General features: G+C 39.7%; 6 protein-coding genes and 1 long non-coding RNA gene across 9 annotated transcripts in view; 4 read left to right on the top strand and 3 right to left on the bottom strand.

Annotated features, from left to right (window-relative positions):
- Positions 1-10,808, top strand: part of LOC124286900 — a 14,207-nt gene extending 3,399 nt beyond the window's left edge. Inside the window, exons 2-3 of the long non-coding RNA XR_006901145.1 lie at positions 641-647; positions 10,797-10,808. This is a non-coding gene — a long non-coding RNA (uncharacterized LOC124286900). The remainder of the gene's footprint in view (positions 1-640; positions 648-10,796) is intronic.
- Positions 10,809-27,668: 16,860 nt separating this feature from the next.
- Positions 27,669-40,391, top strand: LOC124286897 (3-ketoacyl-CoA thiolase, mitochondrial-like). Its single transcript, XM_046723338.1, has 11 exons — positions 27,669-27,727; positions 28,696-28,871; positions 30,082-30,210; positions 31,684-31,800; positions 32,357-32,504; positions 33,208-33,267; positions 33,971-34,083; positions 34,741-34,843; positions 36,186-36,283; positions 39,029-39,183; positions 39,973-40,391. The coding sequence occupies exons 1-11, from the start codon at positions 27,712-27,714 to the stop codon at positions 40,052-40,054; spliced, it is 1,197 nt and encodes a 398-aa protein (XP_046579294.1). The 5' UTR covers positions 27,669-27,711; the 3' UTR covers positions 40,055-40,391.
- A 203-nt stretch (positions 40,392-40,594) lies between these two features.
- On the bottom strand, positions 40,595-47,931 carry LOC124286895. Of its 2 annotated transcripts, none has more exons than XM_046723335.1 (10): positions 47,863-47,931; positions 47,255-47,520; positions 46,343-46,494; positions 45,857-46,115; positions 45,179-45,287; positions 44,002-44,056; positions 43,440-43,578; positions 43,209-43,303; positions 41,934-42,138; positions 40,595-41,631 (listed from the first exon to the last, which is right to left on the bottom strand). In XM_046723335.1, exons 2-10 carry the CDS (start codon positions 47,481-47,483, stop codon positions 41,420-41,422), a joined length of 1,455 nt encoding a protein of 484 aa, XP_046579291.1. In that variant the 5' UTR covers positions 47,484-47,520; positions 47,863-47,931; the 3' UTR covers positions 40,595-41,419. The 2 variants fall into 2 exon arrangements, with proteins under 2 accessions (XP_046579291.1, XP_046579292.1); XM_046723336.1 differs by having other exon boundaries at positions 47,869-47,925.
- Positions 47,932-54,340: 6,409 nt separating this feature from the next.
- LOC124286902 (protein aurora borealis-like) lies at positions 54,341-80,380 on the bottom strand. Of its 2 annotated transcripts, none has more exons than XM_046723341.1 (12): positions 80,301-80,380; positions 78,593-79,136; positions 74,900-74,982; positions 72,534-72,667; positions 69,906-69,992; positions 69,616-69,672; positions 68,014-68,131; positions 61,523-61,625; positions 60,834-60,957; positions 59,319-59,762; positions 58,008-58,729; positions 54,341-57,096 (listed from the first exon to the last, which is right to left on the bottom strand). In XM_046723341.1, exons 2-11 carry the CDS (start codon positions 79,115-79,117, stop codon positions 58,665-58,667), a joined length of 1,740 nt encoding a protein of 579 aa, XP_046579297.1. In that variant the 5' UTR covers positions 79,118-79,136; positions 80,301-80,380; the 3' UTR covers positions 54,341-57,096; positions 58,008-58,664. The 2 variants fall into 2 exon arrangements, with proteins under 2 accessions (XP_046579297.1, XP_046579298.1); XM_046723342.1 differs by lacking the exon at positions 80,301-80,380 and adding an exon at positions 80,154-80,267.
- Positions 80,381-80,601: 221 nt separating this feature from the next.
- LOC124286890 (mitotic-spindle organizing protein 1-like) lies at positions 80,602-83,797 on the top strand. The gene is made up of 3 exons (XM_046723329.1): positions 80,602-80,821; positions 81,659-81,804; positions 83,453-83,797. Exons 1-3 carry the CDS (start codon positions 80,770-80,772, stop codon positions 83,483-83,485), a joined length of 231 nt encoding a protein of 76 aa, XP_046579285.1. The 5' UTR covers positions 80,602-80,769; the 3' UTR covers positions 83,486-83,797.
- Positions 83,798-85,649: 1,852 nt separating this feature from the next.
- On the bottom strand, positions 85,650-88,720 carry LOC124286891 (leucine-rich repeat-containing protein 74B-like). The gene has a single exon (XM_046723330.1). The coding sequence runs from the start codon at positions 87,734-87,736 to the stop codon at positions 86,114-86,116; it is 1,623 nt and encodes a 540-aa protein (XP_046579286.1). The 5' UTR covers positions 87,737-88,720; the 3' UTR covers positions 85,650-86,113.
- A 26,480-nt stretch (positions 88,721-115,200) lies between these two features.
- LOC124286888 lies at positions 115,201-141,295 on the top strand. The gene is given in 14 exon segments (XM_046723327.1): positions 115,201-115,883; positions 122,150-122,283; positions 122,285-122,309; positions 122,960-123,023; positions 124,240-124,412; positions 124,588-124,724; positions 125,319-125,491; positions 125,683-125,799; positions 127,443-127,579; positions 128,086-129,005; positions 133,139-133,305; positions 133,600-133,643; positions 135,482-135,555; positions 140,679-141,295. Coding segments are annotated over 14 exon segments (2,466 nt in total). The 5' UTR covers positions 115,201-115,699; the 3' UTR covers positions 140,796-141,295.
- The last annotated feature ends 2,884 nt before the right edge of the window (positions 141,296-144,179 follow it).

Here is a 144,179-nt window from a genome sequence, read left to right as displayed (position 1 = left end):
GTAACCATGAGGTTTTATATGTATTGTGACAGATGTGGTTAACACAGTAATATATAATCTGGGATGGCTTCAAATACGTGTTCTCAGAGGCTAATTTATGTCAATGTAATATAAATCGCTTATAGATTTTGATATTCAACGGCTCTCTTCCAAAGTCACTGTAAAGCATACACTTTGGGGTGCTATTTTTCAAACCGGAAGCTAATTTCAGGAATTTATCTAGAGTAAACTCAGTCCTTGCTCTCTTAGGAGATGGGGTGGCCATTGGGACTTTTATTGCAGTAACTGACCATGACTTCTTATTATAATGTAATATACTTGTTGGTCCCTGCCTGGCGCTCGGCATTAATGGGTACAACAAGGAGTCAGTATAATGTGTCTGAGTGGGGTATTCGTGCTTCACTGCGGCATGGTATCTCAGTGGGCTAGCACTATAAAACCAGCTTAAGTCTGGGCTAGTACAAGCAGCCGCACATACACATACACACGCATGCACGTCGTCATATAAGCGAAATATTCTCCAGCGCGAAGTTAAACCCAATTTCACCTCACCTATAATGTAATATGTCTTAGTTACACTGACTGGCAATACTCTAGACTAACAACTGGTCTGAAATGAACATATTTTACTGAAAAAAAGGCTCATAGTGAACAAAAAATCTATAATAAAAAGGAGCCCGGAGACTTTCTTCATTTTCCGACTAGCAATAATCATGCTAAACTGAGATAATCTCAATGTCAATGCTAATGTCATTGAATCAGAACAAGCACTTAACATGTAATTTTACCAATCAATGAATCCATTGAACAAGTAATTAGCAAGGAATTAACACTTAATCCTATTATGCCTTGGCAGGCCACCTCTCGCCTAAGCGTGTGTGTTAAATACACACCATGTGTTGGCTGATGCCATCTCTTTTAAAATTACAATGTCGGTTTAGAGAGAGTCAATTTGCACTAAAACATAGTTTGAACAATATTTATTCATTATGAAATGAACGAATTGGTAAACAGGCTATAAGCCTATATAAATACCTCTCCGAATACAATGCGATGGGAAACCTTTTACATACATTCATCATTACAGACAAGAGAACACACCATTTGAAGAGTAAAAGACTAAATGAAAAAGACAATAGTATAATTAATCAATTAGGTACAAATCGTTTTGTTAAGGTAAAATAGTCATGTACAGATTTTACAATATTTTCATTGATTTCGTCAGAATATGAGTAACTTCCACATAATACAGATTGAATATTAAAACCATTTATGCAATAGAAACACTTTGATCGAATTGTAGTAAAATTTGGACAGATGAATAGAAAATGAATGACATCTTCATAATGATGGCCACAAGAGCAAGTAGACGTATTTTGAAGAAAACGGTCAAATTTAGGTGCATTTAAGTCACTACAGCCAAGTCTTAACTTACAATTAATTATTTGGTTAAATCTAGTTCCAATGTTTCTGAAGACATGATGTTCATTGGATGAGACAGTTCGATCAAAGTGTTTCTTGAACATGGCAACGGAATCTATGTTCCTTATATCATTATCTAACTTGTTCCACTCAACTAAAACATGTTTTGGGACCGGATTTTAGTGTCGGAATTCGGAATAGAGGGATGTTGAATTAGAGGGAGCTTCCTATCTGATATTACACAGGGACAAATTCGCGACTAAATATAGATGTCGGTTTATAGGGAATGTCGGATTAGAGGGATGTCGGTTTAGAGGGGGTCCACTGTATATATTTGATATGAAATACCGACATAAGTATTTCAGATGACACAGGTACGGATGTAGAATTTTGGAGAAGAGGAGTGCACATAAATCATGAAGTCCAAAGGTGGGGATGCTTCTCGGGGAAATTTGTTTCGGGGAGATCCCCCTCTGGATCCGCCCCTGTGACAAACAAATGCTAAACGTGTGGGTTCACTCCCAGCTGTTAATGTTCATGGTGGGTGATGATGGGTGGGGTGCGAGGGTATATCTCGAGCCATTTCTACAATAATCTGATTACTGTAAAGTTACATTATGATCCATATCAGTATGTTTTAACGTACAAACAATCCAAGCCCCGACAAACGCCGCGCACATACTACCATAGTCAATTCCAACGTAAATTCAGAGGCTCTATTTTAACTTATTGTTTTAATCCTCTTTTTTGTTTTGGAAGTGCATAAATCGCCATGATGGATAAAGTAAGATGGTATCTTTCTATCTATCTACAGTATTCTATGAATTTGGAAACCTAAAATCCACACATGCAAGGTGCTATCCGAGAGAGCTGCGTGTGTTTTTAAGAGAAGGAAAAGTTTCCCTATAAGTGAATGTGTAATCTGTGCCTCGCTATAAGAATATATGAGATTGACAGTGACATCTCGCACGTGCTAGTGAATGATGCACGGGATACGTTTGGTGAAAAGCGTGTTCGTTCGAACGTTTCAGCTGTTAAAAAGAAAAAAACCCATACACTTATGGGCAACTTGGTTACGGTGAGAGTGGAGTCTTTGTGTTTTTCGCGACGGACTCTTTGTGATTTAACATCTCAAATAAATGCACACAGTTCCTTAATAATTAAATGTACCAGGAATATGAAGTAACGAAGAACCTTGCACAATTCATATGTAAACTAGATACGTACCTTTGAGTGTGACAGTATGTGTGTGTGTCGAGGCTGTACGCTGGCTCGTTTTACAATATTTGATTTGAACATATATTTTTATGCAGTGAATTAATATGAATTGGTGAACAAGCTGTCACAGCTTATATCGATATTCGTGACACGTTGATGCTGTTTATGTGCGCTAACATAAGGGATAACTGTAAACGTATCTCTTCAAGTTTAAACTTTGGGGAAATGATTCTTTAATAGCTAAAAATATCGGACAGGGATTGCAACAAATAGGAAAAAGAACTCCAGACAGAGTCACGTTCAACCGCATACCATTAGTATCTAGCATTTGCATTGAAAGGCTTCTGATACGACAATTTAATCTGAAGTTGATCTTCCCATTATTTGTTGGACCGTTAGGCGAAACACGGATACCGCTAGTATCTAGTGATTATAACCGTTGACTATAGTTTGGCATGGAATGCATGTGGATCCGTTTTTTTGTAAATATCTCTTCATCCAATGATCCAATCGATCTCAAACCGTGCAAGTGGATGTTTTGTCAGACAACCTGTTCATTCGAATTCAAGGGGATGACAACTTCACTAACAATGAGCTACGACAGCTTGTCGAGGTAAGAAACGGTAGGCCCAATCTAAACGCAATCGATAACAGGGACTGTTATTCGATACTGCAGTTGTATATTGTAAAATGACTTGGTAAGTGTTATCAAAAAGTCCAAATCTAATACAGCTCCAGGGCCTGATGGCATTCGAAACCGGTATTGGAAACTCTTCCCCTGAGCCCAAACGGCATTACTTTACTGTTTCAATTCTCCCGTGGACACAGGCGATGTTCCTCCATGGTTCTGCAAAGGTCGCACAATACTTCTTCCCCCGAAAAGAGACTTGACTGATCCCAAAAACGTCCGCCCCATCACATGTTTGAATACTCAGCATAAAATATTCACAGGGTGTTTGACAAACCTCGTGCCATCTTACTGCTCTTATGACAATTAGGGAGGGAAGGGAGCAAGGAAGGGATGTTGTAGGTTCAAGGATCAACCTCTTGTACAAAAAATTATTTTTGAAGAGGCTAAAACATATCAACGCAACCTCTCCATGTTCTGGATTGACTACAAAAAACGAGCATACGACTTTGTCCCTCATTCTGAAGTCTCTTTATTGCAAGAGCGACTGTACTTGATTTACTCAAGTCTTAAATGCATGAGTTGACCATTGAAGGATCGGGTTAGAATGAACTTTCAGTAACCCATGCTTGTCCTAAGAGGCGACTAACGGGATCGGGTGGCTTGGTTGACACATGTCATCGGTTCCCAATTGCGCAGATTGATGCTCATGCTGTTGATCACTGGATTGTGTGGTCCAGACTCGATTGTTTACAGACCGCCGCCATATAGCTGAAATATTGCTGAGTGCGGCGTGAAACTAAACTCACTCACTCACTCTTGTATGCAATCGGACAAGAATGAGTGTGGTTCAGATCGAAGCATGCCAAAAAACCTATTTTCACTGATACAAGGGCAGGTGCAGACATTGGAATCTATTCCAATCAGTAAGGGGAATATTCCAGGGGAGATCCTTTCGTCCTTTGCTAAAATCCACACATATATGGTGCTATCCGAGGGAACTGCGTGTGTTTTTAAGAGAAGGAAAAGTTTCCCTATAAGTGAATGTGTAATCTGTGCCACGCTATAAGAATATATGAGATTGCCAGTGGCATTTCGCATGTGCTAGTGAATGCTGCACGGGATACGTTTGATGTAAGTTCGTTCGTTCGAACGTTTCAGCTTTTAAAAAGAAAAAGAAGATAGACCATAGGATAGGAATGATAGAACACACTCCCCAAAAGGATACTGGAAGCTGCTAAGTGACAAAGAACCTGAAAAAGAACAATCTATACCCGAATTTTTCTTGACTTCTTCAAAAAACTAAATGACATAAGACAATGATGACATCACAACTGATGATACAGTTGAAGAAAATATGTATGATAATGAAGTTCTAAATAAAGATATAACTGAGGACGAAGTAAAACTTGCAATTAAATGTTTGAAATGAAATAAGGCTTCAGGTATAGATCTTATTTCAATGATGCAGAGAATATTCTTACTCCTATTCTGACATCGCTGTTTAATCTGATGCTGACAGGGATAAAACTAAGAAAAAAGGCGATAGAAATAGTCCAAATTCGTATAGACCGGCCGGTAACGCTCCTAAGTTGCTTTAAGTATTCTGAATGGAAGACTAACATTATTTGCAGAAATCAATAATATCCTCACACCTGCACAGGCATGATTTAGAAAAGGGGTTTTGACTGCCGATAATATGTTTATTATAAATATAGTTTTAGAAATGTTTAGAAATTGTAATGCGCAAATTGTAATAAAAATTAACGTAAATTGTAATAATTTTAGTTGCGGTAAAATGTAATACATATTTACGTAAATTGTAATAACAGTTTTAATCACTCGTGTGTTTGTTTTTCGTTGCATTTCATACATCATATAAGCTTTTTAGGACGATAACTTAAGAAAGAAATGATGGATTTTGTTCAAATATGGTACCAAGGTATATTGGCGAGATTCACCGACACAAGTGAGATTGAGTGACCTTGAGATAATTTGCAGGGTCACAGCAAAAATCTGAGGGTTTTGCCAATATAAAGATTGTTAGCGCGATAACATATATACATATAAAGTGGGGGTGGGGTGGGGGAGGGTTTTCTAACGGGTATATCTACGAGGGACGTTCAAAAAGTAGTCAGCCTCACCTAGAATATGATACAAATGCAGCTGTTTTATGTTATATTTTTCTACATATTATCTGTCAGCCTCAAGCAAATCGGTTTTGCTATGTTGCAGCCTCACGATCCCCATTTTGTGAGACTTTGTATCCTGGCTTGGTACTCCCAAAAACGTAAAATCTGCAATAAAATGCATCATAAACTTCAGGAAACAAAATATGCTATGTTTGAGATTGGTAGAAGTCCGCTAGAATCAAACTTAGATATTAAACTGCACAAAAAAGCAATTTGAAACTACACTCGCTTTTTCAAATGACTCCCCCTTCTGTTTACTGAATGAACTCCAGAAAGAAATGATGGATTTTGTTCAAATTTGGTACCAAGGTTTATTGACGAGATTTACCGACATCACTTCAATTTAGTGACCTTGAGGTCATTTTAAAGGTCACAGCGAAGGTGTAACAGTTCTGCACATGCTGAACTTGGTAGCCGCGAACTCAGGAAAGAATTATTGGACTTTATTCCTATTTTATGGGAAGGTCTATAGGCGGGAATGCCCCTACACCAATTGAAACAAAATATGCTAGAAACATTTTGTATGTTGGTAAAAGTCAAACGTACATATTAAACTGCACAAAAAAGCAATTTGATACTGTAATCGCTTGTTCAAATGACTCCCCCTTCATGTTCACTGAAAGAGCTTGTTTTGGAGACACTACGTAATAGTCCACCCCCTTTCAGTTGACGTCATCATAAGGATATAACTCATCCTAAAGTTTTCACTTATTCATACATGGTGTCAAGGTTCAAACTAAATACTGAGTGGTCACAAAAGTGTCAGCTCTCAATATATTGTATATCTGGACACAATGTTTTTGAAAAATTTAAATGAGGGTGTCCTTAAAAAAACAGTCCCCGTCTAAATATAAATCAAGCAATCCAAATCTTTGAATGTTGATGATGACGGGAAGTCATCCAATACTATGCTGAACATATTTTATATGATATTATCTGAGGGCATGCCATTATCCAGGAGATAGCGCAATAGAGCAGTTGTAAGGCGTCTGCCTATCACGCTGAAGGCCCGGTTTCGAGGAGGCACCGAGGTTCGGGTCCCGAGATGGGCACGTTTGCGTAGTATCCTTGGACAAGATACTTAGATCCATATTGTCTCAGTTCACCCAGCTGTAAAATGGGTACCCGTGAGGATGTGCTGGCAATGTGAGTGTTTAGTTCATTGCGCCTAACAGGCAGCATGGCTGTATGTTCCCCAGGAAGTTGGAAAAGTATCGGAAAGTACGATAGTGTCCTATGATCGGGGATAGTAATGTACGTAGCGCCGTGAGCAGGCAATGTGCCTGGATGTGAGCGCCATATAAGCGGACTATTACTATTACTAGATACCAAATGGGAGATCGTTTTCCATTTTCTGCAAATTTGCAAGAAACATTATACCCCAATGTTGTGATGACTAATATCTCGTTAACCACATTACCCACATGAAATGTTGGATATGACTTTGATAATGATTCCTTCAAAATAAAATGGGATCTTTTTAGCAAACATTGGACATCGAGAATATAGTTAGTTTGACTACTTTTTCAACGCCCCTCGTAACATACTTAAAAGAAAAGAGAACGTCTAAAGAAAAAAGCATTTCGATCTCTGAATACTTCTGAGCTATTTATATGCAAAAAGCAAAGGAATAAAGTAAATAATCAGAAAAGAATAGCCAAGGGAAACTTTTTATCTACTTTTGATAACTATTTATCACCAGTCTACTCAGTCAGGTGGTTACTACTTCATCGGGACCCATCCCCCTTCTTGTCACTGGTGATTCTGGGATACCTTCAGTTTTTACAGATTTGGATAAAGCTCAAACATTAATTTAATATTTTGTTCTGTTTCAGATGTTAATGATGGCGGCAAGACTTTGCCACCTGTTAGCCGTCGCTGTGTTAACAGTATAACAAATGTCATTGTAACCGAAAAGGAGGTATCTGATATGATTAAGACCTTACCAGCAAACAAATCTAGTGGTCCTGATGGCATTAACACGAGAGTGTTAAAACGAATTTGTACATCTATAGTTGAGCCTCTTTGTTTGTTGTCTTATATATCACTGAGTGACTGTATTTCCTACAATGTGGAAAACGGGTAATGTGACTCCTATTTTTAAAGATATAGATACACCCCTCCCAACTAATTACAGACCTATTAGTTTATTACCTTTCCTTGGGAAAGTCCTTGAAAGAATAATGGTAAAGCATGTGCACGACCATTTCCTTGAACATAACATTTTAAGTAAAGTCCAGTCAGGTTTTACTGCTAGTCATGTTTTTGTTGTACATCTCAACATAGACATTTGTCATAATATATGCTCAGTCCTAGATAATCACCACCTTTACTGTATGCTATTTTGTGATATTTCAGAAGCTTTACAGGGCATGGCATAAAGGTTTATTGCACAAATTAGAAAATAATGGTATTCGTGGAAACGTACTTAGTTGGTTAACTAACTGTCTATCTGATAGACGAGAGTGTGTCTCTGTTAATGGAACATTATCAAAAGTACTAAATGTCACTGCAGGGGTGCCTCAAGGGTCTGTCCTTGGTTAATTTGTGTTCCTTGTATAGATATATCAATGATTTACCTGGAAATTTACAAAATATCACAATAATGTTGGCCGATGACACATCAATTGGTGTTGCGGGAAAATATGTAAAATCCATAGAAGCAACTCTCAACTATGATTTAGCCCAGTTGAGTAAATGGGCAGAAAAGTGGTGAGGTGTGTTCTAACGGTTATATCTAGCATACTTGAAGACATAGAGGGGTGGTGGTGTGTTCTAACGGTTATATCTAGCAAACTTTAAGACATAGAGGTGGTGGTGGTGGTTCTAACGGTTATATCTAGCAAACTTTAAGACATAGAGGTGGTGGTGGTGGTTCTAATGGTCATATCTAGCATACTTTAAGACATAGAGGGGTGGTGGTGGTTCTAACGGTTATATCTAGCATACTTTAAGACATAGAGAGGGTGGTGGTGGTTCTAACGGTTATATCTCAAATACATGTAGAGGCATGAGGCCTAACGGGTATGTCCAACATACAACAATAAAAACTTTCATGTATTTATGACCCACATTTTCGAACCTTTTATCAGTCTCTAAAAAGCAGCTGGCAATAGATTTTTAATGAGCTTCGTCCTTCAAGCCTGAAAACAAATTAATATGGTTGAATAATCCTTTGTCATTTATCTATAAAAGTAGTGAGGTTGTGCATTTTTGTTATAAATTCTAAAATCTATGAACATTATTGGGACGTTGTTAATTTTTATCAGACATTATTGGACGACATTTCTCATGGTTTGAATATAGCCGACTTTATAGAAGATAAATATGAGTTTACAACACAACTGCCTAAATCTTGGTATTTTCGGAGCCAGAGAAGGGATATGCCGATATTTAACATAGCATGATATGGTCACGAATATAATTTTCTATTTATTACCGAAGTCTTTAATTGAGGAAATTACGCGACAATCTATTTTCCAACAAAGGCAGGCTCCCCGTCATCGTTGTATTTAGAAGGCGGCTTCTTAGAAGCAACGTGACGTCATAACATTGTTCATGATGTCATGTCACCATGACAAAGTGATATTTTACCCGGTGCATATCGCATGAAAACAAATTATCCCCGATATGTTTGCCCTCGTAGGTTATAAGCATTGTTATTATCATTCTTTGAGGTTAATGTCACCCGTTGATTTATTTGTTGTAATTTGAGCGGTGAAACTAAATAAATGATTTCTTTAGTCTACCCATAACAATTAAGGTGTCAACTTACATTGTATACCTTACAGAAAGAAATGATCGATTCCTTGAAGCAAATGATACAATTCAAAAGCATTTCTACATTTTATTTTAAATGCATCAATCAAATGGTGTCCTCCCATTTGTGAGAACTCCCAGTTGTGAGACACATTAATTAATGGTTCAGTGCACATAGGTGGTGTTTCCACATCCCTACAATGAAAGTGGGATCAGCCCAGCCCAGTACCCACAGGCGGCATAGTCCATTGATGAGTTGACTTATGAAATAGATTTTCAAAGATTATATTTACACAGAAGAAATAGTTCAATAAATATTTTATTGATTCAGAAGAATAACACATATTTATTGACTATTATGAAGTTTGAAAGTAATTTTAGTTTGAACATATTTTATTATTATTTATGAAAATGAATTGGGATTGGTGAAGTATTACTGCTCATGTTAACACCGCTCCCATGCAACATAAAATATAAAACGAAATTGAGGATGTGACGTCATCGATATTGACTAGTGCATAAATATATTTTTAAATACATATAGATATATACAGATTACATCAAATGCAACTATTCTCTAAGTAGTCATAATTAGAGACTTACAGTTGTGTGTGTCTAACAAGCTATTTTAGGAAGATAAATCAATCACGAGAAAGTTGTTGAGTTAATTTAACCATTTCCCTGAGAAAATTTGATGCGCTGTGTCTTGATGATAAAATCATGGACGGATTCAAATATATTCTGGTTTACACAAGGAGTAAATTCTTTGTTTCCGTTCAAAATATTATCCAGGTTATAACGGGTAGTTGATATCCACAAGAGCAACGTGCACTGTCTATTAAATGTCTGTAATACTTATCGGCGATTGGGTCGCTAGATCCGAGCCTGAGGCGGCAGTGAACGATTTGACAAAAACAAGAGCCATAATTAAGATCAATATAAATCTTTTTTCGGTTTTTGTAATTAGGTTTTAAAATTCTTTGAGACTGCATGACTCTTTGGAATTTGGCAGGGCATTCCATAAATTTATTGTGTCGGGTAGAAAGGGTTTGGCATGAGAGGCAGTTCGACTGGAAATTTCTTGTATTTCAGAGTTATTTCTTAAACTATAGCTTGTAGTTTCGGAGACGGAGTAAATCTGAGTAGGTAAATTAATTTCTCTTTGATCACGAAGTTACCTACACAAAGTGTTTAATTATTAAAGACATTTACATGAGTATGTTAATCAATTTATCTTATAAGGTTTCATTAAGTAACCTCCACAAGATTCAGTTACATAGCAAATCAGTAATTAGCTAGGGTGAATCCATTCCATCAGACAGGGGAGTATGGTGTGTTTTCGTTGTTAATTACCTTCTCCACTGTCTCATAACTGGGAGTCTCACCACTGGGAGTTCTCCTAAATGGGAGTACACCCATCAAATACAACAAATTAGTAGACAGATTGACTGCTATGTGGCAAGGAATAACCAGGCGCCAGCGATTCATGATATCCTTAGCAAATGTAACATAAAATTCCCTCTCATAAAAATACAATAATATGTAGTAATATGATGAAGAAAATAATACGAACCAAGTTAAACTATGAAAACGCAATATATGAATGTATGATCGAAATATAAATCATAATAAATCACAAATGATCAAAACATAAAATTAACTTCAAATATGTCATCGCATCAACATTGAAAATAATTTGAAAATGAAGAATTATAAACGTACATTTCAAAGCGTAAACAAACAATTTCCTGTTATTTTGGATTTGAAGAACTTCAAAATGTAATAGAAATAACATTAAATTATTGAAAGCTATTGCTCGTAAAATATGTCCTTGCGTCAACATCGAAAATAACTCCATAATGAAAAAACAATTAACTTTAATATTCGAAACATACACAAATAATCACTGGCTTTTTTAAGACTGACTGACCGACTGACTGAGTAGAGTTTTACGCCGCTTTTAGCAATATTCCAGCAATATCACGGCGGGGGGACACCAGAAATGGGCTTAACACATTGTGCCCATGTGGGGAATCGAACCCGGGTCCTCGGCGTGACGAGCCAACGCTTTAACCACTAGGCTACCCCACCGCCCCGGCTTTTTTAAGACATGTCGCGAATAATTTCACAGCTGGTAGAATCAACGTGAAATTATAGAAACCATTTGCGTTTGTCACAAACATAGCTGTTACCCCCGACACATGTCGATATCTGAATGTCGCAATAAGCCTCTGCCTGACCCTGAAAATTATGTAAACGTTACCGAAACTGTCATTTGAAAAAGCGAGTGTAGTTTTAAATTGCTTTTGTGTGCAGTTTAATATCTATGTTTGATTCTAGCGGACTTCTACCAATCTCAAACATAGCATATTTTGTTTCCTGAAGTTTGTGATGCATTTTATTGCAGATTTTACGTTTTTGGGAGTACCAAGCCAAGATTCAAAGTCTCACAAAATGGGGATCGTGAGGCTACAACATAGCAAAACCGATTTGCTTGAGGCTGACAGATAATATGTAGAAAAATAAAACATAAAAACAGCTGCATTTGTATCATATTCTAGGTGAGGCTGACTACTTTTTGAACGTCCCTCGTAGATATACCCGTTAGAAAACCCTTCCCCACCCCACCCCCCACTTTATATGTATACATATCCAAACCTCAACAGATATTTGCCAAAAGACATGATACAGAGGACAGTTACAGATTTTATATTGATTATATATCAGGACGAATATCATTTTCGTCCTTTAGCTAAGATTTGTCAATTCTTTGTTGGGTTATCGCGCTAACAATCTTTATATTGGCAAAACCCTCAGATTTTTGCTGTGACCTTGCAAATTATCTCAAGGTCACTCAATCTCACTTGTGTCGGTGTATCTCGCCAATATACCTTGGTACCATATTTGAACAAAATCCATCATTTCTTTCTTGAGTTATCGCCCTAACAAGCTTATATGATGTATGAAATGCAACGAAAAACAAACACACGCGTATTTACGAGTGATTAAAACTGTTATTACAATTTACGTTAATATGTATTACATTTTACCGCAACTAAAATTATTACAATTTACGTCAATTTTCATTATAATTTGCGTATTACAATTTACGTCAAGTTTATTACAATTTGCTGCAAGTATTACAATTTGCGTTTTTATTACAATTTACGTCGTAACAGCAATGGTATCAGTAACAAATTCTTACCGCTTGTTAGAAATATGTATCATAACATAAAACCATCTGTTATTGCTGAATATGAAATGTCGCCTTTCTTTCAATGAAGAAAAGGTATCAGACAAGGTGAAAACTTATCACCACTATTATTTTCTATTTTTATAAATGATCTTGAATCTTCCTTATTAGGAAATGGAACTATGCTAAGTATACAGCAGAGAATATATCAAGAGATACTGAGTGTCTCATTCATCTTGATCCCAAATGCCGACACTTGTATTTATGTGTGTCTTTTTTCCAGAATGCTATCATAGTGAATAGAGAGTGAGTAAGTAAGTTGAGTTTTACGCCGCACTCAGCAATATTCCAGCTATATGGCGGTCTGTAAATAATCGAGTCTGGAGTAGTGGTGGTCCGATTAATTGAAATAATTTAAGATTGGTCGAAGTGATTAAACGACCAAGCAATCGATCATGTTTTCTCATAATCGAACACAAACGATTCTGGAACATTTGTTTGCATTAATAATATTTTTCACAAGGCTGGTTTTGTCTGTCCTTAAATATTCATTTCATAATCACTACAAGCTCGTTCCTGTCACGATTGAATTTATCTTAAAGACTTCAAGAAGTTTATGTTCCTGACATACTTACTAGTCATCCTTTAAAGATGTGAAATTTACAAATGCATTTTGTGCAATTTTAAAAAAAACCTCCAAAGAACTACATGTTTTTTCTTTCTTTCTTTTTTCATTAACAAAAATAACCAGGAAAATGTCATAAATGAGGCTAACCAATTATTTTCGATAACTGATCGGTTGTAATGAACCAATCATCAAGTCAAGTATGAGATTCTAACCAATTCCCAACACTAGTCTGGACCAGACAATCCAGTTATCAACAACATGAGCATCGATCTGCGCAACTGGGAACCGATGACTTGTGTCAACCATGTCAGCGAGCATAATCACCCGATCCCGTTAATCGCCTCTTACGACAAGCATGGGTTACTGAAGATCAATATTTTTACCCGGACCATCACGGGTACATAGTAAGTAGAGGAATTTTTACTTCTAATTGATTATTATTCCTTAATTAATTTACATTTGTTTGTTGAATGATACCGTATGTTATCACAATAAATATTGCATGAAGAAATTCTCTTTGGAAAATATGCAAAACAATTTAGTTCAAGAAGAAAGTGCGGCATCTTGACTTGTTAGGAGGACAAGCAGTGACAACAACTTCTGTGACCACAAATAGTAATTATTGCTATTACAAGCGTGATCACGCCTTTCACTGAATATAATTCTATTTATTCCTTTTTTTGTGCGTACATTATATCTCTGTACGCCGCTTTGAGCAATATTCCAGCAATATCACGGCGGGGGACACCAGAAATGGGCTTCACACATTGTACCCATGTGGGGAATCGAACCCGGGCCTTCGGCGTGACGAGCGAACGCTTTAACCACTAGGGTACCCCACCGCCCGTAAGCGGTGATGAAACAAAGCCTTATCAAATATTTGTTGTTCACTGTGAAAGAAAATACCATTGATGTGAATGATGCTGACTATGCTACAAATGTCTTGGATGATATGTTCCACTTTCCATAAATTCCCACTAGCACAAATGTGTTGCTGACTCGGTGTATGCTCAAGAAAAACCACCGAATTCATGCTGGAAAATCTACAATGCAAACAGAATTATTACCGATCAAAGATTTTAAAATCCATGATTTTTGGGTCATGGACAAAATCAAATTGTATTGCCAGTTATTGGAACCAAAATGTGTCTGTATTGGCACTTTTTGTCGGTTTTATTTAGGTAATCCTTCTGCTACATGAATATAGTTTTGTAGTGATCTATTTCTCTCTTGTGAGGAATTGTTTCTTAATGAATAAATCTCTGTAAAACTGCTGTTGTTGCATTTTGTTGTTCTGTGTTGTTTCATAGATGTTGTTTCTCTGACTTGTCCCTCGTGAAGATCTTGCTTATCCATATCCAAAATTGTATTCGTATGTATACATGGTATAACATCAACCTAAATATCACTTTGTACTGTTACAAAAAGCCACATGTAAAGATAACTGGTCCGTTAGAGTGAAGCCCTTTTCCCTATCCATTCCCAAGATAGCCTCAAACAAAAGTGTTTAGTCCCTGATCGGTTCGACTTTGCCCGGACCGTCCAAAATAACTTAAACCTCACACATGTATCTTGAATTGTGTTTAAATCTACATATTAGCATTATATCTACCTAAATATTACTTTGCAATGCTACAAAATGTGACATGTAAAGATAACTGGTCCGTTAGAGTGAAGCTATCCATTCCAAGCCTCAATCAAAAGTGTTTAGTCCCTGATCGGTCCGAGTTGGCCCGGGCTCTCAAAAACAACTTAAACCTCACACGTGCATCTAGAATTGTATTCTATACAATGGTATTACATCAACCTAAATGTCATATAGTAATGTTACAAAATGCCACATGTAAAGATAACTGGTCCGTTAAAGTGGATCTTTTTTTCCATCTCCATTCACAACATAGCCGCAATGGACGAACCTTTTTGACTCATACACCAGTATGGGAGTTCCATTTACAATCTGATTGTAAGGTTACTCCTCTGCATTTATAATAGCTGACTTCAGTAATGTCTACACCTTGCATTTTAAGCATAGGAAATGGAAATTGATTACCGGTACCTCTGCGGGTGTATAAAACAGCTTCAGTCTTACCAGGATTAAAGCTAACCTGTCATATTTCAGCCCAGTGAGAGATCCCGTTTAAGTCATCATTTAAGGAAGCGGCTGTAAAAACATGATTATCAACAATAACATATTACCGAAGTATCAGCGGCAAAATGACGAATTTTAGTAATGATACCCTCAGTGTTATTATTTATGCAAACTAAAAGAAGTAATGGCCCAATGACAGATCCTTGTGGCACCCCAGCAGTGACTTTCTTTACACCTGAATTGTAATTGTCTATAGCTACTCTCTGTAATCTATTGTCAAGATAACTTCTAAAACCAATAAAGTAACCTAGCCTTAATACCATAAGCTTCTATTTTCACTATGATTCCCTTATGCCAAACATTGTCAAATGCCTTGCTTATGTCACAGAAAACTGCCCTGACTTCTTTGCCATTGTCTAATGCACGTAGTATAAAATCATACAAGTATGTCAGTTGATATACAGTGCCATCCCATGGCATGAATCCTGACTGCAATTTGATCATTATGTTATTATCTAGAAAAAAAGTTAAAGACATGTTTAATAACACATTTTTCAATTACCTGTGATAAGCAGCTGGTAAGAGCTACTGGTCTGTAGTTTGTACCTTCATTAAAACTACCTTTTTAATGAATAGGAATGACAGTAGCTTCCTTCCACATTGTTGGAAATTTACAATATTCTAATGATAAATTGAATAGATTAGTAAGAGGAGTAAAAAGGGATGGAACAATTATTTTGATAAGTATGTCACCTATTTGATCTGGTCCACTGGCCTTAGAAATGGCAACTGATAATAGGATGTCTCTTACTTCTTGCGTAGTCAATACAATAGACGCATGAGAAGTCTCTACTTTACATTCAAGTGTAGGAGTCTTAGGATAATCAACTTGTGCATGGTTAACAAAATATTCATTAAATATATTTGCTTTATCATTGCTTTCATTGATCAAATTATCGTTATGAACAATCGAAGAAAATTTCTTATCTCCATTTTTGGATTTTATATACTTGTTCACTAAAGCCCACCAAAATTTAGAATTACTCCCCTGATTGATCTTATCATCTAAATCAGAAATATGTTTCATTTTGGCTGTTCTCACAGCTGCTGTTACTTTGTTTCGTAGAAGCCTAATTTTTTGCCAATCTATACCAAGAATTAAAGGTTAAGCGCCAGCCTATTTCAAAACTAAGATGTGAAGCTGTGGAAATGTTAGGCTAAAATAATTTGGAGTCTAATCCAAATTTAGAGAAGGTTCATCTGGTAACTGATTTAGAGATATCATAATCACTTGTATTTACAATTAAAGGGAATATTGTGAAACATATGATAGCACTGATTTTTAAAGCAAAAAAACTGTTCCTATTCTGCTTATACAACACTATTAAACTCAGGTTTCATTTGTCAAAAATGACAATTATGTGACCATATAACAGTCATTTCTGATTTTCAATTTTCACAAGAAGGTAACCTATACAATACGAAAAAAAACTGTAGAACTAAAACCTTATTCTATCACTAAGATGTAGATTTTCACACCGCCCAATTTCAATTGTTATTGGGGCTACACCACATCTAAACTTGGTCATAGCTGAACAGTAACATCTGGGCATATTTAAAGTAACATAAGGTTCAGGGTAAAAAACATGTTTAACAAGTCTATATGTTCTCGGCTTGTTAGAACCCCTTGAACCTTCTTCCTTATTTAACAAATATTTCTAATTTAAAATCTATTCTTCCATGCATTTACTTTTTACTTTGTACAAAGAAAACTTTTACTTGGGCTATGGGATGGATTTAAAACATACGACATACCAAGGGCATTAAACTTTTGCCTTATTCTAAAATTCCAAGTTTTAATATTTCATCCTTCTTTAACTTCAGCCCACTTAAATACAAACCTCTTAATTCTATCAGGCAGGTGTTTAAAACGTACCCATTGCCTTGCAACATTTGTATCTTGAAGTGTGTCTAAATCAACACATTAGTATTATATCTACTTAAATACCTCATTTCAGAGTCTCACTGCGTAGTGAAGCAAACATGTTGCTGAAAAGGAAGTCCTATATATTCTCAACACAGTCGCTATACATGTGCGAGGTTTAATTTGCTTTTGCGAGCCCAGGCCATGCCGGACCGAACACTATTGATTTGATATAGCAACTAAATTACTATGAAGTGACATATGTTCTCCATTTTGTTCTCTTTTCATTACAGATACCTGGGGTGGGGATGTGGGGGGTGGAGAACTTTGGTTGGGTTTTCGCAAACATATGTTACAATGGTAATTTTTTCAAAGCAATAACAGCAGTCGTGCAGTTATCAGCGGCTGTTGTTCCACAGATACAAACCCGTGAAGGCTTAGAATATTGATCTTCGGTAACCCATGCTTGTCGTAAGAGGCGACTAACGGGATCGGGAGGTCAGGCTCGCTGACTTGGTTGGCGCACGTCATCGGTTCCCAATTGCCCAGATCGATGGTCATGCTGTTGATCACTGGATTGTCTGGTCCAGATTCGATTATTCACAGACCGCCGCCATATAGTAGGAATATTGCTGAGTGCGGCGTAAAACTAAACTCACTTATATATGAATTTAAACACACTTCAAGATACATGTGTGAGGTTTAAGTTGATTTTGACGGCCCGTGTCAAGTTATTTAAAACATCTCAGAGTGGTTAAGTGTTTATTTTATGAGTATAGTGAACCATAACACTGTTTATTTAATAATTACAATCTAAAACGGTTAACATTTTAATTAGTTGTGATTGGTGTCCTGACTCAGAATGAGCATATTACATTGATGTGTGGAGTGATGATGTCTGTAGTGAACTTTGAAGATGTGGGAATTATGAGCATTTGAACTACAGTCCGTTTGAGTCAGAAACGGACTGATGAATTGCAAAGTTTATCATTGTACAAAATTGCCACATAAATATAAATAGTACACATGTTTATCATTTACTAATACCCAACAGCTTTCTTATATTTGTTGTCCGGACTCCACCAGAGAAGTTCTTTAAGAAACTATCATTAAAATTTTGACACAGTTCACTATTTGTTACGAGGGAGGAGTGCAGAGAAATGAATATTTGATAACATATGAAATGTCAGATATAAAGGGTATAATATGATAAATGGAATAATTTATGCATAACACTAATTGCATAATTTAATACAAATGTAATCAACAATATTTCAAGGTAAAACATGCAAACAAAATTTTACTACTTTTGCCTACTGAAATTTGCACGAATTTTGAGAATGACTCTTATATTAGTTTGTAGGTTCTTATTTGAATTTGATCTGTGGCCCTTTTGACTTAAATCTATGGCCCTTTTGACTTTTCTTTGGCCCTTTTGACTTTTTCAACTTGGAACTTTTGTCCTTTGGCCCTTTTGACTACAACCCGTGAATGGAGAGGGAAATGGGCTTCACTTTAACGGACCAGTTATCTTTTTGTAACATTGTAACATTACAAAGTGATATTTTGGTTGATGTAATACCATTGTATAGATATGAATACAATTCTGGATACATGTGTGAGGTTAAAGTTGCTTTTGAGAGCCCGGGCCAAGCCGGACGGAGCACTTGTGGTGTAGCAACTATGTTGAGAATATAGCAACTATACTGACCCGAATTTTTTCCGAGCATTGGTAATAAACTTAAATTTAACAGAATCAAACGCTTTCTCAAAGTCTAAAAATAATATATGTCCTTCATCTTCGTATGTTCCAATATCTAATAACAATCTCATGTATACTTCTACCTTTCATAAAACCAGTTTGAGTTTCATGCATTATATAATCTAAAACACACTTTATCCTATTTGCTAAAACTTTAGCAAACATTTTATAATCAATATTACGTAAGTAATAGGCATCCAATTTCTTAAATATTTTACAATCTTTATTGGGTTTGTCAATTAATGTTATAACACCATGTCTTTGTGAAACACTTAATGTATGTATTTCAGAAGAATATCCCAGTGATGTTTTAAAGAAAACTTTTTTAATCTTGCCAAGAATATTTATAAAATTCACTGGTTAAACCATCACAACCTGGCGTCTTATTCGGCTTCATTTGTTCTAAAGCATTATAAAGCTCATCGAAATCAATGTCTTTCATAAACATGGGCTAATCTTCCACTTGGATCTGAGGTACATCTTGAACAAAATACTCTAAAATGTTTTCAACAGTCTTTGTGTTTTGACTTGAATATAAAGTAGAATAAAAATCTTGCTGACAGTATATCTTGTTCATTTTCTATTCTGACACCGTTACCATTCACTAATTCTCGGACAACTTGTTTACTTTGCCTCTGTCTTTCTAAATTATAAAAATATTTATTACTCTTCTCACCCTTTTTCAGTTAGCTCGTGATCTTATGAAAGCCCCTTCAGCTCTTTGTTCATAAATCAATTCTAAATCAGTCTTATTACCCTTTTATTCCCTTTGTAGGTTTTCATCAACACTATCCTGTAACTGATTATCCAATATGGATAATTTCTGTATAAGATCTCTTTCCCTTTTGGACTGCAATTTATTTTTAGTTTGGGCATATTCAATACTTATTGTCATTATTTTGAATTTATTGAAATCCCAGTGCATTGCTGGGTCTAAACCTTCCTTTACATTCTTGAAAAAAAATAATTTTGTATCTACATACTCCTGATCTTTAAGTAATGAATTATTAAATTTCCAAAAGTTAGGGCTACTTTTCCTTTCCTCATAATATTGTAAAATTATGGTCACTACGAATGCTGGGTTGTCTTTTGAACTGTTTTACACATATTTTCAGAAATAAGCCACATATCAATGTGCGACTGAGTAGTATTATTGATCTTCCATGGAAATGCTTTCTTACTGAGATTTTGTCTTCTCCAAATGTCCACAAGGTTATGATCATTAATTAAATCAGGCAGATTTATGCTGGTGTGTTAAGAAACCCCTAATCTTTCAAGAGAGGGATTTACTACTGTGTTGAAATGTACTCCAATACTAATATATGTCGTGACAGCTAGATTACTAACATAATCATTTAAATCCTCAAATAAGGGTTCTCTATTTGAAACATTATTTGGGGCATAAATATGAAATATCCGATGATTATTGCCATTAATATCAATATTAGCATGTATAAATCATCCTTCCTTGTAAACATGCTTACTCAAAATAGTAGCACCTTTTGATCTCTCCATGTGAAAATATTAAAAATAAACAATTTTTTTTCTGGAATCTCTTCTGATCTCTTCTGAGTTCCCCTTTTTTGTAGTCCTCTAACATTGAGTGAAACTAATTTAACTGATGCCACAGAAAAGTAATACAAACAGCAGCGATAAAAGATCAGTTACTATGAAATCACTATGGTATTAAGTGAAATCGTGTCATGCTGTTTCACCAAATATATGCAAACAAAACCGAGAACATAATTAATCATTTTGCCTCCTACGGCCTGGATGAAAGAGGCTACAGTTACCATTAATACGGTTAAACTCACAAGTCTTTAAAAAGATAATGGTAGAACTGCTTTGATCTCAAGTTCTGTGAAAGGGGACAACTCCTCCCGCCCTAGAACACATTGTAGAAATCTTCGTAACTGTAACACATCAAATGGAGCATTTGTCAGTCGTCTTCTGTCGCCAAGATATGGATACAGATTCCTACGTAGACTACTATGTTCTTTGTTTCAGGACCACGGTACAACTCTCCATCAATAAACAGTCGACCTCTTCGAAACGAACACTTTTTCCCGGCTTGAAACGCAGTATCACTGACAACCTTCAGAGATCTTTTCAATTCTTTATCCTCCTTTATCAGATCTTCAGTTAAATAAAGTGGCGTATTTTTCAGCTTGAGTCTCCCCTCCTTCCGGATCCTTTGACGCTCCAATCGACTGTAGAACTTGACAATGATCGGTGGAGTATGATTTGGAACCGCTCCCCACCCTGTGTGCTATTTCAACCTTCGAGGTGTGAGGTGAGGTGAAATTGGGTTTTACGTCGTGCTTGAGAATATTTCGCCCATATGACGACGTGCATGCGTGTGTATGTGTATTGTGCGGCTGCTTGTACTAGCCCAGACTTAAGCTGGTTTTATAGTGCTAGCCCACTCAGATACCATACCGCAGTGAAGCATGAATACCCCACTCAGACACATTATACTGACTCCGAGCCGACCAGTCGATCCTTGTTGTACACATTAATGCCGAGCGCCAGGCAGGGACCAAATCAGGGACGAAATCAATGACCGCCCCTCCCCTTCCCATAACTTCTAAGCATAATTTTTAAGTACAAAATTGCTGACCCCCTTCCCCAGGACAAAATGGGTGACCCCCTTAAAATCGTCATCGCACGCCCTAGCCATAAATTATAAATTATGAACGGTCCCTAAAACACTATGAAGTGTGTGTGTGTAGTGGGTGTGTGTGTGTGTGTGTGTGTGTAGTGTGTGTGTGTGTGTGTGTGTGTGTGTGTGTGTGTGTGTGTGTGTGTGTGTGTGTGTGTGTGTGTGTGTGTGTGTGTGTGTGTGTGTGTGTGTGTGTGTGTGTGCTGTACTGGTCCTAGTCAAAATGGGCACAAAACATCAAAGTCAAAATGGGATTGGCTTTGTTTACATTTCGGCATCTGATATATTTCGTTCGATTTCAGTGAAACACTTCGAATTGGTGACAAAGTCCATTTGTCAGTTTATTTTGAACTGTATGAGAAATTCAGGGATTCGTGTCAGGAAGATGGTGTTGAACTATAAACAATTGATTTTATGGGCGAAATATAGCCGACATACATGTGACGTGATTTTATAAACACTCTGTAAAATGGCTGAAAATTCACTTTGACGTTAATTGTGTTTGCAAGCGTATTTTCCAAAACATTCTCAGCGATTCTCGGTTCATCGACAATGTGTCAGAACGAGCATTAGTGATTTGATCATACAACAACAAAACTACCGCTGATCACAATGATAGGTCTTTTTCTTTTAAATTCAATTCTCCCAGTAAAATTTGACATTTGAATTAAGACACGCAAAACGCAGTGAATGGGGATGTAAAAATGTGTCAAAACTGGCGAGATTTACGATACATGTAATTTTCAGTATATTTGATCTACAATGAGCGGTTGATATAGAAAAACTAATTTCAAACAGAGTTCAAAAGTGCAAATTGCATTTATTTTCGTGATGTACATGGATATGGTATCGATATCAAAGTGAAGGTGGAAAAGGAGGGACATATTGTACGATTTAAGTAGGAATTTTAGTAACAAACGTAGAATGCCGGCACATTCGCCGATGGCAAGCTACATGTAGTGCACATTTTAGTTTTTGTGAAATAGATACCGTTGAAAAGGCAACCGACACAGGTTGAATGTTATACAATTTGGTTACGTGGTAACACATTTAGTACAATGTATACGTTTTTTCAAACTGCAACTTCATTACAGCGTAGAACTGATGACATAGCCAGCTGACGGCCAGGCAACAGCTGGATTAAAACAGTAGCCTGCGCATCGAGACACAAGAACCGCACCTATACCTGCACCACGTGAAATGGGTCTAATAAGGTCTATCGACGTCATTCGTTTATCATTTGGGCACCAATGACGTCATTTCCAAGGGGGGACATAAGCCATGGTGTGTTTATTGTGGACACAGAACTCTCGGTAAATGTTGAACATATGAATTGATATAACGCAAAAAATAAATTAGTTACTTCTGATATGTGTACGGGTTTGGATATAAAACTACTTGACAAACATTTTTCATGATGAAAAAGTGCAAGACAAAAAGGTTTATTTTCGTGTACACTTGCCCTTTAAGTCTTATATCCACGTGAAAGAAAAATGTGCACCTAAATATTATTTATATGGAATAAGGAAGGCAAATGTTTTGCAAACAAGAGTTTATGCCAGTTTGCACACAAGATTAAGATATATGATGAGTACACTTAATTATGATATATTTAGAATAAATATATTTACAAAAATAATGCATCATGTCAATGTGGCCATGGATGTGAGAATGTTTTCATTACTTCCCTGAATGTCCAGTGTATGCTATTCAAAGACATAAAATGTTACAATCTTTAGAAAATATTGTTAAAATCAGAACTCTAAGTTGGATAACTTGTGCCTAATCATTTTCGTGAATGAATAAATCAATAAACACAATCAAACCTCTCAATGACAAACCTGTTTATATATTCGATAGTAAATGATAGTAAAACAATTTTGAGAAAAGAAGACAGATTATCATTTAATCACATCAAAGTTCTTTTTACACATAATCAAACTTCTCAGTATTAACGACCCTGTTTCGGGCTCTCCTTACTCTACTCATTAGACAGTGGACTGTTCCATTATACCGTAGGTGTTACCCTAATTAACCTTCCAGTTCGGTGTCTGTCAATTGACTGTCTGTCAAATGGGAGATAACCGTTCCACAGGGCTCACATAGAACTGAACTGAACTGAACTGAACTGACTGACTGACTGAGTTTGGTTTTACGCCGCTTTTAGCAATATTCCAGCAATATCACGGCGGGGGACACCAGAAATGGGCTTCACTCATTGTACCCATGTGGGGATTCGAACTCGGGTCTTCGGCGTGACGAGACAACGCTTTAGCCACTAGACTACCCCATCGCCCTGAACTGAACTGAACTGAACTTTATTCACTCAGGCTGCAAACTGCAGCATAAGAAGTGAGGTGAGGTGAAATTGGGTTTGACGTCGTGCTTGAGAATATTTCGCTCATATGACGACGTGCATGCATGTGTATGTGTATGTGCGGCTGCTTGTACTAGCCCAGACTTAAACTGGCTTTATAGTGCTAGCCCACTGAGATACCATGCCGCAGTGAAGCATGAATACCCCACTCAGACACATTATACTGACTCTGAGCCGACCAGTCCTTGTTGTACCCATTAATGCCGAGCGCCAGGCAGGGACAAACAAGTACCATATTTTAACGTCTTTGGTATGACGTGGTCGGGGATCGAACCTGCGACCTTCCGCTCTCCGGGCGGACGCTTGCAGCACAAGAGGTACATAAATAATATTTACATTTATACAACATAAACAGTATATACAAACGGTTTGATAGGTGCAATTTACATCAGGCAAGTTACATATTAAATTATTAAAATTATTTTTAAATAAAGCCATAATTATTTTACGAAAAACTGAAAGTTAATTAAGTGTTAAATAGGATATTCATTTTATGCATATTTGGTCTAATATATTAATACTTCTGAACATATTTTTCTCTTTCTAATTCCAATTTGGGACATGTAAATAAATAATGAAAGAGCTTTCAATTGTTGACATCCATGTTTGCTGACAAATATTTTTTAATTTACTTTTGATAACAGTTTTAAGCCAAGAAGTATTTTCAAAACCCCAGACCTCACATGAAGATGACCCGAAAAGTATAAGAAAAATTGCAATAAACACAGAGATTAACGATTAATTGATCAATTACGGCTTAATTAGTTAACAAGGCACTTCTGGATTCACATCTTAATTAAGGTTACATAATGTATGTAATGACATGTTGATTAGTAATTAACGAGCCAACTAAAGGATAAGTGGTCATTTTTGCATCTTACCTTCATCTTCACTTGTGCCTCCTGAAGTTTACCCGGCTCTATGGGATGGGAGTGTGGTGAAGAGCCCTCAGTAAAGGTGTCCTGGTCACTTATTGTCATGTTATCAAAACACTACCCACTGATCATAAGGTTTTGAAATTCACATCTAAAAGTATTGACTAAGAAAACATTGCGAGAGTAACTAAACAGCTCAAAGTATTACATAAGAAAACCACTCAAAGTACAGGACAAAAGAACCATCTCAAAATATTAGATAAGTAACAATCTCAAAGTTAAAGGTCACATGCAACCAAAAAATCAAACATAATTAAAACACAATTATCACTTATTCATGACATATAATATACATTGCTGGTTATGAAAAAACATATAAACAAAATTATAAGCGTACAATCGCAAATCAAAAGTGCAATATTGTGTACTTGGGTTTACTTCCCAAGAAACGAAGCAGCCGGGATACCGAACCCAGTCAGAGCGGGTGGGTGTGCACTCAAGTGTAAGGGCTGGTTCATTAGCAGATGCCCTCACGGCTCATTCTGTGTGTATATATAGATATGTTGGGTTTTGTAAATACATGCTCATTTTTGGTGTATAACATTTTACAATCAACAGACATCATAAAATGTCATGTGTTCAAGTATCACACCTGCCTGTCTGTGTAATTACATAATGTGACAGAGACCGAACTCGGGCCATAAATCAATGCATTTTGTTTATGGTGTATAGCCTGATTGGTGTTAAGTTCAAATTGCATGTGGTCAGTGATAGCAGCTGTGTATTAAATATTGTCATTAGCAGACAGGCAGGCAGACACACAGGTGTCAATAAAACAAGACATTGAGGTTTTTTTCATCGCGTTATTTTTCAACTTTATAGGTTGAATTTGCATTTTTGACGATTTGTTTCGGTAAGTCCATACCGAAAGGTATCAGAATCTGCAAAGTTGTGTTTTACCAGGGAGACTATAAGGGGGAGTGGTCACTCCTCGGAAAGCTCCTAAGCTATGCCTCCGCTCGTCACGTGACCAGTGCAGCCAATATGGCGGAAGCGTAGTTTTTAAGATTGAGCCCGGTTTATTTTCAACAGCTGATTACATACGCTGAGTGTTGTGACAACTGAAAACCTACATGTAGAAGATTAGTTACCTATTCTGTCACTTCATTTTAAGTCAAATACTTGTTATTAGTGTCAGTATAATACAGTAACTTTGAAAGTAAAGTTTCAAGTGGGCATGTTGTAGCTCACTGGCTTCAATTCTCAGTACACAGCGAAGAAAGACTAACTTATATCGCTAAAAACTTCTTTCACATATTCGTTTAATTTTTAGAAGGGAAATATACCTTTTGTTAAAAGGTGTTTGCAAGTAAATAGTGATATTTTTATAACGCCTGTTAGGGTGTATTTGAGGTGTGTGAAAATATGACATATCGCCGATCTGCCATTGAAATACTACAGGGCGTTGTTTGAGTGTTTCTAGTTAGTGTTCAAAAACATCTTTCACATACACCTTCAATTTTTATGAGGGAATATACCATCAGGTGAAAGGTGTTTGCAAGTAATAGTGATAGTTTTATAATTTTAAAAATTGTTAGTGTATTTGAGGTGTGTAAAAAATATGACATATCGCCGATCTGCCATTGAAATACTACAGGGCGTTGTTTGAGTGTTTCTAGTTAGTGTTCAAAAACATCTTTCACATACACCTTCAATTTTTATGAGGGGAATATACCATCAGGTGAAAGGTGTTTGCAAGTAATAGTAATAGTTTTATAATTTTTAAAAAAATGTTAGTGTGTATTTGAGGTGTGTGAAAAATATGACATATCGCCGATCTGCCATTGAAATACTACAGGGCGTTGTTTGAGTGTTTCTAGTTATTGTTCTAAAACATCTTTCACATACACCTTTAATTTTTATGAGGGGAATATACCATCAGGTGAAAGTTTTTTGCAAGTAATAGTGATAGTTTTATTTTTTTTTTTTTTGTTAGTGTGTATTTGAAGTGTGTTAAAAAATATGACATATCGCCGATCTGTTCTGATACGCCATTGGTGCTTGTGATGCTTGAGTGTTATAGTTCTAAAACTTCTTTCTTTCTTGTTGATCTTAGTATGTGACAAAACTGGAAAGGTGTTTGCAAGGCTTTGTGATAGTTCTAAACTTTCTGTTCTTGAGGGGTCTGTGACAGTGTCAGTTAACATTCTGTCAATGCCCATGTCATTCCACACATGCAATAAGATATCTGAATTAGTTACTAATGTAAAAAAATGTCTCAAAGTAGATTTTTTATAAAAAGGACAGCTGATGTTAACATGTGTTCTACCGATAGTTTTGCGTTCTTTAACATGTTTGGGGAGGGATGGCCGTGGTGTATCATTTATTCTTTCATTCACATATGTTCTTTTTCTTTTGTTCTTTTTCTTAATTTCTTTCATTCATTCACATAAAATTCTTGCTCTTAATTCATTCATTCATTCATTCATTGTAAAATTCCGACCTATACAATACACTGGCTGAAGTACTGTTAAACGCAGCCGAAGTTGCGCTGGGACCGAACCAAGTCACTGTGTGCGTTGGAGCATGACGAGGCACACGTTAATTAGTACAAATGGTAAAGAAAGCAAGCGAGTGACCTATCCCTGTTGTAGAGTATCCCTGGTTTTACGTTGCATGTGCCCTTTAAGAAACCAATTCAAGAACAAGACTCATTAATTTGAAAAAATGTATGTCCATTTTGACTTTTTCCATGGCCATTTTGACTTTTTGGTATGGCCATTTTGACTAGGGGTTGTGGCGATTTTTACTTTTGTTTTGTGTGTTGCCATTTTGACTAGGGTCAGTGTGGCCATTTATATTGTGTGGCCATTTTTACCTGTTCCCCTGCTGCACTAAACTCGAACTCAACACTATCGCCCGGCGATCAGGTTTGCAAAGGGACACAACTCCGTTGAACAATCTTGGGGTTCAAAGTTCATCATGGCGGTGTCCAGAGGTAAGCTCGCACGAAACTAATGCTCTTGACATTCGAGCATTTCATTGATGACATGCCACTTATACAGATGCTTTCTTTTAACTTCCAGTACTCTATTTGAAGTGTTACAACCTTTCTTTGAATTAAATTAAATAGTTTGATTGCTGTCACCTGTAAATAAAAATTGAAGACTGACGTTCCTGCAGGTTGGACTTTGCACTTCGGCTGTCAGTCGACAATGTCAGTATGAGTACAACCCTATCGACAGCACTTCGTGCACGCTCTATTTGCTCTGTACTCTTTGTCCTCTGTTATAGGCAAAAAATTCGTAAAATGTAGTGTGGACATTTTGTCACACTTGGTCACCTAGTCCAGCATATAACTAGACGACTTTGCATTATACCAAGGAAGGTGTGCTCGATGTAGGCCTTGGCTGGAATACGAGTTTATTCATATGAACTATTGTTCACCAAGTCCTTTTCCTTTGGATGCAATGATTGGGTTAGGGAATATTAGGAACCACTACTGGCTGCCGAACAGTTATCGCCATATTTTAGTGGCATTTACAAAATTATTCCGTCGTTCGTTGAATTAATGAAACAGAATTAATTATGATACTTAATTAGCTATTGACCGGTGTGTCCAGCCCATTCACTGCTGTCGATCATGTTTTTATATAATGCGGCGTAAGTGAATCATGGCAGTACAAATGGGTCTTTTCTCACAACTAACTGTAACAGTTATCGCCATTTCAGAATTTGTCATGTCACTTGCTCCCATATAAAGCTGACATACATGATATTAATTAAATACTTTTCAGTATGATTGATATATTTAGGTGATTTCCTGGTGACAAATATCTGATGCAATGTATTTGTTTTTGTTGATATCTTGAAAACAGGACGACAAACATTTTGGGAGGTTTGGAGGTACTAATGGGTGACATGTCCCCATCCTACAATACTAGTGTCTATATGTTACATTTACAGGTGTGTCAGGTGTGTTCATTGTTGCTGCAAGGAGAACAGCATTTGGAACATATGGAGGGAAACTGAAGGACTTCACAGCGACCGACCTTGGCACAATAGCAGCTCAGGGAGCTCTGGCAGCCGGAGGAGTCAAACCTGAACTTATCAACTCCATTACTTTTGGAAATGTTATTCAGGTAAAATAATAAAGAAAACCATATTTTATAGGCTGTTTCAGCAACCAAGCCGATGATGGGTTGTTCATCTCAAAGGATTATTAATAGCGGTGCATCAGTACAGATCGCCATGATATGATAAATCTCCACTCGTACCTTGGATGCATCTACGACCGATAATTTTATTACCTCCCTTTACTGGCTCTGCATTCTCACAGTAGCCAATCAGATAAGCTGTTACAATGAGGTTGCCCATGTCAACAAAGCTTTCAACAAAGCTTTCAACAAGCCTAGACGGTTTGCTCGCTGTGAGACTCAGATTTAGGGCAAAAATCATGCAGACAAATTGACAGGCCTGAAACCTTCAAAAAATATATGCAAGAACTCCTACCCCTTTCGGAGTGTTGCTAATTTTAATCGGTTAGATAAAACAAGTGAAACTGAGTTATGATAGAAGCCTTGTGATTGGTACGCTCAACTTCCCAGCGTAGACCCCTGATGGGATAAAGATCCAGCAAAGGGAGGTAATAAAATTATTGCTGTAGATGCATCCAGGGTATAGTGGAGTTTTTTCCGAATGTATACCCTGGAGATTATCGAGGATGGATATGATCAGTATCTCAAAATTCTGGTTATGATCAATATCAAGCTCTTCTGGTTAGAATATGGTGAATATCTTGATACATATCTTGATACACATTATACATGATATGATCAATATTTTGATACACTTGTTATGATGTGATCAATATTTATAAAAATTCACTCAGTATCCTTCTTTCCTTACTTGGATTACTTGATGACGTACACGATATACTGTAATACATAATGTACTCTGAATTAATGAAGACCGCCTCCGTGGTGTAGTGGTTAGAGGTTCGCCCGGAGAGCGGAAGGTCGCGGGTTGGATCCCTGACCGCGTCATACCAAAAGACTTTAAAATATGGTACTTGTTGGTCCCTGCCTGATGCTCGGCATTAATGGGTACAAGGACTGGTCGGCTCAGAGTCAGTATAATGTGTCTGAGTGGGGTATTCATGCTTCACTGCGGCATGGTATCTGAGTGGGCTAGCACTATAAAACCAGCTTCAGTCTGGTCTAGTACAAGCAGCCGCACATACACATACACACCGTTACACGTCGTCTTATGAGCGAAATATTCTCAAGCACGACGTTAAACCCAATTTCACCTCACCTCACCTGAATTAATGACACTTTGTGATTTGGTTAGTCTTCAGCAGATGCAGCATATATCGCCCGTCACATTGGTCTGCGAGTTGGTGTTCCCACTGAAGTGCCTGCCTTGACTGTCAACAGACTCTGTGGATCTGGTTTCCAGGCTGTCGTTAATGGAGCTCAGGTACAGTGGCACCTGTATGATTTCATTCCTTAGGGGAGACAATTATGATATCCTTCTGGCTCCATTCCACTAAATGATCTTAAGCTAATGCGATCGTAACTCCCCCAAAATTGCTTTGTGGAATAGGGTTCTGACCTGGTTATAATTAAAGATGTTCAGCTTGTGGTCTGTATTATGTATGTTTTTCAGAAAATATATTTCAAAGATATTAAGCATTAAGATTAAGTTTTCAGGTAAAAGGTGGTGGTGTTATAAGTCCCCATGGTTCCTATTATGGTGATCTACCTTCAGTTGTTGGTGATCTTTTGCCCACTTTTACATTGTATTGTCCAGAAATAATTTTCTACTTTTAAAGATATATGCTAGCTAGTTTTAACTCAATCTGTGATAATCTAGATGTTTTACTGTCCTTCGTTGACAGGGTTTTATATATTATATGTATGTATTATGCATTTAGAACTAGTTTTAGTCACGATATGGCTGAAATATTGCCGATGTGACTTTAAATCTTAACTCACTCACTCACTCATTTAGTGCTTCATTTTCGTCCGACAACCACTGTTTTGTGAAGCCGCAGTGTGTTTTGGGTCGTTAACATGCTGGAAAATCCAATTATCTTCATACAGTGTACTGGCCATTGGAAGGAGGTGATCATTTAAAATGTCAACATATCGTTCCTTCGTCAAATTTCCAGTGAAAATACTCAACGGTGTCACTGGACGTGATGATATCCCACCCCACATGTGAAATTTCTGGCTATGTTTTGGGCCTAGGTTGATAGGCTTCGCAATATATTTTGTCCAAATTTTCACACAGTTTGGAAAAAGCCAGACAGAACTTTCATCAGAAAAGTAAACATCATCCCAATCTTGAATTTCATGGGCCAACACCTGTTTAAAAGGGAATTCCGTGCTTTTTCACCCAGTTAATCTTTGCAATTCTTGTCTAAGGGTTTCATTACATACCTGAGGACTTCCTCGATTAATCATTTCATTTCTGATATTCTCAACGCTTTTCCATTTTCCCCTACTCACAATCAGACCAAGTCGCTGGCGATCTGTAGGACTAGACTTCCTTGGCCTTCTGTCTTGTGCTCAATCCGAACGCCTCACTGAATGTTCTTCAAAGTTCTGTATTCTGTATACTGTCATCTAACTCTTTTGCATTAGTCACACCCCTTTCAAAATTATTTAGAACCAGCTTTCTTTTCTCTTCTGCTGTCAAATCTGCCGTGTCAACAAAGGAAGCTGTCTGCTACACCAGGGGAGATAACTCTTGATGTAGTACGGTTCATTCTTAAGCCAACAAGAGTTGCCTCCCATATTGTGTACCTTACTACATAATGTAACACTTATTTTAGAATTCTATTATCAGTGTTAGGAAACAAAGATTTCTCAATAATTTCTGGGGAAACTGTATGTATATATGTGGTTTTAGCTTAGGTCAGTGATGTCACATTGTTTGTCTGTACAGGAGATTGAGCTTGGAGAGAGCAGCATTGTGCTGGTCGGAGGATCTGAGAACATGACTCAGGCTCCATACGCTGTACGTAACATCCGCTTAGGGACTCGACTTGGATCCGACATCAAGGTGAGGAGTACAATCTAATCCTACCAGTGTTCCAGTAGAACTCAGCCAAGCATGTTTGAGTGTCTGTTATCATCAGGCACATAGTTTGAATTTTGGGCACTTTTAGGCCAGTTTTATTACCAACAAACCTGGCCCATGATGTGTTAAAATCAAATTATTGATTATTAATGAATAGCCTTAGGGGGAAATATTCCCCAATTGAAGTATATTTCCTCAAGTTTGCATCATGGCATATTGCAGAAGAAATCAACCATAAATTCAAGTTGGTGTGTCTCATGAGAACCTGTGAAGATTCAGGTTAAAACTGATCTTCAGTAACCCATGCTTGTCGTAAGAAGCGACTAACAAAATAGGGTGGCCAGACTCGCTGACTCGATTGACACATGTCATTGTATCCCAACTGCGTAGATTGATGCACATGCTGTCAATCACTGGATTGTCTGGTCCAGATTCGATTATTAAGAGACTGCCGCCTTATAGCTTGAATATTGCTGAGTGCGGCGTAAAACTAAACTCACACACTCACTGTCTCATGAGAAGATTCTGTTTTTCTCAGTTGGAGGACACGCTGTGGGCAGGCCTGACTGACATGCACATCAAGACACCCATGGGCATCACCGCTGAGAACCTGGCAGTCAAGTACAACATCTCAAGGGAGGAATGTGACAACTTCGCTCTCGCCTCACAAACACGCTGGCAGAAGGGTGGGTGCTGGAATTTCATGAGGAGGTGTCATTTTGAGCATTTGTAGTGTGTAATTTCAAATTTATGAAATGCTTTGAAAAATAGTTTTGAGAGCTCTTCTGACATGCTCACATCCCTTAGAACTAGCCCTTTTGAAATCATGTGATTAGGTGAACATAGAGATTTTTTCTGGGTTACATCTTCTTTTTATTCTTTTTATTGATTAGGGCCGTTCATAATTTATGGCTGGAGGGGGTGATCATGATTTATGGGGCAGTCACCCATTTTGTTTTGGGAAGGTAGGGGGATCTTCAGTTTTGGACACATGTACAAGGGGCTGTCATATATTTTGTACATGACATGGCAGGGGTGGGTGGGTTGTCACTAACTTTGTGCATGAATTTTTAATGGGTGGGGCACATTATACAAAAATTGTATCATTGTACAAAAATCACCACCACACATCCCTAGCCATAAATTATGAATGGTCCCTTAGGTATTATAGAATTTACCGTGAAACCTTACCAAATGCCATTTTCAACAAATTTACATCAACATACCTGATCATAGTCATAATTTCTGAAGGTTTTTTTAACCTGACTTAGGTAATGGTAAAGACAGGTTCCAGGTCCCCTTGTTTATACAGGTGTAATGAAATGTCATCTGCCGGAGCCGTGTAAGTGGCGCTACTCAGCTTTACAACTGATGTGATGATTCTTTCAGCTTTTGAAGAAGGAGCATTCAAGGCTGAAGTTGTTCCAATGAAAGTTAAAGGAAAGAAAGGTGATTACTTGGTGACAGATCATTGCAAACACTTGTTGCAGTTTTCAGTGTATAAAGGAATGCACTTCACAAGGGTGCACAGATCATATTACCTACGCCATATTGTTTAAAATAGTTCAGGTTTCATTACTGATGTTTCACAATAATAAAGGTATGCTGAGGTAGCATTTTGGTGAAATATATCACTCTAAGTTTTCCTAGTGAGTGAATTTACAATGGCTTAAGACCATTCTGGTGTCACCACCCTGATATTGGTTGAATATTGTGCCTAGTGGCTGCAAGAGTTGTATGATCCCCAGGGAGTTGAGATTGATAATAAGATGTACCGTTGAGATTGACATCCAATGATCGAGGGGAAAAAGTACCAGATCCTTGAGCATGTAATCGTTGCGTGGATATGTGCGCTATGTGAATATCCTATAATAATAGAAATATTGCTGAAGCTGTGTGAAACTACCCTTCTCACAATGAGTCACTGTGTCTGACACGCTCATGATAGGAAAATATTAAACTACAGATTGGAGAAAAAATGTTTGTTATTTCAAGCACACTTAAATGTTTGTTTTTGTAACTGAGACAAGTACCATACTGATTCTAGACAAATTGACAATTTATCTAAAACTTTGCCTTTTGTTTGAAATTTAGTCTGAAAAATCTTAGACAGTGTTTGTCTGTGAGATTACTTTTCTTCTCACCTTTACAGGTGAGGAGGTGTTTGAGCGAGATGAACACCCCCGGCTTGTGAGTCCAGAAGCACTGGCTAAACTACCTCCTGTTTTCAAGAAAAATGGCACAGTTACTGCAGGAAATGCATCTGTGAGTTAAATGAAGCAAATTCATTGTACTTTCTTTAGAATTCAATGAATGAAAGATTGGTTCTCCTCATATCATAAACTGGCAGTGGGGTGGCCGAGTGGTTAAAGTGTTCATTCGTCAAATCAAACTCCTGGGTTTGATTCCACACATAGGTACCAAAGTATGAAGCCTGTTTGTGGTATCCCTTGCTGTGATATTGCTGAAAAATTGCTAAAGCAATCAAAACAGCGGGGAAAAACTTACTCCCTCACTCCTTATATCCTAACAATCAAAACTGAAGATGGCTAGTCTTAATAATTTTATGTACTGAAATGGAATTTTGGCTTTTGCACTGAACTATCTCCGGAAATGTTACTGAAAATGCATTTGGGCCCAGAAAACATCTCCTTTGCCAGTTAGACAATGTAGCAATTCGCATGCATGTTTCTTTGAGGACATCATTCACATCATAGTTTGTTGTGATTGTCTCTGTCTTTATTTTACTAAAAAGTGATGTTCACGTAAACTAGCAGTCAATGGAAAACGAGGCGGTAATCAGTTCGTGATTGTTGAATGGGGTAAAATAAGCAAACCAGTTTGTTGCTACAATAAATATGATATTTAGAGAAGCTATATTATGCATTTTCTGTCAACTACACTTCGTTTCGATCCTTACAGGGTGTATGTGATGGAGCTGCAGCCCTCATCCTGGCAAGTGAGGCAGCTGTGAAGCAACACAACCTCACTCCACTGGCTCGGCTTGTGTCCTACGGGATCTCAGGTATGCAGTTGATCTCTTTACTTTACAGGATAACAGCCAGTGTTGCACTGGACTGATCTCGGGTACACTGGCAATGTCTTCTTCTCTCAGTTTTGGATTACTAGTACACCTTCAGCAGAACTCAGATATAGGTGGTGTGACCTGTTTGACTGCATCTTTGTACATTGATGGTGTTGGATGTTTCTCGTGCTATCAAGCTGTCTATTTAGTGCAGTCACTTTGGCTGCTGTTGTATTATGTAGCTTTAACATTGCGGACTGCATTGTTTAGTTCAAATCTTAAAATCTTTCAGTTCACATGATTTCATTTTCAACAAACATTTAGCCTTTTCCTTCCATCATTCCACTTTTAATAGTATTTCAGTTATGTCAACTTTACTTTTGAAAATCGCAAAGTGAAGTAGGTTGCAGTTATTCATTCACTGAAGGACACCACAATTCCAGGGTATGGCACTCAAAGGATCAGAATAAGGGCAAATCTGGTCTTTCAACCTATACGTCACTTACTCGCCATTAATATAACATTGCCATAGGAATACGCTTTTAAAGCCAGTTCCAAGAATGCAATGTCAAGGATGTATGTCGTAGGTTTTCAGCAAAGTTGCAGTATGCAGTGTTTCTCACATAAAACAAGGAAATGTGCAGTTGCATCCCTTGTGTTAAGATTTCCTAAAGATGTGGGTTTTATCATTTACACTGATCAAACATCATGGTTTCACAGCATCAAGTCTGTACACATGGGTTTCCTCAATGTAGTAAACATCTTAGACCAGCATCACTTGGGTCTTTCGTCCACATCAGACTGACCCACTCTGACGTGACTAGAAAGGTTTTAAAGAATGTGATAAACTAGTGGTGGTCCGATTAATTGAAATAATCGAAGATTGGTCGCAATGACTAAACACAAGCAATCGATCATGTTTTCTCATAATCAAACACTTGTTTGCATTAACAATATTTTTCACAAGGTTGGTTTTGTCTGTTACATTTCATAAGCACTACTAGGTCATGATTGAAATTATCTTGAAGACTCCAGGTAATTTATGTTCCTAACATATCAGTCATCCTGTAAAGATGTGAAATTTGCAAATGCAGAAATTGCCAGAAAAACCCAGAAAGAACTACATGTTTTTCTTTGTTTGGTGCATTAAGAAACAACCAGGAAAATTTGATAAATGACGCTAACCAATTATTTTCGATGATTGATCGGTTCTAATGAACCAATCATCAATTATGAGATTTTGACCAATTCCCAACAGTATGATAAACCCAAGAACTCAAGCTGTGACCAAGGATTATGCATGGCGTAAGTTTGAATCTGAGGGTCAAAAGTTATGTTGCAGGTTGTGACCCCAATATTATGGGTATTGGTCCTGTTCCATCATCTAAGGCAGCTCTCAAGGCTGCAGGGAAGGAATTGAAAGACATGGATCTCACAGAGGTAAAGTTGAAATTTGTAGACATGACAGTTGCTCATGGGCTTTGTTTGATCACTTGTAATCATACAAAATGGGCGTGGATCAATTCTCATAAAAATCACTAGATTATATGGTCCAAACTGTATTTGTTAACAGGCTATCATCATGTTCCCGCAATATTTAGTGTGGTAATAAGCACAAGAAACACAGATTCCAGAAAATGCTACTGGTTCTTGCCATGGGGAATATAGTAGCATGACATAATATCTTGTGATGCAATACAATATAAGGGTAATGCTATTTTGAGGGCATTATCATTTGCAGAAGCCCGAGGTCTTCCATTAACTGCCCGATGAAGGAGGTCAGTTGAAAAAGACTGAGGCCTCTGCAAATGATAATGCCCTCAAAAATAGCATTACCTTTATTATTGCTAAAATGTATGGAATTTGTGTTGAAAAGAAAAAGGAAACAGTGAACAAACTTCTGACGGGGTGGACTGCTCGAATGCATTTACGTCATCGAACAATTCAAGTGACGTCACAACAGAAAGTGACGATATTCGACCTTGGCCTTTGACAAGACCATAGCCTGCAACATGTCAAACTATGCCAGTGTTCGGTTTTGGTCCAAGAACAATGTTAATAGTGCAATTGTTAAGGTTAGCACCAGCAAGAAAGGCAATATTACCGCTATTTAAAGCGGGAATTCGGGTTGCTTTGACTTGTTTGACCCAGAATATATCCCAGTCCAAAGCCAATGTCGAATGAACCGTAAGCCCACGCACCCACTATGACGTCACTTGACAACAGAACTGATAGTGGCCCATCGTTAAGGTTGAGCGGTCCAATATCATTTACAGCGGCCTGCAAATTTCTGATAATAGGAGGGCCGTTTCATGATAATTCCATGTATTTTAGCTATAATGAATAATACTTGAACATTTACACTTGTCATATGTGTATGAAGATGTATCTCATTATGCAAGGGATTATTTGAGAACAAAATAACACGTGACAAAATGTCTCACAAGCTGTATATGCCATGAATTTACATGCCATGTCAAGTCATTGTCATAGATACATAATATGCTCTTTATTATTGATACATGGCTTGACAATATGACTTGTGGCGTGGTGGCTCAAAACATTGAGAGGCTTGAAACAGATTAATTGTTTGAGCACCAATGCATGAATTAGGCAGTAGTGCCTATACAGTGAAGCCTCGTTAATCCGGACGGTTGCGTTTCTCAGCAAATTCGTCCGGATTGCGAATAGTCCGGACTACTGAATCAAGACCCAAGTTCAAGCAAGAGTTGCTTCCCTTACTATTACAAAACGACACGAATCTGGATAAAACAAATAAGCATTTAATGTAAAGCTTATAAAACGATGAATAGCAAGTACAACAATAATAAAGTCATAGCAAAAGGGGTCTTTCATTGTTGTTTGTGTTCGTTTAACCTTCCTCATTGAATTCATCACATCAATAATTTTACTGAGTGGCATCCACATGTTGATCCGACGTGTCTGATCACGTCCTTCCTCAGCACAGGTGAGGTAATGTCTAACAAGCGATCTATTGTAGTATGCCTTGAATGTCGGAATTATTCCTGCATCCATCGGTTGAATATGAGATGTGATATTTGGTCACATTTCGCAAAGTTAGCGAAGCACACTTGTGACTTGCAGCGTTGTCGAGAAGCAAAATCACTTTAAGACCACGTGACCACATCTGTCTGTCAAAGTACATTAACCAATCACAAAACAGCTCACTTGTCATCCACGCCTTTGTATTGTGGTGTCAATCAAAGCGTAAATGTACAGCATCTTCAGTCGGGAACTTTTAATGTCAATTAAAACAACAACCCTTAATAGACATTTCTCAGAAGTTAACAAGAGTTCATCTCCGGTGTCAACTCCATGACACCGAGTTTCTATTGTTTTTGGCCAGTTAAGTAAACATCGCCGGGGGTGTTGTTATGGTTCGTGAACACGACTTACAGCGTCCGGACTGTGAAGCAATTTACTGTTTATTTTACTGATTGGTTACAGCTACTTACCGTCCTGTTCCTAAACCGAATCTCTTGATTATCGAGGCAAATTAAATAGGCATAGATTGGTAACAAGCTAAAATCGTCCGGGAGCCGAGACATCGGGATTATCGGAGTCCGGACTAACGGGGCTTCACTGTATATCCTTTTGGTTACTGATAGTGTGTGCCTTTTGTGGAAGGTATGGTTTTGTGAGTGTTTTCAAGTATTTGACAGTGAGAGATTTCAAGTGTAGTGTTGACTCAAGCAAACACTACAACATTGGTTGCTCAAATTGGGATAGTAGGGTCACCCTAATTACAGTCTTGCCATGTCTTACCAAAAGGCTGTTAACCTGTATGGCACTGAGATGATTAAAACAAGGTCTTGACAGTACAGAGTCAGTATATTGTGTCAGACCAGGGTACTGCTATTAAACTTTGGAATATTATCTCAGCTTGCAAGTGCTCTTGAAACCAGATTGCAGTCCAGATTTGTGCAGGCAGCCACACACACACACGTTTCACATTTGCGAAAAATTGAGTTAGGCACTCAGCATGTTGTTGGTCAAAATATTAATGTGCTGTCTTATCCCCAAGGTAAAGGTATTCTCAGTCAAATGTTTCGCTCAAACAAATTTAAAACAGCCCTTGTGAAATGAAAAACTTTGGAATTGTGTTTCCAAATGTGGGCACACCATAATTTTGTATGAAGTTGTATGAAACCGTGTTTGTTTCAGGTGAATGAAGCCTTTGCTGCCCAGTCCTTAGCTGTGATAAAAGAGCTGGGTTTGAACCCAGAGATCACCAATGCTTGTGGTGGAGCTATATCCTTGGGACACCCTCTTGGATCCTCTGGAGCCAGGATAACAGCTCACCTTGCACATGAGTTGGGGTAAGCTGTGTTACTGTCTTTCATCCCCAATCAGCGATCAGTGAAACTGCCCTTTCTTGAATCGAGATCTACATTCTAGAGTTTGGCCTTGTTCGAGCCAGTTTCAGTATATTTATTTGAATGAAGTAATAAATGAAGATGTCAGGGAGAAATATTTTATGTTTCAATATGACATGCATGACAAATGATCGTGATATCACAGCTTGTTTCAATAAACAGGTGATTGGATGCCTATTTTGATCTTGTTTTATTCAAGACAAGCTCAAATGGCTTTAAATGTGTAGATTACATTTGTCATAACAATATGACTGAGGAATTGTACAATAAAGCATTATGTCTCTCACAAAGAATTTAAGATGTACATTTGATGACGTGGAAGTGTTTGTTAAAAAGTATGCTTTTTGAATGGCCCTTATTTAAATGCATGCATTGATTGTGGCATAATGTCATTGTAGTTATGATTATGTACTGTTGTTTTATTGATGTAAGATTACCATAATGTTCAGTGGGCCAGATAGGAAATTCCAAAACAGTGATTTAAGGATGTACCAGTATCCGATTTTCCATACATAGTTTAAGGTAGAGAATAAAACCAGTAGAGATCAGTAGGTGATCTGGAACATATGGAAGAAACTGTCATGTGTCTACACTTTGATGTTCATGACATATTATTCACAGCAATCTTCATCACATTAAGGCAGTATCAGTTGTAAATTAGAGTACCAAATAGGGAATCATGGTTGTGCCAAGTATGCTAGGGTAAACAGAAGTCTTTTCATTTGCTTTCAGGAGGAAAAACGCAAGATTTGCTTTAGGAAGTGCCTGTATTGGAGGTGGGCAGGGAATTACTGTCATCTTGGAGAAGGCATAACAGAATCATGATACATGCGTGTTTTAAGTGGACATATGAATGAGACAATATTAATGATATCAAACCTTGATACCATCTAATTATTTGTGAATGCTGTGTTATGAGCATGTGTTGTCATCAATAAGACTTGTCCTTGGTGTTGACATGTACATGGATCTGTTATTTGTTAATAAGTAAACATTGTAAAGAACCACAACATCCCATGAGCGTCTGAATAGTTGTCTAAGTGATCATCTTGGCAGTGTGAAACAAATCTTACCTCATGCCAGCTGCAACACTATAATTATCTATGGTCTACATTTTCTATATCACTGTTTATTAAATTGTTTTGATATCCCGTTTTTGTTCTTTTTTCTAGTTTTATTAAGCAGAATAATGACTCTCCTTTTCAGGCTTAGTATAAGGAAAGGGGTGATGGGGTAGCCTACTGGTTATAGCATTCGCTCATCACGCTGAAGACCTGGGTTCGATCACGCATATCGGTACAATGTGTGAAGCCCATTTCTGGTATCACCCACCGTGATATTGCTGGAATATTGCTAAAAAGCTGTGTAAAACCATACTCACTCACTAGTATAAGGAAATGCATTTGAGTAATATGTCAGATTTATTCAGACAAAAAAAGTATATGTACAATGAAAATAAACCATACACAGCACAAAAAGAAAATGAAAGAAAAATATTGTATCATTAGATCATGAAAGTATGATGTGTCATTAATAATATTCTTCAGTAATGCATCACATTACATGTTTCACAAGAAATCCATTGAAAAATTATTATAGGTCCATTTTACTTGGTAATTTTGTATAACATGCAAAGCTACAAAAAATATTCATGTTTCTCAGGCACTGCCACATAAAATAAAATACGAAAAGATACACATGATGACCTTCCTCCTAGCATAGATACGGGAAAGTGAAACTACTGACACCCAAGTATTATACATATGCATGCACATACCAAATAAGAGAATACCTATGTATAAAATGATGAATTGTCTAGACTAAGAAGTGGATGGATAAAAGAAAGGAATCTAGAAACCGAACATCATCACACATCTTAGTGAGAATGGCTTTTTATATATTCATTTTCATTTCAAGACTTGTATGACAGCTTATGTTTACATCGTCAGTATTGTTCCACTCAAAGTGCTGCAAAGACAAGCATTTGATACTGTAGTTCAGTCTCTGCTCCAGAAGAAAATATTAAAGATGACATCCATTTATAATTACCGTATATACAGTGTAAGTAGTGATCAAGGTTAAATGGCCACATTTAATTGAATCCATGTGAATATCAAGGTATGATATAGTGCTTGATATGCCGGTAGCTAACATATGTTTTGGATTGACTGATCCAGATCTAATGATCAGGGAAGACTGGCATGCCATAGGGATGAATGCTGAATGTTGGGGAGAACAGATTAGGCAGATCGTCAAAACTGAGGGAAGTCCAGGCAAGCAGTGAGTCGTCATTTGGGGAAGTGCAGCATGAGTTGGTGTTGCCGTCAGAGGTGTTGCCAGTCACAGGACTTACCTTCTTCGGAGTCAACTTCAACGGCATTTCATCAAAACCTGTCATTGGTGACATCAGGCATTTAACAAATGTTGAATATCATGCTTAAAAATGCTTTATAAGACTCTTGAAAGAAATTGTTTTAAGTTTATGATAACTTTGGTTGAGTGATGTGACAATAATTTTCACGTTTCATTCAAGTTGACTCAAGCAAGCACCACATTATGGTATATCAATAATCTGAAACTGATTACATGTTGATGACAGATCAGTATTAAGGTACATTATTCCCCAGTATTTTCTCATCCAAACTTGTTAATTGTCCATAAATCCCTTGGACAGATCACTGAGGTTTACTTACCTTCATCAGTGTCAAAGTAGGCTGGGAATGCTACAGCCTTGGGTGTGTTAGCTGATCTGTCTGGTACGCATGCTACTAAGATTGGGTCTGGGTCTCGAACAGGGGAAGGGACATTCAGAACCTGGAGAGACTGAAACTCTCCTTTGGCTTCTGCAACACATTCTGGGAAGCTGATACCGTATTCCTTGGCTATCTGAATTACATCCTGTTGGAGAAGAAAGATCATTTCAATACATGGTACGTGGAGCAAATAGCTAATTTCACTACATGGTACGTGCAGAATGACAATTTTTCTGGATATACAACTTCTTTTATTCTGTGAGAGGCGACGTTTTGACTGATTGTAATGTCGTCAAGCAAGTGATGACACTTGTGATGACACTTGCTTGACAATGACATTAGAATCTTATGTTGAAACGTCGCCTTTCACAGAAAAAAAGAAGTTGTGTATCATAGGTGGATCTACAGGTGTGTGTGTGCACCCCTTGTCCTGAAAGTTTATGAAAAAAATGACCATTGAAACTCTCGTGAAAGCAAACTGTGCACCCCCTTTCTGAACTTTGCACCCCTCCTTTCTCAAAAAGCTGTATCCGCCCCTGAATATCCATAAAAATTGTCATCATTCTTCATCACCTCAACTTCTAAAATGCCCATCAAAGAAGAAATACATGGTACGTGTTTCAAAGTATGCGAGTTTACAAAGCAGATTTCTTGTGGCAGCAAGGACTGGTTGTAGATTTGAAACCCATATTCACCCAGATTATGACACATGGCTTGTCAGCACAATACTGAAGTTTACAGAGTTAACTGACGTTGCAAGCATCTGCAACAAAGGCTCTGCTTTTACTCATCTCATTCAGTTATTAAAGTGGCAGTGACACCTTCAATTTAGTCAATTTTTGAGAAAGTCATCTAGTCTCAGCTACATTACTACACATGAACATTTCACATTAAATATGTATATGAAAGCTTAAAAACTACCCAGCATCATCAGCCTACTGCTTATCATATATACATGTAGACTGCAGTGACTTCGTATGCCCATCCTACAATAGTCACTAAATTAACAGCTTACAATCTACTGAAAATGATGTCTAGAACCATGTTGTGCTCCTAGATTCAGAATGTTTTTAGTGGACTCTTATATCCAAAATTTGTTACAATAAGAATATACCACACTTCAGAAACTATAGTAACGTTTTTCTAGGACATTATTCTGCTGTTGCCAACTTCACTTCACAATACTAAGAAGTGAAATCTGTGGCCAACGATTACCTTGAGGTGTTCATCTTCACCACTTGGTACTTGCAGCATGTCCAAAAAGGGTGTTGTTGACTTTGGTTTGGGTGTTTGAGAAATCATGCAATGGTCTGTTAAATATACAAAGATGAGATCAACTTTGTATAAAACAGAAAATATATCTCAATGTATTGTAAATCTAATAATATACCTGTATTTTTGTATAATATCATTCTTTAAACACTTTTTACAGAAGAAATGACTAACCTGGGTTGTAAGGAACAATCCATTCATTGGGAGCAAGGGAACGGTTTATAGCCCAGAAACAACCTTTTGTGCTAATGGCTTCTGTTGAAAAGCGAATCTTTCGGAACCACTTCTGGTAAAGTGCATGGCGTATAGAACTCTGGAAACAAAACAATACTTGCAATTTTGTTTTGATTGTTCCTTTTGCTAAACTTACTGTTCTAAAATGCATAAGCAGAAAATGTGTACCTGTCTGAATATACTGTGTTTACTATCGAGATCAGGAACTGCACGAGTCAGATGGTAATTGTGAGTTTAATTTGTGCATTACTGATAACAAATACTTTTCATCCAACATATTGGGGCTGTGGGGTAGCCTAGTGGTTAAAGCGTTCGCTCGTCACGCAAAAGACCAGGGTTCAATTCCCCACATAATGTGTGAAGCCCATTTCTCGTGTCCCATTGCTGGAATATTGCTAAAAGCGGCGTAAAACCATACTCACTCACTCACTCATCCAACATATATCATATATCAAGTTCATAAAAGTTTAGTTTTAGAGTTCATTATGTTCAAAGAACTTACCCTCCAACTGTTGATGGCAAGTTTATCAATGTACTGGAAGTAAGGAAACTTGTTTCTGAAACGAAGGCATAGAAAACATGACATCTGTCATCTTAGTCAAAGTATAATATTCTCTGATTTTCTGACATCTGCAAGTAATACGTCATAAAAATTTGGGATTAGATGTGGTTATGATCTCTGACACGAAATTCTTCATGCTTTATGCCATCTGGAAAAGTACATACTGATTCCAACTGTATATATCTTTCACTGTTGATTATCCCCGCAACGCGTTTTGCGGGGGGTATTAAAATGGACTCCATCCGTCCGCCTGTCCGTCCGTCAGTGCACATTTGTCTTTTCCGGAGCAGAACTCTAAAACCGTTCAATATTTCTTCACCAAACTTGGCACATAGATAGATCTGGTGGTTTACTGGTGCCTTTTGGTTGTTTTGGAATTCTGAATAAAATATTTTTGGCGTTTCCATGGCAACAAGTTTCAATTAGCCTGAAATTGGTGGTACGTGCAAATTTGTCTTTTCCGGAGCAGAACTCTAAAACCGTTCAATATTTCTTCACCAAACTTGGCACATAGATAGATCTGGTGGTGTACTGGTGCCTTTTGGTAGTTCACTATTTTTTGGAATTCTTTGAGTTTTAAATATTTTTGGCGTTTCCATGGCAACAAGTTCGACTTTGACTGAAATTGGTGGTAGTGCTCTTTTCCGGAGCAGAACTCTAAAACCGTTCAATATTTCTTCACCAAACTTGGCACATAGATAGATCTGGTGGTGTACTGGTGCCTTTTGGTTGTTTTGGAATTCTGAATAAAATATTTTTGGCGTTTCCATGGCAACAAGTTCGACTTAGACTGAAATTGGTGATAGTGCTCCTTTCTGGAGCAGAACTTTCAAAACCTTTCAATACTCTCCTTCCACTTTTCTATATACACACCTAAATATTTGACATAATCATAACTCGTAGACATAATCATGAAGAGTATTTTGCCATTGCGGGGGATATTGATGACTTTGTCTTCTTGTTAACACTAAAAATATGCCTGGATGGAGGTAAACTCCCAAGTAGTTCATTCCCTATTTAATTTGGACCAAGAAAAGGAAAACCATTTTTAATGCATTTATTGTCAGCTGAAATAAATGGAAAGTATTAAATGCAGCAATTTAAGGTTAATACATACTGTAAAACAGTATAGATCTGTTGGACTTGTAAAAGACCATCTGGACTCTGGTCAATGGCCTCAGCTACAAGCTCCACCAGCTTCTTGGGTGGTTTCAGTAATTTTGTACCTGGAACATGAACCAACATTTACATAATGGAAAGGTACAAAGCTTTATTCCATATCAAGATAAGAAAAAACACGTAAAAATATATATTTTAGGTTTTCTTCCGAACCAGGTTACTACCCAAAAGATACTACCCTGCGTCATAACATTTTATTATACCCACAAATGAAAAAAAAATCTCATTGTTGGTTCCTTTCCTTTTATTTGATGATATACACTAATAACTACACTTTTTCAAACAACCATGCTTAATAACAGATAGGTAAGTGTTGTCAGATGTCTGAAACAATTTGTTTAAAAACTGAAAGATTAAAACTAAATATATCCTGCTTCACATTTTAATGCACTGAATAAAAAAAAATATTGCTTAATGGTACAGTTTCAAAGTATTTTGTTGAAAAGTATGATTTAATGTGGTTGCAGATATGTTTGAAACATTATCCTTTATCAATAATGTATCTGTATCAGATATCAAACAATTACTGTAACAAGATCAAACTGGGCTTGCTTCAAGTATTGAAAGTAGGCAAAGTGAAAGAAAACCAGTTAAATATTTTAATAAAATAGTATACCAGGTGGTAGAAAGTGAAAATCTCCATGGGCAACTTCCTTCCTTGACTGTGTAACAAAGCAGTCAATGTTGCTGTAGGATCTGCGTTTTCTCTTTGCTCTTTCCTTTGTGGATTCTGCTCCTTGCAACATGGACTTGCCACCACTGGTGGACTGTGATTCCTCATTGTTGACATTCTCTGGTAGGATGTAGAATTCACTTTGTGCCAAAGTTGACAGTGCATACTCATCTGCTCTCTGGTTTATTTCTTGTTCCTCAAGCTGAAAGTGAAGCATGATTTGAATTGAATTTAACATACTCACAATACCTAAACACTAGTTAAGCTATACACTTTGCATCACTGAACTAAGTACTTTGTTTCAGCAAACTTATTATTTTCAAATTTTGAAAAATAAACTTCCCCAAATATGCAAAACCAATCCAGTTAAAGAAACATCAATAATTTCTGGGGAAAATTTAAAAATGCATCTTTGGTTTAGATATTTACCCTAGTGAAACATGTATCTGAGGACGTGAACAGCTTTGTTTTGATGTTAAGTCTTCTTCTTTCTGCTATTGAAGGTTCCACCAGTGACAGTGTAAAGGTTGGCTGAAAAAGACTGCCTCTTACTCTGTCTGTCGTTCCTGTCCTTCTTTGTCCTATAATATAAATCCATCCAATATTATCTTAAGAAAAACAAAAACACTTGCAAGAAATCTACAACAGAAATGGAACATTCCTGCACACAAGTTTTCTAAAGAACGAAACAACATTATAGGCTGAGCAATAGTGAACCATGCTTCCAGGTTTTTGTGCACGGGAAGAAACAGAAATGCATGCTGTTACCACATTGGACATAACTCTAGTTTATTGTAAATGTACTTTTATTTAACATTCATGATTAAACCATCTCAGTCTGGAAGACACAGGTTGTCCACTAGTCATGAAATTTCATTGAGAAAAAAGTTCTTCCATCATTGACACTTCCTGCTGGCCATTTTTTCTTCCGATAGGTGTTACGGTTCACCCGGCTGTTTCGCTAATTGGGGTAATTGTAAACTGCAAGAACAATGTTGGTTAGACACGCGCGCGTATTTAAGGCTACTTGTAGAAACAAAATTTCATTTTCATCTGTAGGCTAAACTGACCAACTACAGTGTTACAATCTATCTTGCGGTAAAATAGCAGGTGCACTGTCGTCATGAATCGTATACTACTCGGACAAGCTGACTTTCAACAATAAAGTTAGAATGACTTAAAGCAAGTATCAGTATTGTCTGTCGAAATGTGCGCTGTGTTTGAAATATTCGAAGACAAGCACATCAGATCAAATGTCCAAAGTGCAAAACAAATAATCTCTGTGACTTGTGGATTACATACATACAACAAACGTAAGTCAACAATGATCTTTTCTCGTACCTCTTGTATTTGGCTGCTTGTCCACTCTTTCCTGTTTTGAATATTGATTTGTTGGGGCATCCTTTCGTCCTCTGTGGACATTTTGCATGAAACGTTGACTAGGGTGGTTCGCATAAAACGAATGTGTTTTCGCGTAGTTGATGGTTCTTTCCGATAATTCTGCATTGCCGGTGATAATGCTTTTCCGAACAATATGTTGCTGCTTTCTTCCCCTCCGCCCGAGGTCCATGTTGCTTCCTATGATGTTTACGGATATCTACCCTATCCTGTTCAAAGAAATTATCAAGATTAGGCTATAACAAAATTAAGAATATTAGGCTAATACACATAGGACGGAAAAACGGGGTTTCGAAGAAGATTTTTGAATAAAGACCTTTCAACAAAGTTTAAAAAGATGAAAGGCTAATCAGAACTGGGCATGCAGTTTACATACTAGCCTAGGTCAAAAACACGTTTGGCATTAGGATGTCACTATGTTGACCGAGCGGATTGTTTTGGCGCCTATACCAATCACTTGTAATATGTAAAGCAAGCTAAATGTTATTACCGTGGTTTATGTGATATTTGCTAAATTTTTAACAGACTGTTAAAACTTAAAATAATCTTACTGTTACCCTTCGTCTGTCATGTAGTGGCCATCGTCTGCTAGATGCAAGATGTGCGCATGCTCAAAAAATAACTTTCTCTGATTGGTTGAAAGTTAAGAGGCGGTCTCATTGAAAGTAGGAAATCTTGCTGAAACGAGATTCGTAATCTGAATCGTTCGGAAGAGATTTTTTTTATGAATGTCAACTTCTTTATTATGAGGAACCTCATGATGTTGACATCCATAAAAACACCTCTCTTCCTTATGTGTATCACCTCTAAATGCCATTCAAAGACCTGAGTCGTTCGTTTGAAATCAATTTTTAACTGTTTTTGTTTTTTGTACACACGTACACAGAATAGCATTTTACCATTTAAATTTGATTAATGTTTCAGGCTTCACTAAGATTTACGATTCGTGTACAAGATCAGCTACTCAAAAAGTTCAAACAAACACAACTTTGTTGAAAATATGCTACCACATTCAATGCAGAATACCGAAAAGAAATTAGAAATTATTTTTAATCATTGATAGGCGAAGCTAAGTTTAGTTTTACGCCGCTTTAAATACAGAATATCACCATAATTATGGTCAAATGAGGGCGATACCTTTTCCTGAATTGTTTAACGATTCTCGAAGCTAATTGAATGGAATCACTGGAAATGGATACCTTTTCCTGAATTTTTAACGATTCTCAGATTGAATGGATTCACTGAAATGGTTGCCACAATTTTAAATTAAATTTTCCCCAATCTCATTGAAGTCAAGTCTTTTTCTTTGCATGATTGACTCAGCTAGGATTCGAATCCATAAAAGAACAGATTTTCATAATGCCTATAACCTTCTGTAGCTTATACCGTTGAATCGTTTTAGGCTGCCAACATTACTTCTAGACGTCGTTTGTTATGCTTGTGAATACATTCAGGGCACATACATGCAATGTCTAAGACGTAAAGGAATCAGAATAACGGTGTCCGAAGTACCATTTGAATATAATGTTAGCACTAAGTCTTTATTCATGTGAATGTAGGCCATCGGCCCACGGTACAACGTTATACATTGGCAGCCTTCAAGCTGTAGCGACGACGATTGTTAGCATAGAAGGTAAACAAGGCAAGATGTCTTAAAACTAAAGGAGTAGCATTACTCATCAGTCGATTAAATTTACACAAGGTTGGATGGGTGAAAACATCGACAGGGATAAAACGTTTACGTAGATCATCATAGGCAGTACAAATCAGTAAAAAGTGGTACTCATTTCCTACATAGTTACAGGAACACATTTCACACAATCTTGAGTTTTTTGGTTTCTTTATATATCTACCAGTTTCTATATTCAGTTGGTGTGAACTACACCTGAACCTCGCTAAGGCAATACGAAATTTCTTGATAGTTATGCAATGGAGATTTGGCTCAACACCAAAAGTGAATTTAAATTGAGAATATAGGTAAGTTTTTGAGCCATTAGACAACGAGGAATGCCATTCCTGTAAATGTGTTTTGGGCTCTAGATATGAATTCAGAAATAAAAAGGTTTATATTAGGAATAAATTGATTTTCCCATACGTATCCAAAACCCATTGTATACAATAGGTTTTTTAATTTTGATGTGTGTCACTGAGAGTGTCAGAGGGGCTGCCATTGCAATTGAAAAGGTGCGCTCGTGCATACACCTAATACGGACATGTAGGAGTGTGATTAATGACAGAAAAAAATAAATGGCAAATCATCAATAGCCCGTTCTTTCTTTAGTCCATTCAGAAAAAAAGGTGAGAAATAACTTCCTTCCAAAAGAGCTAAGTCAATCCAATTGTATTTGTTTTCTAGCGTGGGCGGTTGCGTAGCCTAGTGGTGAAAGCGTTCGCTTGTTACACGGAAGACCTGGGTTTGATTCCTGACATGTGTACGATTTGTACATGTGAAGCCCATTTCTGGTGTCACTCGTCGTGATATTGGTGGAATATTGCTAAAGCGGCGTAAAACTAACAGTGTTAACTCACTGTGACCTTACTATTAAAGGGAGTAACGTTTAACATGTCTCTGACAATATTCTAGAAAAATCGCCCAGTCAGTTGGTGCGGGAGGAACGCCTAGTGGTTAAAGTGTTCACTCATCACACCAAACACCTGTGTTTGATTCCCTCTAAATATATTGTTGGAAGCAAATTTCTGGTGTCCCAGACTTGCTTAGCTTCGATATTGCTGAAATATACATGGTCTAGAAGCAGGGGCGTTTTTTCAAGACGAAACCATATCTACCTTACCATAACTACAATTTAATTTTGATTTTCAATACTTTACTTTACATTATTGATAATTGGATTTATGCAAATTTAACAACTTTCCAACCCTGGGATTCCTTAGGACTTTTGGTATGGTGTTCTAGGGACCTCATAGAAATGCACTGTGGTTAAAACATTTCTGTTACAATTTGTTCCAAGTTGAGTGCTAAATTGGCCTAGAATGCCTGGACTATTAGCAATATTCCAACAATAACACCACCTGGCGGGGAACACTAGAAATGGGTTTCACACATTGTACCCACCTCCATGATAAGGGGTGGTGGGGTAGCCTAATGGTTAAAGCATCCGCTTGTTATGTTGAAGACCAGGGTTCAATTCCCCACACAGGTACAATGTGTGAAGCCCATTTCTGGTGTTCCCCTCATAACATGAGGAATGTTGTGTGTGTTCCCATGTGTAGAGTTCAGGTCAGAAATGTTTATGTTAAGCAACATTGAGCACGGAGAGTCCTTGGATGGGTGAGGGTGTTTGGCAGTTTGACTCCCCAGACTTTCTGGGACTTTCAGTCCTGCCCCACAGTGAAGCACATGTGATACATGTGGTCTCACCTTAGACGTGTTTGTTCAAAATTGCCTCTGTTCACCCAGGAGAAAATGGGTACCCGGTGGGATAAGTCATGTGACTATAACCTTCTAGCGCCTCACAGCTTAGGTTATCTGGAGTAATAATGTTGACTTTGTGATGCGCCGTTGAACAGCTTCGAGTTGGATAACAGGCGCAATAGAAATCCATTATTAATAAAGAGGAACCTTGCAGCACTTGAGGGGTATTGGATGGTCCAGCAACCTTAACACGCTCTGTCCACAACATGTAGAACAAACACTGCATAATGATGACAACCTTTATTACACCTCTGTATACTGCCACGCTGAATTTAATCAACAAAGTCAACCAATACCTTGAGCAACTTCAGCTTATCATAATTGAAAGTTGGCTGCTATTACACAACAAAAGTACACAAATCAAGTTTCATAAACACATGATTGATTGACCGACAAGTTTTTAGATCCTGGGATTGTTAGTAACTTCAGTATGGCTGAAATACCACTGCATGCCATACAAACACAAATATGATGAATATTATCAGTGGCAAAAAAATACATTTCATCAAGAATACTTTACGAGAGTGAAGACTTCAGCCAGCTCAACATTCACACATCTCTTCATTAGTCGTACACAACAATCGTTCATCTTGTACCAAGAACTAAAACCATAAAACTAGAAAGAACAGACTTCCCCGCATGAATGGCTTGACTAAAATGGCACTTATAGATAAGGTCAAACTTAATGGATGTACAACTTCTTTACTCAGTTGTTCATCCATAAAATGTGTCCTTTCCAACTTCTAAATATGCCACTGAAAGTAGGCACTCATAGTTCACTGTTAATCACAGATTTTGTGATAGAAAACATGAAAAATGTCGAATGAAAGCATCTGTTTAGTGATCTGTCAATACTGTTGTACACCAGCGCAACCGCCATAAATAAACAGAGTGAGTGAGTGAGTTTAGTTTTGCGCCGCTTTTAGCAATATTCCAGCAATATCAGGACGGGGACACCAGAAATGGTCTTAACTCTCTGTACCCATGTGGGGAATCGAACCCAGGTCTTCAGCGTGACGAGCGAACGCTTTAACCACTAGGCTACCCCACCGCCCCATAAATAAACAGACGGATTAGGAGTTGAGCAACCCTCAGTTGAGCTAAGATGTGAAGAGTAGTTTTTACTTGATTGAATCCCTATTGGTTAAAACAAGCAGAACTTCGCTGACATAGCTGAGAGTGAAGCAGAATGCATTCAAAGCTGCGAGTGTAGCAAAGACGATCTATACAGGGGCGGATTCAGCACCACCTCCCTCACCTGAAAGTACGTATTTTCCCTGAGGAGTATTTCCCCCTAACCTTTGGACTTCATGATATATGTGCACAGTCCCCCCCCTGCTATTCCCCCCATATTCCTATGCTCATTGTAAAATATATCTCTACCCACGATAAAATAATCCTTTATTAACGGAATAAAGTTCACTGCTTTAAACATAAGTAATACTTTGTTTTTAGGTAAATAGTGCCATACTGGTAAGTGTCAAGTCACATTATCTTTAACTCATTTAGTGAGTGAGCAGTTAAGTTTTATGCCACTTTTAGCAATAGTCCACAATTATCACAGCAGGGGACAACAGAAATGGACTTCACATAATGTGCCCATAAGGGGAATCGAACCCGGGTCAGCAGCATGGGGAGCACAAGCCTTAACCACTAGGCTACCCCACTGCCCCTCAGACATGGACCTGGGTTGACAATACTGAACACAAGTACACATAGCTACAGACTCATTCATACCACAGCCAGCTCACTCCCAATGGCACAATTATACACACAGAGATCAAATCTTATTGCACCCATTTGTGAACTATACACATGCATAAAAATAACCCAGTTTCTCTGTCATCTTTCAATATATTACAAGTAAAATGACAAAAAGTTACAATTCTGGTAATAATATACAAAAGATAAATATATCAAATCTCAGCCAAATTTGAATAAAATGGACAAGATACAATCTGATATGTTATACACAATGTTGGTTGTATATGTTTTTAAAGAAATGATATTTTGTCTGAAGGCACTTGGCAAGTGAAACTTTCTCCTTCAGACAAATTAAAAAGCATGCAAGGGAGGGCACCCACCATATCCATGGTAACGAATTAGTGTTTTACTGAGCCCATGAATTAGTATTTTCACCAGTCGATGTTGCAGCCTGATGCATGTTGAATGTGTAGTGTTAAAACTACAAGTATTTGGAAACAAGTTGGGTGAAACATCTATTATAAAAATAAAAACCAATATGGAATGTGAAATATATATTAATTTCCTTTTTTTTAACTTTTATACCTTTGATAAGATAAAATCTGAGAATTTGAAAAATTCTCATTTTCTTGTAATTCTTATTTTACAATTTTCAGTAATGCTAAATTAAATAAAAAAAATCCATTTTCAGTGTTAAAAGATTTACATAAAAGAATCTAATACCAAGGGTGAAAATACTTTAGAAACTGAAGTCAAGCTTGACAGAAATATACAAATGTCCGATGATAAACTCTGATGACATTTCACATTACCTTAAGACGTTTAGATGCAATAATTTCCATTTAACAAGGAAACTTTGAAGACAGTTACACTCCAGAATGATTCTGTGATTTCTATTTTGCTCAAAATTGTAAATATATTGAAGATGAATACCATGTAATGTCTATATGTGAACAAAATGTTGAAAATATTCAGCAGGAGTGCTTTTAGAAAAAGCCTACAATTTAAAAAACACGGAAATCATGGAAATAGCTACATTTTTCTGAATGAAATTGTTAAATACTTTACTCCATCATGTGTGATCAATCATCATACTGAGCTAATGAATGAATACCTTGCCTGCCTGTTTCAATAACTTAACTAGACTTGCAGCAATCTAGAATCCAATAAATACTGAATATGTAGACATACACAGAGATGCCAACCCTAATTTAGCCCAATTAGTATTTTGTCCAAAACTGATGCAAACATTAGTAATTTTTTATCAAAATTAGTAACATTTCCAAAGAAATTTCATATTTAATAAAAAATACATAGATATTATTAGAGCTTGTTATCAACATTGTACTCACTTAAATCAGTAGTATGTATAGCTTGATACTGAATAAAATGTTGTTGAAATTTATTGTGTACGGTAAGTATGCTATTTGATAATTTAATTCAATGGATTTTTAAAAAAAAATTCATATATTTTACGTGTTGGGAATTGGTTAAAATCTCATAATTGATGATTGGTTCATTACAACCGATCAATCATCGAAAATAATTGGTTAGTGTCATTTATGAAATTTGTTAATGCACGTAAACATAAGGAAAAGAACATTTAGTTCTTTTGGGGTTTTGGCAAAATTCCACATCTTTAAAGGATGACTTAGTATGTTAGGAACATAAATTTCTTGCAGCTTTTAAGATAAATTCAATCATAACTTGAAACGAGCTTGTAGTGCTTACGAAATGTTGTTAATGTGAAAAATATTGTTAATGAAAACATGTGTTCCAGAATTGTTTCTGTTCGATTCTGAGAAATTATGATCGATTGCTTGGTCGTTTAGTCATTACAACCAATCTTACATAATTTCAATATATCGGAACACCACAAATTTTTACTGCTATCGTAGTTGCGTATTTTGTGTTGTTTTTCGTAAGGAATATGACAATATCGTATGGGTTGGCATCCTGCATACATGATTTTGTGTGTGACAGGCTACATTATTTTATATATGCATTAATCTCTATATACACTTCTCTACTGATCTCATATTGGTTGTTTTTTAGTTAGAGTTAATTAAATTAAATGAAAAACATTTTCCCTTGGCTATATATTTTCAGCAATATTTATATTGAAAATTAACACAAAACAACTGACAAACATATAGAAAGACTTTCAGTGACTAATATTTTCCAACCCTGCATATTTAAAAATCATGAAACAAAAGAAGACAGTCCATCTAAGTGAACAGAATGCAGATGATTATTTTTTTTATGAACTAAAACTGTAGACATGAAATAATATTTTAAAACTAAACGCAACCCCTGGTGATCATGACTGCTGCTATGATAATGCTCACAAGACCTACACGCTCATCAGGGCCTAGATTTTCGAGGCTCTCTTAGCGCTAAGATAGTCGTAAGTTAATGTTAATGAAGGCACTTTCGACTATCTTAGCTAAGAGAGCTTAGAAAATCTAGGCCCTGCATCGTAATCAGGTATAAAGAGAAACCCTCATGACAAAACGTTCCCCAGCTGTGCAGTGGACAAAATGGTGCTGCCTATCACATCTGTTTGAACAAAACAACATGCAAATGAATACAGTACATTCCAACAGTCTTATTCCATACAATATAGAACAAACTTTATGGATAACAACTTCATTTATTTCGTAAGTGCAACATTATCCAAAAAGTTTGTTCTAGGTTGTACTTCCCAACTTCTAAAATGCCACTCAAAGAAGTCCTATTCCTTACAAGTGGAGGTGGTAAAGGCCTCTTGCATGGGCTACTGTTGAATAATACACAACATAGCTTCTGTAACAAATCAGTGATGCATCAATTTATGTTGCAAAGATACTATTGATCCTAAATATTCCTAACTCAAAACCACAAACAATTTTCTTGGAAGACTTTTTCTCCCCACACTACTAATTGTTTTGACTCATTTATAATTAATTAACCTATTATTAATGAACCTTCTGGTAGGATACATGACACAACTTCATTTTCTGAGTTTACATTATCCAGCGACAAGTCAAAATCCACAATCATGAAAAACTTTTATAGGTTAGAAAAAATATAAAGATACACTTCCAAAAATCATATATTTCTAAAAAAGCCATAAGTACTAACTCTTTATGCAATAACTGATCAAATATACAAATGCTGTCTTTTGCCACTGCAACCTACTTCTCAAGTCTTCTTAGAAGTAATGTATGTGTGTGTGTGTGTGTGTGTGTGTGTGTGTGTGTGTGTGTGTGTGTGTGTGTGTGTGTGTGTGTGTGTGTGTGTGTGTGTGTGTGTGTGTGTGTATGTACGTACGCATGCAATCAGTGTTTCTGTTATCTGGTATACACCGGACTTTGACTGGTACAAAGTAAGAATGTCTGGTAATTTCATAAGCTGTCGGTCATTGTGTCAGGCAAATTTTAAAATCATTTTTCTAATTACCTCTTTCAATTCTATTTCTTCTCGAAAAAGATTAGGTTTTCATGATGACATCGAGGTGTTGTCAAAAAAAAAAATAGCAGTTTTGGAAAACCCCAGGCTAAAAATAGTGGCATTGGTGCACTGCGATACCCTCTACAATTCTGATTAGTTCGTTAGGGTGCAAGGTCTCAAGCACAATGAAAAGCGTGATGACTTGACAGGTAAAATTTACAAATGACTAATATTTGAAATGCTAGTCGGTCTCAATGTCCAGCTGTAAAAAGCCAGCAGAAAAACTGAATGTAAGTATGTAGGTCTATGTCTTTGTGTGTGCATGTGCGAGTGTGTATGTGTGTGCATGTGCGTGCGCACACACCCGTGCAAGCGTGCATACTAAACATCCTGGACTTGAGTTACTTAAAAAGCAGTATTACCATTTGTGTTTTACCCCAATACACCAAAAGAATTATGAGAAAAACACGAGGTTCACAAATCTACTAGCCCCTGCTTCCTGCCAATCAGGAGTTCCCACCATGAAATTAAAACTGATGTTCAGAATGCCTATCACATAACACACACAATGATCACACAAAGATAAAATAAACTGAATAATAAATTAGATGGCTTTTAATAAGAAACCAATCACAGTTTGTATCCCCTAAAGACCTAACATGGATTGTCCCACACATTGTGTGGGTGATTCCATGTACACAATGGAGGGATTCTGAGATCATATGTGTTCTGAGGTATGGAGTTGTCAATTAAGAATTTGCTTCCTGATTTAATAGTGTTACCTCAATATGTTAAGAATCAGTACAGGTTTTCCACTACAAACCTGACAAAAAACATGGATACCTCATCAATGACAGTGTTCTTGGGTTTTTTTTCTAAATAGAAAGTAGATAATCTTCAGCCAAAAGGTAAACTGAAGGCTCTATCACATGCTGACTTCTGCTTTGGCATCTATACTAATAAATATAATGGCTATTTGTCTCAGCACTGTGTTGAGGAGATTCAAGACTTGAATATGTGGATCATTAAGATATTAGAAACGTTTCAACTCAAACTGCATGAGTGACATGTCAAAGTGACAAAACATGTCTCATCTAATCCTGTTGTCACGGCTAATGACTGATGCATCGTCATGATGTGGACATGGGCTTCGTTTCGGGGCAATATTTCGCTAGGTCTTCTCCAGCTCGTTTCAACAACTCTGAAGCCACGTCACCTGAAAATGTACATGGTTGAGTTCATTGGATACAAAAGGTCAGTCTGTCTCTTCATAATGATCGCAATGATACGAAGAGTTATAGCTGGCGTAATCTTTAGGCACTGATGTAATATTGTTTGAATTTATCTGGGAACTTAGGACCCGTGAAAATCCGGGGTAGAATGGGTCTTCAGCAACCCATGCTTGCCACAGAAGGCAATTATGCTTGTAGTAAGAGGCGACTAACGGGATCGGGTGGTCAGGCTCGCTGACTTGGTTGACACATGTCATCGGTTCCCAATTGCGCAGATCGATGTTCATGATGTTGATCACTGGATTGTCTGGTCCAGACTCGATTATTTACAGACCGCCGCCATATAGCTGGAATCTTACTGAGTGCGGCGTCAAACTAAACTCACTCACTCACTCGCTCTGAGAACTTAGATCACATTACTTTGTTTCAGGAGTTTAACCTCTGTATCACAATATCACACAGGAAGATGCTTGCGTTAGCTTCATTAGGGTTAGGGCAAGCATAAACTATTATCTTGCCTCACACATACATGTCGTTTTCTGATTGGCTGAGCGCTCTCCTATTATTTTCAATGTACGGGAGAAGGGAGATGGAAGGGAGATAACTCTAAATTTGTTTTTCTTGTCTTATCATCTGGTCCTCCATACTATGATCCGATACCCGTGCTTCAAACAGTTTAAAATTACCACTGAGGTGTTCGGTAAGATAAATACGTTGTTCACTGGTCCCTCAGGGCCCATGGTTACACAAACTGGTTGAAAGCAATCATTTCTAATTGGCTAGCAGGCCAGTAGCTATTTCACACACTGCATGCATGGCAAGTCAAATACAACGCACTTATACTTCTGATTTTGAAATGGTGTAATATACACTGAAACAAGATGTGTTTACTCACTGGCAAGCTGACAATTCCCTTTGGATGGTTTATCTATAATGGCGATCTTTCTCTCTATTCGCGTCTGCATCGTTTTGTTGGTGTTGAGGAGCTGATTGGCTGGATTGGAAGGGATGCTGATTGGCTAATACTGCCGTCTAATTCACATGTTTGCGCAGAAGACTTGTCACTGGTGCGAGCTAAAATCTGCCGTGCACGTTCTAACACTCTGTCCTCTGCCAAACCAGAGTCACTTTGTAAGGGATCGTTGTCACTCGGCTGATCAAAGTCCAAACACACATGTGGACAGTCTTTGGAGGCCACACTGTCTTCCAACTCATTTTGATCTATACTGCACTCAGATTTGAAAGGCAGAGAGCTGAACTGACTGGTGAGATTTGTATGAAGTCCTGTATCGTGAGTGGTCATTTGGAGACTGGCAGTTTGGTATCCTGTGTCCTGATTGGCTGAACTAGGCTGGGGTGCATAGTCGCCTTGCTGTGTCCATGTCGTCCATTGAGACGTCCTGGCCAAAGTTAAAGGTGTAGGTCTTATTGTCTACTTGGAAGTAGAACCCGTCCTGACTGGATGAATCGGTTTCCATGGCAATGGATTTCCTGAAAGCCATAACTGGTCCCTTAGGAGCAGGATCTGCTGCACCAAAGGAGGGAATTCTGTTTAATTGTCTGCAGTCTTCTGCTTGTGGTGTTGATGATTCATCTGATAGGTGCTCGAACTGGGTTCTTTAGAGAAAAAACAACAAATATCTAATGAAATTACATGTGAAATAAATTACATCTAAATCTTAATCTCATTAAAATGAAATCTTTGTTTAGAAGTAGCATGAACTAAGATCTGAATTTAAAAAGAATGTCTGAATCAAACCAAATAAAGTCTGTATACAGAAATATTTCCAAAATATGAAAACATCCCAATCAGATTTCTTCATTTTGAAAGTGAGTGAGTATGGTTTCACGCCACTTTTACCAATATTCCAGCATTGTCATGGTGAGGCACACCAGGAATGAGTTTCACACATTGTACCCATGTGAGGAATCAAAATGGTTCCATTGGTGTAACGAGCGAACGTTTTAACCACTAGGCTACCAGAGCATTCCCCATACTCTAACATATATGTTAAATTTTGCCTAATTGGTTTACACCACCAACAAAATGGTTTGCTGGATATTCTGAATAAACATGTGTTGGGTGGGAAAAACAAAATTGTACACTCTTGCTTTCAGATAACACAAGTTTTTGAAGGGACAGAAAAATATTTTGTTCCTTAAATGCACATAAAAACAGAATCTTTTGACCAATTATATACTGTACCTGGTAAGTAAGATGCACCCAGATTTTCCCCCTCCGAAGCAGACTTGAATGTGATGGGAGACACGTCTGCCACTGGCAACTGTTGGGTGTCCATTGTCTCTTTATGTCTGTGATAGATTGGTGACATGTTTGGCACTGACGCTGACTGACGACAACGTGGAACACTTCCATCAACACTAATCGGTGACATGTCCGGCATAGGCAAGGGAGATAATCGCTGTCTTAGATCACCTCCGTCATTACGATCACAACTAATAGGAGACACGTCCGGCATGGGTAAGGGAGATAACCGCCTCTTTATGTCATACTCATCATCAGGATCACAGCCAATTGGTGACATGTCAGGCATTGGCAAGGGAGACAACCGCCGCTTGGTGTTACAGGTAAATGTAAAACTTTCTTCTTCGTCTGGTACTCCACAACCGGACGACCGACAGAATGCACCTGAAAACAGGGTGTGTTGAGTTGAGAGTTTGGTCTCATGATAATCAATGCTGTTACAGCTAAATGTGGGAGAATGCAAAAAGTGACACATTTCATAAATAATTACATGCTGAGAAATCATGGGTCATAATCATTTCAAAACTTGGATTTGAAAGTTAAGTGGATCCTAGCATAGCTAAGGGACACAACTCTGCATATTGAAATAAGGGCTTTTTGACCACTTGACAACACGTATCATCTGTTACTGAGGTTAGAGAAATAGACAAATAAATTCCATTCATATTGTTATTTATAATTGATGGTAGGGGTGACTATTGAGGGGGAAACAACTATTGTGATAGCGAAAGTCTATTGTGATCAACATTTTTCTCTCCTTGTATTGTCGCATTTGAAGTCATTTCCCAAATGAACGCATAGTTTATATGAAAGAAATACAAGTTGAATTAGTTTCAATCTCTTTTGATAACTGACAAGAAACTTGAAACCCAGATCAAGTAAACAGTTAAAACATGAACTCAATGAAGCTGCAAGTCTGCAACAAACATCCTGCATTTTGCGCTGCGCATTTATCAACAGAAGTCAATTACTAAACTATCGAAAGTCACACATACTATCGATGCATCGATATTTTTTTGTTTCTTCCATCGATTACTTGCTATCAGAGACTCAACAATTGCAATCCATCGATAGTTTGATGCATCGTTACAGTCCAAATTGATAGGTTGCTAAAATCTCCATTACCTGCTGGTGAATGTGGAATACAAAATCATTTCTCTCACCTCCAGCCTTGTCTGAGAACCTCATTTGCACTGTTAAGAATGTAATCCTGCTGATTGGATACATAGTCACTAATCATTCAACTGGTTTCTATCACTCCCGAAATGAGTTCCTACACTAGGAATTTTCATCGCATTATATATAAGGAGAATTTTGGGGGGGTTTGCTAATGTATGAATAAAAAAATGTAAAAAATTCTGTTTTCCTATTCAAATCTTAGTGAACCAAAACAGTGCACATTCAACCCTCAAATTTAAAGTAATTTTTCACAATTTTCAAACATGGCCTTATTACCTCTGTTAGAGCGCTTTTTGTTAATGGGAGATAACTCTGGTGAAGCCAGGAAGTCAGCTTCAGATGATGTTCTCCTGAAGAATGGTTCAGAAGGACCTTTGATAGGACTTGAGGAAAACTGACCCTGCACAGAACAAAACAAGAATTATGGACACTAAATAAGAGGTAAAAATGAAACTGTTTTCATGCGGCCTGAAAAAGTATAAAAATACATCAGAAAGTAATCTTTTCTGTTCTTCTGACTTATCACAGAGTTTTATGCAACGGGAAAATTGTGTGTCCAGTACACACAAATGTAGACAATTCACTGCATCCCTCTGGAAGCACAATGTTATTCGCTGTACCCACAACACATCCATGACTTAGCTACTTTGGTTGTTTCTTTCAGAGCCATTATGTACATCATTTCACCCATCAGTCAACATGATCGATGATTCATCACAGGCTCTAAAGAAATTATCAAAACATACAGTTCTCTACACCGTTGCTTCACACGACCCTCGTTTTACCTGTAAGGACCCTTAAAACTAATAATAAGGGGTACCCAAAGTTTCTGGCTCTGAGTCAAGGTAAAACCCTGTTATCAGATCTTGAAATGTATCATGAGTTGCCTGGTTGTCCAACTATTGACGACATTTGATCATCACGACATCACTAACAAGATGTATACTACATGAGACAAAGATTACCGATGATGATGTCCTGTAGGTCTGTTTGTCCCATTCTGGAGTTGTCTGGGCTAGAGGTGATGCTGGTGGCGAGGATAACTCTTCCAGGAGCCTTGTTTCACTCCTGTAACCATGGTAACACAGCACACTATCATACAGGGTTCATAGCAATACTGAACGTAATGTAATTTTTCAAGTAAAATTGATTTTTAAATTGATCCTGACTCATTATCTCCTTTTCCCTTTTTTCGAATGGTAGTGGAACACTTGAATCGCTTGAAGTTCCCGAAGCGGACGTAAAAATACACTCACCCACAATTTACCTCCCTTTTCCCGCGTAAACAGTCATGTGACCAGCCTTACTTGTCACTCTCTCCTGCTTTTTCTGCCCAAGCACTTGGATCTGCTGTGCAATCCGAAGTGTTTCCAGCGTGGAGGTCGGGAGGGCTTGACCTCATGAGTCAGGATAAGTATAAAAATATCAATTTTACTCGAAAAATTACATATTGTTTCTTATCCTGACTCATGATCTTTTGCTTATAGAATCCGACGGATTGGTGGTGGGTCAGGCCACTTCCTGGACTCAACAGCTGTCCTTAGATACGTCCTGTATCCCCCCATTGGAACTGCGTAGCGGCATTTCCGAGATCCTATTCTTCCAACTACCGTTATAACTCGGGGGGACCACTTCTTGTCTTACTTCCATATCAGACAAGTTGAATCATCTTGATTCATGTGGTTTTCAGATTAATTTAGTATCTACTTATTACTAGATATCTTATAACAATCCATAGATTATGATAAGATCTTTATCATAAATGAGTTGCGACCCCTTCATGTACAGGTAAGATCTTTACCCGTACAGGATCTTTAATCACTCATGCTAGCTTGTCCTAGACTGTGCACATGGACTTTCAAACTAATACTTTTCCTTAGTAAAAGTTATCAACAAGTCAACGTGATAAAGGGTGAGATTTTCCAACTCAGCGCCTTTGTGGAACCGTTAGTAGCTGTGCTACAACAAGAGGCCCAAATTGGTGAATGCCTGAGACGTCTTCAGTGGCGGAGGTAGAGGTTGGCAAACACTGTGTCCGATTTCCAAAAGCAGCCCTCCATAATTGCTGATATAGAGCAATTTCCATGCTCCAATGCTCCGACTTCGTGTGGGTTGGAAGCACTTGGAGGTTCTAGTCCTGCTGCTTTATAGGCTCTCAATATGACGGCTCTCATCTAGAACGATATGGTCGTTCTTGAGACTTCTGCTGATGTCTCTGTGGATAATGGGATGAACAGGCGCTTGAATTTTCGTCTCCTTGTCTTAGTCTTTGAAGATATATCTTCAGGGCTCTGACAGGACACAAGGATAGGTCCTCTACATCCTCTGGTCCGAGGATTATAGATTTATAGATAGTGCTGGTACGTGGAAGTAGTTGGTTCTTGGCAATGAAGTCCCATCTAAGTCCTAGATGAACTGCAGCATGTTGCCCCGTGTAGAATCTGGTTCGACCAAAGTCCAGCGCATGTATCTCTGATATTCGAATTGCCGTGGCTAGAGCAAGCAGGAACAGAGTCTTCTGTGTCAGCAGCTCGAGGGTAGTATGGTCTAGAGGTTCGTAGGCATCACTGAATGAAGCCTTTCCGCCATGCATAAGTCTCAAACTTCAGCCACTTGTCATCATACAGGTTACGAGTAGATCTGCGTAATGCTAGCGTTACTGCCTTGGCGGAGTATCCTCTTTTCTTCAAACATGTTTTGATATGGTCCACAGGTGTAGCTGGAACAGTGTTGGGTTCCTGTGGACTTGCTTGGTGTGCGGATGTATGAGTAGGTTCGGCCAATCTGATAACTTGATTGTTGGACTTCCGAGATCTTCTATTACGTCTAGGAACCATACTCTCGCTGGCCAGTATGGCGCGACCAAGGTCAGTTGTAGCACCTGTGTCTGTTTGATCTTCAACAGTGCTTTTGGTAGTAATATCAGTGGTGGAAATGCATAAGCGTTTAGTCCTTCCCATGATATGTTCAGTGCATCTGTTGCCCAGGCTTGAGGATCTGGAACTGGTGAGACAAACGTCTGTAGTTGTTTGCTGAACCTCGTGGCAAACAGGTCTATGCATGGGGATCCTATTTCCCTTATGATGCGCTGAAATGCTTCTGGATGGAGCATCCATTCCATAGGTGACGGGTGCAGTGGTCGGGAGAGAGCGTCTGCCAGTACGTTCTTGGCTCCGGGTATGTGACACACCTTTATCCAGATGTTTGCCTTCTCCGTGATGTCAAACAACTGGAATGTGAGCTGTAGTAGGCTTGCCGATTTATGGAGAATGCCACTGTAGAGTTGTCCGTGTGGACCATCAGCATTCTGTTGAACAGCGAGCTCGACCATAGTTGTAAGGCGTTGATCACAGCTTTCATCTCCAGCAGATTGATGTGAAAATGCTGATCTGTTTGGACCACTTCCTTGATGCAACTTGATTGTTGAGAAGTGCACCCCAACCTTATATCAATGCATCTACGTAGAGATGTGTGTCGAAGGCCCGGCTCTTGTAAATAGGTCCCTCCGCAGACGTTCGACCTGTGGGTCCACCAAAGTAGGTATCTCTTAAGATTGTTTGGCAGCAAGATAGGGTCGACGCTGTCCAGTTGTGTTGTCAGGAACCGTTGCAGCAGCCTTAGTTGTAATCTTCCTGTGTGAGTCAAGTCCTGCGCTGAGGTTAGTAGACCGAGTAGACATTGCAATGTTCGTAGTGTTAAGGGAGAGATGACTGCTTGTGGAATCATGGCTTGTATCTTGAACCAATGATCTTCTGGGACCACAATTCGATTCTGTGTTGTGATAATTCTTATTCCCAGCAATTGAAGATCTTGTTTGATTCTAACTCCAACTTCATCAGGTTCACTAGCCATCCTAGTTGCGTGAGCAACTTAATTGTGAAGTTCAGCTGCTGTCTGAGTTGATTGGCACTTTGAAGAACCTGTATGCCGTCGTCCAGATAACCGGCACTGCGTAGACCTCGATGCTGCAGATAGGTGCCGATAGGCTTGGTTATTTGTATGAATAATCATAGAGCCGACGATATTCCAAATGGAAGGACGTTCCATTGGAAGTGCTAACCTCTGATTGCAGTGATGATACATCATTCTTCCCCTTATATACGCAGGCGATCTGTGTTGATCAGCATACATCGAAGCGTTGTCTATTTATAGCAAGGCTGGCTCCAGTGTAGCATCGCAGGGGACAGGTACTCATACCGACTTTTATCAGCAACAACTTCCAAAATAAACATCGTTTATCCTGCTGTCAAGGCTAGACATCTATTAGATCCCCATGATGATAACAGGCCATGGTTGTATACTGTTTCCAAGGCTGCTGATGAAGTATTCCCCCGTACCACGGGTTTGTTTACAAATCAGAAAACATGCTGGAGCCTGCTCTGTCAGTGGAAGGCGTTGTCTGACGTGGACCAATCAGCTTCCAAGCATGACGTCACCAGTGTTGTAGCAAGTTGGCCTCCATAAAATCTGATGCAATTAGTTGGTTGAGTAAAAGCGTGCGTAATTCTACGCCGCTCATATAAACCTCTTGAATAAGGGTTGCTCCAAGTGTAAATTCTTGTTCAGTGATATAAATCACGAAACACCATTGTGGATAATATAAGCCAGAATGACGAAGGAGGCTGTCGAGAAGTATGTCTGTATGGACCTTGAAGAAATACCGATGTTGAATGTAGTTGATAGGATATAAAATCCTAATCCCCATGCTGAGTGACGAGTGTTAATAATATCATCCGTACAGCCGTTCAAGAATACTTGAAGGCGTTGTTAACCTTAAGCCCTTTACAAAGGTCGCCTTGAGGTTCTCCAATACTTCAGATATCGGCTTCATAGGTGATATCATATTGGAGTCGAAGTCATCAGCATATATGCAGTACGTCTCTGTTGGGTTGGAGTGAGTGAGTGAACAACAATATCCGCAGGCCATCTGCTACCCGGTATAAGACCTCAGCATACGTATAGATGAAGTGAAGTGATTCCTTTCATCAAGTAGGTTGTTGTCCGAAACTGAACCTATACAGGTATAAGGTTTGTGCAGGTTGTAGAGTTGTGCAGGCTGTAAACTGTAGAGATCGCACATGTTGTAGATCTTTTTGTTGAGTTTTAAACTCTGACAAAACCATCCGTTTTCATCATTGCTTCGTTTTATTCAGCCGTATGGTAATAGAGTCGACGTCAACATCCTGCCTGTTGATGTAAGGGTTTGTTAACCCTAGGCTTCGCGAACCCTGTAGACGTCTACAGCTTTCACAAAGCTGTGCGTAGGTTAGAAGGTACCTTGGATATAGGTTCAATGGGAGGAATAGTCACCGAGTCAAAGTCGTCATTACGCATCTTATAAGTGTAGATTTCATCTATATCCTTAGAAGGAGACACCAAGTTCAAACCATTGGCTGTAACCTCTGAGTCCGGGAAGACGAAGTCTGGTTGTTCATCAGTTATCTCCTGATCGGTAGAGCTATGCCTCCAAGAATCATCCTTCTGCAAACCTGTATCCCTTCTCGACCTCCATCATCCTTTTGCAAACACCTGTTGCTAGATGTATCCTTTCGCGAACCTCTGTGATGTGAGCTTTCTCTTCGCGAACGTCTGTTGCTAGATGTATTCTTTTGCGAACCTCTGTGATGTGAGCTTTCTCTTCGCGAACATCTGTTGCTAGATGTATCCCTTCGCGAACGTCTGTAATGTGAGCCTTCTCTTCACGAACCTTTGTCTCGTGATGAGTGACTTCGCGAACCTCTGTGAGAGATATGAGATCTCGATCTAGAGCGGCTAGGTGTAGGAGATGGATCCTTCGATGTTCTCGAACGTTGAGGGTTCACAGATGTAGAATGATAAGTAGGCATCTCATGTCTTCTATCCTCCTCCAAGATGACAGAGTCGTCCGACTGTGGAGACCTTCGCAAAGGTGTACGTTTGCCAACGTAGTCCTCTGAGGAGTAGGTTCGTGCAGGTCCGTAAGGTTTGCGCACGATGTCAGTAGATGAGAGGCTTCGTCGAGCCTTCGCTTCTTCCTCGAACCTACGTTTCATCATGGCCATCATCTGGTTGGTGAATTGTCTTTCACTCGGATCAAGTTCTGCATTGATTGAAGCTGCTGCGGTGTAGAAGCGTTCGCGAATGCTGATGAGTTGTGTGCCCCGACTTCACTCTGTTGAGAAGTTGGTGGTAGTTCGTCAAACAGCTGGCCTGCTGTGACCGTTGCAGGAGACGATCTAGTAGTAGTAGAAGTCGATTGAGTCGCCGATCTCGTAGGTACTTCGGGTAGAAGTAACAGAGGATCATCAAAAAACGTCTACTTCATGCGGAGGTAATATCTCTTCGCTGAAGAATTTCTGATGCGTTGACTTTACCCTCCAATCTGGTAACAGATGCTTTCTTCTGAGACGTAGAAGAAGACGACGTCTTTTTCTTAGCTTGAGTCGGAGACAACTGCGTTGTAGCCGATCTCTTCTTGGCTTGAGTCGGAGACAACTGCGTTGTACTCAACATAGCACCACTATTATGAATTTCAGCAGTAGCAAGCAACATACGGTATGCAGGCTGATCTCCTGTTTTATAAGCCGTGACTTGAGATGACTTCCTCACCCGATCCATAGCACGTCTATAGATATAAGACAAATATTGATTAAATTGTAGATTTGATAAAACCAAACAATAAGTACAGCGCAAGCTGGAAGAACATGGTTTGATGCACGAAAGGCATTGGGGGTGAGGATCAGCCACGGATAACCTGTGCCTGCAAACACTGCAAGATTTCATGAAATGTAAACAAAGTTACATAACGATGATATTATGACACAAATACAAATAATTTTTACAACATTTTTACATATAATACATAGTAGTTATTGCCAAATCCATACACAGCGTAATTTTCAAAAATAGGACCTAAATAAAAAGGATATAATGCCATCTACGGAACTCCAGTGCTCGCCCAACCATCCACTTGGGCGAAAAGGGAGAGAGTGACAAGTAAGGCTGGTCACATGACTGTTTACGCGGGGAAAGGGAGGTAACTCGTGGGTGAGTGTATTTTTACGTCTGCTTCGGGAACTTCAAGGGATTCAAGTGTTCCACTCACTACCTTTCGAAAAGGAAAGGGAGATAAGCAAAAGATCATGAGTCAGGATAAGAAGAATTTTTTTGTTTCGAGTGAGTAGTGTTAAACAATGCTCTGAAAAATATTTCAGCATGTCCATGATGAGGACAGGCCAAAATGTCACAAACAAGTTTACAGATTTTCTGAAACTCAGGAGCACAATATATATTCATACATTATGAAATGAATGAAATACACTTGTTAAATGGTTTTTGAAAAATATTTCCTAACATGTAAATTTGCCTGAGCCTTGTTCCCTTTCAGACTTATGTCACAACACGGCAGACTAAGGTGGTTCGACAGCTCGAAGTGGTACCAATGATAAATTGTTCATTAGTTTGGATAAGAACCTACTTGACAGGACTTAAAGTCGTAGTTGTTTCCCCTTGGAAGAAGAGTTTCCGTCGCAACGAGGACGTGCTGAGAGCTTCTTGATTTGTCTCCTCGGTTGTTTCAGAGTTCATGTACTCTCCTGGGGGAAAACGCTTTAGTCAGTCATACGCATGATGAGTGAGTGAGTGAGTGAGTTGGGTGTTACGCCAGTCTTAGCAATATTCCAGCAATATCACAGCAAGGAACACCAGAAATGGGCTTCATGCATTGTACTTATGTGGGGAATTGAACCTGGGTCTTCAGCGTGACGAGCAAATGTCTTAACCACTAGGCTCCTCCATCTCCCTGTACGCATGATGAAAGCCATGTTTTAAGGAGTGAGCCAATGAACTTTTACACCCCAGTCAGCAATATTTCAGCTATGTAATGTAATGATACAGAAGCCATGATACGATAAGCATCCCGAAATGCTTCGTATCCTGACACAGTTTGATGATTTCATAAATTGGTATTGTCCTTTTTCGAAGGTCAGTCACAAGCCTGCATTATTTGTTTGCACATTTCAGATAGCAAAAGAATTCATATTGTAAGGGAGACACATATCAGCTTGGGGGTACTATGCTGATTCTGCTATTCATAGCCAAGGCCAGACCAATTTTATTTCTTGTTTTACGGATTTTTGTCCTCAGAAAACCTAAAGGCAGGAGGGACAAAAAAATCAATAAAAAATATCACCAGTCATAGTATTTTTCCTTCTAAATACTCAAAGTATTTTACTTTTGGCAATTTATGAAGTGTATATGGGGCCAAAAACTATCCAAAATTTTTTTTTGTGTAAGTTTACATTTTTGGTCAAGAAAAACATTAGGATTTTATTTTTGAGTGGGTAAAATTAATTTTTATTTTTTTCTTATTCTTGAAAAAATATGACAGGTGGATCCGTAAAACAGGAAATAAATGAGCAAGATACAAATAAAAAACAAGAGCATCTGCATAATTTCCTTTTTGAACAGTTTCTGTTACCATTTACGTTTTTAAGCAATATAACTTTGTTATTATGGGGGTGAAGCGGTACGCTTTTACCATGGCACGGTATGTATTGCGGTACAAGGCCTTTGGTTTGGTCAATTTGGTTTGGTATATGAGATATAAAATAGCAGCTGTCCAGCAAAGAAATGCATAGATTTTGACAAGTTGATTTGATTTCTAGAAATTTTAGAAAAGGTTTACACATTTCACTATTTGTTACGAGGGAGGGGTGCAAAGAGAGGAACAGCCAGTTGTGCGAGAAGGATGGAGACCACACAGCACAGGATAATGAATCAATGACTTTGTCGGCACTTGTGCACGTGCTCCACGTACACCTGTCTGTTCCTCCCTTTGCAGTCCTCCCTCGTAACAAATAGTGAAATGTCAAAATTTTAATGATAGTTTGTTAAACAACTTTTATATTTTTAGGTCAAATTCTGCAAAAAATCAGAGTTGGTCTGATGTTATCATTATGATTAGTGTTTCATTCAGTATTCTATGTTTAGTTGTTTTTTTAGATTGCAATTCATCGGTCCGATTTTGAGCCAAACGGACTAAAAATGATGTGTAATTTTGCGGATTTGCAGGACTCACCCAGCACAGTTTGCATATCGAAGTCCACCGGCAGGGACAATGTTGTTTGGCAAGACACTGGAATAAAAACAACAGCACGTAGAAATACGAATCTCGGATCTGAACACATGAGCACTGGTTTCTCTTTCAGCTAAAGGGGGGCAACTCTGCACGGCAAATTGTTGAAAATTAGAAAACTGTGTCCTCCACGTCAACAATTCAATTTACGGTATTCAAAAGCCATACTGAAACTCGACCCTCCATTATGTGCCAGCAGCAGGGTAAGATGACAGAGATTAGAAGACACTCACCCTCCTGACTTTTCCGGAGTTTATTCAGCTCCTTCTGTATAGAACCTTGTAGATCCTCCGGAAATATCTGTGTTGGTCTGTTGGCTCCTGCATCAAAATTGTCAGTCATGAAAGACAAACGAAGTGCATCTTAAGGAGGATTCATGAATGTGCCAAAAAGTGGAGAAATCATTGCAGAAAAGCCCCCAAATGCCCAATGCTCTCATGAGACTGAAATACATGACTGAATGTTGTTTTGAGTTGCAGTCAACTATTCACCTACATCACTGCAGACTGTAAATCTTTCTGTGTGGACCTCGCCAAACCAGAGGTCAACAGCATGAGCATTGCTTTTTAGTCAGGGAACAGGTAACACAATAAGCCAGATCACACAGGACACTAGGGGTGACTATTGAGGGGGAAACAACTATTGCGATAGCAATAATCTATTGCAACGTACTACTGCAATAGCGATAGTCTATTGCGACCAACTATTGCAATACTATTGCAATAGGTATTTTTATCTCCTTGAATTGTATCATTTGAAGTCATTTCCCAAGTCATTTCATACAGTAAGTTTATATGAAATAAAAACAAGTTGAAGTCTCTTTCAACAACTGACATGAAACTTCGATAGTGTTTCGTTTCTACCATCAATTAATTGCTATCATAGATTTAACAATTGCAATCCATCGATAGTTCGATGCATGTTACAGCCCTACAGGATACCTATCTGATCCTTATTGGGTGGCTCTCATGACAAGCTAGAAGCAATGAAGGCAGGGTTCTAGTCTGGAACACAGGCCCTTGTGTCCTTGCAAAGAGTAACGATAAAAATGTAATTTTCTGAATAAAATTGATATTTTATACTTATCCTGACTCATGCTTATTGCTTGTCTTCTTCCTCTTGCGAACCGCCAAAACGGAAACAGAGATAACTCTGGTGAGTAGTGATTTTACAGTATGTTTTATTGAAGGGAGCTTCAATAAGGAGATACAAGTGTTCCACTAGGTTCGCAAGAGGAAGAAGACAAGCAATAAGCATGAGTCAGGATAAGGAAAAATAATTTTTTTTAGATGACACAGTATAATACATTATGACAAGGCCGGACACTTCGGTATACCCAACCCGCCGGCTTTGCCGATCGCTACACTACCATCGCATGTAATCGATTAAAACTTAATGTGAACATAATCATGGATGATAGGCTATCGAGCACCAATCATGAAACCTACCAATTCTTTATTGTTATTTCTGTAAGTCGATTGAAACCCGATTTTGCTTTGACCACACCTGTTTTGTGAGGACTCATCGTCATCCATTTGTGTCAAGACCGTTTAGTTTGGGGGTCAAAATCGGGTTTCAATCGACTTACAGAAATAACAATAAAGAATTGGTGGGTTTCATGAGTCGGGGGTCATCTCAAATGTTAGATATGTTTTTTTAACATCTTTAATCCTGGCAAAGACATGAGAGCCTGTGGTCTGGAACCGCAACAGCCGATGACTCAAGTCATCAATATGATCATCAATATGATCAAGTAGCCCAGTGGTTACAAGGTGTGGCATGGTGGATTGCGTTTTGTTGTAGCACACTGATGCCGATCACTGTTCTTGGTTTGAACATGTTGTACCTGTTTTGTCTGTACCAGTCTCCATTATTTACCGGATACCATGCATCAGAGGAAATAATTGAAATATTGTTGATGAGCATTGTATACTTAAATATCAAACACAGCAGCCATCATAGCTTACAATATCTGGCCCCGATTTTACGAAACAAACTAAGTTTTTACTCAAATTTCAAACTGAGTTTGACAATTTGAAACAGCTGAATTTTAACTCAACTGCATTTTATAAATAAAAAAGCCCAAACAACTTCAGTAATCTATCCACCAAACTCAAATTGTCTACTATGTTTGAGTTTATTGTCGATTTCAGTTTATTCTGGGAAATGCATTATCTCAAATTTGAGAAGACTCACACTTAAGTTTGTTTTGAGAAATCGGGGCCTGATTATCAAAGTGAGAGATGATTTGGGTCACCAACACGACTACCTGACTGAGTGACCGGGGTGCAGGGGCTGGAGTACTTCCTCTCAGGTGCGTTCCAGGGGAGAGGTATGAGAGGGGTGTGGGGTCACTAACAAGACCTACCTGACTGAGTGACCGGGTGCAGGGGCTGAAGTACCTCCAGGGGAGACTGAGAGGGGTGTGGGGTCACTGACCTACCTGACTGAGTGACAGGGGTGCAGGGGCTGAAGTACTTCCTCTCAGGTGTGTTCCAGGTGGAGGGTGTGGGGAGGTGAGTGAGCAGAAGTATTTTCCTCTCAGGTGTGTTCCAGGGGGTCACTAACAAGACCTACCTGACTGAGTGACTGGGGTGCAGGGGCTGGAAGTACTTCCTCTCAGGTGTGTGTTCCAGGGGTGTGGGGGACTACCTGACTGAGAAGTGTTCCAGGGGAGGTGTGAGGAGGGGTGTGGGGTCACTAACAAGACCTGACTGAGTGACAGGGGTGCAGGGGGCTGAAGTACTTCCCTCTCAGGTGTGTTCCAGGGAGAGAGAGGTGTGAGGGGTGTGGGGTCACTAACAAGACCCTGAGTGACTGGGGTGCCTGACTGAGTGTGTGGGGTCACTAACAAGACCTACCGGACTGAGTGACCGGGGTGCAGGGGCTGAAGTATTTCCTCTCAGGTGCGTTCCAGGGGGAAGGGACGATGAGTTGGGAGGCAAAGTAGTGTGAGATGGCCTGCTGTGCTCTCTCTTCTGCCTCTCGGTCGAGTCTGTATGGATGAAGAAGCTAGCATTACATAAAATCACGAGCATTACAAATACATACAAAATTGTGATAGAGCGTGAATGCCACCCTACAAGCTTTGTAGAAAGATACCTACATCATTTCCTTAAAATCAAATATATTGGTATCAAATACAGCAAAATACAGACCCAAGACAAATCTCAACCCAATCATATGATAAATTCAAACTATCCATACAATAAGAAAGAGAATTTTTATGGATGTCAACATCTTTATTATGAGGAACACAACGTTTCGGTGTATATCCTTACTCTTTCAACAGGTGAAAATTTTAACCTGATAAAGGAGTAAGGATATACTCCGAAACGTTGTGTTCCTCATAATACAGAAGTTGACATCCATAAAAAAATGTCTTCCTGATGTGTATCACTTCTAAATGCCATTCAAAGACCTATCCAAACAATAACCAGCCAACTCACCTATATAATAAACAGCCAACTTACCCATATATAAAAATATGCACATAGGTGAATTCACTATCGTAAAAAAAATTGCACATTTTGGTCAAAATTTGACTATTTAATGTTTTATCCATACGTTTTCATCCATGACAATCATTTTTTTCATTCATGTCAATCAATAACTTGAACATCTATCAATGACTGTAGCAAATTTTGTTTCATTATTTTCATAAATAACACTTTTAGACTCGTTTTTGTGTGACATGCAGAATTTCCCTGTCTGTAATCAGGCAGTCACGCGAATGAGTGACCCCCTCTCAGGTAGGCACTTGTACGCGTAACGGTGAACCGTCTCGTGTACACGTTATATCCTCTACTGATTAAACAGCCAACCAAGCCATACAATTAACAGCCAATCCACCCATATAATACACAGCCAACCTACCCATATAATAAACAGCCAACCCAATCATTTAAATGTTCAACCTACCCATATAATAAACAGCCAACCTAATCATATAAATGTTCAACCTACCCATACAATTAACAGCCAACTTACCCATATATTAAACAGCCAACCCAATCATTTAAATGTTCAACTTACCCATATAATAAACAGCCAACCCAATCATTTAATGTTCAACCTACCCATATAATAAACAGCCAACCCAATCATTTAAATGTTCAACCTACCCATATAATAAACAGCCAACCCAATCATTTAAATGTTCAACTTACTCATATAATAAACAGCCAACCCAGTCATTTAAATGTTCAACCTACCCATATAATAAACAGCCAACCCAGTCATTTAAATGTTCAACCTACCCATATAATAAACAGCCAACCCAGTCATTTAAATGTTCAACCTACCCATATAATAAACAGCCAACCCAATCATTTAATGTTCAACCTACCCATATAATAAACAGCCAACCCAGTCATTTAAATGTTCAACCTACCCATATAATAAACAGCCAACCCAATCATTTAAATGTTCAACTTACCCATATAATAAACAGCCAACCCAGTCATTTAAATGTTCAACCTACCCATATAATAAACAGCCAACCCAGTCATTTAAATGTTCAACCTACCCATATAATAAACAGCCAACCCAGTCATTTAAATGTTCAACCTACCCATATAATAAACAGCCAACCCAGTCATTTAAATGTTCAACCTACCCATATAATAAACAGCCAACCCAGTCATTTAAATGTTCAACCTACCCATATAATAAACAGCCAACCCAGTCATTTAAATGTTCAACCTACCCATATAATAAACAGCCAACCCAATCATTTAATGTTCAACCTACCCATATAATAAACAGCCAACCCAGTCATTTAAATGTTCAACCTACCCATATAATAAACAGCCAACCAAGCCATACAACAAATGAACAAACAGACAATCCACTCATATAATAACTGACCTGTCCAAAAGAACAAATTGACAACATTTCATGACATTCAATTACACTTACAATGCAACACTTGCTAGAAATTTAAATAATCTATCTTTGAAGTTGTCCTACTGATTATAATGAAACACTAAACCCTGCAACTGTGATCAAAAATAAGCCATTTCCACAAAATTCTAACTAGATTTAGACTGTCTGCTGAAGCTTCAGACTAAATTAGAATGTTATCACGTCCACACACTGGTCATGTCACTGTCACCAATTACCTGTGAAACAATGGACCTGGTTTCATTACACAGTGCCAGGGACTATATATAGATAGATATAGAGGGTCATGTGATTCTCCGGGGTGTCAGTCTCACTCACTAACCCATGTTCCTGCTGTTCCGGCATATCCTCGATGTTAGCTGGGTTCAAGGCAGCAATGTGCTCTATTGACCAACGGAAGGTTTTCTGGAACACAACCACAGCAGAATGAGCATAAACATAATTCATGTGCCATGAAAACAATGTAGGTCATCTATATTTTTGTTTTGTTTCTCATCTCCAATTTAGAAGTGTAAGATAGTGGGCAGGTAAACATATGAATAAAAATAACAATTTTTTTTAGAAATATAAATTTTCACTAATTCTGTTATTTGTGTAAAACTTATTTTATAAATTTTTAAAACTACGATCACTTAGGCAAAAATAAATAAATGACTGTTTCCTATTACATATTTTTTTAAAAATAGGGTAGGTGGGTCGGTTTTATCTCCTTTTTAAATTTTTTTTAGTAGCACCGGGTGGGCACCAGAGAAGGTCTTCAAGAGTACCATATCATGTAGTGACAATGCCTTGTGATGAAACATTGAAAGATTTCTATATCGATTCATTATGTATGTTATTTATTTGCAGGTTTTGTCAGTGAGAGCCCATAATGCCAATTCAATACAATCCATTTTAGCCCTACGTACACTGAAAAACATGAAAATATCACACTCGATGTGGATGAAAATGATGAGTGGTTTAGCAGAGGCCCAGATAAGCTGCGTATCCGGGTAAAATACACATAGAAAATTTCCAATTACACATTGAAAAATAATTGTTGCGTACCAATTACGCATTTAAAATGTTAGATACGCAAAAAGTTTAAAACAAATGCGACCGGAATATATTTATAAAAATAGCTTGCGGAATGAAAAAGACATCGATTGCTATCAAGTTGTACTGTTAGTATAGGACAAGTGTTGTACTGTCAGTATAGGATGAGTGATTTATTATGAAATCATTTCCATTATATTTAAGTTGGTTTTGATTAGGTATGACATGAGGCAGAACATACCTGCTTAGTAAACTTACTCAATGACATAATACGTAAGTGAATAAAATGACTGAAATACGCACATATTTGAAAGCAGTGGGTAACGGAAAATGAAATACCCACTCAACATTCATAATACCCACTCCAAAAATACAGTGGGTACAGTACCCACATGAGCTAAATCTAATCTGGAGCTCTGGTTTAGGATACGGTCGGTCGGGTTACCGGACACGGATATGTTTTGTTTGTTTTTTCTTACTGACAGTCTTTAGTTTACTTTCCTGATGTAGATTGAGCCGTTTTGTTCCTGAAACTACTTTTTCAAAAATGTAGACGAAGAAAGATCAAGTTCACCGGGTATTTTATAAGTGTGAAAAGGTGAAAGTATTTTTTGCATCATGTCTGGACTTAAATTCCACTGTGCAAGTAAATTGAGATATGTGAACTTTTTATTATCACGATTATTTCAAATTAGAAGGACAATTCTGGGTGGGCAGGAGATGGGGATCATCAACAGCCTAATCCCAAACCTGAAGCCTTAGAGTGTGTGAGTTGAGTTTTAAACCGCTTTTGGCAATATGCCAGCAATATCATGTCTGGGGACACCAGAAATGGGTTTAACACTTTGTACCCATGTGGGGAATCGAACCCGGGTCTTCGGAGTGATGGGTGAAAGCTTTGAGTTTAGCCATCAGGCTACCCCACAGCCCCTGAGGCTGCAGAATAGAGTATAAAGATATCCATAAATTGTTGTATAACCATTTTAAGCAAAGGGGCAGGTTTGTTTGTACCATGTGTGAGTGAGTTTAGCTTACGCCGGACTCAGCAATATTCCAGCTATATGGCGGCGGTCTGTAAATAATCAAGCCTGGACCAGACAATCCAGTGATCAATAGCATGAGCATTGATCTGCGCAATTGGGAACCGATGACATGTGTCAACCAAGCCAGCGAGCCTGACCACCCGATCCCATTAGTCGCCTCTTTCGACAAGCATAGGTCCCTGAAGGTTCATTCTAACACGGACCTACACAGGTGTACCATGTGTATTCTCATAGGCAAGACTGGGATTCTGAAAACGGTGTCTGCTATGTTGAGATCACTAAATACTTTAATTAAAAACATTTAATAATAGCCATTGATAGCTGGATTTGTGTAATAATCACACCCAGAAAAGAGATTCAGCAATATTTGTACACAGCTGTTTAATTCTGTCAGTCTGTATGATCTCCATACAACATGTACAAAGCATGAAACTGAGGATCAACATTCCACAACTGATTATTTCATGTTCATAAAAAAATGTTTCTAAAAAGGAAGTACACACTTATTTCCTCATTTGAAACATACCAGTTTTAGAATTAGTTATATCTGAAAATATACGCACATTTTTCTCACATTGAATAGAATATAGCTAATAATAAGTGCTGAAATGTTATGCTTTTATGAGGCCTTAGTTTTCCAAGTTAAACAGGCCATTTAGATTATGACATAACTGGTGCAAATTGATTTAGTCCAGGGGTGGAAATAACCCATTGCCCGACGTCCGAGTCCAGTGTTGTTTTCTGTCGGGCAAGCTAATTTGTATATCATGCTGTACCGGTGTCCAGTTGATCTCCCAATATTAATTATGTTGTTTATTTAAAAAATCAACAAGAAAATCGGCCGGTATAGTGGAAAAATTATCAGGGCAAGTGATTTTACATGTGCCACTGTACCAGAGTACACTAGCAATTTTAAAGTTATTTCCACCCCTGTAGTCTGGTCTCCTGTGTAGTCCAAAAGCAAAAGATATCCATTGTGAAATTAATTGTGTGAAAACGTATGTAATTGTAAAATATGTGAAAGATGCATCCTAACTGAAACCATAGCAGCAGGAGAGATTGACGATATTATTGTAACAACCCAACTGTAAAGTGTTCAAAGTTAAGAGTGAGTGAGTGAGTTTAGTTTTACACCTCACACAGCAATATTCCAGCTCTATGGTAGCAGTCTGTAAATAATAGAGTCTGGGCCAGACAATCCAGTGATTAACAGCATGAGCATTGATTTACGATATGATGACGCGTCTACCAAGTCAGCAAGCCTGACCACTATCCCATAACAACGAGAGTTCTATGGATATACAACCTCTTTAATATATTATGAGCGACGTTTCGGTGTAGCTACTAACACCGTTATCAAGCAAAAAATAAATAAAAAAGTCATTTTGTTTTTGCTTGATAACGGTGTTAGTAGCTACACAGCGTTCACGAATAGTGTCTGACCCTCTGACAAATCCGGTAGATTTGCCAACGGTCCGATAGAAGTCTACAACCCACCAGCCCCAGTGTCCGACTCTATATTTCACAATGACATTGACTGAAGTTGTTATATGTGACATGTGACACTTGTTTGCTGTTTATAAATCTTATGTTTGTTAATAATTTCAATTCCAGTTATAAGAAATGTTAAATCTCAAATGTGTGTTTAATTTTATTCTATGGGTCCTCAGAATTTGCAATGGGACTCAATGTCCTGTTACTTTGAAACACCATTCGTGAACACTGGCTACACCGAAACGTTGCTCATATTATATTAAAGAAGTTGTATATCCATAGAACTCTCCTCGTTGTTCATCACACCAACTTCTAAATGTCACTCAACCAAACGATCCCGTTAGTCGCCTCTTACGACAAGCATGGGTTACTGAAGATCAATTTTAACCCATATCTTCACGGGCTTTGAAGTTATAAGGAACCAGGACCCTGGTCATACTTACCCCATCCTCTCCTGCTGGCGTCGACATAACAGTAAACAAACCAGGACTGAATCCTGGGAAATGTACACGGTCACCTGTCATGTCAAAGGGGTTGCTCATCACATGACTCTGAGGCGTCAGATGATTGGCTACTCCGGGATGGAGCCTGGATCCATTGGGAGTTTTGGCACGGCTGCTGCTAGGCGTGGAACCAGCCTCTCTGATCGGAGTTTTGAACAGGAGTGGACTGCCATAGTCAGTCTGAACAGACACCATGGAAGGGTGTTTATGATAAGGACTAGACAGTGCATGGCGGAGATATGTGTCTGAACGAAGTCCACATGTTCCAAATCTGACATGAACTGGGCTTCTTTGAGATGTGCTGGGTGTGTTGGAGTCCTGTGTTTTGGAGAATGGAAGAGGACATCCTCGGGGAGGTCTGTCAGCATTCTTGTCTGGGGTCACATTGTTGAGGTCAAAGTGAGGCACAGGGCTGAAAGCTGGTCTGGAATCCAAAGTTTCACTGGCACAAGACTCTGCTTCCATATTATCACCAGCCTCTTATCTGAAAATGGAATGTTCTGATGAGTGGATAATGTATGTCCAAATATTCAAAGCCGTATCACAGTAGACAAAAAAAAAGCAAAACAATTGAATATCCAATAGGCAAAACACTGTGCAAAAATATAAGTCTATCTATGAGGGCAAAGTTATGGTCATGAATACAAGATGATATGCAGAGAACCAAGTCGCTGAGCCAGAACACCAGATCTCTTTAGTGGGCTCTTGCAACAAACATGTGCATGCTATGAGTGTTACTGTAAGATGTGATATTACTGTTTTGCATTCAGTTAAGTAAATATTGAGTCTGACAGTACATATCAAACACACATGCATGCTGCTTTGTGTTATTAACTTTGTTGTGAGTCCCCATGAGAATATTTCCTGCTGAAGACACAGACATTCACATACATTTGGGCATGTTGGGTAATGGTAGAAAATATTACAAGTAGGACACTAGATTGTAAGTAACAACCAACATGTAAATAAGTTGATCAAAGCTGAAAATCCCCATGAATTGTGAAATTCTAAGATAGTTAAGTAAGAAGTAAACGACTCTGTTAAATAGACTTGTAACAGCCAATCAATATTCTGTAACCTGTACTTTCATACACTGTAATCAGTAAATCTATTCAAAATGTTACCGTTCATGTAATTTGTAAAAGAAAGCATGACTGGACCCCTTTCACCATTTTCAGGCTCGATATGCACGAGCTCCATCCTTCATCACAGTTCATAATCTTCCACACAGTTTAAACTCTATGGTTTAAACTAAAAGGGTTTGTCCGTCATCATCGAAATCAGATTAAGTCACACGCGTGGATGTTTTGTGGTAATCAGCTGAAATTATAGGTCAAACAAAAAGGTGAATATGAACAAGGCGTTTAGAAGAATGATTCCTTGAATTTTTCGTCTTCATCATGATCAAAATCCTCGAAAAACATATGCAACAGTTTGTTTACCCTTAAAAAGTGGTTGTTTACACGGAGGAACAGCTCTGATTTCAGCTGTACTGCAGTACCTGTCGTTAGCTACTCGGGATCCCATTCACGTCTTCAGTTGCATTTATTCTGCAGAAAATGCCATGGTTATTACGGATCATCAGAAAACAGACTATTTCATCAGAAATGAAAGTGAAAACAGTAATACAGGAGTTGAAATGAAGTACCATTTAAGTGTGTCGTTTGTAAACATTCACGGCGAATTTGTCCAGACTTGCTCCAGGGTTCCCGTCAGATTTTGAACTGCCGCTGCTTTTGCAGCCAATGAAAATGTACTTCCGGGTTCATCAATACACTGATGTTCTAAATGAATATTTATCAATATTCAAACTAGTTGAAGACAACATTATGAAAGAACCATAAATAACGTTTAAATAATACCGCGAGCGCAAAATATGAATTTAGTACATACTTTTCTCTGGATAACGATGATGTTTCCAAATGTACGTGTGGGTCATTACGTTGGAATATTCTGAAAGAGATCGTTTCTGCTCTTGTGGGCACTTTTTAAAAAATATATTGGGATTTACATTATTCTGAAGATTTTTTTCTCGGCGTAATAGAAAGCCACATATCGGGAAAATGTCAATTCTGTTTTCATGAATAATTTTCTGCGGTACAGTTATTGTTTGAAAAATGGCGGATACTAGTAGATCGCGAGTTCCCTCGGCTCGAGAAACCATGGAAAGTAAGCCCTGTTTTAAAATTATGTCTGACTCGGCTTACATTTTTAAATTCACTGATCCGTCTACGCCGTTTAAGTTAAACTGCTATTTTCTGAAGATCTTCCGCAGTTCAGTGTTGACAGACTTTTCCGACTGTCAATCAGTCATCTTCTTACCATATCAGCACCTAACCTGACTTGCTCTAAGTTGTTGTTGCAACAAATTACGTTATGATAAATAAATTGATTGGTGTATTCGACTATTTCATTGTATGCAATATGCTTTTTTGAATGTATTGAGTAGTTAATATACATAAGTAAACATGCATCAGATTATTTACAGAGGACACCATCACAAAATATACTAATTAATAAAGGAATTATTTTAATGACTGGGTTGTATTTATAACATGTAAGATTGCTTATATTCTTATGCTTAAGAATATAGTTTAACCATAAATGCTTCAGTGTGCAATCGCATGTCTCCCCATCTGTCAGTCACCATTTTGTCCAGGTAGATCAAATGTGAAATAATGCTATAATCAGTAATGATAGTGTTACAGTCTCTTATGTTGTTGGAATTGATTTGGTAAGACTACAGAATACCGGATACCCTCCGCCATCTTTGAAAGCAAGCGAATTTACTTTTGGTTAGGGTTAAGGTTTAGGGTTAGGGTAAGGTTTAGGGTGACGTGACACTAAACTGTTAAACAATATGGCTGGTAGGTAGCCGGTATTCTGTAGGTATGCCATTTATTTGACTAGATATTGTCATAGAAGTCTAACATGACTGATACTGATACAGGTTTTCCCTTTTGTTTGTGTCAACAAGTCCTGAATTGAAGCATTTTTTCATTGCAGCACTAATGGAGATCTCCAAACTGTTGAACACAGGACTTGATGGGGAGACGCTGGCGACCTGTGTACGTTTGTGTGAAGGGGGTGTCAACCCTGAAGCTCTGGCACTTGTCATTCAAGAGTTACTGCGTGAGTCATCGGCTGTCAAGGTAATAATGCAGTTTAACATTGTCCCAACTTTGAATGTTCTACCATGTCTACAGTGAAAGGTTACAGCAAATTTTGTATATAATGTGAGGTTATTATACCTCAGTATTAAATTAGAAAATCATCACGTAAAAGATTCTGCCTTCTTCCAAAATAATGATATTTTTCTCCAATTAAAGGTCACATGCAACGTAAAACTCAACTTTGCAGATTCTGATACCTTTCGGTATTGACATACCGAAACAAATCGTCAAAAATGCAAATTCAACTTATAAAGTTGAAAAATAATGCGATGAAAAAAAAACGTGCGAAATCGGAGTTCAAACGTTTCACTAATTTTCCCCCGACTTTTCTGGGGAAAACGGGTTTCAACAGCTGGGCTGCGCTCATAGCACGCATGCGCAAGTAAATAGGTTCGCGCAGCTTGGAAGCGGGTTGTCGGGTGAATACTCGGTGAAGGCTTTGGTGTGAGCTATTTTTCTAATGTTTTGTTGATATCTCACAGGCGCGAGCTTTTTACATGTTATGACAGTAAATTAACTGTTTATATAATTTCATTTGTCTATTTCACCACACGTTCTTCTTACCGAGTCACTTTCTCAGTTCGATACTTAAAAGCAATGTCATTATTTAACTGTGATATAGATATGTCGTTGTCACAGACAAAACTCAATGTCTTGTTTTATTGACACCTGTGTGTCTGCGTGCCTGTCTGCTAATGACAATATTCAATACACAGCTGCTATCACTGACCACATGCAATTTGAACTTAACACCAATCAGGCTATACACCATAAACAAAATGCATTGATTTATGGCCCGAGTTCGGTCTCTGTCACATTATGTAATTACACAGACAGGCAGGTGTGATACTTGAACACATGACATGTTATGATGTCTGTTGATTGCAAAATGTTATACACAAGAAATGAGCATGTATTTACAAAACCCAACATCTCTATATATATATACACACAATTAGCCGTGAAGGCATCTGCAAATGAACCAGCCGTTACACTTGAGTGCACACCCACCCGCTCTGACTGGGTTCGGTATCCCGGCTGCTTCGTTTCTTGGGAAGTAAACCAAGTACACAATTTTGCACTTTTGATTTGCGATTGTACGCTTATAATTTTGTTTATATATTTTTTCGTAACCAGCAATGTATATTATATGTCATGAATAAGTGATAATTGTGTTTTAATTATGTTTGATTTTTTTGTTGCATGTGACCTTTAACCATGTACACCTCAAATACTAGTTTACGATCCTACTTTACAAAGATCATAACAACATTTAATCATGTCATCTTTAATACAGGTAGCATAACAGGTAGCATAAAGGGAATGACAGATGAGTTATCATGTCAAGTGATGTTTGATTGCAAGTTTCCTATTAATACTTTACAAAGTTTGTTTATTCACCTCTGACGATACTGGGCACATTACATGAAATAGCAGTTATGCTATGCACAGGGAAAATACTATTTCACTTGTTTGTGCCAAGTTATATATAATGCGGGTGTCTCATAACACGGGGGTCCTCCATGGACCCCAATACCCGCGTTATGGCGAGGGATGACTGTATTAATATTACCATGATTATTGGAATGTTGTGTTTACCAGGAACTTTATTGTTTTGTTTTGGTAGGCATCTGAGACTTCTGGCCAGTCCTATTCCTGACAGTGATGTAATGTGTGGAACAAACACAGGCTGTGATAGTTGGGATGATGCTGTGGATGCAGAAGCCATCACACTGTTGTTGTCAACATCTTCGAGATTGGGTGGCACTTCACAGGAACTGTTATGAGTGTCATCATATGTCGACGCAATATGAATGTATTCATGGACAGAGGATTTGTCTCCCCTTCTGTCAGTCCTGCAGTTAATGTAGGATTTGTGCTGGGACACTAGTTTTGTTACAGTTATTATTGATAATCATGTAATTGGACAGCTATTCATTGTGTATGCATGTAATAAAGAATGATCATTAAACATTTCTCTGTTGTGAATATAGGGGCAGTGGGGTAACCTAGTGGTTAAAGCGTTCGCTCGTCGCGCTGAAGGCCTCGGGTTCGATTTCCCACATGGGTACAATGTGTGAAACCCATTTCTGGTGTCCCCTGCTGTGATATTGCTGGAATATTGCTAAAAGCGAGGTAAAGGTAAACTCACTCACTCACTGTTGTGAATTTGTACCAATAATGTTTTTGTCTTCAACCATGAGTTACACCATTGTTGGATGGCTGTTGTTTAACACCGCACTCAGCAATATTCGAGCAATGTGGCGGCGGTTTGTAAATAATCAAGTCTGGACCAGACAATCCAGTGATAAAGTACTAGATCATCGATCTTCACAATTGGGATTCAATGTGTCAACCAAGAGAGCCAGCATGACCACCTGATCCTATTAGCCAATTCTAATGGTCGTCCGTTACACCAATGTGTCATTATGCCCAACTGGCTTTAAACAGCTAACAAATAAATACATATTTATATACATGCAAACCCACATACGCATGCACACAAATGCTCACACTAGCAATATTTCAGCAATATCACTGTGTGGAACACCAGAAATAGAACCCTTTAACCACCAGGCTACCTAACCAACCTTGCTGTTGCAGGCGACTAACAACTAATGTTATCTGGTGTTCAGGCTCGCTGACTTGGTTGACAGGTCATCGGTTCCCAATTGCGTAGATCAATGCTCATGCTGTTGATCACTGGAATGTCTGGTCCAGACTCGATTATTTACAGACCATCGCCAAATAGCTGGAATATTGCTGAGTGCGGCGTAAACATAAACTCACTCACTCACTGTTGTGAATTTGTACCAATAATGTTTTTGTCTTCAACCATGAGTTACACCATTGTTGGATGGCTGTTGTTTAACACCGCACTCAGCAATATTCGAGCAATGTGGCGGCGGTTTGTAAATAATCAAGTCTGGACCAGACAATCCAGTGATAAAGTACTAGATCATCGATCTTCACAATTGGGATTCAATGTGTCAACCAAGAGAGCCAGCATGACCACCTGATCCTATTAGCCAATTCTAATGGTCGTCCGTTACACCAATGTGTCATTATGCCCAACTGGCTTTAAACAGCTAACAAATAAATACATATTTATATACATGCAAACCCACATACGCATGCACACAAATGCTCACACTAGCAATATTTCAGCAATATCACTGTGTGGAACACCAGAAATAGAACCCTTTAACCACCAGGCTACCTAACCAACCTTGCTGTTGCAGGCGACTAACAACTAATGTTATCTGGTGTTCAGGCTCGCTGACTTGGTTGACAGGTCATCGGTTCCCAATTGCGTAGATCAATGCTCATGCTGTTGATCACTGGAATGTCTGGTCCAGACTCGATTATTTACAGACCATCGCCAAATAGCTGGAATATTGCTGAGTGCGGCGTAAACATAAACTCACTCACTCACACAGTTAAAGGGTGTGGAACCGAACTCTTCACTCAAGCATTTACAGGTACAAACCACATTAGATTATTTGGTGTAACTGGCGTCACTCCGTCACTCGTGTTAACAACATGTTCAGTTTATATGCTGCGAATAGCATCGATGGGTAACAAACGTGAGGAGGAGAGTAACATACAGCCCACTATCTGGAATATATTGGGGCTAAACAAAGAAACTGGCTGACCGTTATACTCTGTGTGGTAATCGTATTATTCATCCACAGCTTCAAAAGCCCAAGACTAAGACAGTAGTGAGTGAGTATGGCTCTACCCGTTTTTTAGCAGTATTCCCACAATATCACGGTGGGGCACACCAGAAATGGGCTTCACACATTGTAACCATGTAGGGGAATCGAACCCGGGACTTAGCGAGCGCTTTAACCACTAGGCTACCTCACCGCCCCACTAAGGCAATAGAAATAATGTGTGTATATTACTTAAATATGTATAACATGTATAAGACAACGAAAGTATGGACTGACATAATGTGATGTAACAGACAAATCCTTTTCTAACCAGCAATGGCGTAAAATTGAAGCGAGAGAAATTAAAAAAGGAAACGATATAAACAACTCGCTGGTACCTGTAGTTGATGAGCAGTTAATGTACAGGTCATTACAAAACACAATACACCCATTTACAAAACTCAAGACAATGCATGTCATTTATTAGGCCAATATAATAGCACCATGATCCGCATTACAAACATTAGCATCGCCGCCGCTAGCTAGAGCGGCTTATTGTAATGCAATAATTCATGAATAATAAAAAAAATAAAGGTACGCATATGTAAGTCTGTAATCAGACAGTAGTGGAATCAGCTATCGACACCAACGAGGGGGCTAATGTCCACAAGGCCATCGCTACTCTCCATCTCACCGAGCAACGACACAACTATGTTTATCTGTTCATCCGTCATTGGGAGTCCTGATGTCACAATGGCGCTGATGATGTCAGTCGCAACGAGTCGCTGTTCACGTCGCTTGTCCAATGACAACAGAGTGTCGACAACGTCGACGTTTTCCTCCTCGCAATAACGCGCCAGATGTTCGAACAGATTGCCTGCGTTCACCTCTGAAATGGGAACGTTGAACAAGATGGCCGACTTCTTCTTCGGGCGTGGCTTAATGACGTAGTCTCCAAGAACCAGACCGTGCAGGACAGTGAAGTGTTTGATTTCTTGGAACTCCTTCTTGTTGGCTATGAATTCCTTGTCCACCTCGACACCCGCCATGTCCAGATGTGTGATGGCACAATTTTCAGACATCATGGATTTTAGAATGGCCTTTGCACCTTCCACCCCTATTGGGTTATGATCCAGTATTAACGTCTTCAGCATGTCGTTCGTTTCCATGCCTTTAGCGATTAGCAGTGCCCCGGGTGTTGATATTCGGTTGTAGCTGATTCTCAGATCTGTCAGTACCTGGTTTAACCTCAGGATGTCGCACACACCAACTGCTCCTTCGTTACCGAATCCGTTGAAAGAAAAATCCACAATCTTCAGTCTGGCGTTGGTCTTGATGCCATCACAAAGGTACATAGCTCCTTTGGCCCGTAAGTAGTTCCAGCTCAGGTCAAGTTCTTCAACCGTGTCATTATCGCAGATAGCTGGACTTAATAAAGCCGCGGAAGCATCCCCGAGCTGGTTGTGACCAAGTTTTAGTATTCTTACACGGTTGTTTTCATTCAAAGCATCAGCTATGTACTGCGCTTCGGCATCAGTGATTTGGTTCCCTGTCAAATCCAGCACCTGTAGCGTAGTATTGGACATGAGCATATCGCAGACGGCTAGAGCTCCACGCCGACCTAGTTTGTTCCAAGCGATGTTCAGCTCAGCAATGTAACAATTTTCTTTCAGCATTTTGGACACATAGACTGCTCCCTCCCCCTCCAACCAGTTGTCCTCCAGGTTCAAACTCAGAACCGATGTGTTTGTCTGCAGCGGTAACGACATGACCTTGACCCCCACAGCTCCAAGGCCGTGATGTTGCATGTTGAGTTCCGCGTCCTGCATGTGTCTAAGGAAGTAACTAGCAGGAATGATCCCGTGACTTTTACAGGCGTTGATGTAGAGATTCCGACCTGTCATGTCAAAGTCCTTCTTTTCTTCTTCGACCTCCAGGTCCGTGTCGTATTCATCGTCGTTGGAAGTGGGAGACTGGGTCGCGTTGCGAGGAGACCAAGCCAGCCGACCCTCACTGAATTCGGAGATCACCCCCATCGAAGATCGCGGCATAGACGCCTTGCCGCTCATCTTGATGCCGCGGCTGTAACGATGCCAATGTTGCCAAAGAGTAGATGATGTCATAGACAAAACTATGACGTCATTTTGTAATTCTCTTAATGGTGAGAGCATTGTGATGTCAGACACAGTAACATGACAATAGAACGATGTCCATACAGTGACGTCACAATGGTGAATAATGCACATAACTCGCATTTGCGTTTAGAAGTCGACTGACTCATCATGTAACATAAACACAATTCACATATGGTGGACTAATTCATCTTTTGGCCTTCTTTTAATCACTCACAATATATTTCTGCCCAGTGCACATACGGCCTTTTATATTTCATTTTCAGATTTGACTTCACATTTTTACCTTTTGCGTTAATGGCGGCAGAAACATAAAATAACCCAAACCAAACCAAAACAACACTGAACTGGAACGTTCAGACTTTCACTAGACTCGGACTTAAAGACCACGGTACGTGTCTAACCCAGCTCTATACAAACTTCATACAGGTGTCATACAATCCACATGAGTTGTATTGACATGGTGTTGGGTTACTCCCTCACCGAACAGTTCACACTCCACCGGTACCTTTCAAAGGTTGCAACGATCACTTGAGCTTACTTCGTCTTCATTGACCTTGCCCCAACGTGGACGATCGCTCTTCCTCACCTCCATACAAAAACCCGGTAGAGTTCCGCTCTACTCTGCAGTACTCGCGTCGCCTCAAGTATTCACAAAAGCCACACTATGTAAAATTTATTTACTGTGACAGGATAATCAATTAATTTGACAGGTACTTGTAAATTTTGAATTTGTACTCTGTGTTTATTCGTCTGTAATGCCGATTGGTACATTTGCGCTTGGCAGGACTTGGCTACAGACTGGCCTATGATATCATTTACTGTGATCTGTAGCGGTGTTCACTGAATATCTCGTCGTTTCTCTACGTTATGATTAGAAGCAGCATGGACGATATATTTTCTCGAGGTGGTGAGTACTTGCATAGGAGAGCCCTTTTCCTTGCTGAAATGAGTGAACGAGATTTAACGTACTTTTGAACATGTAGAACCAATGTGAAAGAGAGCCTTGCAGCTACATGAACATCTTGGTATCTAGTTGCAGTTCAGAATTTCAGATGTGAAGTCTGTTATCGTGCGTGGAATGACATGTAAGCAAATAAACCTTTGATGGAGTTAGTGAGCTTGGTTTAATGGCTCCCAAACTGTATATCTGTTCAATTGTGTGTTAATTTTATATGGGTTGAAAGCATAAAGTTACAACTTTACATTTCATGGCAAACACAAGGCCGTTATGATACGTTGGCAGCATCACCAAAATGGTTCAGTGATGCATGTGATACATTTGTTTCAGGGATACTAAGAACACATCAGGGATAAAGGGAACACATCTGTTTAAGAGATTCAGGGAACACATCTGTTTCAGGGATACAGGGAACACATCTGTTCCAGGGATTAAGGGAACACATCTGTTCCAGGGATACAGGGAACACACCTGTTTCAGGGATTAAGGGAACACACCTGTTTCAGGGATTCAGGGAACACATCTGTTTCAGGGATTAAGGGAACACATCTGTTTCAGGGATACAGGGAACACATCTGTTTCAGGGACACAGGGCACACATCTGTTTCAGGGATTAAGGGAACACATATGTTTCAGGGATTAAGGAAACACATCTGTTTCAGGGATACTATGAACACATCTGTTTAAGGGATTCAGGGAACACATCTGTTTCAGGGATACTATGAACACATCTGTTTCAGGGATTCAGGGAACACATCTGTTTCAGGGATACTATGAACACATCTGTTTCAGGGATTCAAGGAACACATCTGTTTAAGGGATTAAGGGAACACATCTGTTTCAGGGATACAGGGAACACATCTGATTCAGGGAACACATCTGTTTCAGGGATACTATGAACACATCTGTTTCAGGGATTCAGGGAACACATCTGTTTCAGGGATTCAGGGAACACACCTGTTTCAGGGATTCAGGGAACACATCTGTTTCAGGGATACAGGGAACACATCTGTTTCAGGGATTAAGGGAACACATCTGTTTCAGGGATTAAGGGAACACATCTGTTTCAGGGATTCTATGAACACATCTGTTCCAGGGATACAGGGAACACACCTGTTTCAGGGATACTATAAACACATCTGTTTCAGGGATACTATGAACACATCTGTTTCAGGAATACAGGGAACACACCTGTTTCAGGGATACAGGGAACACATCTGTTTCAGGGATTCAGGGAACACATCTGCTTCAGGGATACTATGGACACATCTGTTTCAGGGATTCAGGGAACACATCTGTTTCAGGGATTCAGGGAACACATCTGTTTCAGGGATTCAGGGAACACACCTGTTTCAGGGATACAGGGAACACATCTGTTTCAGGGATACAGGGAACACACCTGTTTCAGGGATTCAGGGAACACATCTGTTTCAGGGATTCAGGGAACACACCTGTTTCAGGGATTCAGGGAGCACACCTGTTTCAGGGATACAGGGAACACATCTGTTTCAGGGATACTATTGACACATCTGTTTCAGGGATACAGGGAACACATCTGTTTCAGGGATACAGGGAACACATCTGTTTCAGGGATACAGGGAACACATCAGGGATAAAGGGAACACATCTGTTTAAGAGATTCAGGGAACACATCTGTTTCAGGGATTCAGGGAACACATCTGTTTTTACAGGGAACACATCCTGTTTCAGGGAACACACCTGTTTCAGGGATTCAGGGAACACATCTGTTTCAGGGATTCAGGGAACACATCTGTTTCAGGGATTCAGGGGGGATTAGGGAACACACCTGTTTCAGGGATACAGGAACACATCTGTTTCAGGGATACTATTGACACATCTGTTTCAGGGATACAGGGAACACATCTGTTTCAGGGATACAGGGAACACATCTGTTTCAGGGATACTATGGACACATCTGTTTCAGGGATTCAGGGAACACACCTGTTTCAGGGATTCTATGAACACATCTGTTTCAGGGATTCAGGGAACACACCTGTTTCAGGGATACAGGGAACACATCTGTTTCAGGGATACAGGGAACACATCTGTTTCAGGGATACAGGGAACACATCTGTTTCAGGGATACTATGAACACATCTGTTTCAGGGATTAAGGGAACACATCTGTTTCAGGGATTCTATGAACACATCTGTTCCAGGGATTCAGGGAACACACCTGTTTCAGGGATACTATAAACACATCTGTTTCAGGGATACTATGAACACATCTGTTTCAGGGATACAGGGAACACACCTGTTTCAGGGATACAGGGAACACACCTGTTTCAGGGATACAGGGAACACATCTGTTTCAGGGATTCAGGGAACACATCTGTTCCAGGGATTCAGGGAACACACCTGTTTCAGGGATACTATAAACACATCTGTTTCAGGGATACTATGAGCACATCTGTTTCAGGGATTCAGGGAGCACACCTGTTTCAGGGATACAGGGAACACATCTGTTTCAGGGATACTATTGACACATCTGTTTCAGGGATACAGGGAACACATCTGTTTCAGGGATACAGGGAACACATCTGTTTCAGGGATACTATGGACACATCTGTTTCAGGGATTCAGGGAACACACCTGTTTCAGGGATACAGGGAACACATCTGTTTCAGGGATACAGGGAACACATCTGTTTCAGGGATACAGGGAACACATCTGTTTCAGGGATACTATGGACACATCTGTTTCAGGGATTCAGGGAACACACCTGTTTCAGGGATTCTATGAACACATCTGTTTCAGGGATTCAGGAACACACCTGTTTCAGGGATACAGGGAACACATCTGTTTCAGGGATACAGGGAACACAACACATCTGTTTCAGGGATACAGGAACACATCTGTTTCAGGGATACTATGAACACATCTGTTTCAGGGATTAAGGGAACACATCTGTTTCAGGGATTCTATGAACACATCTGTTCCAGGGATTCAGGGAACACACCTGTTTCAGGGATACTATAAACACATCTGTTTCAGGGATACTATGAACACATCTGTTTCAGGGATACAGGGAACACACCTGTTTCAGGGATACAGGGAACACACCTGTTTCAGGGATACAGGGAACACATCTGTTTCAGGGATTCAGGGAACACATCTGTTCCAGGGATTCAGGGAACACACCTGTTTCAGGGATACTATAAACACATCTGTTTCAGGGATACTATGAGCACATCTGTTTCAGGGATTCAGGGAGCACACCTGTTTCAGGGATACAGGGAACACATCTGTTTCAGGGATACTATTGACACATCTGTTTCAGGGATACAGGGAACACATCTGTTTCAGGGATACAGGGAACACATCTGTTTCAGGGATACTATGGACACATCTGTTTCAGGGATTCAGGGAACACACCTGTTTCAGGGATACAGGGAACACATCTGTTTCAGGGATTCAGGGAACACATCTGTTTCAGGGATGCTATGAACACATCTGTTTCAGGGATACAGGGAACACACCTGTTTCAGGGATACTATGAACACATCTGTTTCAGGGATACTATGAACACATCTGTTTCAGGGATTCAGGGAACACATCTGTTTAAGAGATTCAGGGAACACATCTGTTTCAGGGATACAGGGAACACATCTGTTTCAGGGATTCAGGGAACACATCTGTTTCAGGGATTCGGGGAACACATCTGTTTCAGGGATTCAGGGAACACACCTGTTTCAGGGATTAAGGGAACACATCTGTTTCAGGGATACTATGAACACATCTGTTTCAGGGATTCAAGGAACACACCTGTTTCAGGGATACTATGAACACATCTGTTTCAGGGATACTATGAACACATCTGTTTCAGGGATTCAGGGAACACATCTGTTTAAGATATTCAGGGAACACATCTGTTTCAGGGATACAGGGAACACATCTGTTTCAGGGATACAGGGAACACATCTGTTTCAGGGATACTATGGACAGATCTGTTCCAGGGATTCAGGGAACACACCTGTTTCAGGGATACTATGGACACATCTGTTCCAGGGATTCAGGGAACACACCTGTTTCAGGGATTAAGGGAACACATCTGTTTCAGGGATACTATGAACACATCTGTTTCAGGGATTCAAGGAACACACCTGTTTCAGGGATACTATAAACACATCTGTTTCAGGGATACTATGAACACATCTGTTTCAGGGATACAGGGAACACACCTGTTTCAGGGATACAGGGAACACATCTGTTTCAGGGATTCAGGGAACACATCTGTTCCAGGGATACAGGGAACACACCTGTTTCAGGGATTAAGGGAACACATCTGTTTCAGGGATTCAGGGAGCACACCTGTTTCAGGGATACAGGGAACACATCTGTTTCAGGGATACTATTGACACATCTGTTTCAGGGATACAGGGAACACATCTGTTTCAGGGATACAGGGAACACATCTGTTTCAGGGATACAGGGAACACATCTGTTTCAGGGATACTATGGACACATCTGTTTCAGGGATTCAGGGAACACACCTGTTTCAGGGATTCAGGGAACACATCTGTTTCAGGGATACAGGGAACACATCTGTTTCAGGGATTAAGGGAACACATCTGTTTCAGGGATTAAGGGAACACATCTGTTTCAGGGATTCAGGGAACACATCTGTTTCAGGAATACAGGGAACACATCTGTTTCAGGGATACTATGAACACATCTGTTTCAGGGATTCAGGGAACACATCTGTTTAAGAGATTCAGGGAACACATCTGTTTCAGGGATACAGGGAACACATCTGTTTCAGGGATACAGGGAACACATCTGTTTCAGGGATTCAGGGAACACATCTGTTTCAGGGATTAAGGGAACACATCTGTTTCAGGGATTCAGGGAACACATCTGTTTCAGGGATACAGGGAACACACCTGTTTCAGGGATACAGGGAACACGCCTGTTTCAGGGATTCAGGGAACACACCTGTTTCAGGGATACAGGGAACACATCTGTTTCAGGGATTAAGGGAACACATCTGTTTCAGGGATTCAGGGAACACATCTGTTTCAGAGTTTCCAAATTTTGCTAGCCAGTCGGGCTAGCTATGCCTGAAAGTTACTACCCCACAAAATAAGTTACGAGCCCGAATTTTGAATGTAAACACGGATAAGCCACGAAAGGTGAGCCCCTGCATTATTCTGAATGATATCTGTTACTGCATGAAAACATTGTGGCCTCGCTTTGTCATCCATAAATACAGGTCTTGTAGCATGACGACAATTATCAAAATGGGGGACAGCATCTGGATCCAGCACTTCCTTGATATACTGACCTACTGTCAAATTCTCACACCATGACGGAACCACCACCAAAGCCAACAGTTGGCTAAATGCTTTTTGCTGCAAATGCTATATTTTGCTGCCTCTAATCACTCAATCGTCCATCAGTTATAACAGGGAGACTACATGCTGTAGATTATCCCTGGTTATAAGAAGAAGGAATGGGCTTTCATAACTAGGACTGCATGGTATTACCGGTATACCGGTATATCGCAATACGCTTTCCAAACGATTCGTATTGCACTGTTTTTCGTAAGAACCGGTGTATTGGGTATAGAACATATATGAATTAGGAATGCATCCTAATTTTGAGACAGCTGTTATCAGAACCAAAACATACATGCCGTTCAGAGACTTCTAATGTACACAATTAGTGTCACTCACTGTCAAACACTTAAGTATAATATCGCAATATAATATCCCAATATATCGAAATACGGGTACCTGATTTGCAATATATTGCAATGCACTTTATTTGCCCATACACAGCGTTTAAAATTCCGCAACGGTCCACAACGGTCTATTTTCATCTCTCGGACGGTCAAATTTCAAAAGTAGCCTGTCCGTTGGTCTGGTAGATATTTCTTTAAAGGTACCAGTCCGACTTTCTGACTTGGAATTTGGGGTGTTTTAAACACTGCAATACACAGCCCTGTTCATAACACAAACGTGTTATCCTACGCCAAGTCCTCAGAATCCAGCGCTGTCGTGGTAAGCACCACGTGCTTGTCGGTGATGATCGCTCAGTAGAAGACGTGTGATGCCCCTTCTTGAGATTGTACCTGGCTCTCCTTGGGTGATTCCGGTCTGTTCTTGTAGAGATCCGGCCAAATGTCGTGCTTGTGGCGAATGGTTGTCGTCAAGTGAGCCCCAAGAGTCTCCTGTCTTCACGATCTCACGTCTCCCTGGGCGGTCCAGAACGTTGGCAATCCTTCACCTCATTGGTTTCACAGGCCCTCGTGTCCTTGCGAAGATTAACGATTTAAAAAATATTTGTTTTAGATGACCACCGACCCGAAATGCTACACAGTACAATACATTATGACATACTGTGAAGCATTTTGAGTCGGGGGTCATCTCAAATGTTATATGTTTTTAAAACATTTTTAATCCTCGCAAGACACGAGGGCCTGTGATTGGTTTCCCTGTTCTTTGTTCTGACCAAACGACTGACCGCAATTTCCCGACTAATTGCTTTAAAAGGCATACCGGAGTTATGCATACCAATAATTTGCCATCTCTGGTCATTTGATAATCTTCTTTGTGCTATATTGGCATAAGGATGATTAAACATTGTAACCTATGCATATTACATACCGACATAACGGCACTTGTGAAAATTTATGGGTGTGCTTCTGGACTCGCTCGACAAGGTGTGCGTGGGAGACACTTTCGACCAAATATACTAGCATTATTTCTGAAATGAACATTATTATCATCTGTATCGTCATACACAAACTGGGGCGGTGGGGTAGCATAGTGGTTAAACCCGGGTTCGAATACCCACATGGGTACAATGTGTGAAGCCCATTTCTTGTGTCCCCCGCCGTGATGTTGCTGGAATATTGCTAAAAGCGGCGTAAAACCAAACTCTGTCAGTCAGTCAGTCATACACAAACTGACACTGAACATATTTAGTGGTGCTTAACCTTTTTCCAGGTGTATATTTGGACCTAAAGTAACGTTAATATATTATAGATAACCAGCCGAGATTTGTGTTTAGGGTCTAATCACCTTCTTCATAGTGTGGTCAAAACGAACATTGGTGAAATGAACGTATCTTTCGTTGGTCCGTTTTTGATACGCACATTCTGTAAAATGATAGACTAACGTTTAGTCCCTGAATTTGTATAATTTTGATAGTAATAAATAAACCCATTTAAGTTGAAAAGGAGCCCAGGTGAGTTGGGAGAACCTGAACCTGGGGTAGTCTAGACTTGCTTTAGTTAGGGCTTCAGCATTGCAGGGAGGGTTAGGCAGTAGGGAAATAATGTGGTTCAGGGACTGTGAGACAGACTAGTAAAATGATAACACAAGTGTGCTTCTGTCTTGATAATCTTGACAAAGTTTTCAAATAACATATCAATAGTCAACTTTAATGTTGGCGAGTTGGTTTAACGCTGGTTAAGTCAGTTTATATATCACAGTGAGTAAGTCGGAAAGTTATATTTAGCAGTACCCAAGAGAAGGTCATGGGCGCCATCTGGTGTACAGCAAGGACCACAATCAGGGCAAATCAGTGATTTCAACTTACTGACATTACAACGGGTAATTAAGCAACCCAACTCCTCAAGATCACAACAAACTTCACCATAGGATATTCAGGTCGCCAGTCAGCTTTAGGCGCTTAGAAAGGTGAAATGTTCTCGAACCGTTCACCCTAAACGAACGGTGGTTCTTGAACATTCAGACTAATAAATTCCCCAATTACTTTCGCTCAATATGTAGACCCATAATAAACGCTCCTCGTTCCGTTATTTCATTGCTCCGTTTTGACCCCTGTAATCTTTGAACTATGCAATATGTGACTAAAGAAGAGACACCGTTGGCATAATGGTATTATTACTGTCAACAAGTAGCACAATCACGGACAAAGGATCACTCGTAAACCCTTTGTAAACGCACTCTTTGCATCGCCGGTATGTATGAATATCGCTGAAGGCGATTAAAGCGCTGCCTACTGCGGTAAGCGGAGCCGATGTCTCCTGGGATCGGGTGCAGTGATAGTGAGAATCTTTAGTCAGCCGATCAGTGCTCTCACCTTTGGGCAATAAAGGCACGGAGACATGTAAATGCGAACCTGCTGTATATCTCAATATACTATCACACCAGTCACCGAGCGGCATGCATGGCTTGTTTCCTTTCATGACAATAAAAGAGATTTTTGAGTTCCTCAAGAAAGCACAGCCTCTAACCCAAAGTTTTGTACTCTCGAATTGCAAAAGAATGTTGAATTGTGTATAGCAATCAAGCAATAAAAGGCTGATTTGTATTGAGGGGTAGTCTATGTGTTCGGCGTGACTGTGGGGATATTGTTAAAGGCAAGGACATAATGAGGTGATTGCGAATGTACAAAGAACGGACGAACGTACTCCAGCTTTCCTAGGTGTAGACTGTCGCGTTGTTACGGTGGCATGCGAGACTACCTGACGTAACGGCAGTTCGGCGGCGTCATTGACGACGGCGACACAGTTTTGAAGTTTTGCCGATGTTTTTTAAAGTTTAAATTGGACTTGCGGTGAATATACAGGTAAGATATTTTGTTACAGTTTCAGTGATGTGTTCAGAAGAACATTTAGGTTTGGTAATGTATGCGAGTAGGTCATATGTAGCCTTGATAATGGACTGTATTCTCGCCAACAAACCTCTGTGAGGACGAGGTACATGAAGTGAATCAGGACTGCACCGTAGATATATGGACTAGCAGTTAAAATGAATAATTCAGGACCTTTTATCCTTCTGTTTTGAGGATACTCAAATAAATGTTCCGATACGTGAAAATCCGGGTTAGAACTGGCCTTCAGCAACCCGTGATGTCGTAAGCGGCGACTTAAACGGGACTGGGTGGTCTGGCTCGCTCACTTGGTTGACACATGCCATCGTATCCTAATTGCGTAAATCGATGGTCACAATGTCAGTCACGAGATTGTTTGGACCAGACTCGATTATGTACAGATAACTGTTATATAGCATCATACAAACGCAGCAAACAGTATATGTTTACGGTTTTATAATATGAAGCCATCCGGATTAACAACTACCATGATTAACGAATAAGTGAGTGAGTTTAGTTTTACGCCGCTTTTAGCAATATTCCATCTATATCACAGCAGGGGGACATCAGAAATGGGTGTCACACAATGGGTGTCACATTAATTTCCCTACTGTACCCATAAATAAAGGAATCGAACCCGGGTCAATATAAATCGGCTTGACGAGTGAACGCTTTAACCACTAGGCTCGGCGTGACGAGTGAACCCACCACCCCACCGATTAACTAGTCATTGTGATCAGAGACCATATAATATATGGTCTCTGTTGTGATGCGAAATTGTCCTTTGCATGTAGACGTTCCGTTGCCGAAGACATCGAGGGAGCTTAAAGGGGTCTAGACAATGACAACAGAAATACTGAAAAGATGTATTCCGTTTTCTACAGCTGTTGAAATATAATTATCTTACCTCACACATAAATGTCGCTTCTGATGATTGGCTGAGAGCTCTTCTAATATTTTCAATGTACCCCGCTTACAAACATCGAGGATACATCAACCCATCCCCTCGTGACCAGTAAACAACTTATAATGTTGTCTGTCTGTCTGTCTGAAATATATAGTGTTTAGATATAGTGACAGGACGGCAGTACATGAATACAGTAATTGTTGTATTTCCCGGAAAACTGGTCATCGAGAATCCAATGTTCACACATCGAAAATGAAAAGAAAAAGACACTGAAAAATTTGTAAAATATTCAATAAAGTTTACTCTGTAGGGAGGCATGTACATGAGTACATTTAGCTACGCAAGTAAAATTAACATTTCTACGCGTATGATATTAAGAAACGGTTGTTTTATAATCCTTACATATCCAGGAGTGTTTGGTGACAAACAGCCTGATTCCCAAGGTCTGAAGCGTTAGCGCAGCAGACCCCGGGAACCAGGCTGGCTGAAAAAAGCAGCTTATAACGAAAAAGTGCATGATACATTACTAACTTTTGCTGGTAGTTCGCATGATAACGTTACATAAAGACCAATTTTCGTATGCATACAACTAACACTTTGTTCCGCCCACATATTGGGAACAAGTACCCTCGGTCTCACCCCATTTGTCACATACAGTATTTTTAAGGGGCGGTGGGTTAGCCTAGTGATTAAAGCGTTCGCTCCTCACGCCAAAGACACGGGCTCGATTCCTCACATGGGTACAATGTATGAAGCCCGTTTCTGGTGTCCCCTGACGTTATATTGCTGGAACATTGCTAAAGCGGCGTAAAATCATACTCACTCACTCTGACTGATTCATCTCAACTGAACATCTGTCTTCATCCTAATCAATTTTGCCTGAAAATGACAAAATGTTGACAATGGCTTAAATACTCCATCTTCTTGTTTATATGAAAATTTCAACTCTTCAGTATTATAGGAAAATATTAAATAGTAAAAACATATTTTTTCACATCCTCGTTTTGGGTGTTATTAGTTCAAACTTTGCAGTATTTTGCCGTTCTGCGATGTAAGTCAATTTCCAAACCTATTTGTTGTTGAGAAATTCGGATATATCTATCAATATATGCACGATATAGTAAAATACAATGTATATAAATTGAGAAATTTGTCATGAAGCTGGAGTGAGAACTTACACATTTAAATACACAATGTCGTGCAAACTGAAACATGAGTCTCATTGACCTATTCAGACAATGACCTACTTTTCAGCTGATCCGAATTTTCTCCTGTGAAAGTGAAAAGAGACAACACAAACAACTATGGTTACACTGAATTCTAATTCCTTGTTTCATAAGAAAATGGTATTTACAAGTTAATTTTAATTATAAACTTTAATAACGTCGTATTCCATATTTTAATATTCAATAAAGTTTACTCTGTAGGGACGCATGTACATGAGTACATTTAGCTACGCAAGTAAAATTAACATTTCTACGCGTATGATAAAGACCTCACAGACTGCCCCTGTTTGATGAGGTCGTAAAGTGATTCACAATTCACCTGGCTCACTGGTTACACCTGTTATATGTTCTTTGCGCTTATTCAGTTTAGTTTTGTAACGCACAATGTGATCGATACAATACCCAGTCCGTACCAGACCGGCAAAGTTTTCTAGCGGCAGAGCCTCGTTTTGAGATTTCCACGATTTCCAGATTTCCGTTTGTCAGAGCACGCTGTACGACAGAGCACGCTGCACAACGTGTTTGCAAGGATAAGAAGAAGCGTAGTGTTGCAATATGCAAGTGCTTAGATGTATCAAATAATCCCGATTAATATTTATGTATCCAGTTGAATGAATTGGTCTCAAACTTCTGGACTGGTTTTTGTACTAAGTTGCGCAATGGGACGGAACCCAGTCAGCAGGATACAAGACTGTTGTGTAATCAATGTTTTGACTTGAACCGTAGTAAGTTATAATTAGTTATCCGTATATCGTAGTAGACCTGCAGTTATTTTACCTGTTAACTTTAAAGGTCTTTGGGGCGGTTGGGTAGCCTAGTGGTTAAAACGTTCGCTCGTCACGCCGGACCCGGGTTCGATTCCCCACATGGGTACAATGTGGGAAACCCATTTCTGGTGTCCCCCGCCGTGATATTGCTGGAATATTGCTAAAAGTGCCGTAAAACCATACTCACACACTCACAAACGTCTTTATTAATCCCATTTTTATTATTAAGAAGGGTAAGTCCACAAGGACTGGTCCATTACCACGACCGGTAAACATCATATATTTTGACAAACCGTTCCACTGCATTGATTGTGATTTGGAGTTTCTGACAAATGGGGAACGAGGTTGTCCTCAGGGTGTAATTTTACACACATGGGGAGACACGGTCGCATGACAAATGTCCACAAATGTCACAAACAAATGTCATTGTTTACGTACATGAGTACACACGTACTTGTGTATGAGGCATTAAACTCCCGCAGTCTCGTTTATGTATTTTCTTACATGCAGATGATGGTTCTGGGCCCACTTGCACAAAGCGATCTTAGCGCTACGACTATCTTAATCCTATGTTAGAGAATGGGAGTTACAATCATTGTAGCGCTAAGATCGCTTTGTGCAAGTGGGTCCAGGGTTGACACAAAATAGTATTAGACATCTTTATCTTGACATAATATGTCAGTGCTGCCCTGTTAGATGTGTCACCACCCGTGAAGATCTGGGATCACTGTCGGCTCTGATGAGGGCAAGTTCGTCGAAACTCTTACCAGCCGCTGTAACGCGGTCAATTAGAAAGTTACCTAGCAACACGTTATCTGCGCAATACCTCATTGAGCAAGGGAATAGTGGTTGATACTCTACCATCCCCTGAAGGTCCGGGTTACAACTGGTCTTCAGTAGTAACCCATGCTTGTTGGAAGAGGTGACTAACGGGATCGGGTGGTCAGCCTCACTGAATTGGTTGACACGTGTTTGACCATCGTATCCCAATTGAGTTGATCGATGTTCATGCTGTTGATCACTGGATTGTCTGGTCCAGACTCGATTATTTACAGACTGCTGCCATATAGCTGGAATATTGCTGAGTGCAGCGTAAAACTAAACTCACTCACTCACACACTGAAACAAATACAAACTTGGCAGCAATTTATGTATGCATCATTATGAAATAGGATTTGTGTATGCATGTCGCATACAGAATGAAATAACATACGTTTTCAAAATCAAATTTTGAATTTGATCTAAATCTGATGATTGACCTCCCCGGACTTCTCAGTTTTCTACATCTTTTCGAGGCAAGAAAGTCTTACCATTTCGGAGGTACGTTTCGTGGCTAGATAGTGACGACACAAGTTGTCTCCCTTGTTAAGAAAACCGCGCGATCGCTGTTCCTTCTTCGACTGACTTCACAGCGATGCCTACTATAGCAGACGGCCTGTAACCACTGACAAACAACTGACACTTACCCAGACTAATGATGCTGATTACTGCCGTATTACGCTCTTTCACTGTAGGGGCGGTGGGGTAGCCCAGTGGTGAAAGCGTTCGCTCGTCACGCCAAAGACCCGGGTTCGATTCACCACATGGGTAAAATGTATGGAGCCCATTTCTGGTGCCCCCCGCCGTGATGTTGCTGGAATATTGCTTAAAGCGGCGTAAAGCCCAACTCACTCACTCACTCTTACAGTGTATAACGTATCACGTACAGCACATCATGGCGACACGAAGAGATCACTGGGGGACATTCGTAACTACTCGCCTCTTTCCGGCTTGCCGGAATGACACGAATAAAGTCTACACGAAGTGATAACTGGGGATACTGGGGCGAGTTGAGTTGTCTTAAGTTTTAAAATATTTTCAGCGACAGGCAATTCGTGGTCATACCAACGACCAAGTTTTGGAAACAAGATGGTGATATTTTAACCATAAATTGATTGTTCATATTCTTAACGAACCTCACTCAAGTTGGTAATGATTTTGTGGACCTCCGCTGATCTGTGATGGACCCCATCCAATCCCAATACACCAGACCCACACCCATCCTTGGCCAGCCTGGCCCCCAAGTTCCACAAGCCTCAGGGTTTTCTCTCAACAAACCGCAGGATTTCCATCCCCAATCCACCAAAATCTTTCGGACCTCCATGCAACACAATCTTTCTGACATCATCAAACACAAACCAATACATGCTCTTGCAGCCAACCACCACAATCTTTAGGACCACCACCCACAAGAATCCACAGGCGTCCTAAACCACCCAATCTGCAGGATCCCCCCACCCCCCTCCAGAATCTGCAGGGCCACTTCCCATCCAGTTAATTAACTATTTCTGATAACACCTCTAAATATTATAACACTACTAAAAACTGAAGATCATTAGGGTTTCTTAAAACAATCCCGCTTTATCTTTTGAAATGAGAAATCATAATTCCTCCGTCAACATTCAAGTCATGTTCAATTTGAAATATTACAATAGCTGAGATCAATACAAACAGGTGTATGGCTGAAGGCAGATAACTCCGTCACTGTGTGGTTGCATGGATGGTTCACTGACCCATTGTCGTCGGTATTTGTCACTGATTGTCGCGGGCTAGCCCGAATCAACAGACCTACAGATTGTGGCCTGTCAGATGTCATTTACCCGCTGTCGATCGAATGGCGATTCATATAGTTAATAATTCATTTGCATGCGGTAGGTGTTTGAACAGACCTTTTAAAATCGTGAACAATCTTGAAGTGTGATGCATTTACCTTCTTATGGCTAGATAAATTTCAGCTCCTCCGCACCTGAGAAGCTACTAACAAACAAAGAAACAAATAACCAAAGAAACAAGCAAACAAATAAATAAATGTGACTAAAACAAGTCTTCAAAGGAACACCCCAGTTTCAGTTTTTTTTCTCCAAAAAACGAGGGCTTCGTCCATGTCAGAGTATGGGAGTTGCAATCACCTTAGTCTTAAAGATGACTTTGTGGAACGGGGCCGGCACCTCAATTCTTGACTTTGTGACAATTAATTACAGGCAAGCTTAACCGTGACACGTATGCGCACGTGATGGCATACATGCGCGTGATTGTACGCATGCACGCGTGATGGTATGTATGCACGTGATTGTACGCATGCGCGCGTGATGGTATGTAGGAGCTTATATTGGGATACCTATCCACGTGTGCGCGAGATGGTATGCATATGAGTATATGATGGTTTATTTGCGCTTGATGGTGTGTGTGTGAACATGGGATGGTATGTTTGTGCATGTGGTTGTGCGGTATGTGTGTTTCTTGTAGTATGTTTATGCATGTGTTCATGGTATGTTTGTTTTATGATGATATATTTGTAGATATGGTTGTACGTTTGTGCATGTGATGATATGTGTGCAGATATGCATGTTACGCGAATAGTGTGGTGTTTGCTTGTGATGGTTTATATTTTCTCCATATAGTTCATACATCTCAGTTGTTGAGGGTATGTATGTATCCGTATGCAATGGAAACTAATTCTGGATGTGTTGAAGCACACCTGATGCAGTGTTTGCAATACTTTAATTTGCCAGATGGCCACCAGGGCCTACTGCCACCTGCCGGCTCTAAAATCTACAGGCCCTGAATGAAATCTGCAGGCTCTTTGTGTTAAAGTCAAACCAATACACACACTGTTTCTACAAAATCAATTAGCGAAGCCAATGGCGCAGAGAGAAATTTTTATTTGTTAAAGACTGGTGTTGACATTCCTAAGCGGAAAGCGCTGAAATACTTGGAAGTGGATGATTCGCGAACGTTAAAAAACATAATTATAAAATTATGGAAAAGGTTCCAGTTGAAAAAAAGATGACAGATAATTTACTGAAGGCCACAAGGGCCTGCAAATATTTGAAACTGCCGTCTCGATACACGAACAGCTGGGCGTCCGGGTCGGCGATTATTTCAAAAGCTAATCTGAAGCCCGTTGTTTATACAATAAGTAGGAGGCCTACTGGATCGGGCTACGTCGCAGGAACTGACAACCGCTCTGTCATACTCGAAACTTCACTCAAATCTCACTAAACGTGATCATCACCCGATCGTAGGCAGCTTACCCCGTCAAACATAACTGATCATTAGTGTCCTCCCTCTAACTTTCTCAGTCGAGAATTAAAACAGTCACATGCAAAGCCAACGCGAACTTCAACTCTGGCAGGAAGCGTACATATACACCGCGACGAGACAAGTGAATCAATTATCAGATTATCGACAAAACAAATCAAACCACTTGCAGATTTCATTTTAAACTGCGTGGTGGACAAGTTTTCGATAATCAAAGTCAACTAGATTTTCAATCTGTCATATGTAGGCGGGGCCACTGCGTGTTCTTAGCGACGCTCCAGCTTGGATTTATACAACCAGGTTCACCAGTTTATACAATGTGGATTAGCTCTAGAACTTGGTTTAGACGACAGTGACGGCACTACGCTCCAAGACGAAACCTTTTCCTTCATGAATACTTCCCTGGAGAACCCGGATGTACGATGTCCGATCTGCGGGCGACTAGGATCCGGTCTGTGTAAGTAATGCTGTCAATATATTATCTGAGTCATGCTGCGGTGGTCCTGTAGGTAATCCGGGTTCTACCTGGCCCCAAGCAACCCATGTTTATCATACAAGGCGGGGACTTAATGGATCGGATGGTTGGGCTCGGGGACTTGACAGTGTGTCATGGTACCCTGACGGTATGGAATGTTGCTCATTTTGTCAATCATTGGATCATCTGGTCAGGCCTGGTGAATTTACAGGCAGCTGTCCTATAGTTTCCCAGATCTTGACAGGAACATAGCTATAACATCAGACGCTCACTATGTCGAATTCATTTATCTCGAAGAATTGTTAATCGGCTTACGAAATTCATCTACTCTGTAAGCTGTTTCAGTCATGACGTAAATACAACACGCATGAGGTTGTCACACCGGTTAACTATGGTGGCTGAAAAGGGCCATCGCTTTTATCAGCCACTTTAAGTTAAAGAACCACTAAACTTTGTTTTTTGTTACTCTTTTAACCATTACATATGAAAGGTTTGTGGTTAGTCTTATGCGGAACACCAAATTTATTCTTTAAAAACTTGTGGTTAATTAATACCGAGCGATTAAAAGTGGCCAAAAAGTCGCCTGCTTCCCTCTCGCCCGCCAACGAAACCACAGACAGGTTACGTAACTCTGTCGCCAGAGCACTGCAGTGACGTCATATGAGGAACGATTTTCAGTTAGTTGTATAGAAAATGTGTAGCACGCTCATCATTTTGATGATTTCTCGACATCAACGACGACATGCCGAATCGTTGCTTTGTCGTCAATTGCTCCTAGGGGTCGGGCGATGGTGTCCCCATGCACAGATTTCCACAGGACCCCGCAGTTCGTGCTAAATGGGTTATGTTTGTGAGTGCGAAGCGAGCGTTGTGGAAGCCTGAAACGATATCTTACCTGTGTTCAGATCGCTTCACGGAAGTTAAAGAATCAAAACTACTTACTAGTTGTAGTAAAATATGCATATGATTGATGACCATAAAGATTTTCTATGACACAACTTGTAACATAACGATTTCTTCCTCGGAAGTGAGGTTGTGGTCGAAGTAACAATAATATTGTAAGTAGTATTATATTGACACCCACCTCGCTGCCACTAGAGAAATTGTTATGATATATGCATGTCATGCAAAGTCCTATTGGCCATCAATAAAATACATATTTTACTACCAGTAGAAAGTAGTTTTGATTTTGTAACTCGGTGAAAACAAACCTAAATACCATTTATCCTCAGACTGGCGGATGTTCCCGACAGGGCGCCGCCATTTTTAAAAATAAAAAAATCTGTTAGAATTAATGAGATTATAGTTTGTTTTCATCAAGTTAGAAAATCAAGACTACTTTCTACTCGTTGTTAAATATGTATTGGAATCATAACCAAACGGATTTTGCATGACACAACTTATAACATAACGATTTCTTCCACGGAAGCGAGGTGGGGGTCGAAGTCACAATACTGCGCGATAAATTTCTTGCTACATTCCCATGGTTAATGTCCACTCACCAGTATGTAGATACTAGTCAATGTGCGTCTTTATATTTGGTCTTATAATCCTAATTAGTTTATTATCACACTTGTATGCATTTTGAAACTAAATAAAAAAGCAGACGATCTGCTGATACTTATAGTGAATTTATAACAGAACTGTAATATCTAGACATTTTATAGTTTGCCAATGTGAATCATAATTCGCACACACACCCTAGTGCATGTTGTCTGTCTCATTACACTTCACGGCGAAAACAATGATTCTGTTGAATGCTACGACAAATGAATAAAAACAAAATGCAAATATTAAAATTAAAACAGATTAAAGTTATAGGAACAATATCAGGCCATTACCTTGTTCGAGGAATGTATCCATCAATATCCACAAAACTGTTCCAAATGATGAGTCTTTTAACAGTTTAATATACGAAAAAGTGATAAATCTTTTCAGGTATTGGTGTATAGTCTCATTGGTCACCCAAGATAGCACACCTGTCAACTAATTGCATAATGTCCGCCTTTCTTTTAAAAACAGTAATTTAGTTAGCCAATAATGGGCAATCAATCAATGTATTGCCGGTTAATCCTTTGAAAGAAGGACGTTGTTTTTACGCAGACACCGACACGACAGAGTGTATTCAGTATAGATTAGTAAATCTACATACATAAACACTACCTTTTGACAATTCCGCTGTGTAAGATAAAAGTAATTAATCAATCAGCGTGTTATCGGTTAATCCTTTGATCGATGTTTATAATGTTGAATATTTACTCCAGACACAAGAAATACCAAATGGGAACCTTTGTCGGGTAATCTAAGTGTGTTACCACTAATTATACCTGTTATAAATTCATTAACTGACCATCAAGTGAATGATGACAAATAACATGTGTAGGTTTATACCACCTAACACGGGTTACAACGAGGGAGTATTAATTGCTGTATTGCATGTGAAAACTTATGGGCCGACACTGTTTTGAGAATACAAACAGATTTTTACATGAGATGATTATATATAGAGGTAAAACGACACAGAAATGGGATCAATTTGGATCAGTCATTATACAAATAGGGCCTAACGACACCAATCGATTTTGACAGAATCGTCTATGAAAACAAGTTGTAACTCGGAAACTAGGCAAAGCAGGAGACAAAATTAAATGACAGTAGATTGTGAGAACATATAGCTTTCATTTTCCACAACAATTGTCACGATTTCAGGTTTATACAAGCCTGTAAACACGATAATTTACCCCCCTAAAATGTAGATGAATTCTGCATCGGCCCTCAAAGCTATTCCTCATATGACGTCACAGAGGCGCGCCGCTCTGATTGGTTGAAATTTCGTTCGCGGGTGAGAATTGTGCACTGTTGTCAAAAAGGTCGATTTAAGTCAATTAAAGGTCGAAATGAGTAGTTTTAATGACGGGGTTTCATTTATAACGATGCCAGTTAGTGATTTATGTATTTGTACCCCCTAGGGTTTATGTGACCTTTAACGGAACACTGTGCTTTTCAAAACATGTACAGCAATCTTGGGAGTATACCCCAATGTGTGTGTATCCCCATCTTGTGTCTCAACAGCGTAGGAAATACCTGCCGGCCTGCCCGACTGCCCGGGACGAGTTATTTTCAGCACGGACTGCCAGATTCTCAAATTCACCTGCCCGACGGTCGGGTTAAAATTTAGATATGTATATGAAGATATTCATCATATTTCAGGATAATAAATCATTATTAATTCACTCGTAAAATTCGTATGATGAATTCCAATTGGATGATAAACTACGTCGCTTGTCAAACCTAAATTATTAGGGTAGGTTATGGTCAGGGCTGGCAAGTTTTACATCTAACCATCCCTGTGGTCTGGCTGAATCTTTTTTTTAGTTTCATACCCTGGTCTCAAGTATGAAGCTGAGAGGTACTTCTTCATCGAAGGCTTAAAGACTGACGTGTCTAGGGAAATCACCACCTGCTAGATGTATAAATATAAACGATGAGTTGCAGATAAACAAGGTGATGCTTATAGCACTTATTGGGGTGCCAAATATACTACCCATCAAAAGTTTAGACTCACTAGTGTAAATGTAGCCACTTACTTCTGTCAACTGTTCTAAACTAGATTTTGCCAAATGTTCCATACTGTTTAAAGGTACTGTTTACACTTGAACTGATGTATTGTAAAACAAATTCGTAACGTTGAAAAGATTATTGTCATGAATTCAATAGATGATGAAACTCAGTGAAAATTGGCAAATTCCTAACAAAACTGTTCACATGCACAATGTTTCCACATGTTTTTCAGCAATTTGATGCATGATCCTCGTGCAATTCATCTGCATAAGGTTTGCAGTCGGTTCCCCCAAGTTAGTGTAGAAATTCATCTTCGATGTAACCATATATATACAGAACGTATAGTGAGTGCTTGAAGTGAGTGTAAACTTTTGATGGGTAGTATATATAGAAAGTCTATAAATATACGTGAGTGTAATGCAACGGTATCCATGGATCCCCGTCCTTGCACCCTCAAGCACTGTTCCAATAATATATGACAAGAACTGAACAGACTCTGTGTCTGTAGTCAAGTGAAAACCGTGATTACTGCCGTATTCATTTAACTCCGATTATACCAAACACAGAGGAACCACTCCGCCTGTACTACTGGTTCGTTATAACCGTAGCTCTTAATACGCACTTCGACTAAAATACACAGCAAGAGGCATTTGACAAAAATACCTAGTTCGTTATATCCGTCAGTTACAGCAATATTCCCTAAAAATGTAGTTTAATGTATATGGATATTTTCTACGTCGCCCACAACCGAAAATAAAGCGAGAAAACAAAACCGGAAACAAACACCAAAACAAAACTCAAATAACAGTATAATTATGAAAAAAATTGAACCCCAGTGAATTGTGCCCTTTTCACGTTCCGACAATGAAGTTCGTGAAACCCACTCAGCAATAATCTACAATCAGGTGATGAACAGATACCACAGGGTTTGATATAATGGAATATCGACTGTGTAACCGGCTTGGTGACAAGGAGCGCTGTTCCGGTCACGTGACCACCCAGCAGCAGACAATATCCGGTTCTGAGTGATGTAAATCCCAGACTTCCGGTCATGCACGTGCTGTTATGTTTCCAGCAGTCATTTCAAGTTGTTAATACGGGAATGGAGTTTTTATGAAGATAGAACCTGTGTTGACTGTCCGTCAATTTTTGACTTGATCGTGCTGTGGAACACGGCTAGTATCTTGTAAACGTTAGGAAATAATGGACTCTATCCTCGGGGTTGAACAGGAAGTCAATATTCCTGATATCGATTGCTTGGTATTTACAGGGATTGTACTAGATGCAGAACAATAAAACTAAATCCGAGGTCATTTTAATGTTATCTGTAATCTTAGATGGCATTTGTTAACTAGAGCGTGATTATTTTGACACCATTAGATTTGTAAGCCATATCCTTGTCGGACGATGTAACTTCAATATTTGATAAAAAACTTCAGATTATTATTTACTGACGTTCAAAAGAAAGTACACACCTGATTCTTTGGTAAAATATTTTCTTTAAAACAGCATTAATATTTAAAAGGGTTTTTTTTATTTTGCCTTGTCACAAACATTGTGTTTTGCCTTGTCACAAACATTGTGCACGTTTTTTCCAAAACACTACAGATATCGTACCCAATTACAACATTGCTAGCAAAATATTTATGTTTTTTGGGGGGGAATAGTCCCAAAACACCAGGTGCGTACTTTCATGTACGTCAGTATACGAACATGCGCGTCATGCTGAATTTTCGAAACAAGAGTCACATTTCTTGCATTTCTCGAGCGAGAGTGAAGCCTGTAACTATATGACAATCTCAAAATTTCGTTCCACTAAATATCGGATTTTTGTGCTACCTTATTCTTGTTTACCTGTTTTGTATGATCTTTTTTGCGGCTGACGTTAGATTTGAACTGACGTTATCAACGGCAAAAGGAATAATAATGGTTGTTGGGGATTATTGCTATATTTGGATCGAAAGTTAGATTTCTCAGACGCATATGAGAGCACACATACCTCGTCAGATATAAATTTATTAATTAAAATACTTTCATTCACGATTGAATCAATCTGTATAACCACTTGGCTTGAACTATGACATCATGTGGAGGCTGCTAACCGGGGGTACCTCACGCCTGGGATTCAGTTGCAATAGATAACCCTTGTAAAGCTGGCTGACTGACTGAGTTTGGTTTTACGCCGCTTTTAGCAATATTCCAGCAATATCACGGCGGGGGACACCAGAAATGGGCTTCACACATGTGGGGATTCGAACCCGGGTCTTCGACACACACACACACACACACACACACACACACACACACACACACACACACACACACACACACACACACACACACACACACACACACACACACACACACACACACACACACACACACACACACACACACACACACACGCACACACACACAGCACACACACAAACAAACACACACACACACACGGCTCGTAAAGCTATATGTCCTAACACTGGTCATCCAAAGTTAACTCCGGTCAAAGGTCGTCTATTTGTTCAAAATTGACCGTGCTCCGCCAGACGTTGATTGCGACCTACAGACAGATCTGCATAAAGACCGTGTGTCGCCAGACCTTAATTGCGACCTACGGACAGGTCCGCATAAAGTCCGTGTGCCGCCAGACGTTGATTGCGACCTACGGACAGATCCGCATAAAGACCGTGTGCTGCCAGACCACACATTATATTATTAATAATTCTATAGGAATAATAGCAGTACCTACAACTTGTTGACATGTAGGTCAGTCTATGTAGGTCTCAAGCCTGGACAGTTATAATCCTACAAACCAGGCGACATTGTCGACATACGAGGAATCTACGTCTTACAAGTGCGACAACTTGCTCAATAGGGCGTACTGTACGACACATTGCTCCCTACACGGTAACCGTCTCTTGACTTGAGAATGTGTCCGTGATTATCAATAAACGTATGGTGATCTGATGGCGGGTATAGGTTGACAAACTCAAAGTACTTTCAGCTTACTTTGAATAATACAATTGTATATCAGAAGCAAATTTTCAATAACTTTCAGATATTTTTTGCAGATTGGGAAAACATATTTGGTAGTAATACAGATATCTTAGATTTACATTCACAACAAAACCTCATTAATCTGGATGGTAGTTTTCCGACTCAATTGGTCCGGTTTAACAAATGCCCCTGTCACGAATTATGCATAATGGATAATGCCACTTTGGATATTTGCGAGCGTCTTCACTAGAACACTTTCGGGAGACAGGGATTGGATTAACGGTGTCCGAATTAACGAGGTTTGATTGTACTATGTAGATGAAATCCAAACAGCAAACTAGAATATCTAGGGACTTTTGCCCTTTGTTTATTGAAATAAACGATATAAACCCCAACACATTGAAGAAATATTTTCTTTGCGGATTGCATTCAACAACGAGGTCTTGATTGCGGCGCTTAAAACAAATTATAAACAAAATAACGAGGCATATGATTAAAACTGTCCCACATGTCATTTTTTTCTATTTCTATATCCGATGTGGTTTTCATTTACCAATTACTTTTTTTAGCATGACATATCGGTCGATAGGTAGTTGTGTTAGTTAATCCGAGGCATAGCAATGTTGCTATTGATTATATGTCAAGTAATATCAAAACATATCCTTCAATAAGTCGGTATATTGGTAATCAGTTAATAACAGGCAAATCGGGTATATTGCATATCTAAGCTCACTTTGGAGGATATACGCTGTATTTAACAAATAGTATGTTACTCTGTGTACCAAGGCGCTCGCTGATTGAATGTTGGTGTCATGCGAAGGGCTAGGCACGGTGTTATTAACATATAATTATGCACATACATAGGCTATATATATATAAATATCTATATATCGTACTGCTAAGCCGCCTGGTGTGTTTAGCCTACAACAGCTGGTCTTCTGTGACATAAAGAATGTTTGATTCATGGCAGTGTGAAATCTTTACCAGGCTCTGGTGTTCAAGTTCTCAAAGGGCCAGATTCTTATGGACTGACCAAGTTTGGGGACAGGGGCAGCTACATAGAATAGTACTGTACAGCATGGGAGAACGTAGGTTAAGGGACCCGTCTGTGAACACTTCCCAACCTGACATAGAAGGCAAGAAATGAACCGTATCCATGTCACCAAATATGGCCTCCAATGCAAAATGCACCGCCTATTCAAACAAGACACCATGTTCCACCCCACCCTCAACATAAAGATATACTACTCAAACTTTGCTAAGGATCACAAAAAATCCCAACTTTACTTAAACATAGATTTATAATTTGAAATTGTATCCTTATAAAACTGGAACAGCCACTTTCATCTAACCTTATGCACTTGATACATGAGTAACCATAAAACTGGTTTTCATGGCACCAATCAACCATTTCGCAAATCATAGTATGGTATCCACAAGATGCAGTGACATACTGAAACCTAGGATCCATGCTTACAATAAGCTGATATATTTAAACCAAATTAGACCCCACATCATAGTTTTCTGTTGAATCAATGATTTGATCCTTAGCAAAGTGTGAATAGTATATAAAACTACCCCAATGAATGAGTGCGTGAGTGAGTGAGTGAGTGAGTGAGTGAGTGAGTGAATGAATGAAGGGTCCGCCAAAACAAATAGAACAACAACATATTGACATTACTGACAACGAGGTCGACCTGAAAACCTCCCACCCACATGTTTATGTTATCCAAGCATTCCTTCCCCGTATAATCAGAGATGGAGAATAAACAGTCACAGGAATACAGATTTTATGGAGAAGACATATAAATATAAATAGTAAATATATGAATAATAATTTACTATCATAATCACGAAACAGATTCAATGCAAAAAGATTTACACAAGTTATCTCTTTATAGTCACTAACAATTTGTAACTTTTATCTATGCTTGTTATCTCCCTTACAATTTCGTGATTTCTGTGTCCATCACTTTTAACACTTTGTGCCTCAACTTTGTAGCAGTAATCACATACTTTGACACGGATGTGTTATGGAGTCTCAATTTAAGCCTTCTTATAAGGCCTACTGTGTTAAAAACCTAGAATATTGCCATTGATTGTTTCTCTGTTTGCGAGAATTATTGCTTATACAATGAAAATGTAACTGATATTTCGTCTCTGAATACAACCATGCTTGGTTCATTTGCATGTAACCTGATTTTGCTTGGATAAAAACCCATCTCTTTATAATATTATGGATCGCGTTATTGAAGGGATGCACCAAACCGATAAGTTGTGATTACGATCTGATCATATGCAAATGAGGTCAATGAACAGGAGTTTTGTTAGCACGGAAAGTCCGTGCATCTCGTGCTTCATGTAATGTCAGCATGATATCGTTATGTATTGGCAACGGTACGATGCTTTTAAGCATGTGAGGTGAGGTGAAATTGGGTTTAACGTCGTGCTTGAGAATATTTCGCTCATATGACGACATGCATGCGTGTGTATGTGTATGTGCGGCTGCTTGTACTAGCCAAGACTGAAGCTGGTTTTATAGTGCTAGCCCACTGTGATACCATGCCGCAGTGAAGCATGAATACCCCTCTCAGACACATTATACTGACTCCGAGACGACCAGTCCTTGTCGTACCCATTAATGCCGAGCGTACCAACAAGTACCATATTTTAACGTCTTTTGGTATGACGCGGTCGGGGATCGAACCCGCGACCTTCCGCACTCCGGGCGGACGCTCTAACCACTACACCACGGAGGCGGTCTCAGTGAAGGCTACTTTAAATATGATAAGATGCCTCTTGTCCAGTAACCTTTAGCCCGACGTTCCAAACAGATTTGCTTTCAAACACGGGCCAGGGCATTGCAGCGAGACAGGAAACATGCCTGTTTACATCTACTAACTCATTGTATTCATACGCAGTTTATGTTGTTACTTCATCGGCTGTAATAACCTTAAACATCGATTAGTTTAAGAATTGTATGATTGTATCTTGTATGATGAAAACAATACTACCCCCACGTGTCTCCTTATGGTCAATCTATCACTATGAGAATGCAATTATTTATTATGCTCGCACGATGCAATTTTTCTTCCTGGTATTTGATTTCTGCTCTACCAAAGTATTAGGAAAAAAAATTCTCGTCGAAAACTTGCTCTCTATTCTTTTAGTTCCTGGTATATTGTTTTTACAATGCGGAAACACACTGGTCCGACAACAGCCGTTTCCATTTGCCATTCCTGCCAGAACCGATATCCGGAACCCTTAAAACTCCTGTCATTGTTTTGCAGTGTCAGGAGTCCACGCTACGTCCAGGGCAATGTCGATGGCCTTTGTGAGAGAATTATCCACATGGACGGGGCCCATTGAATTTCCGTCGATATTAAATCGTCATATAGAAGTCAACGAGCGTCAACTCTGTTGCCCGCTTGATATTTTCTAAGACAGCTTGCTTTTATTCACCGTCGTGGCCGGCCCTGAACGTCCACATAGCGACGCCGTCTTGGTACTGGGCAACCGTGGACAAATATGGATACACACTCTCCTCACTCCGTGCGCCGCCACAATCCCAACACTATCGACAATTGGTCATATTCTATCGATCATTCGTTCCCCGCTTTTGATCATAAACAACAAGTTAGCGTTCAGGTGTGCCAATAGAGCTCGGTGCTTTCGCTATATGAATAGCGGACAAGTTAACCATTTCTAACTTCTGTGAAAGGACTGGGTATCCGTTGTATGACATTGTGACATTGGTTTGTCACCCCTGTTGACTTTAGAGCTCCATGTGACATTGTTTTGTCACCAATCTTGACTCTAGAGCACCATTTGACACTGTCGCGAGATTTCAGATACCCCCTGTAGATGAGCCGGACTGCTGAATTCTGGAATACCTTAATTCCGAAAGGAGGGAACGGATGGAAGGGTCATTTCCGAATTTAGACTAATCCACCGTCTTTCTTTTAAAACTCTCACACCAAGGTCTAGGCTTTAGTGTGTGTTCGTGTAGGTGAAATGATTTTACACGTGTGATGACTAGTGTTTGGGATGTGCCTAGCTGTCCTTGTTATGTGATGCGTGATGAAGACGTGGAGGAGCCCGTGGCTACAGCGCCGTGGATGTTGGAGTATATGATGGGGTGAAACTGGAATGTGGTATATATTATGCAAGACCATCCGTTTTTACCTAACGCCTTTGCATCTGTTGAGATTTGATAACATTTCTTTGCAATTTGGATCTAACGATTCTTGATTTTCTGTCTTGTGGGACATTTTCTAACATGGATATTTAACCAATCTGCAGCTATTGAAATTTGGATTTCAGCTCTGTTATGAATTATGATTTCATGTGAAAGTACGCTCGGTGTATATGTGATGATCAGGTCTACGTTCATGTAAGAATTACATCGTTCTGTGTTCATATAGTAATCAGTTCTGTGTCGATGAGAGTCAGGTCTGTATCAGTTCTATATTCCTGTGAGAATCAGTTTGATGACCAGGCGTCATATACACTGTACCTCTAACATAGACCATGTCGCGAACTCACGATAAAGACACATCTCCGTCATCTACCATGGCACAGCCTCAGAGCCTTTCGCCCCAGTCCAGGCTGGGCTCTCAGGATACCAGTCCCCAGTCGAGGGAGTCAAACCCGTTTCGCAAAGCCCCCGCGCCTGCTTCTAGGGAAACCAACCCTTCCTCAAGGGAGAGTCCGGGTGAGTACTGGCACATATCATACGACCACCCCACTCGCCCTCCTCTGTCCAGATCCCCCTCTAGGGAGAGTCCTGTAGCTAGACTATATCACTCGCCCAAACCGAGGAGAGTCCGGAGGAATACCGGCATGTATCACTCGCCCAACCCCACTCACCCGCCACTGTACAGTGTCTCCTCAAAGGAGAGCCCGGAGCAATATCACTCGCCCAACCCAACTCTCCCTCCGCTGCCATGATGTCCTCTAGGGAGATTCTTCGGTAGACTATTGACACATATCACTAGCTAGAACTCACTCGCCACCCAGCCTTCTAAATCCTCCTCTAGTAAGAGTCCGATAGAATATTGGCACCTATCACTCGCCCAACCCCTAAACCCTCCACAGCCGAGATCCACCACCTGGGAGAGCCCGGATGAGTACTGGCACATATCACTCGCCCAACCCAACTCTCCCTCCGCTGCCATGATGTCCTCTAGGGAGATTGCTCGGTAGACTATTGACACAGTGAGCTAGAACTCACTCGCCACCCAGCCTTCTATTTTATATATTGGCACCTATCACTCGCCCAACCCCACAGCCCTCCACAGCCGAGATCCACCCCTTTGGAGAGCTCGGATGAGTACTGGCACATATCACTTGCCCAACTCCACTCGCCCTCCACTCTCCAGACCCGCCTCTGGGGAGAGTCCGATAGAATACTGGCACCTATCACTCGCCCAACCCCACAGCTCTCCACATCCGAGATCCCCCCCTAGGGAAAGCCCGGATGAGTACTGGCACATATCACTTTCCCAACTACACTCGCCCTCCACTCTCCAGACCCGCCTCTGGGGATAGTCCGATAGTGCGCTGGAACATATACCCGCCCAACCCCACTGTACAGATCACCATCTATGGAGAATACAGATGACTGTTTTGAAAATATCAGTCGTCCAAACCCACATCCCCTCAACCGTCCAGAACCTCGTAAATGGACTGTCCGGTACAGTATTGACACATATCACTCGTCTATCACTCACTCCCTACTTTACACACAAAGACACACACACACGCACACGCGCATGCAAATGCACACGCATGGACGCACACAGAACGTCCTCTTGGGAAAATCCGAGTGAATTTGTCCACCTCCACCTCCTTTTCTAGATGGTCTAACCCCACAGAGTACTAACTCGTCTATTTGTTGTGATCCTCTAACATAGAGCCACCTACCCAAACCTAGCAAGAGTCATACCATCAAAACCTTCCTCTAGCATGGACCTACCCACCACCTACCCAAACCTAGCAAGAGGCATACCATCAAAACCTTCCTCTAGCATGGACCTACCCACCACCTAACCACAGAAACGTGTGGACAGAAGGACAAGCAGGCCCCGCAACATGATGAACCATAAGATATACACAGAGAAACAAATAAAGGAACACAGGAAAATTCAAGCGTTCCTTTAATATTTTCTAGTTTTCATCAACAGCATTGAATAGCGCTGTGGTGATGAAAACTGGATAATAATACAGGAACGCTTGAATTTTCCTGTGTTCCTTTATTTATTTCTCTACGTATATAACAGACTGAGCAACGTTCACAGGTGGCACCTAGCTCTACTTCCTTCACGTATCAACAACCATTGTGGCAACTACATGACTGTTTTTCTATACTGTTCAAAGCGGTGTCTAACCCAACTCACTCATTTAGTTATTGAGTGGGGTTGAAGTTAAGCTGCGGAATTTACTCATATCTGCCCGTGTAGTGTGTATATCGTCCTACCAGAAGGACGGTCACCGCTTCAGGAATGCTAAAAGTATAAATATCTGTATGTACCCCCACGTAAAATACATCGCGTCAATAAAACATATTTTTTATGTGCAACACATTATAGCCGATAAGATAATATCAGGCTATTTTCGTTGCAGTTGGGCCCCGTGAAGTTATAATTGATCTTTAGTAACCCATGCTTGTCGTAAGAGGCGACTAATGGTTGACACATGTCATCGTACCCCAATTGCGTAGACCGATGCTCATGTTGTTGATCACTCGATTTTCTGGTCCAGACTCAATTATTTACAGACCACCTCCATATAGCTGGAATATTCCTGAGTGCTGCCTTAAACAACCAACCAACCAACTTTCTTTATCAAAAGTATATTGCACCGTTCTGTTGGGATATATATAACACTGCACATAAAATGCCCTGCATCCTCGAGGATGGGAAACCCGGGACAGTGAGAATATGCTTAGTTGGGAGTTTACTTCCGGTATCAACAGATTCTCCTGTTTGCTTCATTACTGAATGGCGATTACTGTTGATATCATGCCTGTAGTTTGAATGTACATCTATATAATGAGCCCAGGAGCTTGCTGACAAGTATGACCACTTGAGATGAAGTTAGAGGGAATCAGCGTCCCACACGCTGGTGTCCACGTCAGTCGTGGTCAAGACGTTGTAATCGGTAACTTGTCTGAAATTAAAAGATCATCTCAATATAATTAGCGTACTTCCTGAAACTGATTATCACAGTGCTAATAAAAAATTAATAGTGCCTTGTCTGAAAGTGAAACATTATCTCAGTGCTAATAATGCCTTGTCTGAAACATTATCTCAGTGCTAATAATGCCTTGTGTAAACTGAAACATTATCTCAGTGCTAATAATGCCTTGTCTGAAACTGAAACATTATCTTAGTGCTAATAATGCCTTGTCTGAAACTGAAACATTATCTCAGTGCTAATAATGCCTTGTCTGAAACTGAAACATTATCTCAGTGTACTTACTGTCCTGTCCGAAACTGAAACATGATCTAGATATCATTAGTGTAATTCCTGAAACTGAAACATTTAATGCCTTGTGTAAACTGAAACATTATATCAGTGCTAATAATGCCTTGTCTGAAACTGAAACATTATCTCAGTGCTAATAATGCCTTGTCTGAAACTGAAACATTATCTCAGTGTACTTACTGTCCTGTCTGAAACTGAAACATGATCTCAAATGAAATTAGTGTGCCTCCTGAACCTGAAACATTATCTCAGTATTATTAGTGACTTGTCTGAAACCGAACTTAGGGTTAGGATTAGCTCCTAACGGATCTACATTATCTACATTTATCTACATTGTGAAACTTTAGATAAACAAACAAGGTGATGTTTGAAACATAAAGGTCAGTCTTACTAATGTTGACAATTAGTCCCAGCCTAGGACCAAAATGAGGAAGATTTAGAAAATAAGCGTGGGTTTGAAAATATTAGGTTACCCTTTCCGTACGATTACATCGATACGTCTCTAACTGACGCTACCCGGATGTAGCACATTGACGTAATGGGATACGGTTATGCAGTTAGGCACAGAAACATAACAATGACTTTATAATGGTCTTCCTGCGAGTATTGATGTCCAGCTACGAACAGCCAGGCTGATTACACGTTACCCGCGATGTCGTATTTACTGGCGTAGTCTACCGTCGTAATTGATACAGTTTCAAATTAGTATTACGGTTTAGGCTACAAAACACATATCGTGGTAGTCGAGTAGTCCCATGGGTGAGGGTCTGGCTATAAATGAACAACGGGTAGCTTGATAGGTGTGGGGAATATCGATTTGCTTTGTCTAACGACCGGGGACGTTGATCATAAAACGCCAGTCGGTTCTTGATCAATGGCCAGTTTCTCTCATTATCACGTAAACACATTATCATGATGCTCGGAATGTGTTGATTTCTTGTGCCGTGTTTTGATGGGTTCATTGCAGAATTTAACAATCTATTACTGTTAAGTGTAAATACCATATTAAATTGCTATAAAAGATAAAAAAAAACCCTAAAAGCACCAAAAACTAAAGCAACTTGAACATTGAAAAAATGTGAAATTTCGTTTGTATGTATGACCTCGCAACACATCAAGGAAGTGGGGAAAATGATGGAATCCTGGTTGGGACATTGTCGCATTGTCGCGCAAGTCAAAACATTGATTACATAACAGTCTCGTTTCCTGCTGACTGGGTTCCGTCCCATTGCGCAACTTAGTACAATAACCAGTCCAGAATTTTGAGACCAATTCATTCAACTGGATACATAAATATTAATCAGTATTATTGGAAACATCTAACCACTTGTATATTACAACACTACGCGCCTTCTAATCCTTTCAAACACGTCGAGCAGCGTGCTCTTTCGTACAGCGTGTTCTGACAAATGGAAATCTGGAAATCGTGGAAATCTCAAAACGAGGCTCTGCCAAATAAGGAAACCGCATTCGGATCAGATACATCATTGTGAATGATGTATATGAAATTGTGGGGCTCTTATAGAAGAGTTGCCTCCCCTTGTCGTGCCACGATCGGCTGCTCGTTGGTCTTTACAGTGTCAGCACTGTGTCCGTGATTTACGAGATGACCATGACGAAATTTTCAGTGCAGGTCACATGTAGATAAAATTGACTTAATTTTGATTTTGAAGTAAACGCGCATGTCTATTTTCAGTTGACCGTGACAAATTCTTTCTGAGACCGAAGGTATTGAATAATAGGGCACTGGATAGGGTAGACGGAAACATAACCTGCATGTAAAACAACATGGAATTTCACACGTACAAAACATTGGAAACAAACCTTGCATTGCTTTGTTTTATACCACACGTCACTATTATAACGGGGCGGTGGGGTAGTCTAGTGGTTATAGCGTTCGCTTGTGCCGCCAATGTACCGGGTTCAATTCTCCACATGGGTAAAATATGTGAAGCCAATTTCTGGTGTCCCCCGCCTTGATATTGCTTGAAAATTGCTAAAAGCGGCGTAAAACCATACTCACTCACTCACTATTATAACGTCACAGTGCTCATTTCTGTTCAATGACACGGATCTCCATACATGAATAGTTGAGAAACCAAAACTCTGCATTTTGAAATAATTGAAAAGTCATTCTTTCTAATTGACACTCTTTGATATCTAACTTCCATGGCAATGCTGTTTCAAATCTGCTGTTACAAACTAATATCGTTATTGTGATTTGAAACCTCAAATTGACATGTAAATCTCCATTATTCTTAGATTCGTGGTACAGGTTTTAGTGAATGGTAAAAGATAACCACATGCTAACACGTCACTCCTGAATGCTATGCTGATACGAGGAATGAGGCCATAAGCTTCCGTGACAAACAACTCGCTAATTAGCATAATGTGGAAATATAGCAAAATCGACGTTGTTCGGAGTGTAGTACACATCACCGTCATTTTCTATCATCTATGATAATCTAACACGCCTTTTCCATTTTGCTAGCTAACGATGTGTGCTGGTTTCAGTTATCAGCATAACCAACATTACCATAAGGTGAGGTGAGGTGAGGTGAGGTGAGGTGAGATGAGGTGAAATTGGGTTTAACGTCGTGCTTGAGAATATTTCGCTCATATGACGACGTGTATGCGTGTGTATGTGTATGTGCGGCTGCTTGTACTAGCCCAGACTGAAGCTGGTTTTATAGTGCTAGCCCACTGAGATACCATGCCGCAGTGAAGCATGAATACCCCACTCAGACACATTATACTGACTCCGAGCCGACCAGTCCTTGTTGTACCCATTAATACCTAGCGCCAGACAGGGACCAACAAGTACCATATTTTAACGTCTTTTGGTATGACGCGGTCGGGGATCGAACCCGCGACCTTCCGCTCTCCGGGTGGACGCTCTAACCACTACACCACGGAGGCGGTCCCCATTACCATAAGGACATGAACTATGTGTGCTAAAAAGGTGTCATAAAACGATGGTCATTTCTGTACCTCGTGGACGTGCCAGAAACCCTTTTAGCAATATTCCTGCAATATTATGGCAGGCGACACCAGAAATTGGCTTCACACATTGTACCCATGTGGGGAATCGAACCCGGGCCTTCAGCGTGACGGACGCTTTAACCACTAGGCTACCCCACCAGCCCTTCTAGGTTGCTAAGCAACATATCGGTCCTTGTGGCATTCACTTTAAAGTGGTACATTTCTAAAACCTGCATCACCTTCTTCCTTGACCAAGGTGAGTGAGTGAGAGTAGTTTTACGCCGCACTCAGCAATATTCCAGCTACATGGCGGCAGTCTGTAAATAATCGAGTGTAGACCAGACAATCCAGTGAGCAAGCAGCATCCCGTTAGTCGCCTCTTACGATAAGCATGGGTTACTGAAGATCAATATTCTAACCCGGACCTTCACGGGTCCTTGACCAAGGTGATACACTGTGACATAACACTCCATCACCTACACTGACTTGCTTACGGTGTTGACGTTTCAGGCAGCCGCGGTGGCAGTTCCTGGGGCATCATGGCGCACGTGTACGAGCGCGTGCTGCACATCATCAACAAACCCCCCACAGAGAGGGGGGACAGTGAGATAGACACCATCCTACCCTGGTTCAGGAAGAAAGCCGGAACTGTTCAAGGAGCTGAAAACAGGTGCGTTGACAGTGGTCAGATGGATAGTGGTAATGAGTTCGAGTGTAGAATGACCATATATTAATGTGTTATGTAGAGTAGAATGTGTTAAAAAGAGAAGTAATAATGTGTTATAACAAGGTATAACTCGACAGAATAATAACGAATGATTTCTATAGTGTTGTGAAAATGTGTGTTAATTATAGTAGTGGAAGTGTGTCCAGTAGTGTAGTGATAATGTGTTAATTAGAGTAGTGATAATGTGTTAATTAGAGTAGTGATAATGTGACTGTTAATTAGAGTAGTGATAATGTGTTAATTAGAGTAGTGATAATGTGGAATAGTGACAATGTGTTAATTAGAGTAGTGACAATGTGTTAATTAGAGTAGTGATAATATGTTAATTAGTGTAGTGATAATGTGTTAAGAAGATTTGTTAGCCATGTGTCCATCAGAGAGGCCATGCTGACCTGAGCATTAAACGTTACTATTTAGCATTTAACAGAAGTATTTGACTGCGATCTGTCACTTTCTTTCAGAAATATGAGTTTAATGTGTTAAATATTGCTGTTAAGATATTGTGAATCAGAGAGGCCATGCTGACCTGAGCATTAAACGTGACTATTTAGCATTTAACAGAAGTATTTGCGCGATCTGTCACTTTCTTTCAGAAATATTGCTGGATATTGTCAGACAAATGTCAGCGATCATCAGACAAGGCGACAAGGGAGACAAGTGAGTTTTTCACAATCTTTTCAATACTTATGTAAGGGCGGTGGGGTAGCCTAATGGTTAAAGCGTTGGATCGTCACGTCGAAGACCCGGGTTCGAATCCCCACATGGGTACAATGCGTGAAGCCCATTTTGGGTGTCCCCCGCCGTGATGTTGCTGGAATATTGCTTAAAGCGGCGTAAAACCAAACTCAGTCAGTCAGTCAATACTTATGTGATATAAAAGTACGAATAAATTGCTTGCATTCTGGTATTTTGCATGAGATATGAAGATTTCATGAAATCCGTGAAACATATTTTAAAATATTACCCTCTATGCAACTTCGCAGATCTCTTACAAAATTTACATGTTGCATTAGTAAACTAAATCTACCAACCTATAGATCCAAAGATGATGATATCAGTTCCGCCATGTGCGCCCATTGCGTCAATATGGTCGAGGATTAGTACCATGTACTATTACAATGCCCTGTTTATTCTGATTAAGTAGATATATACCCCAATATTATTATGTTAATCATAACATACAGAAGTTTGTAAATTACTTAATAACCAAAATGCAATTGTTATGTTATGCCTAGCCATATTTGTAAACAAATTACATAACGTTTGCTTGTACTAATGTATTTTCCATGCTAGCGCATAACAAAATTATGTAAGAAAAATGTCATTGTACATTTAGCTTCATGGCCACTCTACGAAATATATCGTAGTCTTTCTGTATAAATGAGTGAGTGGGATTAGTTTTCGCCGCACTCAGCAATATTCCAGCTATATGCTAGCGGTCTGTAAATAATCGAATCTGGACCATGAGCATCATCTACGCAATTGGGATCGATTTTCGCGATGGTACGTGTCAACCAAGTCAGCGATCCTGACCAACCGATCCCGTTAGTCGCCTCTTACGTCAAGCATGGGTTGCTGAAGATCAATTCACGGGTGTCTGTATAAATATTTCCGTTATTAGTATTCCTAATGCAGGGTTGTCTGACAGCAGTACAGTATAGACTTAGTCACATTTGATAAGATTAACAACAACGTCCAAACAGCCACCACCACCAACAACAACATGGTATGCATGAGGGGTAGATGACAACAAATGATAATGGTTGGTAAGTACTATATATAATGTATTTGTCAACGTCTGTAATGTCAATCAAACAGTTCTTTCCATAAGTCGTTAATACCAAAACACTTTCTGACTCTTGTTCTTTGTAAGGTTCTACATCATTCTCACCGGCACTGTCAGCGTTCACATCAACACCAACCTCGTCGAAGACGACTTCGAGTCCATCAAACAGAAACAATTAGATGAAGAGGCTAATGTTATTGCTTCCGAGGGGTTCAAGTCTCTGGACAGGTCTAAATATGGAACCTACATGGCCAAGATACGTAAGTCCATAGACAAAACGGAAATACAGGTGGCGCCCGGTCGTTCGGTAGAGTCGCGTCCCTTGGCCGAGCCAGGAACTTGTGTCACGCAGTCAATGTACGGTTAGAGTATCAACCACTATTTCCTTGCTCACTGATGTATTGAGTAGATAACGTGTTGCTGACTTTGTTACAGCGGCTGGTAAGAGTTTCGGCGAACTTGCGCTCATCAGAGCCGACAGTGTCCGCAACGCCACCATCATCGCCGACGAGACGACGGATTTGTTGATGGTGAACAGAGACCTGTACAACAGATCACTGCACGCATATCAGGTAGGTGTGGGGAAATCCTACATGTGTGTGGTGTTGACAAGTTGTAGTCAGAGCGAATCTGGGATTCGAACACAGACCATCAGATCCCTGATCCCTAGCACAGTGCCGACTAAGCAACCAAATTATGTTGCGTAAAACTCCTCATTTTTGAGAAAAATTGAAGTATTGCTAGAAGCGGCACAAAACAGTACTCCTTCATTCTTTTCCTAATCTTCATTACTGAAGGGTGAGTGAGTGAGTATGGTTTTACGCCGCTTTTAGCAATATTCCAGCAATATCAGGGCGGGGGACACCAGAAATGTATCACACGTTGTACCCATGTGAGGAGTCGAACCTTGGTCTTCGTCATTGTTGAAGAAGTTGTATGGGTCGTCATTATAAACTGTAACCTTTGCGGTACAGAAGTGACAGAAATGGGGTAGTCTAGTGGTTAAAGCGTTTGCTCGTCACGCCAAAGACCCGGGTTCAATTCCCCACATGGGTACAATGTGTGAAGCCCATTTCTGGTGTCTCCCGCCGTGATATTGCTGGAATATTGCTAAAAGAGGCGTAAAAGTAAACTCACTGCTTCACTTTATCTACTTCTCTTTCCAGGCCCAAGAGTTCGAGAAGAAGTACGGTTTTGTGGACGACTACCCACTATTCTCGGGCTGGAACCCTCGATACAAGAGGATGGTCGCTATGAGTCTGGTGAAGAGGAGTCTTAAGTTTGAAGACACAGTCATCAAACAGGATACCTCCGTAGACGGTCTTCATTTCATAATCAGGTGAGTTACATTGAACCCATATGGACTCTAGTCTGAGTTTTAGGAACCTTTCCTGCTGTTGGAAATGAAGGGCGGTGTGGTAGCCAAGTGGTTAAAGCGTAGGTTCGATTTCGGTTTCGCTTTCCCATCTAAGTCCAATCTGTGTGCTGGAATATTGTCATGACGACGTGACGTACGTTTGTTTATTTCAGCGGGCAGGTGAAGATCGTGGTGGACCCGAGTCTCCACCCCGTCCAGTACCCCACCCTGTTTCCCAAGGGTGACATCGCAGCGCTGGAGAGGGAGAAGGCCAGAGAACTACTCCGGAGGTAAGAACATGGAGAGAGCAACCAATACAAGTGTGTTGGGGTGGCGGGTTCGTGCTCCGGGGTTCGATGCGTTTGCGTCCAAATGTAGCTTCAATTATTTACCAATAATTACCACTCACGCATTCACTAACGTATTCACTCGCTTACCAACGCTTCCATTAGCGTACTCACTCGCGTATTGGCGCTCTCACTAACGTACTCATGCTCTCATTCACTTATTCACTCGCGTACTCACACACTCGTTAAACTGAAAACTCGGATGTGTGCGCTGGAGGTAGAACACTTGGCAGTATTATCATCACTGTTTCAACAAATAACGTCGATCGATCGATTGATTGTTGTTTAACGCCGCACTCAACAATGTTCCAGCCATATGGAGGCGGTCTGTAATTAATCGAGTCTGGACCAGTCAATCCAGTGATGAACATCATGAGCATCGATCTACGCAATTGGGATACGACGACACCCCCCCAAAAAAAACCCCCAACAACAACAAAAAACAATCAAAAAGAAACAACAACAAACCAAAACCAAAATAAACAAACAAAACAAACAAACAAACAAAACCAAAAAAAAAAAAAATATAAAAAACAACAACGAAACAAAAACGTCGAGGACGATGCTTCATCGATGTCTTCTTCGGTTTGTCTCTGGTGCTGGTTAACGCTATTGATTAAATAGGGGGTGCGGTTTAATCATGTTCTTTATGAAGAAAATGAAGTGAATCTCTGTAAAATCATCTGTTTGATTGGCATTTTAGAAGTCATTAAAATCAGATCTCAGTGTAGGGCAACTCCACCCAAGGTTTGTTAGCATTAGCTGGAACTCATATGTGATTTAGCATAAAGTTGGCATCTGTCTAAATCGATGTCCAGTTAAGGATGATCTCTCCTCGGATATGGCATGACAGAAGGCCACATCGGTACAGTTTCCACGTCACACCCTGGTTTACTCGTGACACTGCTGGTCGGACAAGTGACAGGTTAAGAGAAGCATACGTAAAAGAAAACAAAAAGAGATATGGTGAGGACTCTTTAAGAACGCATATACCCGTCTTATACCCACACAAGGTGCTTCAAGGAGAGCAGGGTTCGCTGAAGGTTTTGTAGTTGATGCGAGGTGTTTAGAAGCACACTCATAATCTGTTCTTGTTCCGTTTATTCCTAAAACACCAATCAATACGGCGTAGAACCCCACTCACTGACTCACCCACACATTCCACATGAGTGAGTGAGTTTAGTTTTACGCCGCACTCAGCAATATTTCCGCTATATGGGGGCGGTCTGTAAATAATCGAGTCTGGACCAACATTCCACATGACAGAGTGACGGTATACAACACCATCATCGATGTTGGCAATCCCCGCCTCAGCAGGTTTCATTCGTCAAATGGGTTTTTCATATTCGTCATGTGAGATTTTTATATTCGTCGTGTGAGTTTTTCATATTCGTCAAGTGTGTTTTTGTGTGAAAAACATTCTCATTTCTATTTGTACATGTGACATCGGAAATTAAACGAAATTGGAATGGAAATTGTTTTTAGTTTTGAAATGAGATATGATTCTTCTGATATCGATACAATGCGGTGTTGGGATTATTCTTACTAATTTGTGTTTCTCATGTTCGAAATATTTGTATTTCCAGGGAGATGAACCTGGAGAAGAGTAAGGCAGTTGACAAGAAAGTGACTTATCAGAAACGGAAACAGCCTCAACAAGATGGCAAAAAGACGGCGATCCGCCATCTTGAACTTTGCCTCATGGGAGCTGTCGACGTCATAGGTACGTAAAAGCCATAAGATAAGCTTCGTACTCATTTAGGCAATAGAAATGTAGTTTTTGTGTTATATTTAACAAAAATCAATATTTCATAGCAATTACATCTGTTTGTGAATATTTAAGAAATATCATGAAATTACTTGAGTATTTTAGGTCAGCTTTTAGGTCGGGTCCCGTTTTACAAAGCTATCGTAGCGCTTCGACTCTCGTACCTCCTATACTGTAATATAGACTTACGGCAGTGGTAGAGAAGGTACCTGGCATATCTGGTTGTGTTGCAGAATACCGTGTTAATGGTTCGTAAATATGTCGAGCTCTCCAATCAAACGTACTTTATCTAAGAGCACTTTAATCAAGAGCAGTTCAATCCCATTGCATAATATTTGTACTTCTTGTTTTACAAACATCGTTTTTGATCTTAAAGATTTATTTCGGTTTTAACACGCCCTTGTTGATGGCAGTTATAACACGTGGGTATGTTAAACCAACTCCTTTGTTGTCCCTGGCAGGTGACTTAGAGATGGCGCTAGGTCTCTCGACGTATGCTGAAAGCGTCATCTGCACACAGGAAGCAGAAGTGTATCAACTTGACCAGAGGAACTACGACCGCTTGATTGAGCGGAGGAACCCGAATGCCATCAAGTTGATGAAGAACATCGTCCACACCAAGTTGAGCCTCCACTTCTCCAGACTGAGCGAGGAGAAGCTTCCTCTCTTCCGCTACTTCCTCTACACACTTGACGAGAAGGAGAAGAGGGACAACCAAACAGAGCAGACAGCTGCCTCGGAGAAACCGAACGAGCCAGGTTGGAAGGTGGCCAGTCTTCAGAAAGGACCACTGGTCAACCTGTTCGGACCGGGCAGCGTCTTCTACATGATCAGAATGAGAGAGAAAGAGAAGAAAAGACGTACCCAGAGACCCAAACAGTTCGGGGGTTCAAAGTTCGGGGTCACATCGCAGTCAAAGTTTACGTTTGGCGCTCGCGCTTTGCCTGAAGTTGGCAAGTCGAAAGCGAATACCCAGGAGGATTATGGAGGCTTGCCCCATCCGGAGATGTCCTTAACACATAATCCTTTTATAACAGAACCAGGGAAAACCCCAACTCCCACCTTCCAGAACGCTCAGTTTCCTCCTAAGATAACGTACCAGACTGCTGATGATGATCCGGAGGACCTTCTCCAGGACGCCACCTTGTTTCAGGTCAATGACAACAAGGGCAGAGAATCCACCGGCAGTGGGCAGACGTTGTCGCCGATGTTGGCGGAGGATGCCGACAGTGGGGATGAGGCGGCGTTGTCAATCGGAGACGTGGCGTTAACTCGGTTGGAGGAGAGGATACAGGCTTGGCACAGCAGCTTGGACGACCCGGAGACGCGGTCAGCAGGGGTGAAGAGAGCGGTCAAGCTGCACAGATATCAAGGGGTGTTGGTACGTTGAAATATGATTGTTCTTTAGTCTTTTCTTGACCCTTGGCTTGTAAGGCTCCGTAATTCATATGCAAATTGCCTCCCTTATACGTGACATACATGATTTCGGTTTCGAGTTCCTGAATATGTGTGATTCTAGGTTTGTCAGCGCCAAATCCGAACTCCTGGTTTTCCAAATAAAGAGGAATTTAGGAATTTATCAGTTAAGATATATGTTTAAATTTTTAAAAAAAAATTGTGTCTGTTCAGTGGTACGGCATCATTTAGTGTCATGGCCCTTGATTAAGCCTTTTCAAGCGTGATGAAAATGAAAACAAACGATTTTATTGGCTCTTCCTTCATCCGTCTCAACGGATCGAAGTTGTTCGGAATAAGGGTGGAATAAGAATATACGATCGAAATTTCGAATGAGACATTTAAACAGTTTGCCTGTACCTGTAGTTTAGTTCACAGGACACATTTGTTTATCGAAATAATTTCAGTAAACATATAATGTTATAGTATAAAACGTAACTACGTTGGATAGTCCATAAAATGGGTTTAAAATAAAATCATCGGATCATCGAACCTATAATGCCCTACCGGATTCACCTGCTAGTCTCACAGTTTGCATAAAAAATATGTTTTCTATTGCTTGACATGAACAGCAGCACAACGATGTGGCAACATGCCAGTATTTCCTGTGGCCGAACAGAGGTCCAGTTACGTGATAGCGCATTTGTGTTAAAACTTGAAACGATTTGCTTATTTTTAAGCCAGCTGTGTACAAGTGCAAAGATTCTGCGGTCATAAGTTAAGGAAACACCGCTTAAAACGTGCTCTTATTGCAACAGGGGGAGTAGGAATGAATCCTGCTACAGTCGGATGTACAAATAACTCTTAAAACATAATAAACTGTTGTTTACACGTCTTATTACTGGGAATACATGTATGAGGGCATGGTGGCTTCACACACGTTTCTGGGGCGGTTGGGTAGCCTAGTGGTTAAAGCGTTCGCTCGTCACGCTGAAGGCCGGGTTCGAATCCCTACTTTGGTAAAATGTGCGGAGCCCCTTTCCAGTGTTCCCCGCCGTGATATTGCTGGAATAGTGCTAAAAGCGGCGTCAAACTATACTCACTCACTCACTCACACACGTTTGTGGTAATAGATACAGAACAGTATTCATTTACTCAGCCTTTGTGTTGAATGACACCACCTGTTGATCCCAGATTCCCATATGTTCGGGATGATTAGTTAATTAGAACCATAATTCCATTTTCTGTATTCGTTTAGGCCTTTGTGTTGAATTCGTTTAGGTGGGACACCACCTGTTGATCCCAGATTCCCATATGTTCTGGATGTATTCGTTTAGGTGGAACATTCGCTTCAAGGCCGCTATCAGATTTTCTAAAGGTGCTATAGTATCTGAACACGATGTTGATTATGCCCGACAGGACGTGACACTATCCTTCTGTGCAAGAGAATGGTTCATGCTTTCAATGTTCAAGATTGCTTCCCGAGCTATTCCCTTGCGCATGTCGACACAAAACAATAATTTCGTTTGTTGAAGGTTCGATTTACATTATAATGACCTTCCGTGGACATACGATCTAGCGAAACAGCTTTGCATGTATCGCTGCCATTTGTAAAACAACGTTAAAAAAACGATAAACGTCTTAGCGATCAAATCAACTTTTCACGATCGTAGGCTGTCGGATAATTACATCTTCTTCTCTAGAAGCTACTAAAAATATATATAAGGCAACACTGATAGTTCAATCTGTTCAAGCAGCTATAAATCCAATATGGCCGTCGACTGGGCCATACTGCAAAAGCCACTTATGGTCAACGCTCTGTTATATTTGAAAAACTCCAATATCTTGTCCATGTGGGGTCAGGTCGGGTTTTCTCGGTTGTTTTTTACAGTGGTTTGCCTTGACTTAATTTTAGCGTTTCCACCATACTGAAAGCTGCAACTGCTCGTGGCAATTACTATTAGAACAGTTTGGTTGAAGTAGTGTCAAACTGTATGGTTTTAAGCTGTTATTGCAATATGTTCATAATTCAGAATGTAGCGCTAGGAGAGGGGACCTGTTTTATGTTACAAATAGTTAAGTTACAATGGTATTTCATGGGTGTTTATTCATTCTAAGGAGTTTGTCAGAGGCCGATATAATTATGAGAAGCTTATCACTGTTGAAACATGGTGACTGGACCATATGTCCTGACGGTTGTTTCCTACTTGTTCTATCAGTTATCAGACTTCGGGGAAGGTGCCTGCATGCACGTACAGAGTTGTGCCCAATAGTTGGCTAAGACTTATGTAATCAGGGTTGATACAGAACATGTGTTACAATTCGTTCCATTCTTTATCTTTAAGTTTACAAAGGCTTTGTAGCAATGTTTGCTCATTTTAAGGAGTTTGACTGTATGGTCAGTACAGGTACAGAGCCCCGTGAGATGTCTTTAGAGACGATACTGTAAATGAGATGAAGTTTTAATTGATTAGGGCCCCCTACAATAAATCACGCAACAGCAGTCATGAATAACTGGTCCATTTAGCATTTTCTTACACCGATAAAACAAGGCATGCAAATGAGCCTTGGGCCATAAAATGATCTTTTTCTTGTTTAAACGTTGTATTTGATAATGCTATAATTGTTGTGGCTCGTTGATCAGACACTAGACAGCCTCATCTTCCTGTTTAATAGTTATTTGAATACATTTAAGTGCAATCACCTGTTTTCAAAATATCCTATTTAATAATAATAACCTCGTAATTTTCGTTCAGACCTAATCCTTTGGAATTAAGTTGCCAAACATATTTGGTTTCACCGCACATAATGATGCAAAGTTATGGTTGAAAACTCATTGTGTTAAGTTTGCACATAAAGAAATGAAACAGTTTTTTTCGATTATCTCAAAACTTAATAAATGTCGGATACGAGGTTTTGACAGGACAGCGACGATATAAAATACTTGTGCATTATACTTTCCATGATTCAGAGTGACTTGAAAATTAATATATACCGGAATTGGTGTTCGCACAAGTTGTAATTTTAAGAATATTTTATTCTTGAGAAATTGAATTATATGATGAAGAATTACAAGGAAAAGATATGTAAAAATATTGTAATTTCACCATGGCGTGTTCATCGTTCGCGTTTGCCTGTGTGACGCCATGGCTCAACTGTGCCGTATTGTCACAACTCTGGATATTGTGAGGGTTGATGCAAAACTAATCATTTCACCACTCGCTGTTAACTGTCGAGACAGATTTTGAAGACCTGCAAGTTTCTTCATATTTGGTCAGACTTGAATTAAGCAGCGGAGGCTGAAACTGACCTGTGTTACAGTTAGAGGTCCTCGACACTTCCGTCAGTGGAAGGACTTCCTGTCCAATTCGTTCAACACTCAGTGTGGTGTATTTCCTTATTAGGAAGGCATTAGGAAGAAGAAAATGTCGCACACGACATCCAGCGAAATAAAAAACTATCGTACATGTCAAAATGATATTTTTCTGTCAGTGCCTCAGAAACACAATTTATGGTGTAAACGAAACAGCCACACATCACCACCCACCCACACCTATCACCACCCACCCACACCTATCACATCACCCAAACGCACTCATCCACCCAGACCCACACACCCAATCATCACCACCCTCACCCACCAAACCACACCCAGCCGTCACATCACCCAGCCATCAGCAAACAACACCGCCCTCACCAACCCTTCACATCACCCCATCCCATCCATCACCTACGCACTGATAAAACTGGTATAATGTCGACTAGGATGGGAAATAACATTTATTATCGTTTTGTATACATTTTCTAGTGATGTTAACGTTAATATTAATTTTACATTTGACCGCTGTCGGCACAATTTTGCGTGTTTCACTATTTTAAGTGGTAAAGGCCTATTGTTCCCTTCAAACTGGACTCTTACATTTAACAATAACACTCGCTCGCTCGCTCGCTCGCTCTCCCTCTCTCCCTCCCTCGCCCTCGCTCCCTCCTTCCCTCTCTCCCTCCCTCCCTCCCTCCCTCCCTCCCTCTCTCCCTCGCTCCCTTCCTCCCTCCCTCCCTCGCTCTCTCGATCCCTCCTTCCCTCGTTCACTCACTCACTCACCCACTCAACTCACTCAGCAGGATGAGCGGAAGCCAAGGCCTGGCAACAAAGTTCACATGAGAATGAGGGATACGACCCGGAGCGTCGCCTTCTACACTTACCGCTGCGACGACGACGATGTGACGTCCGACGTTGATGTGAGGAACAGGGCGTACTCAACCATGGCAGGTTCTCCGATGTCAAGGTAACGTCAAGCTGTTGCCATGGCAATGATATATGATGAGAAGCAATATGTTTGTATTGTACTTTCGTTCGTGGTTTGATAACGTATTGTATTCATGTTTTTGTAAAGTGATGTTTCTTGTATCTGTCGTACAGTTACTGCTTTATTATGCATGATTGTCTGCTGATGTGTACCCGATGTAACGTTGCTTCAGTAATCACAACAATAACCACTATTATATCCCAGAAAACGCCATTCTTTGCATGGGCCTTCTGCACGAACCTAACGCATGCGCATTGTGTTTCTTTTTGTCAGTACCCGGATATATGACCTAGTTTCTGAAGTGGACCCTAATCCAGGTGTGTTTTGCATGTGTTAATTCTCTCAGATAATCCTACTGTTAGCTGCATTCGCTTTCCATAACCATACAGCTTCTGTATATTTATTGGTCTCGTTAGAACATCATTCTCAAGTGTATTAGTCTCTATTCTTTTATGCTAAATACCATTGACTCGTCCATAACACAACGTGTAAATATGGTGTTAAGTCAAATCTCAGTTTGTTGCACGATCAAACGATCGACAACATCACCGGTATCCATCCCGTATGATCTAGCTTTCTTATATCCCTATTTCACTCCAATGGTTATATCCTGATCTCATGTGCTACCAAACGTTCGTTGCGGAAGTGACGTCACGATCTCCTTATCGTTAACGGAAGTTATGTCGCTAAAGTTGAGTTGAGTTTGGCTTTACGTCACATCGGCATTATTCCAACCATCAAGTGTCGCTAAAGAACTTACAATCAAGAACCAACCAAAATTTTTCTTCAAAATAGCGACGCCTTTCGAGAGCGCTCACAATATGCTTGAAGTATAGGATTTTAGTAAGGTTCATAATGCACTTCAAGCACAAAAATGTATTTTTTCTAGAGTATAAATAAAGCAAATGGAAGGAAGTCCTTACTGTGCCCGGCGTTCGACGTTGTATTTGAGACAATACACACAAATACGGGTTATTTCCCCTGTTACCCGATATCCCCTGTGTTGATTCGATGGCTATATTTAGTGTCGTGTCAATGGAACGGAATTAATGATCAGCTCTGCATTGTATGCCGTGTCGTCTCATTTACAACCATTTACAGTTGTATCGCGTGGACTTCATTCCGCTGTCTTAATAGGAGAGGCGGTGGGTAGTCTGGTGGTTAAGGCGTTCGCTCGCCACGCCGAAAACCCGAGTTCGGCTCCCCACATGGGTCCAATGTGTGAAGCCCATTGTGTCCTCCGCCGTGATATTGCTGGAATATTGCTAAAAGCGGTGTAAAACTAAACTCACTCACAAAGACAAACATGTTTGTCCATGTAAAAATTACATTCCTTTATAACAGTCTTTTGATTTAAAATAAAAGTTTGGCGGTCTGGTACGGAAATTGATATTATATCAATCACACTGTGCGTTACAAAACTACATTGAATTAGCGCAAAGAACACATAACAGGTGTAACCAGTGAATTGTGAATTGTGAATTGTGAATCATTTTTCGACCTCATCAAGCAGGGGCAGTCTCTGACGTCTTAGTTAACGACATGCTGCCTATACCTCGCCATACAATATAGAAATACGATGTTATTAAAGTTTAAAATGAAATTTAACTTGTAAATACCATTTTCTGCTAATTCAGTGTAACCATAGTTACTTGTCGTGTCTCTTTTCACTTTCACACGAGAAAATTCGGATCGACTGAAAAGTAGGTCATTGTCTGAATAGGTTAATGCGACTCATGTTTCGGTTTAGATATCAGTGAATGGTTGTGTGAGCTTTGTATCAGTGTTGTAGAACAATTAAGAACCCATGTCTCTATTCATGCTCGATTGATTTAACGCCATAATTTACACCTAACAATATTCAACACCAAATGGACCCGTGGAAATTCGGGTTAGAATTGGTGACCAACGGGATCGGGTGGTCAGGCTCGCCGACTTGGTTGACACGTGTCATCGTATCCCAATTGCGTAGATCGATGCTCATGCTTTTGATCACTGGATTGTATGGTCCTGACTCAATTCTTTACAGACCACCGCCATATAGGTGGAATATTGCTGAGTGTGGCGTAAAACTAAACTCACTCAGTCACTCAACACCAATTGCTCTTTTGTATGTGTTTTTTTTTCAACGATTCTTTATTCTTTTCTTGAACAGAGTCCAACAAAAAACTCCGAAAGTCCGCCCATTCTAGCACTGGTCGGAATTCACGACGCCGATTCGTAGAAAAGGTAGGCTGTGATTGCATCCGGGCCTGAATTTCGTTGAACAGATTGAAATAGTCTTAAATTGGTGTCTAGTTTCGGCATTGAGAGAGTACACTGCACATCTCAATGTCCAGTAATCATGAAATATCATGTCGGCGTACACCACGATTAGTTGTTGACGTTGAACCTTACTTTAGGAGTCGAACCCGATCTTTCAGCTATGAGCGAACTCCAGAAAGACAAAACTACTTCAACGCCCCCATTATTTCAGTACGCAATTAGCCGCATTCGCTTTCATATGGCTTCTGCATATTTAATGGGTCTCGTTGGATCATCATAGATTCTCCGGTGTATATCTCTATTCTTTTATGCTAAATACCATTGGCTCGTCAATAACACGAACCCGATCTTTCAGATTCGAGCGAGCTCGGGAAACACAAAACTACTTCAACGCCCCCTATATTTCAGTAGGCAAACTCAAGTATAATGTGAAAAGTAAGCTTGTACTCTTGGTCGAGATATCCTGTCTGAAATTACATTAGTCGGACAAAGATGTAAGTCTATGGAAATTACGTCAAGTGTCCGAATATAACTGGCACGGGTCTGTTTATGTGTCAAGGCATTAAATTTGTGTGATGTATATATTCCGAAATATTCAGCAAAACGGAAACTGCGAGTTGACGGTAGTGGTGTTCACTCCGTGCATGTTGTCAGTTTTATACAAGCAGACCGTCTTGATAATTATAACTATATACTTTGAGGGGCATTTGGACGTTGGCGTAGTAAGGAAGGACAACAATGTATGGATGAACTACTTCTTTATTACGGTGAGACCGCTCTCATTGTAATAAAGAAGTTTTTCATCCATATATTGTTATCCAACTTTCATAATTATAACTGGACAAAATCTCCTGGTTCCTGGATTTCTGCTGATATGCCAAAACTGACATGTCCTCCAATCTTCCACTTCCAGGAATGATGGAACCCAGGTTTTGCTATTATAAACCCGTGAAGTTCCGGGTAAGAATTGGTCTTCAGCACCCTATGCTTGTCGTAAGGGTTCATCTTCGAGAGGTGGTCAGGCTCGCTGACTTGGTTGACACATGTCATCGTATCCCAATTACGTAGATCGATGGTCATGCTGTTGATCACAGGATTGTCTGGTCCAGGCTCGATTATTTACAGACCGCCGTCATACAGCTGGAATATTGCTGTCTGCGGCGTTAAACTAACATCAATCAATCAATCAATCTTTTCACATGAAGCTCTATTCAATACTGACACATACGTCTTCAGACATGATTCACATACTGAATCACGTTTCTTTCTAACGTGGGTGTATAAAGCCTAGATGGTGTTACTTGTCACTCATGACGTATCATGGAACATAAATACAAATATCAAACTGGTACGAAAGACCGAGGTGTATGTGAAAGTTTAATTCATACCACATACTAGTATATGTCAACTGAAGAGTACATGAGTTTGGTTTTGCGCCGCCTTTATCAATATTCAAACAGTATCACGGCGGAGGACACCAGAAATGGGCTCCACACGTTGTAACCATGTGGGGAATTCCTTTTTCCTTGATGAGCACATTGTTCATCTCATCGATGATGGTTGGGTATCCTAGTGGTGAGAGCGTTCACTCGTCACGCCGAAGAAGCGGGTTCGATTCCCTACGTGGGTACAATGTGTGAAGCCCATTTCTGGTGTCCCCCGCCGTGATATTGCTGGAGTATTGCTAAAAGCGGCGTAAAACCTTAATCAGTCATCTCATCCTACATTAAATGAAACTAGCCATTTCGTTCAAAGCGAATACCCCGATATTTCCCAAAAGGATATACCCGAGCATATCCTATACCCGAGTATTTCTACATACGAGTATATGTTATATCCCAAGTATTGTACCCCAACTGTTTGGTATGTACCTGAGTATTCGATCGTTTAATCCATAGTTTAACCTCATCATTCCAAAATGTTGACATTTCAAGTGTAACAACTTTCGACATTATCCTATTGACGGCGATGTTGTCCATTTATTCAAATTCACAGACAGCGTGCGAAAAAAAATATGTTTCCAATAAAACCGACTTTTTAGATGCCATGTTTTCTTAAAACAGTCACGTTTTTCGTCACTGCGACCCACTAACCTATCGAGTAGTAACAAGATGATTATCATATGCCCACTCAATCCTTTGGAAACCCGAATTACGATGTCTATAAGCTATCGTGATGACCATGACTCTATCGTAAAGTCTTGTTCTTAAGGTAACAAAAGAACTGTTTGCTTCACAATGCACTCAAGGTAATATTTCAGCCACTCATGTTCATGTCGTTATTTTCTTGTTTATATAACACTCGCGAAAAGAGATAATTGTATAAAGACATGTTAAAGATCATGAGAGAATCTGATCAGTCATCCATACATTGTTATCCAACTATCATAATTATAGCTGGACATAATCTCATTTACATCTGGTTCCTGGATTTCTGCTGATATGCCAGAACTCACATGTCCTCCACTCTGAGGCTTGACCCATTTCAGGAATGATGGAACCCGGTCTTTTATGCGGGGATGGTAGGGTAGCCTAGTGGTTAAAGCGTTTGCTCGTCACGTCGAGGACCCAGGTTCAATTCCCCACACAGGCACAACATGTGAAGCACATTTCTGGTGTCCCCCGCCGTGATATTGCAGGAATTTTGCTAAAAGCGGTGTAAAACAAAACTCACTGGTTTCACATGCAGCTCTATTCAATATTGACACGTACTTTTTCAGACATGATTCACAGTCTGAATCACATTTCTTTCTTATGTGGGTGTTACGTGGGTTTATCTGGTGTTACGTGGGTTTATCTGGTGTTACGTGGGTTTATCTGGTGTAACGTGGGCTTACATGGTGTTACGTGCCACTCACCGATGTCCATGAACCATAAATTAAATATCCAACTGGTACCGTGCACTGACGAAAGAACTGCGTGTAACTGACAAAATAATTAATGCCACTGGCATAAGGCCTATATGTCAAGTCACGGTTGCTTTTAGCAATATCACGGCGGGCCCGGCGGTGGACACCAGAAATGGGCTTCACACATTGTACCCATGTTAGGAATCGGGTGTGAATTTAGTTTTACGCCGCTTTTAGCAATATTCCAGCAATATCACTGCGGGGGACACCAGAATTGGACTTCACACTTTGTACCCATGTCGGGAATTGGCGTGACGGGTGAACGCTTTAACCACTAGGCTACCCAACGCCCTTGTCAACTGAGGAAGACATGTACGAACACCATACATCAGTACTACCAAAAGTTGACATGGCTCTGAAAGCTGAAGACCTATCTTCGCCTTTTTTCTTCTGGCTTCTAAAGCTCTTCCGAGACTACTTACGTTATATTCACAGAAAGTATTTGAGACAATTTGCATTAAAACTATGTGGATTATCAAAAGGTCACAGGATCAGCTTAAACTTTTACAATCCTGGAAATTGAAAGGCAAGAAAAATAATTAGTAATTTCTGGTTCACAAATGCTTGTGTTTTCCGCAGTGCAATATATTCAAGAAAAATAATGATGTCTGATGCAATTCTTGTTTTGACATGTACCATACGTTATCGAGTTTGTTCAAGTGACCGAATTACCAGCCTTTGCGTGTGTTTATGACTGGTGCCACCACTATGTGAAAGTGATTAAAAAAACCGTGCTCTACGTAACATATGTTATATTTGGGATTACACTTTCTTAGTAAAGTACACTAGGCTACCCTACCGCCCCTTGTGATGCTGAAAGATAAAATGAATTTGTCTGTGCTATATTTCGATTGCCAAGTCATCACCACCGCAGTTTTAAGCATTATCTACAACGAATTATGTAAATGTTGCCAAAGGGTATTTATATTTTTCGAAAAGCAAAACGAAAGTCCGTGGGACACCTATATCACGCAAAATCCTCAAGTAGACGCTGACATGCATGTGGAGCGAAGGCGTGATAAAATAACATTGACATGACGTCGACCATCCTTTTCATCACGAATTTAATGCTGTTTTAGTGCAATTTATCTGACAAAAAATAATAAGATATAATCAGAGCATGTTTATGATATTTTCCTGTAATTTAATTGTTCACAAAAAACAACAAGAATCAAAATTTGAAGCAGCATTTCAACGTAGTGTTATTTTGATAAATCCTTTTTTTATACGTGCACACGATGAAGAACAATCTGTCTGTCAAACTGTGCTCCACATCAGCTGAAAAGGTGGCAGTTAAAGTTGTTGCCTGCAAGGATACTTAGAAGATGGAATATTTCTCTCGTGTGCAGGAACATCTCGATAAATCGAGTGTTTTTACTTTGAATAATTGGGTCTTAAGTTGCAACTTGCGTGACCTGTTCAATTGTTGGTACACGATTGCTGGCAATTTTGAGACATTAGTAGACAGGAGCCTTATAGCTTAGTGGTTAGAGTGGTTCGCTCGTCACGCTGAAGACCCGGTTTTGATTACGGACAAGGGTGGCATAGTGGTGAAAGCGTTCGCTGGTGATGCCGAAGACCTGGGTTCAATTCCTCTAATAGAATAATAATAATAAGTGAAGCTAATTAATGTCTAGTGTCCAAGACATGATATTTTAGGAATACTGCTTAAATCCGTAAAATCATCATCACACTCTCTTCAAGAGAATGAAACAAATGTGGGTGAATTGTCGCAATAGTCTACGCTCTTTCAATTAGAATACTTACGGGATAGGGTGGTCAGGCTCGCTGACTTGGTCGTCGTATCCCAGTTGTATAGATCGATGCTCATGCTGATTACTAAATTTTCCTGGTCCAGATTCGATTATTTATAGACCACCGCCATATAGCTGGAATATTGCTGAGTGCGGCGTTAAACAACTAACAAAGAAATTCAATCAGAATAATCTGGTACAGGTGTACCTGTGGATGTCAAAGCAACCAATGTCGGATGGTCTGTGTGTGGTCAGACCTGGTCACGTGTTTCATGTCGTGTTATCGCATTCAGCTCGCGATGAACATTCTAAATCACTACAGTGCATGGCCTGGCTGGTCTCGTGTATTTACAAAACGCATAAATGTTGCCGCATACGGCGTTAAACAGTCACCATCAAAGTATTAAAGAGTGGTTTTGTTTCAGAAACCGAAGAAGCAGTACACTGTGGAGGAGTACATGGCACTAAAGGAAGAACTACGTCGCCGACAGATACAGTACAGATCCTTCCTCCCTCAAAGAACTTCTTACACCGTGTTTTAGTTGTTGAACCCGTGGCGCCGCTGCGTTGTGGCGCTGTGACGGAGTTCTGTTAGCGAGCCCTTAGGATGGTGTGACGGGTTACCAGCTGGCGGCAGTAGGGCCGTCAACCGTGTGCTTGCGGCCTGGGGTCACGTGCACGAACGTGGGTGAATATGTGCAGGCCGACGTCTGCAGACTTGGAAGAATAGGTGTACTACAAATGACCGCTTTGAAATTACATCCAATATATATTCCAACTCGTAGTAAACGTAGTAAAAGAGAGTGGTCAGTTTAACCACATGTGGCGTGATATTGTGATTTGTCCCAGTCCAGATGGTCATTTGTGAGATGGTATTGACACCGAACTCATTAGCATCACTGTCCCGTCATGACGACGAAGGGCCGAAGGTCAAATGTCCAGTTTGAGTGGACACTGTCAGTATTACTGATGCAGCATTATTTTCTATACATATATATCTATATACATACTTTATACTACCTGGACCTTTATCTCTGCAGCAATAAACAATATAGCTTAATGCGTTATGCCTTTCAGTGAGATGTCACAGAACGTATGGTTGGTTTAACCGTTCTTCCTCTTTCTACGAAGGAGTAAATGAGTTTAGTTTAACGCCGCTTTTAGCAATATTCCGGCAATATCACGGTGGGGACACCAGAAATTGGCTTCACACATTGTACCCATGTGGGGAATCGAACCCGGGTCTTCGGCGTGACGAGCGAACGCTTTAACCACTAGGCTACCCCTCCGCTTTAACCACTAGGCTAAGATCGATGGTTCGAACCCTGATTCATCCAGATTTCGTTCTGTGGCGTTTCAGTATCAAAGTAGTAATCTTCAGGAACCCTCCCTTCCTCCTTTCCACCCACTTCCCGACTTTTAGCAAACAGACCAGTGAAGGTCCGGGTTAGAATATTGATCTTCAGCAACCCATGCTTGTCGTAAGAGGCGACTAACGGGATCGGGTGGTCAGGCTCGCTGACTGGGTTGACAGAACTCAGCGTATGCCACTTGCGTAGATCGATGCTCATGCTGTTGATCACTGGATTGTCTGGTCCAGATTCGATTATTTACAGACCGCCGCCATATAGGTGGAATATTGCCGAGTGTGGCTCATTCACTCACAACCAGCCTAAAATCTAAAGTTTTGTAAACTACATTTGAAAACGATAACAGCCTTAGAATTCATGTTGTTTGGGGAGAAAAGTTGGTTCCCTCAATCGTCGATTCTGGCGTTGGTTCTAGTGTTTTAAGCCTGGACGTTTCCAATGAATCAGGCCTATGGAAAGAAATCCCTATTCAAAAGTCAGATGTGTCATCTATTCAAGGGATAAGTCAAAATATATTGCCAGTAATAGGACAAGTTGTACTTCCCATAACTAATTTTCAAATAAAACGATGTTTTCGTTGTTGCATTTTTTTAATCGCCCATCATTTTAGGCTTAGATTTCTTGATACGTCAAGCGGCTGTCGTGAATTTTCAATATTATAATTTGGCTATTCAAAATGATTCAACAGTTCCAGTGAGGGCAGATACATACATACGTTCTTATATATGTGTAGCGCCAATATCCAGCTCATCTGCTCAAAGGCGCTTTGTTTTCCTCGGATGTCAATCTCAACTGCGCATCGTATTACCAATCTCCCTGGGGATTGTACAACTCTTGCAGCCACAAGGCGCACTGAGTTATTACGGCTTTCCCATCCTTACGAGGAACCCATTCACAGTTGGGTGGCCTGGGCCACATAGTCGCAGTACTTTGTCCAAGTTTACTGAATGTTGAGGTACCCGCTACTGGGCGTTTGCACGTATTCATGTGGCCACTATCTTGTCATTTACCAACGGATTCGTAGGTTCTTTTAAGTGCACAGGGTTGTGTACTGTACACTAGGGGTTGTGACAACACTGAGAGAGTCTGCACACAAAGTTGGGGGCATATGCACTCACTTAAGCTTCCTATTGATGCAACAAAAGACGGATTATCCCTTACGACTTGCTTGAAATCGATAATTGAAACTTCGAGGCGAACAGCTTGTAAACAGAGAACACATGCCATATATGGAATGTAAACAATTACACCGTACATCGAAAACTGTCGCACGCGGTGTTGGTGTTTGAGGAATTGCTGTCAATCACATGTTGAGTTATAAGATATTCGTAAAGAGCGCTCCAAGGGACATAACTCTATGTGGTTCCCTTGAAAAAATGCAACGTTGCATAAATTCAATCGAATTTTTTATTTAATATTGTAATCTACATACGCATTTTTTTTCAAATAGATTATATGGTAGCTTCCCCGAGGGCTGATAGTATTAGTGAGAGAAATGAATTATTTATTTTTAGAGAAGTCTGGTGTGAAATAGTGCCTTTAACCACGAACAGGCATAACATGTCACCTTGGATTTACAGGGATACTTTGAATACCAAAATGAATTCGATCGCGTAGTGAAAAGAAATACAACAGGCTTCACTCGGAGAACTGCACTGTACATGAGGCTACAGGGGAACGCCAATACAAATTCCTCGAAGGAGATCTATGATTACATGATACTGAAGTCGTTTAATAAGAAACGAAAAAGTTGTTTCAGACAAATTGTTATAATTAGTTCTGCGGATATCGTGTTGAAGATGGCCACACTAATATTGATTCTTGCATGTGTTATGTTTCAGGATGATTGCTATGTGCTGCTACAAGCATGATGCTACCCCATGCTATAGATCATTCATAACGATGTTACGTGATTCAATTGTCACAAGGTTACAAGGAAAGCATGCATATACACTAAGCGCCAAAAGACACGTTACCCTCCTACCTTTATGAATTACTTCAAAACTATCAGAGATATTTTTGACCGTATTAGTTTAGAAGAAAGCTTATAATTAACAACACAGCTTTATGCAAATCACGAAAAATAATCTCAAATGCATTCATATTTAGGTGAAATACATCTTTTTCAGAAAAGTTAAATTGTCCTATTTTCATCCATGCCGAAATAAACCAAAAACCGTTATTTAGATGGCCAAAAAGAAAGGTTGAAATAAAATTCTGCTATGAGACAAAGATAAACCATTTAAAGTCACCATTTTTCAACTATTAAAACAAGAAACAACCGTTGTAGAGTGTGTAAAATTGTAAAATAATCAGTCCTATGACTTCAGTCTTTTAAAACATTTTCTGCTAATTTGCATTGGTGAAAACAAGTAAAATGTGTCTATGATATTGTGCAAAAATGTTTAGGAACATATAAAATTATCATTGTATATAGTTTTACTTGCAAAGTAACATTTTTCCATTTTCTGTTTACACATAGCAATATCAATCGCCAAAGCGTAGCGATATTCAATCAGTATTTGCATCCATTTCATATGTAGAATGATTCTATCG

This window comes from Haliotis rubra, unplaced genomic scaffold (assembly GCF_003918875.1).
Source record: "Haliotis rubra isolate DU_JTF1 unplaced genomic scaffold, ASM391887v1 Scf395, whole genome shotgun sequence".
Lineage (NCBI taxonomy): Eukaryota > Metazoa > Mollusca > Gastropoda > Lepetellida > Haliotidae > Haliotis > Haliotis rubra.
Note: the sequence above shows the minus strand (reverse complement) of the source record. Positions and strands in the feature narration are given on the sequence as shown.

Coding starts and splice junctions, on each gene's coding strand:
- LOC124286897 (XM_046723338.1), top strand. Junction 31,801..32,356: donor GACTTGGATCCGACATCAAG/GTGAGGAGTACA, acceptor TGTTTTTCTCAG/TTGGAGGACACGCTGTGGGC. Junction 32,505..33,207: donor ACAAACACGCTGGCAGAAGG/GTGGGTGCTGGA, acceptor TGATTCTTTCAG/CTTTTGAAGAAGGAGCATTC.
- LOC124286895 (XM_046723335.1), bottom strand. CDS start 47,483: ATGGACCTCGGGCGGAGGGGAAGAAAGCAGCAACATATTGTTCGGAAA. Junction 45,288..45,856: donor TTTTCACTTTCTACCACCTG/GTATACTATTTT, acceptor TTCATGTTCCAG/GTACAAAATTACTGAAACCA. Junction 44,057..45,178: donor CAGATCTATACTGTTTTACA/GTATGTATTAAC, acceptor CCTTCGTTTCAG/AAACAAGTTTCCTTACTTCC.
- LOC124286902 (XM_046723341.1), bottom strand. CDS start 79,117: ATGGAAGCAGAGTCTTGTGCCAGTGAAACTTTGGATTCCAGACCAGCT. Junction 74,983..78,592: donor CGCCAGCAGGAGAGGATGGG/GTAAGTATGACC, acceptor GTTGTGTTCCAG/AAAACCTTCCGTTGGTCAAT. Junction 69,673..69,905: donor ACTCCGGAAAAGTCAGGAGG/GTGAGTGTCTTC, acceptor TTTTTATTCCAG/TGTCTTGCCAAACAACATTG.
- LOC124286890 (XM_046723329.1), top strand. CDS start 80,770: ATGGCGGATACTAGTAGATCGCGAGTTCCCTCGGCTCGAGAAACCATG. Junction 80,822..81,658: donor GGCTCGAGAAACCATGGAAA/GTAAGCCCTGTT, acceptor TTTTCATTGCAG/CACTAATGGAGATCTCCAAA. Junction 81,805..83,452: donor GTGAGTCATCGGCTGTCAAG/GTAATAATGCAG, acceptor TTGTTTTGGTAG/GCATCTGAGACTTCTGGCCA.
- LOC124286891 (XM_046723330.1), bottom strand. CDS start 87,736: ATGCGAGTTATGTGCATTATTCACCATTGTGACGTCACTGTATGGACA.